The sequence below is a fragment of the Oncorhynchus mykiss genome, chromosome 13, assembly GCF_013265735.2.
Source record: "Oncorhynchus mykiss isolate Arlee chromosome 13, USDA_OmykA_1.1, whole genome shotgun sequence".
Taxonomy (NCBI): domain Eukaryota; kingdom Metazoa; phylum Chordata; class Actinopteri; order Salmoniformes; family Salmonidae; genus Oncorhynchus; species Oncorhynchus mykiss.
Genome location: NC_048577.1, coordinates 64,029,536 through 64,173,714, shown reverse-complemented (window position 1 = coordinate 64,173,714; position 144,179 = coordinate 64,029,536). Strand labels below are relative to the sequence as shown.

General features: G+C 43.5%; 5 protein-coding genes and 1 long non-coding RNA gene across 8 annotated transcripts in view; 2 read left to right on the top strand and 4 right to left on the bottom strand.

The window, feature by feature from the left end:
• Window positions 1-5,775: 5,775 nt before the first annotated feature.
• LOC118938349 (stonustoxin subunit beta-like) lies at window positions 5,776-22,468 on the bottom strand. Its single transcript, XM_036941906.1, has 4 exons — window positions 22,275-22,468; window positions 7,607-7,780; window positions 7,353-7,399; window positions 5,776-6,923 (listed from the first exon to the last, which is right to left on the bottom strand). Exons 1-4 carry the CDS (start codon window positions 22,325-22,327, stop codon window positions 6,376-6,378), a joined length of 822 nt encoding a protein of 273 aa, XP_036797801.1. The 5' UTR covers window positions 22,328-22,468; the 3' UTR covers window positions 5,776-6,375.
• Window positions 22,469-33,485: 11,017 nt separating this feature from the next.
• Window positions 33,486-35,769, bottom strand: LOC110516969 (NLR family CARD domain-containing protein 3-like). Its single transcript, XM_036939782.1, has 3 exons — window positions 34,225-35,769; window positions 33,927-33,969; window positions 33,486-33,491 (listed from the first exon to the last, which is right to left on the bottom strand). Exons 1-3 carry the CDS (start codon window positions 35,607-35,609, stop codon window positions 33,486-33,488), a joined length of 1,434 nt encoding a protein of 477 aa, XP_036795677.1. The 5' UTR covers window positions 35,610-35,769.
• A 28,236-nt stretch (window positions 35,770-64,005) lies between these two features.
• LOC110487476 (epidermal growth factor receptor kinase substrate 8-like protein 1) lies at window positions 64,006-90,357 on the bottom strand. Its single transcript, XM_036941901.1, has 15 exons — window positions 90,229-90,357; window positions 84,665-84,770; window positions 84,379-84,437; window positions 83,795-83,927; window positions 82,766-82,854; window positions 81,842-81,916; window positions 80,430-80,578; window positions 79,694-79,838; window positions 78,981-79,036; window positions 76,583-76,691; window positions 76,079-76,219; window positions 75,318-75,450; window positions 69,425-69,590; window positions 68,654-68,786; window positions 64,006-64,505 (listed from the first exon to the last, which is right to left on the bottom strand). Exons 2-15 carry the CDS (start codon window positions 84,768-84,770, stop codon window positions 64,419-64,421), a joined length of 1,581 nt encoding a protein of 526 aa, XP_036797796.1. The 5' UTR covers window positions 90,229-90,357; the 3' UTR covers window positions 64,006-64,418.
• A 4,421-nt stretch (window positions 90,358-94,778) lies between these two features.
• On the top strand, window positions 94,779-126,741 carry slc6a16a (solute carrier family 6 member 16a). Of its 3 annotated transcripts, XR_005035639.1 has the most exons (13): window positions 94,779-95,076; window positions 99,705-99,945; window positions 108,242-108,399; window positions 114,141-114,267; window positions 114,656-114,831; window positions 115,394-115,504; window positions 115,827-116,068; window positions 116,803-116,983; window positions 118,412-118,613; window positions 119,366-119,525; window positions 123,164-123,326; window positions 124,998-126,129; window positions 126,207-126,741. XR_005035639.1 is itself a non-coding variant. In XM_036941898.1 (12 exons), exons 1-12 carry the CDS (start codon window positions 95,074-95,076, stop codon window positions 125,331-125,333), a joined length of 2,100 nt encoding a protein of 699 aa, XP_036797793.1. In that variant the 5' UTR covers window positions 94,779-95,073; the 3' UTR covers window positions 125,334-126,741. The 3 variants fall into 3 exon arrangements, 2 of the variants coding, with proteins under 2 accessions (XP_036797793.1, XP_036797794.1); XM_036941898.1 differs by having other exon boundaries at window positions 124,998-126,741; XM_036941899.1 differs by lacking the exons at window positions 94,779-95,076; window positions 99,705-99,945; window positions 108,242-108,399 and adding an exon at window positions 108,526-108,751 and having other exon boundaries at window positions 124,998-126,741.
• Window positions 126,597-129,041, bottom strand: LOC118938351. Its single transcript, XR_005035642.1, has 2 exons — window positions 127,899-129,041; window positions 126,597-127,842 (listed from the first exon to the last, which is right to left on the bottom strand). It is a non-coding gene; the product is annotated as an uncharacterized LOC118938351 (long non-coding RNA).
• A 4,374-nt stretch (window positions 129,042-133,415) lies between these two features.
• Window positions 133,416-144,179, top strand: part of LOC110487029 (vesicular glutamate transporter 1) — a 67,020-nt gene continuing 56,256 nt past the window's right edge. The window contains exon 1 of the mRNA XM_036941900.1: window positions 133,416-133,534. Within this exon, the coding sequence (XP_036797795.1) occupies window positions 133,473-133,534 (62 nt within the window). The 5' untranslated portion in view covers window positions 133,416-133,472. The remainder of the gene's footprint in view (window positions 133,535-144,179) is intronic.

Sequence of the window (144,179 nt, the reverse complement as noted above, 5' to 3'; positions counted from 1 at the left end):
TAAGGAGGAATGGTCCAAAATTACTCCTGACCGCTGTGCAGGTCTGATTCGCAATTACAGAAAACGTTTGGTTGAGATTACTGCTGCCAAAGGAGGGTCAACCAGTTATTAAATTCAAGGGTTCACATACTATTTCCACCCTGCACTGTGAATGTTTACACAATGTGTTCAATCAAGACATGAAAACGTATAATTGTTTGTGTGTTATTAGTTTAAGCATGCTGTGTTTGTCTGTTGTTGTGACTTAGATGAAGATCAGATCAAACCGCAGAGTTATGTCTGAAGTGTAAAACTTATAATGACTCAATAATCCATGCTTTCTGGGAATGTTATAAAGTCCAAAGGTTATGGGCGGTGTTAGAAAGTGGTCAGTTTGAGGCCATGTGGCGGAGAGTGATGCTGGTGCTGTAGATGGGGGTGTGTACTAGAGGGTCTGGTCAGGGTGATGTAGTTAATGTTTGTATGATGTTGGCGTTTTTATGTGTATGTTTTATATTGTTTATAAAATATCAAATCCCCCTCCAAAAAAAGACATGTTCATCCCAAATGGCACCCTATTCCATTTATAGTACACTATTTTTGGTATTGAATTGTAATAAAAAGTAGTGCACTTTATAGGGAATAGGGTGCCATTGGGACCACCTCTAGTATGATTGTTAAAATAGCCACACATTCAGATTTAGTATTTCCCTATGCACCACAAGTCCCTTTAGTTAGAATGACTGACAGCTCATCAGTCAATCACCCCTAAATTTCTACCCAGTCAGAGACATTGTCTTCCACCTGCTGGTTGTCCCGCCTCCAGCCAGTGAGATGTGGTGAAGACATGACACCTACTGTAGGAGGTCTGGAGGACTGGACCCATCATGACACCTAGGAGAGCTGAAGGACTCGTTATGACACCTAGGAAGGCTGAAGACTGGCCCCATCATGACACCTAGGAGAGCTGAAGGACTCGTTATGACACCTAGGAAGGCTGAAGACCGGCCCCATCATGACACCTAGGAGGGCTGAAGGACCAGTTATGACACCTAGGAGGTCTGAAGGACTGGCCCCATCATGACACCTAGGAGGTCTGAAGGACTCGTTATGACACCTAGGAGGTCTGAAGGACTGGCCCCGTCCTGACACCTAGGAGGTCTGACTGAACCCATCATGACACCTAGGAGGTCTGAAGGACTGGCCCCGTCCTGACACCTAGGAGGTCTGACTGAACCCATCATGACACCTAGGAGGTCTGACTGAACCCATCATGACACCTAGGAGGTCTGAAGGACTCGTTATGACACCTAGGAGGTCTGAAGGACTGGCCCTGTCCTGACACCTAGGAGGTCTGACTGAACCCATCATGACACCTAGGAGGTCTGAAGGACTGGCCCCGTCCTGACACCTAGGAGGTCTGACTGAACCCATCATGACACCTAGGAGGTCTGAAGGACTGGCCCTGTCCTGACACCTAGGAGGTCTGACTGAACCCATCATGACACCTAGGAGGTCTGACTGAACCCATCATAACACCTAGGAGGTCTGAAGGACCCGTCATGACACCTAGGAGGTCTGACTGAACCCATCATGACACCTAGGAGGTCTGAAGGACTGGCCCTGTCCTGACACCTAGGAGGTCTGACTGAACCCATCATGACACCTAGGAGGTCTGAAGGACTGGCCCCGTCCTGACACCTAGGAGGTCTGACTGAACCCATCATGACACCTAGGAGGGATGAAGGACTGGCCCCGTCATGACACCTAGAAGGTCGGAAGGACCCGTCATGACACCTAGGAGGGCTGACTGAACCCATCTTGATGGGTATGTAAACAAAGTGGCATAGTTTAAAGTGGCTAGTGATACATGTATTACATAAAGATGCAGTAGATGATATAGGGTACAGTATATACATATACATATGAGATGAGTAATGTAGGGTATGTAAACATTATATTAAGTAGCATTGTTTAAAGGGGCTAGTGATATATTTTACATAATTTCCCATCAATTCCCAGTATTAAAGTGGCTGGAGTTGAGTCAGTGTGTTGGCAGCAGCCACTCAATGTTAGTGGTGGCTGTTTAACAGTCTGATGGCCTTGAGATAGAAGCTGTTTTTCAGTCTCTCGGTCCCTGCTTTGATGCACCTGTACTGACCTCGCCTTCTGGATGATAGCGGGGTGAACAGGCAATGGCTCGGGTGGTTGTTGGGCAAAAAAAAGCGGGCAAAAAAGTGATTTAGTCTGTCTGGGAGCAAGACATCCTGGTCCGTGACGGGGCTGGTTTTCTTTTCGTAATCCGTGATTGACTGTAGACCCTGCCACATACCTCTTGTGTCTGAGCCGTTGAATTGAGATTCTACTTTGTCTCTATACTGACGCTTAGTTTGTTTGATTACCTTGCGGAGGGAATAGCTACACTGTTTGTATTCGGTCATGTTTCCGGTCACCTTTCCCTGGTTAAAAGCAGTGGTTCCCGCTTTCAGTTTCACACGAATGCCGCCATCAATCCACGGTTTCTGGTTTGGGAATGTTTTAATCGTTGCTATGGGAACGACATCATCAATGCACTTTCTAATGAACTTGCTCACCGAATCAGCGTATTCGTCAATGTTGTTGTTGGACGAAATGCGGAACGTATCCAAGTCCGCGTGAGCGAAGCAGTCTTGAAGCGTGGAATCAGATTGGTCGGACCAGCGTTGAACAGACCTGAGCGCGGGAGCTTCTTGTTTTAGTTTCTGTCTGTAGGCAGGAAGCAACAAAATGGAGTCGTGGTCAGCTTTTCCGAAAGGAGGGAGGGGGAGGGCCTTATATGCGTCGCGGAAGTTAGAATAGCAATGATCCAAGGTTTTACCAGCCCTGGTTGTACAATCGATATGCTGATACAATTTAGGGAGTCTTGTTTTCATATTAGCCTTGTTAAAATCCCCAGCTACAATGAATGCAGCCTCAGGATATGTGGTGTCCAGTTTGCAAAGAGTCAAATAAAGTTTGTTCAGAGCCATCGATGTGTCTGCTTGGGGGGGAATATATACGGCTGTGATTATAATCGAAGAGAATTCCCTTGGTAGATAATGCGGAGGACATTTGATTGTGAGGAATTCTAAATCAGGTGAACAGAAGGACTTGAGGTAAGGGTTATGGTTAGGGTAGGGGTTAAGGATAGGGTTAGGTAAGGGTTATGTTTAGGGGTTAAGGTTAGGTGAGGGTTATGGTTAGGGTAGGGGTTAAGTTTAGGGTTAGGTAAGGATTATGGTTAGGGTAGGGGTTAAGGATAGGGTTAGGTAAGGGTTATGTTTAGGGGTTAAGGTTAGGGAAGGGAAGGGTTATGGTTAGGGTAGGGGTTAAGGTTAGGGTTAGGTAAGGGTTATGATTAGGGTAGAGGTTAAGGTTAGGGTTTAAGGTAGGGACATCACAATGATCCCAGATAGCACTAACCGAGAGCCACCCCTTAAAGTGTCAATCAGCATTATGAGTTGAATTAGGGATGAGCCCCAGCCCTAATTCAGTAAACAGCTGAGGGATGAGCCCCAGCCCTAATTCAGTAGACAGTTGAGGGATGAGCCCCAGCCCTAATTCAGTAAACAGCTGAGGGATGAGCCCCACCCTAACTCAGTAAACAGCTGAGGGATGAGCCCCAGCCCTAACTCAGTAGACAGTTGAGGGATGAGCCCCACCCTAACTCAGTAAACAGCTGAGGGATGAGCCCCACCCTAACTCAGTAAACAGCTGAGGGATGAGCCCCACCCTAACTCAGTAAACAACTGAGGGATGAGCCCCACCCTAACTCAGTAAACAGCTGAGGGATGATCCCCAGCCCTAACTCAGTAAACAACTGAGTGGATTGATAGATGAGTTTCCCCACTAGTAATTACCAGTAGGAGGGGCGTTCCAGTGGATTGATAGATGAGTTTCCCACTAGTAATTACCAGTAGGAGGGGAGTAACAGTGGATTAATAGATGAGTTTCCACACTAGTAATTACCAGTAGGAGTGGCGTTCCAGTGGATTGATAGATGAGTTTCCCCACTAGTAATTACCAGTAGGAGGGGCGTTACAGTGGATTGATAGATGAGTTTCCCACTAGTAATTACTAGTAGGAGGGGCGTTCCAGTGGATTGATAGATGAGTTTCCCACTAGTAATTACCAGTAGGAGGGGCGTTCCAGTGGATTGATAGATGAGTTTCCCACTAGTGATTACCAGTAGGAGGGGAGTAACAGTGGATTGATAGATGAGTTTCCCACTAGTAATTACCAGTAGGAGGGGTGTTACAGTGGATTGATAGATGAGTTTCCCACTAGTAATTACTAGTAGGAGGGGCGTTCCAGTGGATTGATAGATGAGTTTCCCACTAGTAATTACCAGTAGGAGGGTAGTAACAGTGGATTGATAGATGAGTTTCCCACTAGTAATTACCAGTAGGAGGGGAGTAACAGTGGATTGATAGATGAGTTTCCCACTAGTAATTACCAGTAGGAGGGGAGTAACAGTGGATTGATAGATGAGTTTCCCACTAGTAATTAGCAGTAGGAGGGGCGTTCCAGTGGATTGATAGATTAGTTCCCCACTAGTAATTACCAGTAGGAGGGGAGTAACAGTGGATTGATAGATGAGTTTCCCACTAGTAATTAGCAGTAGGAGGGGAGTAACAGTGGATTGATAGATGAGTTTCCCCACTAGTAATTACCAGTAGGAGGGGCGTTCCAGTGGATTGATAGATGAGTTTCCCACTAGTAATTACCAGGAGGGGCGTAACAGTGGATTGATAGATGAGTTTCCACACTAGTAATTACCAGTAGGAGGGGCGTTCCAGTGGATTGATAGATGAGTTTCCCACTAGTAATTACCAGTAGGAGGGGAGTAACAGTGGATTGATAGATGAGTTTCCCACTAGTAATTACCAGTAGGAGGGGCGTTCCAGTGGATTGATAGATGAGTTTCCCACTAGTAATTACCAGTAGGAGGGTAGTAACAGTGGATTGATAGATGAGTTTCCCACTAGTAATTACCAGTAGGAGGGGAGTAAAAGTGGATTGATAGATGAGTTTCCCACTAGTAATTACCAGTAGGAGGGGAGTAACAGTGGATTGATAGATGAGTTTCCCCACTAGTAATTACCAGTAGGAGGGGCGTTCCAGTGGATTGATAGATGAGTTTCCCACTAGTAATTACCAGTAGGAGGGTAGTAACAGTGGATTGATAGATGAGTTTCCCACTAGTAATTACCAGTAGGAGGGGCGTTCCAGTGGATTGATAGATGAGTTTCCCCACTAGTAATTACCAGTAGGAGGGGAGTAACAGTGGATTTTTGTTTCCTTTCCTTCATCTCAACAGACATGAGAGAACAGGACAGGTGAAAGCCATGTCCCGGTAGGCAGCCATCATATTACTTTGACCTATCTTGTGTTTTCAGATGAGTCAAGATAAAAGAGAGAAGATAAGGAGAGGAGATATGGAGAGGAGGCCACTTTGGATTATTGAGATGCACACATTGTCCTGTTCTCTCAACATCATACAGTAGTAACAACATAGAATGATTAGTGTGTTTGATCATAAAACATTTATTTTCACCTGAATAAGTATGTACTGAACACAACCCCTATTACTGTACTCCATTTACTGTACTGTCATATTGTGATCAGTATTAAAACATTTCCACCTCTCTTCTTCCATCTATTACTGTACTGTCATATTGTGATCAATATTAAAACATTTCCACCTCTCTTCTTTCATCTATTACTGTACTGTCATATTCTGATCAGTATTAAAACATTTCCACCTCTCTTCTTTCATCTGGTTGATTAACTTTATTAGTCACATGTACATTTCATTCAGAGGAATTTAGTTTATACAGAAACAAGATTGTTGTGTCAAGAATTTGAAAAATAAACAGTCTACAGACAACAATATTCACAAACACCAAGAAGCCCAATAACAAGAAGATCAATGATTTCTAAATGAAAACAGATTTTACAACACAGTGTGGTGTTTCATTATAGGAATGACTCTGTCTGTCAACTTCAGTGGTGTTTCATTAAGCAACAAGGAGGTCCGAGGGGGTGTGCCATGTCTAAATTCTTCTGAATTTGGGGAGTGCCTAGATGGGGAGTGCCTAGATACAGCCTTTAGCCATGGTATATTGGCCATATTTCACAAACCCCCTAGGTGCCAAATTGCTATTATAAACAGTTTGCCAACTAAATTAGAGCCTGTTTTGTCACACCCGTTATATACAGTCTGATACAACATGGCTGTCAGCCAATCAGCATCCAGGGCTCACACCACCCAGTTTACAATCATTAATATTTAGATTTAATAATCAACTGTTAACTCATGACTAGAGAGTTCATATCAATTGTTGCTCCAGTGTGTCTTACTGAACATGACTATGATTAGATTGAAACATCATGTTGTGTTTGACACAGGGACACTGAGGAGTCATCAAACCAAACATGAAACCCTGGATAGAGGGGCTCAGTGAATGTAGTGTGGAATGTGTATAGGTGGGTCAGTGTGTCAGAGGAGACTCTGTAGAAGGACAGAGTGCCAGCTGGCCAGTCCAGATACACTCCTACTCTGTGGGAGCTGGAGGGGGGGACGTCTATGGTAGTGTGATTATAATTGTGCCAGGCCGTGTAACTGTTCTCAGAGCAGTCCAGACTCCAGGACTTTAATCCAATAATACAGTCCTTACCCCCTACTCTTCTGCTGATTCCTTTATACGTCATTCCTATAACAGCCTCTCTCCCACTCCACTTTACCTCCCAGTAACAGCGCCCAGTCAGACCCTCTCTACACAACACCTGCTGCCAGTCCTCAAATCTCTCTGGGTGATCAGGATACGGCTGCTCCTCTGTCCTCCATGTCACCTTTCTGTTCTCCTTGGACAGAGAGAGGAGTTTGTTTACTGTGTTTGGGTCCAGCGTGAAGTCACAGGCATCTGATGGATGAAACCAGACACAATATTAGGAGTCATCATCATTCACATTAGAATGTTAACTCACTTTTCACTAATTCATTTAATGTAGATGTTTATAGGTATCAAAATGAGAAGTTATGGTAATTTGAGACTTTTTGAATGATCATATGTTATACTGTATGGTAATATAAAACACACTTATTCCGATTAATTACATACACACACACACACACACACATGTCTTATGTAACACAAATGCGCCACACACAAACACAGACACACACATTGTCAAAGCAACTCTTTCTAAACTTTGTCCCTGATTTCTGCTTCTGTAGAACTACAGCTGATATTTAATATGACCAAGTAAGTAATGATGGTGGTCTTTGACTTTGACTTAACTTGAATTAAGACTTATTCTTAGTCATATTCTTCACAGCAGTCAACACTCACATTTTCTAAGCCCAGGTTTCATTGTGTGCTCTCCACCATGTTCCACACTGCAGCGGTAAGCAGAAGAACAGACAGTCATTGAGTGATACATGTGACATCACATATTCACACAAATACACGCACACACACACACACACACACACACACACACACAGCATATAAGTTTGTTCAAGTGATGGTAAGAATGTTTGTTTTAAAGAGCCTAATAACTCAAACATGTCGGATATGAACATTGACATAAACCCTGTCCATACTTGAGTTTCTCCAGTCTGCAGTGTGGATCGTCCAGTCCAGCAGAGAGCAGTCTGACTCCTGAGTCTCCTGGGTGATTGTAGCTCAGGTCCAGTTCTCTCAGTTGTGACCCGTTTGACCTCAGAGCTGAGACCAGGGAAGAACAGCCTTCCTCTGTGACTAGACAGCCTGACAGCCTGCAAAGATTAAAATCATTTTAAAATCACTCTGCTTTTCTTTGGTGGTGAAAATATAATTTTTCAACATTTTCAGATACATCAGTGTCCTGAAACCTGCCAAATACACTACCGTTCAAAAGTTTGGGGTCACTTAGAAATGTCCTTGTTTTTGTTAATGTTGTAAATGACTATTGTAGCTGGAAACCGCAGTTAATGGAATATCTACATAGACGTACAGATGCCCATTGTCAGCAACTATCACTCATGTGTTAGTTAATCCAAGTTTATATTTTTAAAAGGCAAATTGATCATGAAAAAACCCTTTTGCAATTATGTTAGCACAGCTTAAAACTGTTGTTCTGATTAAAGAAGCAATAAAACTGGCCTTCTTTAGACTAGATGAGTATCTGGAGCATCAGCATTTGTGGGTTTGATTACAGGCTCAAAATGTCCAGAAACAAAGTACTTTCTTCTGTATCTCATCAGTCTATTTTGTTCTGAGAAAATGAAGGCTATTCCATGCGAGGAATTGCCAAGAAACCGAAGATCTCGTACAACACTGTGTTGTTGTAAAGAACAGCGCAAACTGGCTCTAACCAGAATAGATAGAGGAGTGGGAGGCCCCGGTGCACAACTGAGCAAGAGGACAAGTACATTAGAGAGTCTAGTTTGAGAAACAGACGCCTCACAAGTCCTCAACTGGCAGCTTCATTAAAAAGTCCCCTCCAAAACACTAGTCTCAATGTCAACAGTGAAGAGGCGACTCCAGGATGCTGGCCTTCTAGGCGGAAAGGGCCTCTGTACGCCTATGTAGATATTCTATTAAAAATCAGCCGTTTCCAGCTACAATAGTCATTTACAACATTAACAATGTGTCACGGCCGTCCTCCTCTTCATCCGAAGAGGAGAGACGAGATGGATCTGAGGACCAATACGCGGCGTGGTAAGTGTCCATGGCAAATCTTTAATCAAGAAAAACTGAACACTATACAAACGAGTAACAAAAACAATAAACCAAATACGACCGTGAAGCTACAAAATGAGACCTGTGCTGAAACAAGCCATCAACATAGACAATCACCCACAAACAAACAGTGCAACCCAGGCTACCTAAGTATGATTCTCAATCAGAGACAACTAATGACACCTGCCTCTGATTGAGAACCATACTAGGCCGAAAACATAGAACTGCCCCAAAACATAGAAAAACAAACATAGACTGCCCACCCAACTCACGCCCTGACCATACTAAATAAATACAAAACAACAGAAATAAAGGTCAGAACGTGACAGTACCCCCCCCCCCAAAGGTGCGGACTCCGGCCGCAAAACCTTGACCTATAGGGGAGGGTCTGGGTGGGCGTCTGTCCGCGGTGGCGGCTCTGGCGCGGGACGCGGACCCCACCTCATCATTGTCTTAGTCCGCCTTATTGTCCGCCTCCGTGGCTTTCTCAGCATGACCACCCCTCTCAATGACCCCACTGGACAGAGGGGCAGCTCGGGACAGAGGGACAGCTGCTCGGGACAGAGAGACAGCTGCTCGGGACAGAGAGACAGCTGCTCGGGACAGAGAGACAGCTGCTCGGGACAGAGAGACAGCTGCTCGGGACAGAGAGACAGCTGCTCGGGACAGAGAGACAGCAGCTCTGGGCAGAGGGGCTCCGGCAGAGGCGCCGGACAGGCGGGAGGCTCCGGCAGAGGCGCCGGACAGGCGGGAGGCTCCGGCAGAGGCGCCGGACAGGCGGGAGACTCCGGCAGAGGCGCCGGACAGGCGGGAGACTCCGGCAGAGGCGCCGGACAGGCGGGAGACTCCGGCAGAGGCGCCGGACAGGCGGGAGACTCCGGCAGAGGCGCCGGACAGGCGGGAGACTCCGGCAGAGGCGCCGGACAGGCGGGAGACTCCGGCAGAGGCGCCGGACAGGCGGGAGACTCCGGCAGAGGCGCCGGACAGGCGGGAGACTCCGGCAGAGGCGCCGGACAGGCGGGAGACTCCGGCAGAGGCGCCGGACAGGCGGGAGACTCCGGCAGAGGCGCCGGACAGGCGGGAGACTCCGGCAGAGGCGCCGGACAGGCGGGAGACTCCGGCAGAGGCGCCGGACAGGCGGGAGACTCCGGCAGCGGCGCCGGACAGACAGGACCACCTGCAGGGAGGAGACAGAGAGACAGCCTGGTGCGTGGGGCTGCCACAGGAACCACCAGGCTGGGAAAACCTTCAGGAGGCTTGGGGTTAAGAGGAGGCACCTGAAAGACCGGGCTGTGGGGGAGCACTGGAGCTCTGGTGCGCAACCTTGGCACCACTTCCCCAGGCTGGATAACCACTCTAGCCCGGACCGTCCAGAGTGCAGGCACAGGTTGAACCGGGCTGTGGGTAAGCACGGGAGATCTAGTGCTTACTACACGCACCTCTCCCTTCGGCTCCATTCCCACATTCGCCCGGCACGAGCGGAGCGCGGGCAGAGGACGCACTGCACCCTCCCAGCGCCCCGGAGACACAGCACGCAGAGCCGGCGCAGGATACCCTGGGCCAAAACTGCGTACCGGCGACCAGACCCGCTGAGCAGGCACCATACGCCCTGGCTCGATGCCCGCACTCGCATGACACTCTCGGGGGGCTGTCCCATAGCGCACCGGGCTATGGGCACGTACTGGCGACACCGTGCGCTTAACCGCATAACACGGTGCCTGCCCAGTATCTAGCTGCTTATAATAAGCACGAGGAGTGAGCGCAGGTCTGCTACCTGGCTTAGCTCCACCCCTCGTGTGCCCCCCCCCAAAAGAAATTTGGGGCTGTCTCTCGTACCTGTCGCACTGCCGTGCTGCCTCCTCATATCGCCGCCGCTCAGCTTTCGCTGCCTCCAGCTCTGCTTTGGGGCGGCGATATTCCCCAGCCTGTGCCCAGGGTCCCTCTCCGTTCAGTATCTCCTCCCATGTCCAGGAGTCCTGTGATACCGGCCGCTGTTGTTGCTGCTGCTGCCGTCGCTGTTTTCTACCACGCCGCTTGGTCCTTGGTTGGTGGGTGATTCTGTCACGGCCGTCCTCCTCTTCATCCGAAGAGGAGAGACGAGATGGATCTGAGGACCAATACGCGGCGTGGTAAGTGTCCATGGCAAATCTTTAATCAAGAAAAACTGAACACTATACAAACGAGTAACAAAAACAATAAACCAAATACGACCGTGAAGCTACAAAATGAGACCTGTGCTGAAACAAGCCATCAACATAGACAATCACCCACAAACAAACAGTGCAACCCAGGCTACCTAAGTATGATTCTCAATCAGAGACAACTAATGACACCTGCCTCTGATTGAGAACCATACTAGGCCGAAAACATAGAACTGCCCCAAAACATAGAAAAACAAACATAGACTGCCCACCCAACTCACGCCCTGACCATACTAAATAAATACAAAACAACAGAAATAAAGGTCAGAACGTGACACAATGTCTACACTGTATTTCTGATCAATTTGATGTTATTTTAATGGACAAAAAATGTGCTTTTCTTTCAAAAACAAGGACATTTCTAAGTGACCCCAAACTTTTGAACGATAGAGTATATTCATAAAGGGATGTATCATTATTAGAAATGGCAAATGATCGAAGTACTGCTTGTAGATAGAAACATGTATAGTACAAACATTTGAGTAGACTGACCAGACCAGTTTAAAAAGCAGTACCAGTCAAAAGACAGACAGTGAGGTATCAGATTTAGATTGTGAATTTTATTAGGACCCCCATTAGCTGTAAAGCCGTAAAGTTAGCTAATTTTCCTGGGGTCCAACACGAATTACTAAGACATTACAAACAATTACAAATTAAGACTTTACAAACATTTAACAAGTAGACAACACAGACAATTATAATACGTGACAGGTACACATTTAACAATCAGTTGATGCTTTCTATTTCCTGTCCAGTCATATGGTCTATCGCATTAGATGTTATTTTATTTCTTTCTTGATGGTGGATTGACTTTTTGCCTGAGAATTATGGATTGGTAAAGAGTTCCATTCAGCTATGGCTCTATATAAAACATGTAGATTTAAGGCGATTTGTCCTTGGCTTGGGTTGTCTTAGATGCTCTGAATTTACGTGTTTGGTTGGTGATAATGCGTGTTGCTAGTATGTACTAACTCGTCTTAAAAATACTGTGTTTTTTTTTTTTACATTCCTAAAGAAAATCTAAAGACGAGATAGTAATTTGTTTTCAACCATGAGAGATTCTGAAGCATTTGCATAATATTAATACGGAATGAGCAATGAAGAGCTAATCTGGCAGCCCTGTTTTGAGCCATTTGAAGCTTTTTTATATATTTCTTTGCTGCAGATGACCATATAACTGGACAGTACTCTAAGTGTGATAGGACCAAGGATTGACCATATAACCAGACAGCTCTCTAAGTGTGATAGGACCAGGGATTGACCATATAACTGGACAGTACTCTAAGTGTGATAGGACCAGGGATTGACCATATAACTGGACAGTACTCTAAGTGTATAGGACCAAGGATTGACCATATAACCAGACAGCTCTCTAAGTGTGATAGGACCAGGGATTGACCATATAACTGGACAGTACTCTAAGTGTGATAGGACCAGGGATTGACCATATAACTGGACAGTACTCTAAGTGTGATAGGACCAAGGATTGACCATATAACCAGACAGTACTCTAAGTGTGATAGGACCAAGGATTGACCATATAACTGGACAGTACTCTAAGTGTGATAGGACCAAGGATTGACCATATAACCAGACAGCACTCTAAGTGTGATAGGACCAGGGATTGACCATATAACTGGACAGTACTCTAAGTGTGATAGGACCAGGGATTGACCATATAACTGGACAGTACTCTAAGTGTGATAGGACCAGGGATTGACCATATAACTGGACAGTACTCTAAGTGTGATAGGACCAGGGATTGACCATATAACTGGACAGTACTCTAAGTGTGATAGGACCAGGGATTGACCATATAACCAGACAGTACTCTAAGTGTGATAGGACCAGGGATTGACCATATAACTGGACAGTACTCTAAGTGTGATAGGACCAAGGCTTGACCATATAACCAGACAGTACTCTAAGTGTGATGGGACCAGGGATTGACCATATAACCAGACAGTACTCTAAGTGTGATAGGACCAGGGATTGACCATATAACTGGACAGTACTCTAAGTGTGATAGGACCAAGGCTTGACCATATAACCACACAGTACTCTAAGTGTGATAGGACCAGGGATTGACCATATAACCAGACAGTACTCTAAGTGTGATAGGACCAAGGCTTGACCATATAACCAGACAGTACTCTAAGTGTGATAGGACCAGGGATTGACCATATAACCAGACAGTACTTTAAGTGTGATAGGACCAAGGATTGACCATATAACCAGACAGTACTCTAAGTGTAATAGGACCAGGGATTGACCATATAACTGGACAGTACTCTAAGTGTGATAGGACCAGGGATTGACCATATAACTGGACAGTACTCTAAGTGTGATAGGACCAGGGATTGACCATATAACTGGACAGTACTCTAAGTGTGATAGGACCAGGGATTGACCATATAACCAGACAGTACTCTAAGTGTGATAGGACCAGGGATTGACCATATAACTGGACAGTACTCTAAGTGTGATAGGACCAAGGCTTGACCATATAACCAGACAGTACTCTAAGTGTGATAGGACCAGGGATTGACCATATAACCAGACAGTACTCTAAGTGTGATAGGACCAGGGATTGACCATATAACTGGACAGTACTCTAAGTGTGATAGGACCAAGGCTTGACCATATAACCAGACAGTACTCTAAGTGTGATAGGACCAGGGATTGACCATATAACTGGACAGTACTCTAAGTGTATAGGACCAAGGATTGACCATATAACCAGACAGTACTCTAAGTGTGATAGGACCAAGGATTGACCACATAACCAGACAGTACTCTAAGTGTGATAGGACCAGGGATTGACCATATAACTGGACAGTACTCTAAGTGTGATAGGACCAAGGATTGACCATATAACCAGACAGTACTCTAAGTGTGATAGGACCAGGGATTGACCATATAACCAGACAGTACTCTAAGTGTGATAGGACCAGGGATTGACCATATAACTGGACAGTACTCTAAGTGTATAGGACCAAGGATTGACCATATAACCAGACAGTACTCTAAGTGTGATAGGACCAGGGATTTACCATATAACTGGACAGTACTCTAAGTGTGTAGGACCAAGGATTGACCATATAACTGGACGGTACTCTAAGTGTGATAGGACCAGGGATTGACCATATAACCATACAGTACTCTAAGTGAGATAGGACCAGGGATTGACCATATAACCAGACAGTACTCCAAGTGTGATAGGACCAGGGATTGACCATATAACCAGACAGTACTCTAAGTGTGATAGGACCAGGGATTGACCATATAACCAGACAGTACTCTAAGTGTGATAGGACCAGGGATTGACCATATAACTGGACAGTACTCTAAGTGTATAGGACCAAGGATTGACCATATAACCAGACAGTACTCTAAGTGTGATAGGACCAAGGATTGACCATATAACCAGACAGCACTCTAAGTGTGATAGGACCAGGGATTGACCATATAACCAGACAGTACTCTAAGTGTGATAGGACCAGGGATTGGCCATATAACTGGACGGTACTCTAAGTGTGATAGGACCAAGGATTGACCATATAACCAGACAGTACTCTAAGTGTGATAGGACCAGGGATTGACCATATAACTGGATGGTACTCTAAGTGTGATATGACCAGGGATTGACCATATAACTGGACAGTACTCTAAGTGTGATAGGACCAATGATTGACCATATAACCAGACAGTACTCTAAGTGTGATAGGACCAGGGATTGACCATATAACCAGACAGTACTCTAAGTGTGATAGGACCAGGGATTGACCATATAACCAGACAGTACTCTAAGTGTGATAGGACCAAGGATTGACCATATAACCAGACAGCACTCTAAGTGTGATAGGACCAGGGATTGACCATATAACCAGACAGTACTTTAAGTGTGATAGGACCAGGGATTGGCCATATATCTGGACGGTACTCTAAGTGTGATAGGACCAAGGATTGACCATATAACCAGACGGTACTCTAAGTGTGATAGGACCAGGGATTGACCATATAACCAGACAGCTCTCTAAGTGTGATGGGACCAGGGATTGACCATATAACTGGACGGTACTCTAAGTGTGATAGGACCAGGGATTGACCATATAACTGGACAGTACTCTAAGTGTGATAGGACCAAGGATTGACCATATAACCAGAAAGTACTCTAAGTGTGATAGGACCAGGGATTGACCATATAACCAGACAGTACTCTAAGTGTGATAGGACCAGGGATTGACCATATAACCAGACAGTACTCTAAGTGTGATAGGACCAGGGATTGACCATATAATTGGACAGTACTCTAAGTGTGATAGGACCAAGGATTGACCATATAACCAGACAGTACTCTAAGTGTGATAGGACCAGGGATTGACCATATAACCAGACAGTACTCTAAGTGTGATAGGACCAGGGATTGACCATATAACTGGACAGTACTCTAAGTGTATAGGACCAAGGATTGACCATATAACCAGACAGTACTCTAAGTGTGATAGGACCAGGGATTGACCATATAACTGGACAGTACTCTAAGTGTATAGGACCAAGGATTGACCATATAACCAGACAGTACTCTAAGTGTGATAGGACCAAGGCTTGACCATATAACCAGACAGTACTCTAAGTGTGATAGGACCAGGGATTGACCATATAACCAGACAGTACTCTAAGTGTGATAGGACCAGGGATTGACCATATAACCAGACAGTACTCTAAGTGTGATAGGACCAGGGATTGGCCATATAACTGGACGGTACTCTAAGTGTGATAGGACCAAGGATTGACCATATAACCAGACAGTACTCTAAGTGTGATAGGACCAGGGATTGACCATATAACCAGACAGTACTCTAAGTGTGATAGGACCAGGGATTGACCATATAACTGGACAGTACTCTAAGTGTATAGGACCAAGGATTGACCATATAACCAGACAGTACTCTAAGTGTGATAGGACCAGGGATTGACCATATAACCAGACAGTACTCTAAGTGTGATAGGACCAGGGATTGACCATATAACCAGACAGTACTCTAAGTGTGATAGGACCAAGGATTGACCATATAACCAGACAGCACTCTAAGTGTGATAGGACCAGGGATTGACCATATAACCAGACAGTACTCTAAGTGTGATAGGACCAAGGATTGACCATATAACCAGACAGTACTCTAAGTGTGATAGGACCAGGGATTGACCATATAACTGGACGGTACTCTAAGTGTGATAGGACCAGGGATTGACCATATAACCAGACGGTACTCTAAGTGTGATAGGACCAGGGATTGACCATATAACCAGACAGCACTCTAAGTGTGATAGGACCAGGGATTGGCCATATAACTGGACGGTACTCTAAGTGTGATAGGACCAAGGATTGACCATATAACTAGACAGTACTCTAAGTGTGATAGGACCAGGGATTGACCATATAACTGGACGGTACTCTAAGTGTGATAGGACCAAGGATTGACCATATAACTGGACGGTACTCTAAGTGTGATAGGACCAGGGATTGACCATATAACCAGACAGCTCTCTAAGTGTGATGGGACCAGGGATTGACCATATAACTGGACGGTACTCTAAGTGTGATAGGACCAGGGATTGACCATATAACTGGACAGTACTCTAAGTGTGATAGGACCAAGGATTGACCATATAACCAGAAAGTACTCTAAGTGTGATAGGACCAGGGATTGACCATATAACCAGACAGTACTCTAAGTGTGATAGGACCAGGGATTGACCATATAACCAGACAGTACTCTAAGTGTGATAGGACCAGGGATTGACCATATAATTGGACAGTACTCTAAGTGTGATAGGACCAAGGATTGACCATATAACCAGACAGTACTCTAAGTGTGATAGGACCAGGGATTGACCATATAACCAGACAGTACTCTAAGTGTGATAGGACCAGGGATTGACCATATAACTGGACAGTACTCTAAGTGTATAGGACCAAGGATTGACCATATAACCAGACAGTACTCTAAGTGTGATAGGACCAGGGATTGACCATATAACTGGACAGTACTCTAAGTGTATAGGACCAAGGATTGACCATATAACCAGACAGTACTCTAAGTGTGATAGGACCAAGGCTTGACCATATAACCAGACAGTACTCTAAGTGTGATAGGACCAGGGATTGACCATATAACCAGACAGTACTCTAAGTGTGATAGGACCAGGGATTGGCCATATAACTGGACGGTACTCTAAGTGTGATAGGACCAAGGATTGACCATATAACCAGACAGTACTCTAAGTGTGATAGGACCAGGGATTGACCATATAACCAGACAGTACTCTAAGTGTGATAGGACCAGGGATTGACCATATAACTGGACAGTACTCTAAGTGTATAGGACCAAGGATTGACCATATAACCAGACAGTACTCTAAGTGTGATAGGACCAGGGATTGACCATATAACCAGACAGTACTCTAAGTGTGATAGGACCAGGGATTGACCATATAACCAGACAGTACTCTAAGTGTGATAGGACCAAGGATTGACCATATAACCAGACAGCACTCTAAGTGTGATAGGACCAGGGATTGACCATATAACCAGACAGTACTCTAAGTGTGATAGGACCAAGGATTGACCATATAACCAGACAGTACTCTAAGTGTGATAGGACCAGGGATTGACCATATAACTGGACGGTACTCTAAGTGTGATAGGACCAGGGATTGACCATATAACCAGACGGTACTCTAAGTGTGATAGGACCAGGGATTGACCATATAACCAGACAGCACTCTAAGTGTGATAGGACCAGGGATTGGCCATATAACTGGACGGTACTCTAAGTGTGATAGGACCAAGGATTGACCATATAACTAGACAGTACTCTAAGTGTGATAGGACCAGGGATTGACCATATAACTGGACGGTACTCTAAGTGTGATAGGACCAAGGATTGACCATATAACTGGACGGTACTCTAAGTGTGATAGGACCAGGGATTGACCATATAACCAGACAGCTCTCTAAGTGTGATGGGACCAGGGATTGACCATATAACTGGACGGTACTCTAAGTGTGATAGGACCAGGGATTGACCATATAACTGGACAGTACTCTAAGTGTGATAGGACCAAGGATTGACCATATAACCAGAAAGTACTCTAAGTGTGATAGGACCAGGGATTGACCATATAACCAGACAGTACTCTAAGTGTGATAGGACCAGGGATTGACCATATAACCAGACAGTACTCTAAGTGTGATAGGACCAGGGATTGACCATATAATTGGACAGTACTCTAAGTGTGATAGGACCAAGGATTGACCATATAACCAGACAGTACTCTAAGTGTGATAGGACCAGGGATTGACCATATAACCAGACAGTACTCTAAGTGTGATAGGACCAGGGATTGACCATATAACTGGACAGTACTCTAAGTGTATAGGACCAAGGATTGACCATATAACCAGACAGTACTCTAAGTGTGATAGGACCAAGGCTTGACCATATAACCAGACAGTACTCTAAGTGTGATAGGACCAGGGATTGACCATATAACCAGACAGTACTCTAAGTGTGATAGGACCAGGGATTGACCATATAACCAGACAGTACTCTAAGTGTGATAGGACCAGGGATTGGCCATATAACTGGACGGTACTCTAAGTGTGATAGGACCAAGGATTGACCATATAACCAGACAGTACTCTAAGTGTGATAGGACCAGGGATTGACCATATAACCAGACAGTACTCTAAGTGTGATAGGACCAGGGATTGACCATATAACTGGACAGTACTCTAAGTGTATAGGACCAAGGATTGACCATATAACCAGACAGTACTCTAAGTGTGATAGGACCAGGGATTGACCATATAACCAGACAGTACTCTAAGTGTGATAGGACCAGGGATTGACCATATAACCAGACAGTACTCTAAGTGTGATAGGACCAAGGATTGACCATATAACCAGACAGCACTCTAAGTGTGATAGGACCAGGGATTGACCATATAACCAGACAGTACTCTAAGTGTGATAGGACCAAGGATTGACCATATAACCAGACAGTACTCTAAGTGTGATAGGACCAGGGATTGACCATATAACTGGACGGTACTCTAAGTGTGATAGGACCAGGGATTGACCATATAACCAGACGGTACTCTAAGTGTGATAGGACCAGGGATTGACCATATAACCAGACAGCACTCTAAGTGTGATAGGACCAGGGATTGGCCATATAACTGGACGGTACTCTAAGTGTGATAGGACCAAGGATTGACCATATAACTAGACAGTACTCTAAGTGTGATAGGACCAGGGATTGACCATATAACTGGACGGTACTCTAAGTGTGATAGGACCAAGGATTGACCATATAACCAGACAGTACTCTAAATGTAATAGGACCAGGGATTGACCATATAACTGGACGGTACTCTAAGTGTGATAGGACCAAGGTTTGATTCAGAGTGCTAGATGTTACATACTCTGAACATTTTCTTGTAAGAGCAAGAAATTGAGTATACTGTCCACATTATATTTATTTTGACAGTAAAGCTAACATCTTCAATTTGGGACTTCAGGGTATTTTCATATATATCTGTTTCTATGTTTTGAAAAATAAAAGCACGTTATGTATCTAGTCCCCTCATTTGAAGAAGTCATAAGAATTCTGATCAATTCACTTATAGTGTATTAAAGTAGTCAAAAGTTTAGTATTTGGTCCCACACCTGTTGGCTGCATTTGCAGTTTTTATTTATTTATTTTACCAGGTAAGTTGACTGAGAACACGTTCTCATTTACAGCAACGACCTGGGGAATAGTTACAGGGGAGAGGAGGGGGATGAATGAGCCAATTGTAAGCTGGGGATGATTAGGTGACCATGATGGTATGAGGGACAGCTTGGGAATTTAGCCAGGACACCGGGGTTAACACCCCTACTCTTAAGATAAGTGCCATGGGATGTCCCATCCGAAAGACGGCACCCTACACAGGGCAGTGTCCCCAATCACAGCCCTGGGGCATTGGGATATTTTTTAGACCAGAGGAAAGAGTGCCTCCTACTGGCCCTCCAACACCACTTCCAGAAGCATTTGGTTTGCCATCCATGGACTAACCAGGACCGGTTGGATTTGGTTATGTTTTGGGTTATGTTTTGCCCAATAGTAACTGAATGGTGGATGAAGATGTGATTAATCTTTTGTCTAAGTGAGTAGATAACATGTTTACAAACACTACTAAATTAATCCTGATAATGCCATGATTAAGAAAAATCATGATTCAATCATGAATTTTGATGAGTGATAAAGTTACAGAGGCTACAACAAAACAGCGAACCTCTCTAACAGAGGAGGCATGATCTTTGTGCCTCTGTAACTTTCTCATTAATCATCATTCACAATTCATTAATGATTATTTATGATATTCTATTCTTACTTACAACAGAAGGGAAGTGACCCCAAAATGACAGAGGACATTATTAACCTGTTTACGATATTGGTTCCCAATTGGGAATCAACCCTCCCACGTGCAGCTGAAACGGTGGCGCATGGAACGCAAAAATATTCTTAAAAATATTTAACCTCCACACATTAACAAGTCCAATAGCTCAAATGAAAGATAAACATCTTGTTCATCTAGCCAGCAAGTCAGATTTCTAAAATGTTTTACGGCGAAAACATAGCACATATATATGTAAAACCACCACCAGACACAGCTCATTTCAATAGCCAAAACATGCAATCAACAAACGCAGGATTAAAAAATAAATCGCTCACTAACCTTTTGAAAATCTTCATCAGATGACAGTAATATGACATATTACACAGTACATTTTTTTTTTCTTCAATAATATGCCATTTATATCCATAAATGTCCATTTACAGTGAGTTCACCTTCAGAAATTACTCAAAAATGCCCGCAGGAAATCTATGTAGCGCGGCAAGATAACGTAAATAGACATCATAAACTTTGACTAAATATACATGTTCTACATATAGTTAGAAAGATACACTGCTTCTTTATGCAACCGCTGTGTTAGATTTATTTTTAACGTTACAGAAATCGCACACTATTCCATATTGTGAGACAGCGCTCAGTTCCAAGCTACATTTCCACGTAATGTTGGAGTCAACAGAAACACAGATTTAAGCATAAATATTCCCTTACCTTCGATGGTCTTCGTTCAGAATGTTCTGGAAGGCTTCATACTTACCCAATACATCGTTTGGTTTCAAGTCTTGCGTCTTTGTATTAGCTACTGCTAATAACATCAGTTGAAATGCACCCAAAACGTCCTCTGGTCCGGATAAGTTGCGCATCAAAACTTCAAAATTACACATTATATGTCGACTAAACAGGTCAAACTAAGTGCAGAAGCAAGCTTTATGATGTTTTAGACGTGCAAAACAAACTTCAATTCAATCGGCCATCGTCTGCCCTTCTCTTGAGTGCTGGAAACAAAGGAATGGCTGTGACCAATTCGCGCCCATACGCACAGCCTATTCTCTCGTGGCACGCACTAATTTCACTCCCATAGGGTCAATTCTTGCGCGATTTGAACGGTTTGAAGCTCTAATGAAAGAGGACATCTAGCGGAAGAGAAAGAAAGTGTCCCCAGAATCATAGCTGGTTGGGAAGGGTGGGGGCCATGACGTCAAAGTTGCTCCAACTTTCATGGCCACAAAAACTAGTTTGGAAGAATGCCTGCCCTGTGAGTTCTGCTATACTTACAGACATAATTCCAACGGTTTTAGAATCTTTAGAGTGTTTTCTATCCAATAATAATTTTTATTTGCATATATTAACAATTTTTGACAGATTTTTTTTCCAGTTTACTAGGGGTACCCAATCTCTCCAAAGGGGGCGTATGTCTGCCATATAACCATTCAGTTTCTATTGAGAAAAACATCATCCAAAACACATCCAAAACAAACAGCAAATGCATTCAACAAGTTTGTAGTCATAAGCTTGATGTAATCACTGCAGGCAAGGAATGTGTGACCAAATACGACAGTTATGACTACATTAATACAACATAAGTGAATTTGTCCAAATAATTACGACTTCTTCAAAGAGAAGAACTAGATACATAAAGTGCTTTCATTTCTAAAGGGGAAAACAGATATGTATGAATAAACTCCTATAAAAGGTGACATTCTGTACTGTCACCTAATATGAAACATTCTATCTCAAATCCAAAATGCTGAGCATAGCACCAAATTAAAAACTGTAAGCTTCACTGTCCAAACACATATGGTGTGGACTATGTGTGCCTGGTAAACACATGTGGATCTGGTGAACAGTTATCAGTTGTTGACCAATTACAGGAATACTGACCTCAGAGTCTCCAGTTTACAGTGGGCATTCCCCAGTCCAGCAGAGAGGAGCATCACTCCTGAATCTTTCAGGTCATTGTTACTCAGATCCAGCTCACTCAGGTGTGAGGGGTTTGACTTCAGAGCAGAGACCAGAGAAGCACAGCTTTCCTCTGTGACTAGACAGCGTGACAGCCTGCAAAGAGTAAAATCATATTAAAACCAAACTGCTATTATTTGTTGTTGAAAATAGTGGCAGTGTATTTTTTCAACATAATCCCCCATTTCTCCTTTACCCAAATCCAGATAGCTGATGTTCTGAAAGAGCAAATTCTGGAACCCTACAAATCAGCTGGGCTAGACAATCTGGACCCTCTCTTTTTTAAATTATCCGCCGCAATTGTTGCAACCCCTATTACGAACCTGTTCAATCTCTCTTTCGTATCACCTGAGATCCCCAAAGATTGGAAAGCTGCCGCGGTCATCCCCCTCTTCTAGACCCAAAATGTTACAGACCTATATCTATCCTTCTCTGCCTTTCTTAAGTCTTCAAAAGCCAAGTTAACAAACAGATCACCGACCATTTCGAATCCCAACGTACCTTCTCCGCTATGCAATCTTGTTTCACGGTTTCATGGGTGCACCTCAGCCACGCTCAAGGTCCTAAACAATATTATAACCGCCATCAATAAAAGACAATACTGTGCAGCCGTCTTCATCGACCTGGCCAAGACTTTCGACTCTGTCAATCATCGCATTCTTATTGGCAGACTTAACAGCCTTGGTTTCTCAAATGACTGCCTCACCTGGTTCACCAACTACTTCTCAGACAGAGTACAGTGTGTCAAATGAGAGGGCCTGTTGTCTGGACCTCTGGCAGTCTCTATGGGGGTGCCACAGGGTTCAATTCTCGGGCCGACTCTTTTCTCTGTACACTTCAATGATGTCGCGCTTGCTGCTGGTGAGTCTCTGATCCACCTCTATGCAGACGACACCATTCTGTATACTTCTGGCCCTTCTTTGGACACTGTGTTAACAAACCTCCAGATGAGCTTCAATGCCATACACCACTCCTTCCATGGCCTCCAACTGCTCTTAAATGCAAGTAAAACTAAATGCATACTCTTCAACCGATCGCTGCCCGCACCCTCCCGCCCGTCTAACATCACTACTCTGGACGGTTCTGACTTAGAATATGTGGACAACTACAAATACCTAGGTGTCTGGTTAGACTGTAAACTCTCCTTCCAGACTCACATTAAGCATCTCCAATCCAAAATTACATCTAGAATCGGCTTCCTATTTTGCAACAAAGCATCCTTCACATATGCTGCCAAACATACCCTCGTAAAACTGACTATCCTACCAATCCTTGACTTCGGCGATGTCATTTACAAAATATCCTCCAACACTCTACTCAGAAAAATGGATACAGTCTATCACAGTGCCATCCGTTTTGTCACCAAAGCCCCATATACTACCCAACACTGCGACATGTATGCTCTGGCTCCAGGTCATCTACAAGTCTCTGCTAGGTAAAGCCCCACCATATCTTAGCTCACTGGTCACCATAGCAGCAAACACCCGTAGCATGCGCTCCAGCAGGTATATTTCACTGGTCATCCCCAAAGCTAACTCCTCCTTTGGCCGCCTTTCATTCCAGTTCTCTGCTGCCAATGACTGGAATGAATTGCAAAAATCACTGAAGCTGTAGTCTTATATTTCCCTCACTAACTTTAAGCATCAGCTGTCAGAGCAGCTTACCGATCATTGCACCTGTACACAGCCAAACTGTAAATAGCCCACCCAACTACCTCATCCCCATATTGTTATTTATTCTTTGCTCCTTTGCACCCCAGTATCTTTACTTGCGCATTCATCTTCCACACATCTATCACTCCAGTGTTTAATTGCTAAATTTGAATTATTTCGCCACCATGGCCTATTTATTGCCTTACCTCCCTAATCTTACTACATTTGCATGCACTGTATGTAGACCTTTCTATTGTGTTATTGACTGTATGTTTGTTTATCCCATGTGTAACTCAGTGTTGTTTGTGTCGCACTGCTTTGCTTTATCTTGGTCAGGTCGTAGTTATAAATGAGAACTTGTTCTCAACTGGCCTACCTGGTTAAATAAAGGTGAAAAAAAAATAATGTAAATTATTGAGTGCTGCAGAGATGGTTGTCCTTCCCATCTCCACATAGGAACTCCAGAGCTCTTTCAGCGTGACCACCAGGTTCTTGGTCACCTCCCTGACCAAGTCCCTTCTCCCCTGAATGCTCAGTTTTGCCGGGTGGCCAGCTCTAGGAAGAGTGTTGGTGGTTCCAAACTTCTTCCATTTAAGAATAATTGAGGCCACTGTCTTTTTGGGAGACCTTCAATGCTGCAGAAATGTTTTGGTAGCCTTCCCCAGATCTGTGCCTCCACACAATCCTGTCATGGAACTGAGCGGACAATTCCTTCGACCTCATTGCTTGGTTTTTGCTCTGACATGCACTGTCAACTGTGGGACCTTATTTAGACAGGTGTGTGCCTTTCCAAATCATGTCCAATAAATAGCAACATTTTCAAAAAAATCTGTTTTCACTTTGTCCTTATGGGGTGTTGTGTGTAGATCGATGAGGATTAAAAAACATTTTTTTTAGAATAAGGCTGTAACGTAACAAAATGTGGAAGAAGGGATCTAAATACTTTCCCAATGAACTGTAAATATCTCATGTGACTCGTAAAAAGACTAAGCAATTAGCCCATTAAAATGTTTATCTGACTCCATAAAAAGAATTAGCAATATGCAAGATGCTACGGTTGAGTTACACTAATAGACAATGAATAAATGTCTGAGAATGGATTCTAAAGAAAAGTGTATTTAATTACTTCGTAAAATGAATGGATTCAAATACAAGACATAAAATTAAGTTACAAGGCATTAACAAGCATTATACAAGTCATTATTCTAAGCATGGTCAGAGAGAGAGAGAAACCTCTAGCCTGAAATACCGCAAAAGTCTATGGGGTGGAGAGAGAGATAAAGAAACCTCTAGCCTGAAAGGCCATGCCTCAAAAGTGCATGGGGTAGAGAGAGAGAGATAGAGAAAGAGTATCTCACCACAGCACGTCATGAACGAATAAGAGAATGACTCTTAGACCCCTTTATGCGTGCCTGAGTAGTTTGGATTCAAAACCTGAGTTGTTGACCAATCGTATTACTGTAAAGTTAACCTCCAATAAGATATCAGACCTACATGATGTAACCTCTGCTTCTCAGAAGTGTCACAATAGGGGTTGGCAAGACCAACACAGAGAATGCTGAATTCTTAAGACAACATGACACATACAGTTGATAGGAAGACTCACTTCGCGGGCTGCCCTACAGAACTAAATACTACACTTTTGACAACTTTAATACACTGTAAGTGAATTTGTCCAAATAAAATCCCCCTTTAAATGGGAGAACTAGATACATAAAGTGATTTAATTTCTAAACGGTAAAAACAGATATGCATGAATACCATCCAATAAAAGGTGACATTCTTTAGTCTCACCTAATGTGAAACATTCTATCTGAAATTCAAAATGCTGGAGCATAGTGACACATTTCAAACTGTAAGCTTCACTGTCCAAACACATATAGTGTTCACTATGTGTGCCTGGTAAACACATGTGGATCTGGTGAACAGTTACCACTTGTTGACCAACTACAGGAATACTGACCTCAGAGTCTCCAGTTTACAGTGTGGATTCTCCAGTCCAGCAGAGAGGAGCATCACTCCGGAATCCTTCAGGTCATTGTTACTCAGATCCAGCTCTCTCAGGTGTGAGGGGTTTGACTTCAGAGCTGAAACCAGGGAAGCACAGCCTTCCTCTGTGACTGCACAGCCTGACAGCCTGCAAAAAGTAATTTTTAAATCACTCTGCTATTCTTTGGTGTTGAAGATAGAATCAAATTGTATTTGTCACATGTGCTGAATACAACAGGTGTAGAGCTTACCGTGAAATACTTACTTTCAAGCCCTTATCCAAAAATGCAGTTTTAAGAAAATTAAGAGTTAAGAAAATATTTACTAAATAGTCAATGTGCAGGGCTACAGGTTAGTTGAGGTATTTGAGGTAATATGTAAATGTAGGTAGGGGTTAAGTGACTATGCATAGATAATAAACAGCGAATAGCAGCAGCGTAATTTTAAAGAAATGCAAATAGTCCGGGCGGCAATTTTGATTAGCTGTTCAGGGGTCCTGTGGCTTGGGGGTAGAAGCTGTTCAGTGGTCCTATGGCTCGGGGGTAGAAGGTGTTAAGAAGCCTTAAGAAGACTTGGCGCTCCAGTACCGCTTGCCATGCAGTAGCAAAGAGAACAGTCTATGAATTTTAAGGGCCATCTTCTGACATCGCCTGGTATAGAGGCCCTGGGGAATAGGTGTTGTCGTGCCCTCTTCACAACTTTCTTGGTGTGTTTGGACCATATATAGTATATATATATAGTTTGACAGTGAGGTGTCAGATTTAGATTGTATTAAGTATACAGTCCACACCATATATATTTTGACAGTGAGGTATCAGATTTAGATTGTACTGAGTATACCGTCCACACCATATCTATTTTGACAGTGAGGTATCAGATTTAGATTGTATTGAGTATACAGTCCACACCATATCTATTTTGACAGTGAGGTATCAGATTTAGATTGTACTGAGTATACAGTCCACACCATATCTAGTTTGACAGTGAGGTATCAGATTTAGATTGTATTAAGTATACAGTCCACACCATATATATTTTGACAGTGAGGTATCAGATTTAGATTGTACTGAGTATACAGTCCACACCATATCTAGTTTGACAGTGAGGTGTCAGATTTAGATTGTACTGAGTATACAGTCCACACCATATCTATTTAGACAGTGAGGTATCAGATTTAGATTGTATTGAGTATACAGTCCACACCATATCTATTTTGACAGTGAAGATAACATTTTTAAATTGGGCTCTATACTCCAGCATTTGGGATTTGAGATCAATTGTTTAATATGAGGTGACAGTATATAATGTCACCTTTTATTAAAGGGTATGTTTCACAGCTTAGAAATTAAATCACTTTGTGTATCTAGTCCCCCCATTTGAAGAAGTCTTAAGTATTTAGACAAATTCACTCACAGTGTATTAAAAGTGGTTAAAAGCTTAGTATTTGGTCCCATATTTCTTGCATGCAAGGACTAAATCAAGCTTGTGACTCAAACTCGTTGGTTACATTTGCAGTTTGTTTTGGTTGTGATGATGACTGGAGTAATTTTAATTCCTAAGTGGGTAGATAACATGTTTCTAAAAACTACTAAACTAATCCTGATGGGGCCATGATTAAGGGAAAGCAGGAATGATTCATGAATAATCATTTTAATTGAGGAAGTTACAGAGGCTACAACAAAACATGCTAAGCTCTAAGTGCTACCAATAACAGGGGAGGATAGCATTTTTTCTGAGCTTTGCACCTCTATAACTGTGTCATTCATCATCATTCATGAGTCATCTATGATTATTCCTAATCACAGTTGTATCCACATGAATGTAGAAGTGTTCAGAAACATCTTCTGTTCTTACTGACAATACAAGTGAAATGACTCCAAAATGACAGGAGGGTATTTATTATTCCGTTTCTATTGGGAAAAACATCATCCAAAACACATCCAAATCAAACAGCAAATGCATTCAATAAGTGTGGAGTCACATGCTTGATGTAATCACAGCAGGCAAGGAATATGAGACCAAAAACTTCACTTATGACAACTTTAATATAATATAAGTGAATCTGTCATGTTGTGTCTTGTCTCTGTCCTTTCCCTTCACCCTGTCTCCCTCTGCTGGTCGTTGTTAGGTTACCTTTTCTCCCCCGCTTTCTCCCAGCTGTTCCTTGTCTCCTCTAACTACCCATTCACCCCGTTTCCCACCTGTTCCCTTTTTCCCTCTGATTAGGTCCCTATATCTCTCTCTGTTTCTGTTCCTGTCCTTGTCGGATTCTTGTTTGTGTTTCATGCCTGAGCCAGACTATCGTCATGTTTGCTGTAACCTTGTCCTGTCCTGTCGGAATCTGCCGGTCTATCTGAGCCTACCTATGTTTGGTTATTAAAGAAGCTCTGTTTAAGTTAGTTCGCTTTTGGGTCCTCATTCACTCACCATAACAGAAGAATCCGACCAAGAATGGACCCAGCGACTTCGGATCCTCTCCACTCAGCCGTCGGGATCCAGGGAGCGATGCTAGGCAGACACGAGCAGGAAGTGTCTGCTGCTCGACATGCCGTTGAGACCCTGGCCACCCAAGTCTCCAACCTCACAGAACAGGTTCACCATCTCCGCCTCGATCCACCGGCCACTTCCAGGGCTTTCGAATCTCCGGAGCCCAGAATCAATAACCCGCCGTGTTACTCTGGGGAGCCCACTGAATGCCGCTCGTTCCTCACCCAGTGTGATATTGTGTTTTCTCTCCAGCCCAACACTTACTCCAGGAGCACTGCTCGTGTCGCCTACGTCATATCTCTCCTTATTGGACGGGCTCGTGAGTGGGGCACGGCAATCTGGGAGGCAAGGGCTGAGTGTACTAACCAGTATCAGGACTTTAAGGAGGAGATGATACGGGTTTTTGATCGATCTGTTTTTGGGGAGGAGGCTTCCAGGGCCCTGTCTTCCCTATGTCAAGGCAATCGATCCATAACAGACTACTCTATTGAGTTTCGCACTCTTGCTGTCTCCAGTGGCTGGAACGAGCCGGCCTTGCTCGCTCGTCTTCTGGAGGGTCTCCGCGCAGAGGTAAAGGATGAGATTCTCTCCCGGGAGGTTCCTTCCAGCGTGGATTCCTTGATTGAACTCGCTATTCGCATTGAGCGACGGGTTGATCTTCGTCACCGAGCTCGTGGAAAGGAGCTCGCGCTCTCCGTCGCCCCCCTCTCCGCATCACTACCATCTTCCTCTGCCGGCTCGGGTGCTGAGCCCATGCAGCTGGGAGGTATCCGCATCTCGACTAAGGAGAGGGAACGGAGAATCACCAACCGCCTCTGTCTCTATTGCGGTTCCGCTGGTCATTTTGTCACTTCATGTCCAGTAAAAGGCCAGAGCTCGTCAGTAAGCGGAGGGCTACTGGTGAGCGCTACTACTCCTGTCTCTCCTTCAAGATCCTGCACTACCTTGTCGGTCCATCTACGCTGGACCGGTTCGTCAGCTTCCTGCAGTGCCTTAATAGACTCTGGGGCGGAGGGCTGTTTTATGGACGAGACCTGGGCTCGGGAACATGACATTCCTCTCAGACAGTTAAAGGAGCCCACGGCCTTGTTCGCCCTGGATGGTAGTCCTCTCCCCAGGATTCAGCGTGAGACGCTACCTTTAACCCTCACTGTGTCTGGTAATCATAGTGAAACCATTTCTTTTTTAATTTTTCGTTCACCTTTTACACCTGTTGTTTTGGGCCATCCCTGGCTAGTTTGTCATAATCCTTCCATTAATTGGTCTAGTAATTCTATCCTCTCCTGGAACGTCTCTTGTCATGTGAAATGTTTAATGTCTGCTATCCCTCCTGTTTCCTCTGTCTCTTCTTCACAGGAGGAGCCTGGTGATTTGACAGGGGTGCCGGAGGAATATCACGATCTGCGCACGGTGTTCAGTCGGTCCAGGGCCACCTCTCTTCCTCCACACCGGTCGTATGATTGTAGTATTGATCTCCTTCCGGGAACCACCCCCCCCCGGGGTAGACTATACTCTCTGTCGGCTCCCGAACGTAAGGCTCTCGAAGATTATTTGTCTGTAGCTCTTGACGCCGGTACCATAGTCCCCTCCTCCTCTCCCGCCGGAGCGGGGTTTTTTTTTGTCAAGAAGAAGGACGGGTCTCTGCGCCCCTGCATAGATTATCGAGGGCTGAATGACATAACAGTGAAGAATCGTTATCCGCTTCCTCTTATGTCTTCAGCCTTCGAGATCCTGCAGGGAGCCAGGTTTTTCACTAAGTTGGACCTTCGTAACGCTTACCATCTCGTGCGCATCAGGGAGGGGGACGAGTGGAAGACGGCGTTTAACACTCCGTTAGGGCACTTTGAATACCGGGTTCTTCCTTTCGGCCTCGCTAACGCTCCAGCTGTCTTTCAGGCATTAGTCAATGATGTCCTGAGAGACATGCTGAACATCTTTGTTTTCGTTTACCTTGACGATATCCTGATTTTTTCACCGTCACTCCAGATTCATGTTCAGCACGTTCGACGTGTCCTCCAGCGCCTTTTAGAGAATTGTCTTTTTGTGAAGGCTGAGAAGTGCACTTTTCATGCCTCCTCCGTCACATTTCTCGGTTCTGTTATTTCCGCTGAAGGCATTAAGATGGATCCCGCTAAGGTCCAAGCTGTCATTGATTGGCCCGTCCCTAAGTCACGCGTCGAGCTGCAGCGCTTTCTCGGCTTCGCGAACTTCTATCGTCGTTTCATCCGTAATTTCGGTCAGGTGGCAGCTCCTCTCACAGCCCTTACTTCTGTCAAGACGTGCTTTAAGTGGTCCGTTTCCGCCCAGGGAGCTTTTGATCTCCTCAAGAATCGTTTTACATCCGCTCCTATCCTTGTTACACCTGACGTCTCTAGACAGTTCGTTGTCGAGGTTGACGCGTCAGAGGTGGGCGTGGGAGCCATTCTTTCTCAGCGCTCCCTCTCTGACGACAAGGTCCACCCATGCGCGTATTTTTCTCATCGCCTGTCGCCGTCGGAACGTAACTATGATGTGGGTAACCGCGAACTGCTCGCCATCCGGTTAGCCCTAGGCGAATGGCGACAGTGGTTGGAGGGGGCGACCGTTCCTTTTGTCGTTTGGACTGACCATAGGAACCTTGAGTACATCCGTTCTGCCAAACGACTTAATGCGCGTCAGGCGCGTTGGGCGCTGTTTTTCGCTCGTTTCGAGTTCGTGATTTCTTATCGTCCGGGCTCTAAGAACACCAAGCCTGATGCTTTGTCTCGTCTCTTCAGTTCTTCAGTAGCCTCCACTGACCCCGAGGGGATTCTCCCTGAGGGGCGTGTTGTCGGGTTGACTGTCTGGGGAATTGAGAGGCAGGTAAAACAAGCGCTCACTCACACTCCGTCGCCGCGCGCTTGTCCTAGGAACCTTCTTTTCGTTCCCGTTCCTACTCGTCTGGCCGTTCTTCAGTGGGCTCACTCTGCCAAGTTAGCCGGCCACCCTGGCGTTCGGGGTACGCTTGCTTCCATTCGCCAGCGTTTTTGGTGGCCCACCCGGGAGCATGACACGCGTCGTTTCGTGGCTGCTTGTTCGGTCTGCGCGCAGACTAAGTCCGGTAACTCTCCTCCTGCCGGCCGTCTCAGGCCGCTTCCTATTCCCTCTCGACCGTGGTCTCACATCGCCTTAGATTTTGTCACCGGACTGCCTTCGTCAGCGGGGAAGACTGTTATTCTTACGGTTGTCGATAGGTTCTCTAAGGCGGCTCATTTCATTCCCCTTGCTAAGCTTCCTTCTGCTAAAGAGACGGCACAAATCATCATCGAGAATGTTTTCAGAATTCATGGCCTTCCGTCAGACGTCGTTTCGGACAGAGGTCCGCAATTCACGTCTCAATTTTGGAGGGAGTTTTGCCGTTTGATTGGGGCTTCCGTCAGTCTCTCTTCCGGCTTTCACCCCCAGTCTAACGGTCAAGCAGAACGGGCCAATCAGACTATTGGTCGCATCTTACGCAGTCTTTCTTTTCGCAACCCTGCGTCTTGGTCAGAACAGCTCCCCTGGGCAGAATACGCCCACAACTCGCTTCCTTCGTCTGCGACCGGGCTATCTCCTTTTCAGAGTAGCCTCGGGTACCAGCCTCCGCTGTTCTCATCTCAGTTCGCCGAGTCCAGCGTCCCCTCCGCTCAGGCTTTTGTCCAACGTTGCGAGCGCACCTGGAAGAGGGTCAGGTCTGCACTTTGCCGTTATAGGGCGCAGACTGTGAGGGCTGCTAATAAGCGTAGAACTAAGAGTCCTAGATATTGTCGCGGTCAGAGAGTTTGGCTCTCCACTCAGAACCTTCCCCTTAAGACGGCTTCTCGCAAGTTGACCCCGCGGTTCATTGGTCCGTTCCGTATTTCTCGGGTCATTAATCCTGTCGCAGTTCGACTTCTTCTTCCGCGATACCTTCGTCGCGTCCACCCGGTCTTCCATGTCTCCTGTATTAAGCCCGTTCTTCGCGCCCCCGCTCGTCTCCCCCCCCCCCCCCCATCCTTGTCGAGGGCGCACCCATCTACAGGGTCCGCAGGATTTTGGACATGCGTCCTCGGGGCCGTGGTCACCAGTACCTTGTCGATTGGGAGGGGTACGGTCCTGAGGAGAGGAGTTGGGTTCCCTCTCGGGACGTGCTGGACCGTGCGCTGATCGAGGATTTCCTCCGTTGCCGCCAGGTTTCCTCCTCGAGTGCGCCAGGAGGCGCTCGGTGAGTGGGGGGGTACTGTCATGTTGTGTCTTGTCTCTGTCCTTTCCCTTCACCCTGTCTCCCTCTGCTGGTCGTTGTTAGGTTACCTTTTCTCCCCCGCTTTCTCCCAGCTGTTCCTTGTCTCCTCTAACTACCCATTCACCCCGTTTCCCACCTGTTCCCTTTTTCCCTCTGATTAGGTCCCTATATCTCTCTCTGTTTCTGTTCCTGTCCTTGTCGGATTCTTGTTTGTGTTTCATGCCTGAGCCAGACTATCGTCATGTTTGCTGTAACCTTGTCCTGTCCTGTCGGAATCTGCCGGTCTATCTGAGCCTACCTATGTTTGGTTATTAAAGAAGCTCTGTTTAAGTTAGTTCGCTTTTGGGTCCTCATTCACTCACCATAACAGAATCATTAGGAATTATTCAAATGGTAGAACGATATATAAAGTGCTTACATTTCTAAACAGTATAACAGGTATGTATGAATACTGAAAAAAAGGTGACATTCTCCACTGTCGCAAGTTTAGTATTTGGTCCCAAACTCGTTTGTTGCATTTGCAGTTTGTTTTAGTTGTGTTTTGGGTTATGTTTTGCCCAATAGTAACTGAATAGCTAGAATTGTTAGCTAGATTACTTGTTGGTTATTACTGCATTGTCGGAACTAGAAGCACAAGCATTTCGCTACACTCGCATTAACATCTGCTAACCATGTGTATGTGACAAATAAAATGTGATTTGATTTGATTTGATTTGAATAGTGGATGATGACTGGATTAATCATCTGTCTAAGTGAGTAGATAACATGTTTCTGAACACTAATGAATTAATCCTGGTGATGCCATGATTAAGAAAATCATGTATGAATCATGAATAACAATGAGTGAGAGTTTTACAGAGACTACAACAAAACATGCTAACCTTTCACCTTTACCCTGAAATAAAAGGTAACACACTGTACTGTCGCCTAATATGAAACATTCTATATCAAATCCAAAATGCTGGACGATACCGCAACATTTAAACCTGTAAGCTTCACTGTCCAAACACATATGGTGTCGACTATGTGTGCCTGGTAAACACATGTGGATCTGGTGAACAGTTACCACTTGTTGACCAACTACAGGAATGCTGACCTCAGAGTCTCCAGTTTACAGTGTGGATTCCCCAGTCCAGCAGAGAGCAGCTTCACTCCTGAATCCTTCAGGTCATTGTTACTAAGATCCAGCTCTCTCAGGTGTGAGGGGTTTGACTTCAGAGCTGAGACCAGAGAAGCACAGCCTTTCTCTTTGACTCCACAGCCTGACAGCCTAACAAAGTGATTTCACAAACACAGTGTTAATTTAACACCAGTAGTGTAGAAGGACAACGGTGGATGCTTTTGGTTTATTCTTTAAAACAAGATATAGATTCATCTTCCATCTCCTACAATTGTATGTTCATATTGTTATACTAATGTGAACACCGATGTATTGATTCAATATGATGTTCAAAAATACATATTGTTCTCTAAACTGAATAATCTTCCTGATAATTAGAACTTAAATGTCATTCTATGGACTCACAGAGCAGCTATGGAGGATTTGACCACTGGCAGCAGCCTCAGAAGACCTTCCTCTGATCTGGAGTATTTCTTCAGGTCAAACACTTCCACCTCCTTCTCTGAAGTCAGCAACACAAAGACCAGAGCTGACCACTGTGCATGTGACAGGTTGGCTCTAGAGAGACTTCCTGAGCTCAGGTAGCTTTGAATCTCCTCCACTAGAGAATGGTCATTCAGTTCATTCAGACAGTGGAACAGATTGATGCACATCTCTGGAGAGGGGTTCTCCCTGATCTTCTCCTTGATATACTTGACTGTTTCTTCATGGCTCTGTGAGCTACTTCTTGTCTCTGTTGGTAGACCTCGTAAGTGCTTCTGATTGGACTCCAGTGAGAGGCCCAGAAGGAAGCGGAGGAAAAGGTCCAGGTTTCCCCTCTCACTTTGTAAGGCTTTATCCACAGCACTCTTGTAGAAAGCAACTTCAAGCTGGACTCTGAATAGCGAAGAAAAGTTAATACTCGTTGAATGCAGTTTGGCCATTAGATTCTCATTGTTGTTGATGAATGAGAGGAGCACATATACAGCAGCCAGAAACTCCTGAATGCTTAGATGCACGAAGCAGTACACCTTGTCCTGGTACAGCCCACATTCCTCTTTAAAGAGCTGTGTGCACAATCCTGAGTACACTGAGGCTTCATTGATATCGATTCCAGCCTCTTTCAGGTCTTCTTCATAGAAAATCAGATTGCCCTTGACAAGCTGTTGAAAAGCCAGTTTTCCCAGTGACAGAATGCCCTCTTTATTCAAATCTGGACCTGTCTCTTCTTTCCCAAGATACTTTTCATTCTTCTGTCTGGTATAAAACACCACAAGGTGTGTGTACATCTCAGTCAGAGTCTTGGGCATCTCTTCTCTCTTATGTTTCAGCATGTCTTCAAGGACTATTGCAGAAATCCAACAGAAGACTGGAATGTGGCACATGATGTGGAGGCTCCTTGATGTCTTTATGTGTGAGATGATTCTGCTGGCCAGGTCCTCATCATCACTGAATCTCTTCCTGAAGTACTCCTCCTTCTGTGGGTCATTGAACCCTCGTACCTCTGTCACCTGGTCAACACAACCTGAAGGGATCTTGTTGGCTGCTGCAGGTCGGGTAGTTATCCAGAGGAGAGCAGCGGGAAGCAGATTTCCCTTGATGAGGTTTGTCAGCAGAACATCCACTGAGGTTGACATTGTGACATCACAACATATCTTGTTCTTCTGGAAGTCTAGGGGCAGTTGGCACTCATCAAGACCATCAAAGATGAACAGAACTTTGTACTTGTTGTAGTTGGAGATTCTTGATTCTTTGGTTTCCATTGAGAAGTGATTGAGAAGTTCAATCAAAGTGTGGTTTTCCCCTTTCATTAAATTCAGCTCCCGAAAAGGGAATGAAAATACAAATTGAACATCCTGATTTGCTTTTCCTTCAGCCCAGTCCAGAATGAACTTCTGCACAGAGACTGTTTTTCCAATGCCAGCGACTCCCTTTGTCAGCACAGTTCTGATAAGTTTGTCTTGTCCAGTTAAGGGTTTGAAGATGTTGTTACATTTGATTGCAGTCTCTGATCTTGCTTGTTTCCTGGTTGTTGTCTCAATCTGTCTCAGCTCATGTTCATTATTGACCTCTCCTGTTCCACCCTCTGTGATGTAGAGCTCTGTGTAGACCTTATTGAGAAGTGTTGGGTTTCCTTGTTTAGCGATCCCCTCAAATACACATTGAAACTTCTTCTTTAGATGAGATTTGAGTTCACATTGGCAAATCATAGCAAGCTCATCTGAATGAAGAAAGAACACAGAGGATATTAATATTACGTCTGTTTTAATGCTTACAGTATGGTAGGAATGTGTTATAAAGTTGTACTTTATAATAATTTATTTTCTTAACTGCCTGTATAAATGTGTACATGTTTTTTTATAATGAATTACACACTGGTGTGACTTATTATTATTATTATTGATGGTATCATTCATATTTTGTCTCTCTCTCTCCTCTCTGTCTCTCCTCTCTCTGTCTAAATACATCAACACAACACATTCCGTTGCAACTTGATGAGGCCACTAGGTGTTGTGTTAAGGCTGCTACAATATCATTGAGTTACACAGCTACTTTAGCTGTACTTTATCTACAGTTTTTATATGTTTGTTATAAAACAACATTCAACATGAGGCAGACAGGTCTTACTTTTCTCCAGTGTGTCAGCAAGCTCCTTCTGGTTCATTTTCCTCAGGACGTGCAGTGCGATCTTCAGAGCCCCCTCTCTGGCACTGCTCTCCTGCTTCTCATCTTCAGCATCCACAACTTCCTCATCCTGCTTCTGACTCTCAAAGCCTTGTGGGAGTTCTGGATTAAGAATCCTCTTGAACATCTTCAGCTCGTTCTTCACAAATGTCATAATATTCTCTTCAAGCAACTGAAATAAATTAAGTTAATAAGTTAAGCAAGAGAAGAAATGCTTTCTCATTAACACATGAATGAATGATTGACAGATCAACTTTACTTGATGTAAACAAAAGTAAATGTACATAACAGGACCACATACACTGAATATGGAGGTCAGGTCTGTTTGATGACTTAGTGAAGACTGACCACTGAGAATCTCTGACTCTGATCTCTCCTGTTGGTTTCTGTGGACAAAACATGAGATTTTCCAGGGAGCGCACACACACACACAAACACACACACACACACACACACAGAGGGAATGTTGTGTTTGTTTAACATAGTTTTAGGACTAAGAAATGGAAAAAAGGATTAGCCTGAATGTTATGAAAACAACAAAAGTCATTTGAACATTTGAGAGGAGAAATTAAGAGAGACAGTGTTGTTTAACTCACTGACCATGACCCATGAGTTATTCTTACCTTTGTTCAGTAGAAATGTCTCCCTGTCTAAAATATATAGGAGGTTCCATAGACCGGTCACTCTTCATAGACACACAGCTGGGTACAGTGGAGGCTGGTCCCTCCTGCTTGATTGGGCTTCAACACAACAGAGACAAACATTACATCTCTCTGAGCTCAGATGGTGAAACATAAGAAAAGTTCAATTCCAAAATGCTATATATCCAATTTCAGAAATGTTGGTAAATTAGCTGTCATTGTTTAAAGAAATTATAAAAACAATTGTTTTTTTGCTAAATATCTGCCTCACTCTCAGAGAAATAAGTGGTACTGCTATGTTTAACACAGTCAAATGTAACAAATAACTGAATGTTTAATAAAGAACTGTACAAATTATGAATTAGTGACATCAATATATATATTTATATATTTAATATATATAATTAAATAAAGAAATATGAGATCTGTATGTAAATATTTACAATTTACATTTGAGTCATTTAGCAGATGCTCTTAACCAGGGCCCAGTTTCGCAAAGATTCTCAAAGTTAATTCCCCAAACCATCAATATTAACGTTGCACTTGAACACGTTTATAATCTAACGCTTGCCTCAGATCAATCAGAACAGCTAAGTGAGTCGTTGGATACTTGTTTTGCCCTCCTGTGCCAATGTATACGCAGAAGATTTCTGCTAAACATAAAATCACATTGTTTATCTGTCTATCTGTGACCACCGATAACTTTAGAACAAAGTTGACTACAAATACAAAGTTGCCAATGTCTTTGCAATTGATATAAACAAGTGACGTAGAAAAATGTTATTCAAATTAAAACAGAGATGACTGCATTAATGTATTAAAATATAGACAGTAGGCTAGGCCTATTTCAATCATATCGAAATACATTTCATGGTCTATCAATTGAGTTCTATTTTGCTACTTGTTGACTACGGTCTCTAATTTGTCTCAATATATTTCATGATGTGTAGCCTAACACGTGCACAATGACGTGCCAAATCCGTGATTTAATGCATTTTTATGAGGTCGCATTAGATAGAATAAGCCGCCTCAATGTTTGCAGCCGTAGGTGGTAATATCTCTCTAGGAGCTGATCCGTTGTCAGTTTTGTGAAATAATTATAATGTTAAGGAAAGATTGAGAATGTAGAAAGCTGAGAGCAGCGATCCCTTTCTTTCGATCCTATCAATATCGACACATACTCCAAGGACATACATAGCGACCGTTCTCTCTGCGTGGTGCATGTTACATATTACATTTAAATGATCAAAACAGCCATAGAAGGAATTATGGTTTTGCGCTTTGAACATAGGGTGTCAGATTATTGTTTTGTTGTGTTTTCATGCTTTTTGCCTCCTGAACAGTCCACATGGGGTAGAGATGCATCCCCCTTCTATAGTCATAGTCAAGTATACCTATATACAGAATCAGATGCTATTTACATATGTGGGATCTTAACAGTGGAATTGGGAGGTTAGGTTACTATATAAATGATAGACATTGATGATATTCCATCGCGTGTTGCTTTGTATGACTGTGTTAATCATCATGGGGAAACCCTGTTAGAATTTTTTCAGCGATTCTAAAATGTCTATTATTAATGGAAGGATATGCCCCTTAAGCGATAACTTTACATCCATATTTGGCAAAGGAAAAGCTGTAGTGGACTATATAGTTACCCTCCACGACTGTCTAGAAACTTTTTTGGAATGTAAGGTGCTACCCCCTAACCAGATGGTTGAAGAATGCCGATGTTTTGACTTAATTGGAGAAAAATGTAGACTTCCTGATCATTCTCTTTTATTTATGATATTTTCTGTTGATCACAAACTTTCTCAACTAGGTATTACTGTGCATCATTCGGGGCTAAAGATAAATACCACGTATAGGCAGGCCTACATGTAAGAACATAAATATGCCAAATTACTTTCTATGTTCTGAAATGGCATGTAAGAGCTCTGGTGGAACACATCGAAACTCTGCAAAGATACATTGGATTTTTTAAAACTTTTATTTACAGAGACATTTCCTTTAATTTAGCCTATAGTTTGTTAAATACAGGGGTTGATGGGAAATTGTATCACGCAATCCAGTCTCTTTACAAAGTACCAATTGCTTGTGTGGGTGTTAATGAATATCGTACAGATAGGTTTCCCACATCCTCGGGTGTAAAACAAGGAGACGCCTTATTACCGACTTTGTTTGCTATTTTTATACATTATTTGGCAAAAGAAGATTAATCATGAACCCAAAGTTAAAACTTGTTGTTTGATTAAGAGTGAATTTGTGTGTGAGAGAGACATTAAGTATAACCTACCTAAAAGCAGGAGATCTTTATGTGCACAGGTAACATCAGGGATATTGCCTCCATGTATTGAAACAGGTAGGTATTGTGGTGAAATTGGAATGAGGAAAGATTATGTAACTATTGTGACCTCGAAGAAATAGAGAATGATACTCATTTCATCCTCTATTGCCCTTTCTACCACAATATATGTATGCTCTTATTCCAGAAAGCACACCAGATATACACTGGAATTATGTGGCTGAGCCATGAGGAGAGACTGAAATGTTTTTCTCCCCGTTGTGTATTTCCGTTTGCGGAACATTTAGATAAATCCTGGAATAAAAGAAAACGGGATAGCTATAATTAAATGATAAAGATATTTCGTTTCTATGTGGTAAAAGGTACGTGTGTATATAGATTGTGTATAGGCTTGTCTCTCATATGAATCTTCTCTTGTGCCAGACTGGGTTCAAATTCCTTCTGTTTAATTTTTCTGGATTTATTTATCTGTATATGTTATGTATGTATGTTTGTATGTGTATATACAGTGTATATATATTTATGTTTGTGTGTATGTATGTATACTTTTTACTGCTCTAGCGATATAATTATTGTTTCGACAACCTTATTTATTATGTATTGATTTGTATCTGTAATGTTTTCCCTCTTTATGCTATGTGCAATGCAGAGAGCACTGGAAGTAGAATTATCACTGAATTACCACACTGAATTACAGTAATATTTGTTTATGTGTCAATTATTCCAATAAGGGATGGCTTGCCAACTGGCGATTTGACACGAAAAATTGCTTCCATTCATACAGTACAGTTGCCGTATCTTAGTTTGATAATCCTGTTGTTGCACAAATTGTCCTACACAGCAGGCAATGCGAACTTGTCGTGTTTTCCGAGGGTTAAAAAGGCTTCTAAAGTTCCTAATTTCCAATTTCACTTTCAGACTTGATTGAAAAAAGTGTATCAACCCCTGTCCATTCATTATAAAACCCATAATAATTTACATTTCCTGATGCTGTAGGATTATTTTCCTGCTGTGAGAAAATGGGTCAAATGTTTCGATTTGTGCATTCATTTTAAGATTGCTAAGTGAGACAACCACATATCACAGTCAAATATACAGAATATAAACATTCAATTACAGCTAAACAATGGAGATATAGCATTTTACAAAAAAACAAGCATTTTCATACACATCAAAAAATTTAAGGTAACAAATATAAATAATTTATGATTACCTTTTTTTTTGTGGAAATAGCGTTTTGGAAATAAACTGTTCATAAATTATTTAAAATGTGTGTCATCTCACCTCTTAGCTGTGGTGTCATGTTCCGCAGAGACACTCATTTTAGAGCACTGACCCCTAAACAGAGATCCAGCATGTTGGTTGTGGTTAACACAGTGACAACTAATTATTGAATGTCAAATGATCTCTACTATTCATTATATCTTGGAAATAAAACATTTACTATCAGACACATCCAAACAGTCTGATGATTTAATGCAATCACATGTAGTTGTGACATCACTTCTCCATGTTAACTGTCAATAATAATAATAATAATAAGTCACAGTTTGTTAAGGTAGTTATAGACAGTGCATCAACACAAGGTCATGTCTCACACTTATTTTTATTCATTAAAAGTAAGCTATTATCTATCAATCTGTTATTTTCTAAACGAATCTGAATAAAAAACGAGAGCATACAGGTCGCAGTGGTGGGTAGTATATGGGGCTTTGGTGACAAAACTGATGGCACTGTGATAGACTGCATCCAATTTGTTGAGTAGAGTGTTGGAGTCTATTTTGTAAATGACATCGCCGAAGTCAAGGATCGGTAGGATAGTCTGTTTTACGAGGGTATGTTTGGCAGCATGAGTGAAGGATTCTTTGTTTTGCGAAATAGTAAGCCGATTCTAGATTTTCATTTTGGATGCCTAATGTGAGTCTGGAAGGAGAGTTTACAGTCTAGCCAGACACCTAGGTATTTGTAGATGTCCACATATTCTAAGTCAGAACCGTCCAGAGTAGTGATGCTAATCGAGCGGGAGGGTGCTGGTAGCGATCGGTTGAAGAGCATGCATTTAGTTTTACATGCATTTAAGAGCAGTTGGAGGCCACGGAAGGAGAGTTGTATGGCATTGAAGCTCGTCTGGAGGTTAATTAACACAGTATCCAAAGATTGGCCAGAAGTATAAAGATTAGGATCGTCTGCGTAGAGGTGGATCAGAGAATCACTAGCAGCTAGAGCGACATATTTGATGAATACAGAGAAAAGAGTCGACCCGATAATTGAACCCTGTGGCACCCCCATAGAGACTGCCAGAGGTCCGGACAACAGGCCCTCCGATTTGACACACTGAACTCTATCTGAGAAGTAGTTGGTGAACCAGGCGAGGCAGTCATTTGAGAAAACAAGGCTGTTGAGTCTGCCGATAAGAAAGAGGTGATTGACAGAGTCCAAAGCCTTGGCCAGGTCGATGAATACAGCTGCACAGTATTGTCTCTTATCAATGGAGGTTATGATATCGTTTAGTACCTTGAGCGTGGCTGAGGTGCACCCATGACCAGCTCGGAAACCTGATTGCATAGCAGAGAAGGTACGGTGGGATTCGAAATGGTCAGTGATCTGTTTGTTAACTTGGCTTTCGAATACCTTAGATAGGCAGGGCAGGATAGATATAGGTCTGTAGCAGTTAGGGTCTAGTGTCTCCCCCTTTGAAGAGGGGGATGACCGCGGCAGCTTTCCAATCTTTGGGGATTTCAGACGATACAAAAGAGAGGTTGAACAGGCTAGTAATGGGGGTTATAACAATTTCGGCTGATAATTTTAGAAAGAGAGGATCCAGATTGTCTCATCCTGCTGAGTTGTAGGGGTCCAGATTTTGCAGCTCTTTCAGAACATCAGCTGACTGAATTTGGGAGAAGGAGAAATGGGGAAGGCTTGGGCAAGTTGCTGTGGGGTGTGCAAGGCTGTTGACCGGGGTAGGGGTGGCCAGGTGGAAAGCATCGCCAGCCGTAGAAAAATGCTTATTGAAATTCTCTATTGTCATGGATTTATCAGTGGTGACAATGTTTCCTATCCTCAGTGCAGTGGGCAGCTGGGAGGAGGTGTTCTTATTCTCCATGGACTTTACAGTGTCCCAGAGCTTTTTGGAGTTTGTGCTGCAGGATGTAAATTTCTGTTTGAAAAAGCTAGCCTTTGCTTTCCTAACTGCCTGCGTGTACTGGTCCCTAACTTCCCTGAAAAGTTGCATATTGCGGAGGCTATTCAATTCTAATTCAGTACGCCACAGGATGTTTTTGTGCTGGTCAAGGGCAGTCAGGCCTGGAGTGAACCACTGGCTATATCTGTTCCTGGTTCTACATTTTTTTGAATGGGGCATGCTTATTTATGATTGTGAGGAAATCACTTTAAAGAATAACCAGGCATCCTCTACTGACGGGATGAGGTCAATGTCCTTCCAGGATACCCGGGCCAGGTCGATTAGAAAGGCCTGCTCGCTGAAGTGTTTTAGGGAGCGTTTGACAGTGATGAGGGGTGGTCGTTTGACCCTTTGCTGTTAGACTCAAAATTGACATCCTGTTTCCATTGATCATCCTTGAGATGTTTCTACAACTTGATTGGAGTCCACCTGTGGTAAATTCAATTTACTGAACATGCTTTGGAAAGCCACACACCTGTCTATATAAGGTTCCACAGTTGACAGTGCAAGTCAGAGCAAAAACCAGGCCATGAGGTCCAGACAACTTCTGTGGAGATGCAGCACTCCCCCAATCAGGCCTTTATGGTAGAGTGGCCAGATGGAAGACACTCCTCAGTAAAAGGCACATGACAGCCCGCTTGGAGTTTGCCAAAAGGCACCTAAAGGACTCTCAGACCATGAGAAACAAGATGATCCGCTCTGATGAAACCAAGATTGAACTATTGGGCTGAATGCAAAGCGTTACAACTGGAGGAAACCTGGCACCATCCGTATGGTGAAGCAAAAATGTCTGGAAATCCGTTTTTACTGCGTCATTCTGCGGTATTGTGTGTATATTGACGAGGGGAAAAAACTATTTAATACATTTTAGAATAACTTAACAACATGTGGAAAAAGTTAAGAGGTCTGAATACTTTCCGAATGCACTGTATCAAACTAACTCGACTATTAAATATAACAGTTCTATGATAGTTCTGTAATACTTTCCGAACGCACTGTATCAAACTAACTTGACTATTAAATATAACAGTTCTATGATAGTTCTGTAATACTTTCCGAACGCACTGTATCAAACTAACTTGACTATTAAATATAACAGTTCTATGATAGTTCTGTAATACTTTCCGAACGCACTGTATCAAACTAACTTGACTATTAAATATAACAGTTCTATGATAGTTCTGTAATACTTTATGCACTGTATCAAACTAACTCGACTATTAAATATAACAGTTCTATGATAGTTCTGTAATAGTTCTATGCCCGTCTTTCCTTCAAGTATAATACATTTATCCAACTTCTAATATTGCAAATAAATGTCTTCCACAGTTTCAACAACCGTGTTGTAACTGCATAGGCTACAAACGTACTTTTAATTTCATATCATGAAATCACATAACTGCTGATGATCACTGGTGCTGCCACCTGTTTTCTTGCAGATGAAGTAGCCTGTTATATGGAACTCATTAAACCAGCCTGAACAACAGTGCATAAAATATGTCAAATGGTTAAACAAGAAGGGTCAAAAGAGAATCCTGTCCTCCTGATACAGCCATGTACATTAAAAAGTATTCCTTCCCAGTGCTGTGGCCCTCACCAACAGGCCATCTGGCCCTCACCAACAGGCCATCTGGCCCTCACCAACAGGCCATCTGGCCCTCACCAACAGGCCATCTGGCCCTCACCAACAGACCATCTGGCCCTCACCAACAGGCCATCTGGCCCTCACCAACAGGCCATCTGGCCCATAGAGACTAAAGGACTATACACTCTAAGCTACACCCCACATCAAGCCATCTCTGATCTGTACACTAGATAACTGTACTATATACTTCATTTGCACTCTGTTCATCTATCTTAGATATATTTATACTGATACTGTAAATGTGTACATCCACTGTATATCAACTGTATACCCACTGTACTGTATATTTGTATAGCCAATGTATATCAACTGTATACTCACTGTGCTGTATATGTGTATATCCACTGCTCATTCTCTTATAGCTCTATGCTCACTCTACCTAGTTATGTATAAGGTTGTACCTAAACTTTGTGTAAACTCCTCTGTCTTTATTCTGTCTCTAAATGTTGTCTATCACTAGCAGCACCAAATTACCAAGTAATATGCTTAGTACAGATGTAGGGTCTTAATTTGTCAAGTGATTGAGATATGTTCTGTTCTGCTGAGAGAGCACGTTCCTGATGACTAGCACTCTGTATATTCTTATGGATGTGGCCTGAGCTGGATTGTGAAGCTAACTGAAGCTGGCTAGCTTCAGAAAACCAGTACATCTAGCTTGCATGATAGTTTCCTTATCAGGCAGACATCAACAGCCGAGTCGTAGGCTACTACCTGGGTCATATTCATTAGTTTACACCACAGCCAAGAGTTTTAAAATGTTAAATAAACGGTTTATTCCAAATGCTGTACTACGTGACCTAAACAGTCTCCGTTGCCAAATGTTTTGCTATGGTGGACACTAATGAACACACACCACATGTTTTGAGGAAGTGTAAGTTGTTGTTAGTCAACTATATAAATAAACATTACAATATCATCACCTATATGAATACACATAACAATATCATCACCTATATGAATACACATAACAATATCATCAACTATATGAATACACATAATACCATCAACTATATGAATACACATAACAATATCATCAACTATATGAATATACATAACAATACCATCAACTATATGAATACACATAATACCATCAACTATATGAATACACATAACAATTGTCATCTTACCTTTAATCTCTCTCAACAGAAGCAGAGTCTGGAATGATCATTTGGTCGTCGAAAGTTCCTTTCATTTGCTCTACTCATTTACATATCAGGTTCTGCCTGTTCTCTCTCCCACTCCCTCTCTCTTTATAGTGCTCCTTGGCATACATTCTACAAGTGTCTAGAACTCTATTCGAAGGATGTGACATTCTTCCACGAGAAATTCCACCATTTGGTGTTTTGTTGATAGCGCTTCTCCAGAATCTTCCATAAGTGTTGAATTGGGTTGAGACCTGATGACTGAAACAGCCATCGCATATTGTGAAACATCAGCAAGTTGAGCAATCTTCATCACTGAAGCTCCTGCCAAACTTGTCCCAACAATCACCAATCATTAAGCTCTTCTCGAGCAGGGTTGCAGTTTCTCAAAGTAGCAGCTCCTCTCTCTCCAGTGGTTGCAGCTCCTCTCTCCCCAGGGGTTGCAGCTCCTTTCTCCCCATGGGGGTAACAACTCCTCTCTCCCCATGGGGGTAGCAACTCCTCTCTCACCATGGGGGTAGCAGCTCCTCTCTCACCATGGGGGTAGCAGCTCCTCTCTCCCCATGGGGGTAGCAACTCCTCTCTCCCCATGGGGGTAGCAGCTCCTCTCTCCCCAGAGGTAGCAGCTCCTCTCTATCCAGGGATAGCAGCTCCTCTCTCCCCAGAGATAGCAGCTCCTCTCTATCCAGGGATAGCAGCTCCTCTCTCCCCAGAGGTAGCAGCTCCTCTCTCCCCAGGGATAGCAGCTCCTCTCTCCCCATGGTGGTAGTAGCTCCTCTCTCCCCAGAGGTAGCAGCTCCTCTCTCCCCAGAGGTAGCAACTCCTCTCTCCCCAGAGGTAGCAGCTCCTCTCTCCCCATGGGGGTAGTAGCTCCTCTCTCCCCATGGGGGTTGCAGCTCCTCTCTCCCCATGGGGGTTGCAGCTCCTCTCTCCCCAGAGGTAGCAACTCTTCTCTCCCCAGGGATAGCAGCTCCTCTCTCCCCATGGGGGTAGTAGCTACTCTCTCCCCATGGGGGTTGCAGCTCCTCTCTCCCCAGAGGTAGCAATTCTTCTCTCCCCAGGGATAGCAGCTCCTCTCTCCCCATGGGGGTTGCAGCTCCTCTCTCCCCATGTGGGTAGTAGCTCCTCTCTCCCCATGGGGGTAGTAGCTCCTCTCTCCCCATGGGGGTTGCAGCTCCTCTCTCCCCATGGGGGTTGCAGCTCCTCTCTCCCTATGGGGGTAGTAGCTCTTCTCTCCCCAGAGGTAGCAGCTCCTCTCTCCCCAGAGGTAGCAACTCCTCTCTCCCCAGAGGTAGCAGCACCTCTCTATCCAGGGATAGCAGCTCCTCTCTCCTCAGGGGTAGCAGCTCCTCTCTCCCCAGAGGTAGCAGCTCCTCTCTTTCCAGGGATAGCAGCTCCTCTCTCCCCAGGGGTAGCAGCTCTTCTCTCCCCAGAGGTAGCAGCTCCTCTCTCCCCAGAGGTAGCAACTCCTCTCTCCCCAGAGGTAGCAGCTCCTCTCTCTCCAGGGATAGCAGCTCCTCTCTCCTCAGGGGTAGCCGCTCCTCTCTCCCCAGCGGTTGCAGTAGCAGTAGTGGTAGTCGGTGGCGATGGTTGTAGCGGTGGCTGGAGTGTGGCCTGTCCCCGGGCATTTCTAGGATTTGAAGACATTGTGGGCTTAGGCCGAAGCCAGTAGGGGCGTCTGGGGCATTCCCTCCCCCCCGAAAAAAAAACATTTTAACAGCTAGATGCATGAATTTGGTGGACTTTGAGAATAACATTTAGAGGTTAAGAATTTGATCTTAACTGACTTGCCTAGTTAAATAATGGTTAAATATTTAAAAACTTGAACATTGAGAGATTAGATATTTTTCATGTAACTTGCACCCTTCCCACCTGCCACAGCAGACCCTGTCAGTACTCAATTCTAGTTGCTACTGTGGGTCTCTCTACTCTGCAACTCTCTACTCTGCAACACTCTCTACTCTGCAACACTCTCTACTCTGGAACACTCTCTACTCTGCAACACTCTCTACTCTGGAACACTCTCTACTCTGCAACACTCTCTACTCTGGAACACTCTACTCTGGAACACTCTCTACTCTGCAACACTCTCTACTCTGGAACACTCTCTACTCTGGAACACTCTCTACACTCTCTATGACCAAAGTTATCCTATTTACACTTTTGAGTCAATTTTGATGGTAGCATAAATGTTTCTGACTCATACTGATGCCACATAGGCTGTTTTATAAATGAGAAGTTGGTTTTGAGTGGAAATGGTTGCTCTTTAAAGTTACTGTATACTGACACGACCAGTGTGACACAACTGGAAATAAAAATGTAAGTGTCCACATAACAGAGCAACACAACTCCAAACATGACAGATCAGAAGCGACATAGCCCCCAGGGTATATGAATATAAAGAAACATGACAGATCAGAAGCGACATAGCCCCCAGGGTATATGAATATAAGGAGACATGACAGATAGGAAGCTACATAGCCCCCAGGATATATGAATATAAAGAAACATGACAGATCAGAAGCGACATAGCCCCCAGGGTATATGAATATAAAGAAACATGACAGATCAGAAGCGACATAGCCCCCAGGGTATAAAGAGACATGACAGATCAGAAGCGACATAGCCCCCAGGGTATATGAATATATAGAAACATGACAGATCAGAAGCGACATTGCTCCCAGGGTATATGAATATAAAGAAACATGACAGATCAGAAGCGACATAGCCCCCAGGGTATATGAATATATAGAAACATGACAGATCAGAAGCGACATTGCTCCCAGGGTATATGAACATAAAGAAACATGACAGATCAGAAGCGACATAGCCCCCAGGGTATAGGAATATAAAGAAACATGACAGATCAGAAGCGACATAGCCCCCAGGGTATATGAATATATAGAAACATGACATATCAGAAGCGACATAGCCCCCAGGGTATATGAATATAAAGAAACATGACAGATCAGAAGCGACATTGCCCCCAGGGTATATGAATATATAGAAACATGACAGATCAGAAGCGACATAGCCCCCAGGGTATATGAATATGAAGAAACATGACAGATCAGAAGCGACATAGCCCCCAGGGTATATGAATATAAAGAAACATGACAGATCAGAAGCGACATAGCCCCCAGGGTATAAAGAAACATGACAGATCAGAAGCGACATAGCCCCCAGGGCATATGAATATAAAGAAACATGACAGATCAGAAGCGACATAGCCCCCAGGGTATAAAGAGACATGACAGATCAGAAGCGACATAGCCCCCAGGGTATATGAATATAAAGAGACATGACAGATCAGAAGCGACATAGCCCCCAGGGTATATGAATATAAAGAGACATGACAGATCAGAAGCGACATAGCCCCCAGGGTATAAAGAAACATGACAGATCAGAAGCGACATAGCCCCCAGGGTATATGAATATAAAGAAACATGACAGATCAGAAGTGACATAGCCCCCAGGGTATATGAATATATAGAAACATGACAGATCAGAAGCGACATAGCCCCCAGGGTATATGAATATAAAGAAACATGACAGATCAGAAGCGACATAGCCCCCAGGGTATATGAATATAAAGAGACATGACAGATAGGAAGCTACATAGCCCCCAGGATATATGAATATAAAGAAACATGACAGATCAGAAGCTACATAGCTCCCAGGGTATATGAATATAAAGAAACATGACAGATCAGAAGCGACATAGCCCCCAGGGTATATGAATATAAAGAAACATGACAGATCAGAAGCGACATAGCCCCCAGGGTATATGAATATATAGAAACATGACATATCAGAAGCGACATAGCCCCCAGGGTATATGAATATAAAGAAACATGACAGATCAGAAGCGACATTGCCCCCAGGGTTTATGAATATATAGAAACATGACAGATCAGAAGCGACATAGCCCCCAGGGTATATGAATATAAAGAAACATGACAGATCAGAAGCGACATAGCCCCCAGGGTTGATGAATATAAAGAAACATGACAGATCAGAAGCGACATAGCCCCCAGGGTATATGAATATAAAGAGACATGACAGATCAGAAGCGACATAGCCCCCAGGGTATAAAGAAACATGACAGATCAGAAGCGACATAGCCCCCATGTCATGTATTGTCATGTTGTGTCTTGTTTCTGTCCTTTCCCTTCACCCTGTCTCCCTCTGCTGGTCGTTATTAGGTTACCTTTTCTCCCCCTCTTTCCCCCAGCTGTTCCTTGTCTCCTCCTAACTACCTCGTCACCCCTTTTCCCACCTGTTCCCTTTTTCCCTCTGATTAGTCCTCTATATCTCTCTCTGTTTTTGTTTCTGTCTTTGTCGGATTCTTGTTTGTGTTATTCATGCCTGAACCAGACTATCGTCATGTTTGCTGCAACCTTGTCCTGTCCTGTCGGAATCTGCCGGTCCATCTGAGCCTACGTTTGTTTTGTTATTAAAGAAGCTCTGTTTACGTTAATTCGCTTTTGGGTCCTCATTCACGCACCGTAACAGAAGAATCCGACCAAGAATGGACCCAGCGACTTCGGATCCTCTCCACTCAGCCGTCGAGATCCAGGGAGCGATGCTAGGCAGACACGAGCAGGAATTGTCTGCTGCTCGACATGCCGTTGAGACCCTGGCCACCCAAGTCTCCAACCTCACAGAACAGGTTCACCATCTCCGCCTCGATCCACCGGCCACTTCCAGGGCTTTCGAATCTCCGGAGCCCAGAATCAATAACCCGCCGTGTTACTCTGGGGAGCCCACTGAATGCCGCTCGTTCCTCACCCAGTGTGATATTGTGTTTTCTCTCCAGCCCAACACTTACTCCAGGAGCACTGCTCGTGTCGCCTACGTCATATCTCTCCTTACTGGACGGGCTCGTGAGTGGGGCACGGCAATCTGGGAGGCAAGGGCTGAGTGTACTAACCAGTATCAGGACTTTAAGGAGGAGATGATACGGGTTTTTGATCGATCTGTTTTTGGGGAGGAGGCTTCCAGGGTCCTGGCTTCCCTATGTCAAGGTAATCGATCCATAACAGACTACTCTATTGAGTTTCGCACTCTTGCTGCCTCCAGTGGCTGGAACGAGCCGGCTTTGCTCGCTCGTTTTCTGGAGGGTCTCCGCGCAGAGGTAAAGGATGAGATTCTCTCCCGGGAGGTTCCTTCCAGCGTGGATTCCTTGATTGAACTCGCTATTCGCATTGAGCGACGGGTTGATCTTCGTCACCGAGCTCGTGGAAAGGAGCTCGCGTTCTCCGTTGCCCCCCTCTCCGCATCACTACCATCTTCCTCTGCCGGCTCGGGTGCTGAGCCTATGCAGCTGGGAGGTATCCGCATCTCGACTAAGGAGAGGGAACGGAGAATCACCAACCGCCTCTGTCTCTATTGCGGTTCTGCTGGTCATTTTGTCACTTCATGTCCAGTAAAAGCCAGAGCTAATCAGTAAGCGGAGGGCTACTGGTGAGCGCTACTACTCCTGTCTCTCCTTCAAGATCCTGCACTACCTTGTCGGTCCATCTACGCTGGACCGGTTCGTCAGCTTCCTGCAGTGCCTTAATAGACTCTGGGGCGGAGGGCTGTTTTATGGACGAGACCTGGGCTCGGGAACATGACATTCCTCTCAGACAGTTAAGGGAGCCCACGGCCTTGTTCGCCTTGGATGGTAGTCCTCTCCCCAGGATTCAGCGTGAGACGCTACCTTTAACCCTCACTGTCTCTGGTAATCATAGCGAAACCAATTCTTTTTTAATTTTTCGTTCACCTTTTACACCTGTTGTTTTGGGCCATCCCTGGCTAGTTTGTCATAATCCTTCTATTAATTGGTCTAGTAATTCTATCCTCTCCTGGAACGTCTCTTGTCATGTGAAATGTTTAATGTCTGCTATCCCTCCTGTTTCCTCTGTCTCTTCTTCACAGGAGGAGCCTGGTGATTTGACAGGGGTGCCGGAGGAATATCACGATCTGCGCACGGTGTTCAGTCGGTCCAGGGCCACCACTCTTCCTCCACACCGGTCGTATGATTGTAGTATTGATCTCCTTCCGGGAACCACTCCCCCCCGGGGTAGACTATACTCTCTGTCGGCTCCCGAACGTAAAGCTCTCGAAGATTATTTGTCTGTAGCTCTTGCCGCCGGTACCATAGTCCCCTCATCCTCTCCCGCCGGAGCGGGGTTTTTTTTTGTTAAGAAGAAGGACGGGTCCCTGCGCCCCTGCATAGATTATCGAGGGCTGAATGACATAACAGTGAAGAATCGTTATCCGCTTCCTCTTATGTCTTCAGCCTTCGAGATCCTGCAGGGAGCCAGGTTTTTCACTAAGTTGGACCTTCGTAACGCTTACCATCTCGTGCGCATCAGGGAGGGGGACGAGTGGAAGACGGCGTTTAACACTCCGTTAGGGCACTTTGAATACCGGGTTCTTCCTTTCGGCCTCGCTAACGCTCCAGCTGTCTTTCAGGCATTAGTCAATGATGTCCTGAGAGACATGCTGAACATCTTTGTTTTCGTTTACCTTGACGATATCCTGATTTTTTCACCGTCACTCCAGATTCATGTTCAGCACGTTCGACGTGTCCTCCAGCGCCTTTTAGAGAATTGTCTTTTTGTGAAGGCTGAGAAGTGCACTTTTCATGCCTCCTCCGTCACATTTCTCGGTTCTGTTATTTCCGCTGAAGGCATTAAGATGGATCCCGCTAAGGTCCAGGCTGTCATTGATTGGCCCGTCCCTAAGTCACGCGTCGAGCTGCAGCGCTTTCTCGGCTTCGCGAACTTCTATCGTCGTTTCATCCGTAATTTCGGTCAGGTGGCAGCTCCTCTCACAGCCCTTACTTCTGTCAAGACGTGCTTTAAGTGGTCCGTTTCCGCCCAGGGAGCTTTTGATCTCCTCAAGAATCGTTTTACATCCGCTCCTATCCTTGTTACACCTGACGTCTCTAGACAGTTCGTGGTCGAGGTTGACGCGTCAGAGGTGGGCGTGGGAGCCATTCTTTCTCAGCGCTCCCTCTCTGACGACAAGGTCCACCCTTGCGCGTATTTTTCTCATCGCCTGTCGCCGTCGGAACGTAACTATGATGTGGGAAACCGCGAACTGCTCGCCATCCGCTTAGCCCTAGGCGAATGGCGACAGTGGTTGGAGGGGGCGACCGTTCCTTTTGTCGTTTGGACTGACCATAGGAACCTTGAGTACATCCGTTCTGCCAAACGACTTAATGCGCGTCAGGCGCGCTGGGCGCTGTTTTTCGCTCGTTTCGAGTTCGTGATTTCTTATCGTCCGGGCTCTAAGAACACCAAGCCTGATGCTTTATCTCGTCTCTTCAGTTCTTCAGTAGCCTCCACTGACCCCGAGGGGATTCTCCCTGAGGGGCGTGTTGTCGGGTTGACTGTCTGGGGAATTGAGAGGCAGGTAAAGCAAGCACTCACTCAAACTCCGTCGCCGCGCGCTTGTCCCAGGAACCTTCTTTTCGTTCCCGTTCCTACTCGTCTGGCCGTCCTTCAGTGGGCTCACTCTGCCAAGTTAGCCGGCCACCCTGGCGTTCGGGGTACGCTTGCTTCCATTCGCCAGCGTTTTTGGTGGCCCACCCGGGAGCATGACACGCGTCGCTTCGTGGCTGCTTGTTCAGTCTGCGCGCAGACTAAGTCCGGTAACTCCCCTCCTGCCGGCCGTCTCAGGCCGCTTCCCATTCCCTCTCGACCGTGGTCTCACATCGCCTTAGATTTTGTCACCGGACTGCCTTCGTCAGCGGGGAAGACTGTTATTCTTACGGTTGTCGACAGGTTCTCTAAGGCGGCTCATTTTATTCCCCTTGCTAAGCTTCCTTCTGCTAAAGAGACGGCACAAATCATCATCGAGAATGTTTTCAGAATTCATGGCCTTCCGTCAGACGTCGTTTCGGACAGAGGTCCGCAATTCACGTCTCAATTTTGGAGGGAGTTTTGCCGTTTGATTGGGGCTTCCGTCAGTCTCTCTTCCGGCTTTCACCCCCAGTCTAACGGTCAAGCAGAACGGGCCAATCAGACTATTGGTCGCATCTTACGCAGTCTTTCTTTTCGCAACCCTGCGTCTTGGTCAGAACAGCTCCCCTGGGCAGAATACGCCCACAACTCGCTTCCTTCGTCTGCGACCGGGCTATCTCCTTTTCAGAGTAGCCTCGGGTACCAGCCTCCGCTGTTCTCATCTCAGTTCGCCGAGTCCAGCGTCCCCTCCGCTCAGGCTTTTGTCCAACATTGCGAGCGCACCTGGAAGAGGGTCAGGTCTGCACTTTGCCGTTATAGGGCGCAGACTGTGAGGGCTGCTAATAAGCGTAGAACTAAGAGTCCTAGATATTGTCGCGGTCAGAGAGTTTGGCTCTCCACTCAGAACCTTCCCCTTAAGACCGCTTCTCGCAAGTTGACCCCGCGGTTCATTGGTCCGTTCCGTATTTCTCAAATCATTAATCCTGTCGCAGTTCGACTTCTTCTTCCGCGATATCTTCGTCGCGTCCACCCGGTCTTCCATGTCTCCTGTATCAAGCCCGTTCTTCGCGCCCCCGCTCGTCTTCCCCCCCCCCCCCATCCTTGTCGAGGGCGCACCCATCTACAGGGTCCGTAGGATTTTGGACATGCGTCCTCGGGGCCGTGGTCATCAGTACCTAGTAGATTGGGAGGGGTACGGTCCTGAGGAGAGGAGTTGGGTTCCCTCTCGGGACGTGCTGGACCGTGCGCTGATCGAGGATTTCCTCCGTTGCCGCCAGGTTTCCTCCTCGACTGCGTTAGGAGGCGCTCGGTGAGTGGGGGGGTACTGTCATGTATTGTCATGTTGTGTCTTGTTTCTGTCCTTTCCCTTCACCCTGTCTCCCTCTGCTGGTCGTTATTAGGTTACCTTTTCTCCCCCTCTTTCCCCCAGCTGTTCCTTGTCTCCTCCTAACTACCTCGTCACCCCTTTTCCCACCTGTTCCCTTTTTCCCTCTGATTAGTCCTCTATATCTCTCTCTGTTTTTGTTTCTGTCTTTGTCGGATTCTTGTTTGTGTTATTCATGCCTGAACCAGACTATCGTCATGTTTGCTGCAACCTTGTCCTGTCCTGTCGGAATCTGCCGGTCCATCTGAGCCTACGTTTGTTTTGTTATTAAAGAAGCTCTGTTTACGTTAATTCGCTTTTGGGTCCTCATTCACGCACCGTAACACCCCAGGGCATATGAATATAAAGAAACATGACAGATCAGAAGCGACATAGCCCCCAGGGTATAAAGAGACATGACAGATCAGAAGCGACATAGCCCCCAGGGTATATGAATATAAAGAGACATGACAGATCAGAAGCGACATAGCCCCCAGGGTATATGAATATAAAGAGACATGACAGATCAGAAGCGACATAGCCCCCAGGGTATAAAGAAACATGACAGATCAGAAGCGACATAGCCCCCAGGGTATAAAGAAACATGACAGATCAGAAGCGACATAGCCCCCAGGGTATATGAATATAAAGAAACATGACAGATCAGAAGTGACATAGCCCCCAGGGTATATGAATATATAGAAACATGAGCCAAAACAATGGACTTGTAGAATGGAAAATGTGAGAAGATCTCTATGATTCATTTAATTTGGTCAGTTCTACCAGCTAATGTGAGATTTTTAGATTACATTGAGGACACATAATTTAAGGGTCTATGTATTTTCAATGTCTTGTTCACCTATAATCTACTATTTAACTGGACTAACTGAAATAGCATTCCTCGGACATGTTTTAAAATAGTCTCAGACTAGATTGAAAAAGTCTGATTTCCAGAAGGACGATTAGTCTAGATCTAAGTGAAGTCTTAAACTAAACCTGGTCAGAAGTAGCTTTAACTTCATAATAATAATAATGGATGTTAGCCCCAAGGTTGACCTTGGCAATGGAGGTAAATGGGTTACCTGGACTATTTCAATGATGATCAAAGAGCACCTCCAATGCCAGACAGAAGGGCGGTTATAGACAGAATCATCCACTGAATGAGTTTGATTCATTCTGTTTTCGAGACCGTTTCTGTATGTACAAAGAAAATGCAGCTGACATAATTTGTTTGCTTGAGCCAAGGCTTTCTCCTGACTCTCTTAGGGGACGTCCCATCCCTCCTTTCCTACAAGTATTGATCACCTTGAGGTTTTTTGGCATCTGGAACTTTCTATCGTGAAACAGGAGATTTGTGTAGTGTAAGTGAACCGACTGTATCAGAATAGGCCACAAGTCTGTAATGCTATATGTGAACTGAAACACAATTCCATCAAGTTCCCTGATGCTGCTGCTGCCCAAGACAACTACCAGGTAGAGTTCTATGAATATGGGATCTTCCCTGGAGTCATTGACTATATAGATGGGTGTCATATTCCCAGTAAGTGTCCCTCTACAGCAGAGCACAGGAATCATAAAAACTGGTTCTCAGTAAACGTACACTTCCAATTTGCAGTTCTCCAACATTGTTGCACGTTTGAAAGGTGCAACTCATGACTCAAGGATTTTCCAAAACTCCTCTTTGTATGCGCAGCTTGAAGGAGGACAACATAGTAGAATCATACTTGGTGACAGTGGCTATGCACAGACTAACTTCTTGTTCACCCCATATCTTCACGCAATAGGACCTGAGCAACAACGGTACAACCAAGTTCATATCTACACCAGAGGTGTAGTGGAGCGCATGTTTGGTGTATGAAAGAATCGTTTCCAGTGTCTCAGAAACACATTGTGCTTTCAACCAAAAAGATGCTGCATTGTCATAACTGTAATAGCAGTGCTCCACAATGACCCCAAACAGCATGGCTGTCCAGATCCATGACCCCAAACAACATGGCTGCCCAGATCTATAACCTCAAACAGCATGGCTGTCCAGATCTATAACCTCAAACAGCATGGCTGCCCAGATCTATAACCTCAAACAGCATGGCTGCCCAGATCTATAACCTCAACCAGCATGGCTGTCCAGATCCATGACCTCAAACAACATGGCTGCCCAGATCTATAACCTCAAACAGCATGGCTGCCCAGATCCATGACCTCAACCAGCATGGCTGTCCAGATCCATGACCTCAAACAACATGGCTGCCCAGATCTATAACCTCAAACAGCATGGCTGTCCAGATCTATAACCTCAAACAGCATGGCTGCCCAGATCTATAACCTCAAACAGCATGGCTGCCCAGATCTATAACCTCAACCAGCATGGCTGCCCAGATCTATGACCTTAAACAAAATGGCTGCCCAGATCCATGACCCCAACCAGCATGGCTGCCCAGATCTATAACCTCAACCAGCATGGCTGCCCAGATCTATGACCTCAAACAACATGGCTGCCCAGATCCATGACCCCAACCAGCATGGCTGTCCAGATCCATGACCTCAAATTGCATGGCTGTCCAGATCTATAACCTCAAACAGCATGGCTGTCCAGATCTATAACCTCAAACAGCATGGCTGCCCAGATCTATAACCTCAAACAGCATGGCTGCCCAGATCTATAACCTCAACCAGCATGGCTGCCCAGATCTATGACCTCAACCAGCATGGCTGCCCAGATCTATGACCTCAACCAGCATGGCTGTCCAGATCCATGACCTCAAACAGCATGGCTGTCCAGATCCATGACCTCAAACAGCATGGCTGCCCAGATCTATAACCTCAAACAGCATGGCTGTCCAGATCTATAACCTCAAACAGCATGGCTGTCCAGATCCATGACCTCAAACAGCATGGCTGCCCAGATCTATAACCTCAAACAGCATGGCTGCCCAGATCTATAACCTCAACCAGCATGGCTGTCCAGATCCATGACCCCAAACAGCATGGCTGCCCAGATCCATGACCTCAAACAGCATGGCTGCCCAGATCCATGACCTCAAACAGCATGGCTGCCCAGATCTATAACCTCAAACAGCATGGCTGCCCAGATCCATGACCTCAAACAGCATAGCTGCCCAGACCTATAACCTCAAACAGCATGGCTGCCCAGATCTATAACCTCAAACAGCATGGCTGCCCAGATCCATGACCTCAAACAGCATGGCTGCCCAGATCCATGACCTCAAACAGCATGGCTGCCCAGATCCATGACCTCAAACAGCATGGCTGCCCAGATCTATGACCTCAACCAGCATAGCTGCCCAGATCTATAACCTCAAACAGCATGGCTGCCCAGATCCTCACATTAGAGATGAGGATGACCCCCATGTTCTCATGGTTGAGGCAGACAATGACAGAAATGGACTAGCCTGCAGAGATGCTTTTGCTATGCAACACTTCTCACAACAAAGAGATCTCAAATGATTGAAGAAATAGCCATGGATTGGTAACAAAAAGCTTTTTAATTCACAAATGGAAATATTGGGACCCCGAAACTGGTGCTGGTTTGAGAAGAACATTGGTACTGCTACTGCTTCCTGTTTCTCTCCTCCTCCTTCATAGACAACTCAACATGAAGGATTCACATCTTCATATCATGCTATTCTTTTAAATACATTAGTTTGTGCTCATGAAATTCCATGGCCAGTTTGTCCTGCATGCTCAGCCTCTTTGTCTTTGTCCTCGGGCCCGGGTTAGTGACACAATCTTTCCTCCTGGCTGCTGCAGACCTTGATCCTGTCTTGTTCCCTCCAACCTACGATGATCATCTGCCTCTTGAAAAGGATTCCACTGCTGCATTAGAGAACGTTATTCATTATTATTTCTTCCAGAGTTATTGCCTGTTGATAGCCAGCGACCCCTGGAAGGTATCCCCGACGATCGCCATTTGGACAGTTCAGATGGGGGACTGTTCCAATCCTTCATTTGGTAGGACACATCCATTCAACATGTGCCATCCCCGGACTGCAGATAATGTATAATAATGATGTAATGAACTCAGCTGCTGAAGGAATAATGCAGAACTGTCCAAATGGTCACCTTCCAGGTGTAGCTAATCATGTCATGGGGTTGTTCAATGACAGACATGTATTTGTTTAAAATCTATTACTTGAAAGTTTAATTTCAGAGAGACATATAATCATACTGTTTGAGAAGCTCAGTTCTGGTGACAAAACGGCCCCAAAAAATGATGCTGACCACATCTAAAATACAATGATGCTGACCACATCTAAAATACAATGATGCTGACCACATCTAAAATATAATGATGCTGACCACATCTAAAATACAATGATGCTGACCACATCTAAAATATAATGATGCTGACCACATCTAAAATATAATGATGCTGACCACATCTAAAATATAATGATGCTGACCACATCTAAAATATAATGATGCTGACCACATCTAAAATATAATGATGCTGACCACATCTAAAATATAATGATGCTGACCACATCTAAAATATAATGATGCTGACCACATCTAAAATATAATGATGCTGACCACATCTAAAATATAATGATGCTGACCACATCTAAAATACAATGATGCTGACCACATCTAAAATATAATGATGCTGACCACATCTAAAATATAATGATGCTGACCACATCTAAAATATAATGATGCTGACCACATCTAAAATATAATGATGCTGACCACATCTAAAATACAATGATGCTGACCACATCTAAAATATAATGATGCTGACCACATCTAAAATACAATGATGCTGACCACATCTAAAATATAATGATGCTGACCACATCTAAAATATAATGATGCTGACCACATCTAAAATACAATTTCCACCTCCAGAAATGAGCCCAATAAGATATCGGTAAAATTACAATAAAATGATTTTAACATATTTTACCATATGACCACTGATCTGACCCATGACCCCTAAAATAACGATACTGTCTTTGTATGCCCTTAAACAACTATATGGGTAATGCAAAAGCAAAGTGCAGTATTTAAAAATCTCAATGTTTTGATCAATCGTTCTTGTTGTTTTTCTGTTTGATGGAAACAGTTTGAGTTCTAACTATATATAGTATGACTGTATATACTGATGTTATGTAGTTTATTTAAAATCGAAATGTTTTGATCAATCGTTCTTGTTGTTTTTCTGTTTGATGGAAACAGTTTGAGTTCTAACTATATATAGTATGACTGTATATACTGATGTTATGTAGTTTATTTAAAATCGAAATGTTTTGATCAATCGTTCTTGTTGTTTTTCTGTTTGATGGAAACAGTTTGAGTTCTAACTATATATAGTATAACTGTATATACTGATGTTATGTAGTTTAGTTTTCATGTTTTGAATGTTGTATTGTAGTTACCCTCAAGCTTTATTTATCCATAAGGTATGAACTAATTCAACACGGAGAATGTTTATACTTCAGATATATTTTGACGTTGTCTTCCTGTCAACTCTGTCATTTTCTTTATATTAGCTAAATTTGACATGTTTTATTTGCTATATTTCTTACCATTATCTGGGTATTTGCATTTCAATGCGATTAAAATCATACTCCTAGTACCTCTTCAGGGACATTTGGACATTGTTTTCTTTTAGGGTGTGAACTGGTCTGGTCAGATTACCTAGTGGTTAGAGCGTTGGACTGAAATGTCGCTGGTTTGAATACCTGAGCTGTCAAGGTGAAAATCTGTTGATGTGCCCTTAGCAAGACACTTAACTCTAATGTGCTCCACGGGTGCCAAACTACTATTGCTTACCCTGTAAAACAACACATTTCACTGCACCTATCCGGTGTCTGTGACAGTAAATGTAATTATTTTAATTATTTTTTATTACAACAGTTCATTTAGCAATGCTGGTTATAAATATTGTTGACATTCATCCAAGGACACCTTGACTTGCATTACTGCAAAAAAAATAATCTCATGAAATCAAAGAACTTCTAGTTAGAGAAAAGGATTCCTGTTACCACGGCCTGCTACAAGCAGGAAACAAGTCACGGACGAACCAGAAATGTGATATATCTGTTTGACACTAACCCTGAAGGATGAATGTGTGAACTATCCTGTCATTGTTTTGGCTAACCACATTGGAACATTCTAGTCTTTAAGGACATGAACTGGCAGAACAGGTTTAAGCAAAGTATGGAGTCTGTAACGCCCTGGCCATAGAGAGGCTTTTATTCTCTATTTTGGTTAGGCCAGGGTGTGACTAGGGTGGGCATTCTAGTTTCTTTATTTCTATGTTTTCTATTTCTTTGTTTTTGGACGAGTGTGGTTCCCAATCAGAGGCAGCTGTCTATCGTTGTCTCTGATTGGGAATCATACTTAGGCAGCCTTTTTCCCCACCTGTGTTTTGTGGGTAGTTGTTTTCTGTATAGTTTATTTGCCTTACAGAATTGTTCCTTTTTCTATTTGTTATTTTGTTCGAGTGTTTTGATTAATAAAGAATCATGAACACTGTCACGACTTCTGCCGAAGTCGTTGCCTCTCCTTGTTTGGGCAGTGCTCGGTTGTCGACGTCACTGGTCTTCTAGCCATCCTTGATCCATATTTCATGTTCCATTGGTTTTGTCTTGTCTTCCCACACCTGGTTTCAATCCCATTCATTACCTGTTGTGTATTTAACCCTCTGTTTCCCCTCATGTCTTTGTCAGAGATTGTTTTATGTCAGTGTTGTTTAGTTTGTATAGGTGCGCGACGGGTCTTCGTACCCATGTTTATTATGTATGTGCATTTAGTGTTTGGAGCATGTTCAGTGGACATTTTTTAAAAAGGACTCCATTACACTCGTTTTACTCTCCTGTGCCTGACCTCCCTGCCACCTATAGACACGACTCTGACAAACACTTACCACGCTGCGCTTTGGTCCATGCCGTCCGATGAGAGACGTGACAGAGTCATTGTTTTCAGGAAGGTGTACCCATGGCGGTAGGAGGGACAGGAGGCAGACTAAGGGTCATCCACCTGAAATATATATATATATATATATATATATATATATAAATATATATATTTTTTCACTTTTATTTAACCAACCAGGTAGGCCAGTTGAGAACAAGTTCTCATTTACAACTGCGACCTGGCCAAGATAAAGCAAAGCAGTGCGACAAAAACAACAACACAGAGTTACACATAAACAAACGTACAGTCAATAATACAGTAGAAAAATATATGTACAGTGTGTGCAAATGTAGAAGAGTAGAGAGGTAAGGCAATAAATAGGCCATAGAGGCGAAATTATTACAATTTAGCATTAACACTGGAGTGATAGATGTGCGGATGATGATGTGCAAGTAGAGATACTGGGGTGCAAAAAAGCAAGAGGATATTGCCCTACAAAGACAAAGAGCAGTCCACACAGTGAATCAGAGAAAAATGGTTTTGAAGTTGTTTGTTTTTCTTGCATATCAACCATGACCACTGACCTGACCTATGACCCCTAAAATGCTGATACTGCACTCTGCCTTTGTATGACCTTAAAAAGCTATATGGGTAATGCAAAAGCAAAGTGCCGTATCTTAAAACCTAAATGTATTTATCCAACTTTCGTGTTGTTTTTCTGTTTGATGGAAACAGTTGGAGAGTTCTAACTACATTCCAACTGTATTTAATGGTGTTATGCAGTGGTGTTTTCATGTTTTGAATGCTGTACCAGGTCTCTACCCAATTGAACACCACCATCAATAAAACACCAAATTATGGATTATCTTGTGGAAGAATGATGTCACATCCCTAGACTTTCAGACTCTTGTGGAAAGTATGCTAATGCACATTGTAAGAGCTATAAAGAGAGAGGGAGTGTGAAAAAGAACAGGCAGAACATGATATGTAAATGAGCAGAGCAAAGGAAAGTCATGATCATTCCAGACTCGGCTTCTGTTGAGACAAATATAAAAGGTAAGATGATGATTGTTATGTGTATTTACAGAGTTGATGATATTGTTTCTGAGTATTCATATAGTTGATGATATTGTTATGTGTATTCATATAGTTGATGATATTGTTATGTGTATTCATATAGTTGATGATATTGTTATGTGTATTCATATAGTTGATGATATTGTTATGTGTATTCATATAGTTGATGATATTGTTATGTGTAATCATATAGTTGATGATATTGTTGTGTGTATTCATATAGTTGATGATATTGTTGTGTGTATTCATATAGTTGATGATATTGTTATGTGTATTCATATAGTTGATGATATTGTTATGTGTATTCATATAGTTGATGATATTGTTATGTGTATTCATATAGTTGATGATATTGTTGTGTGTATTCATATAGTTGATGATATTGTTGTGTGTATTCATATAGTTGATGATATTGTTATGTGTATTCATATAGTTGATGATATTGTTATGTGTATTCATATAGTTGATGATATTGTTATGTGTATTCATATAGTTGATGATATTGTTATGTGTAATCATATAGTTGATGATATTGTTGTGTGTATTCATATAGTTGATGATATTGTTGTGTGTATTCATATAGTTGATGATATTGTTATGTGTATTCATATAGTTGATGATATTGTTATGTGTAATCATATAGTTGATGATATTGTTTCTGAGTATTCATATAGTTGATGATATCGGTGTGTGTATTCATATAGTGGATAATATTTTTGGTGGACCGTGTTATAATAGGCCTACTCCCCCTAAAAAAAAATCGATATAAGATAGATACGGAGGGTAAATTCGTTCTGTGCCCATCTGAGTGCCCCAGGGTGATCGTTCCTACACTATCTAGAATCTATATAACCTAGGACTCATCCTGTCTAACTCTAATGAACACCACCATGTTGTTATGACTCTGTGTGAGGAGGAAGGATATCCTGATGGAAGTTACTATATGAGGGAAAGGGGGCTACCTAGTCAGTTGTAAAACTGAACACGTTGAACCGAAGCATGCCTACCACATGTATCCCATCCACTGAATTGGAGAGGTGCGGGGGGCTGCCTTATTCGACATCCATGTCATCGGTACCCTGGAAGCAGTTGTTGGGGGGTTAACTGCCTTACTCAAGGGCAGAATGTCATATTTTTCCACCTTGCCAGCTCGGGATTTGAACCAGTGATATTTCGGTTACTGGCCCAATGCACTTAACAGCGAAGGCTACCTGCTGCCGAATAGGGTTGCAGAATTCTGGTAACTTTACCCAAATTCCCAGGTTTTCCAGAAATCCTACTTGGAAGATTCCCGGGTGTCCTACTTATTCCCTCCTAATTTGGAGAAATATGCAACATTAACATATAACCTAGAAGTCATCCTGTCTAACCGTAACCAGGTCAAACAGCAGCAGGGGAAATGTGCAACATTAAACATATAACCTTGAAGTCATCCTGTCTAACCCTAACAAGGTCAAACAGCAGCAGGGGAAATGTGCAACATTAACATATAACCTTGAAGTCATCCTGTCTAACCCTAACAAGGTCAAACAGAAGCAGGGGAAATGTGCAACATTAACATATAACCTATACGTGTCACACACTGATCTGATAGCAGAACTGAACAAAAAAATTGGCAACAGTACTGTTTGTCCCTTTTGAGACGCAGTAACCAGTATACACTTCCTCAAAATAGTCAGAATTATTCTGAGATACTGTAACTCAAGAAATCTGTCATTCATTCTGACATTTTTTCATAGATCTTAGTCGTGCAATTTTACATCTAACTAAGATTTTTGGTGCAGTATTTCTCAATGAAAACTCTTGTGTGAAAGTGAGTCATCACTCGTTGAATGACAACAAAGACTTTATTGAAAATCCCTACTGTTGACTATTCACCGAAAAACGTGTGTAGACTTCGACTCGAAACTTCGGCTTGCATCCAAGATTTTTTTTGTGCATGAAAAGCCCCAAAAAAACTCACCAAAGTCCAAAACAAACAACGATGCCACAAAATGTCATCATAATATATGCACAAACTCTTCCGAACTGTTTCGGCTGGGAAGCAGGACACCTTAAGAAGTCATTTTATAGTTTGGGTGAACTACCCTTTGAAAGTGAAATTTCTGTATCAGAGTATCCATATAGACAATGTTAGTGAGTGTGTGTGTCCTCTTAATGAGTGACAGTGATGTTATTGTGTTGGCGTCCATCAACCAGTGATATCTGTGTTTCAGTGATATAAATGTGTATAGCTTGTTCTTGGTCACAGCCTCCTGCTCTCCAGCTGGAAGTCCGCTTTCTGTTTCTGTTTCTCCATCATTGTCTCCAGCTCTGTGGATTTGCGGACATCCTAATAGAGAGGAGAGAGAGACCGAGAAAGAAAGGAAGAAATACAGTCGGTTAAGGGGCTAGTAGAGATACTTTGCAAACGTTAGGGAGCTAGTAGTTACTTTGCCAACGTTAGGGAGGTAGTAGTTACTTTGCTAACTTTAGGGAGCCAGTAGTTACTTTGCAAGTAGAGTTACTTTGCCTACATTAAGGAACTAGTAGTTACTTTGCAAGTAGAGTTACTTTTTCTACATTAAGGAACTAGTAGTTACTTTGCAAGTAGAGTTACTTTGCCTACATTAAGGAACTAGTAGTTACTTTGCTAACATTAAGGAACTAGTAGTTACTTTGCAAATGTTAGGGAGCTAGTAGTTACTTTGCCAACGTTAGGGAGCTAGTAGTTATTCAAACCCTGGTCCAGTGACTGTCAAGCTAACACCCTAACCATTACACCAAGAGGTCTGAACCTCTTTTTTTAATCTTCTTTTTATTTCACCTTTATTTAACCAGGTAGGCTAGTTGAGAACAAGTTCTCATTTACAAGTGCGACCTGTCCAAGATAAAGCAAAGCAGTGCGACAGAAATAACAACACAGGGTTACACATGGAATAAACAAGCGTACAGTCAATAACACAATATAAAAAAATAAAGCCTATATACAGTGTGTGCAAATGGCATGAGGAGGTAAGGCAATAAATAGGCCATAGTAGCAAAGTAATTACAATTAGCAGATTAACACTGGAGTGATAGATGAGCAGATGATGATGATCAGATGATGGTGTGTAAGTAGGGATACTGGTGTGCAAAAGAGCAGCAAAGTAAAAACAATATGGGGACGAGGTAGATTGGGTGGGCTATTTACAGATGGACTATGTACAGCTGCAGCGATCGGTTAGCTGCTCAGATAGCTGATGTTTAAAGTTAGTGAGGGAAATGTAAGTTTCCAGCTTCAGGGATCTTTGCAATTCATAAATTAATTTACACACTGAACTCTGTCTGCGAAATAGTTGGTGAACCAGGCGAGGCAGTCATTTGAGAAACCAAGGCTATTGAGTCTGCCGATAAGAATACAGTGATTGACAGAGACGAAAGCCTTGGCCAGGTTGATGAAGACGGCTGCACAGTACTGTCTTTTATCGATGGCGGTAATGATATCGTTTAGTACCTTGAGCGTAGCTGAGATGCACCCGTGACCAGCTCAGAAACCGGATTGCACAGCGGAGAAGGTACGGTGGGATTCGAAATGGTCAGTGATCTGTTTATTAACTTGGCTTTCAAAGACTTTAGAAAGGAAGGGCAGGATGGATATAGGTCTGTAACAGTTTGGGTCTAGAGTGTCACCCCCTTTGAAGGGGAGGATGACCGCGGCAGTTTTCCAATCTTTAGGGATCTCGGACGAAACGAAAGAGAGGTTGAACAGACTGGTAATAGGGGTTGCAACAATGGCGGCGGATAATTTTAGAAAGAGAGAGTCCAGATTGTCTAGACCAGCTGATTTGTACGGGTCCATCTTTAGCTGCTCTTTCAGAACATCTGTGATCTGGATTTGGGTGAAGGAGAAGCTGGGGAGAAATGCTTATTGAAATTTTCGATTATCATGGATTTATCGGTGGTGACCGTGTTACCTAGCCTCAGTACAGTGGGCAGCTGGGAGGAGGTGTTCTTGTTCTCCATGGACTTTACAGTGTCCCAAAACTTTTTGGAGTTAGATCTACAGGATGCAAATTTAGGTTTGAAAAAGCTGGCCTTTGCTTTGACTGACTGTATTGGTTCCTTACTTCCCTGAACAGTTGCATATCGCGGGGACTATTCAATACTATTGCAGTGCGCCACAGGATGTTTTTGTGCTGGTCAAGGGCAGTCAGGTCTGGAGTGAACCAAGGGCTACATCTGTTCTTAGTTGTACATTTTTTGAAAGGGACATGCTTATTTAAGATGGTGAGGAAATTACTTTTAAGAACGACCAGGCATCCTCGACTGACGGGATGAGGTCAATATCCTTCCAGGATACCTGGGCGAGGTCGATTAGAAAGGCCTGCTCGCAGAAGCGTTTTAGGGAGCGTTTGACAGTGATGAGGGGTGGTCGTTTGACCGCGGACCCATAGTGGATGCAGGCAATGAGGCAGTGATTGCTGAGATCCAGATTTCTGGGAGTGGTAGAATAGATTCAGTGCATAATGTGCAGACAGGGGTATGGTGGGGTGTGGGTACAGTGGAGGTAAGCCCAGGCACTGAGTGATGATAAGAGAGGTTGCATCTCTGGACACGCTGGTTATACTGGGTGAGGTCACCGCATGTGTGGGAGGTGGGACAAAGGAGGTATCTAAGGCATGTACAATGGGGCTAGGGGCTCCGCAGTAAACTAAAACGATGATAATTATGCTAAACAACAGTATACAAGGCATATTGACATTTGAGAGAGACATAAAGCGAGGTATAAAGCAATCACAGGTGTTGATTGGGAGAGCTAGCCAAGTCAACAACGGGTAAGACAACAACAGCTAATCAGCTAAGACAACAACAACAGGTAAAATGGCGATGAATGGGCAGAGAGGATCAGTTAACTACACACAGGGCCTGAGTTCGGAGCTAGGGCTGACAGATAAACAAAGGTAAACAAAGTGGAGTACCGTGACAAATGAACAGTCCAGCAGGCATCTGCTATGTAGCCACGTGATCATACGGTCCAGTGTACAGCAATAGATGGAACAGGGAAGCCGCGGGGTAGTCGTTGCTACGCTAGCACGCGGGAGACACAGCGTTTAAAGTTAGCAGTCCGGGGTAAGTAGAAGCGTCTGCTCTGTCGTCTGGAAATGCCGGTTGAAGGCACAGCTGATGGAATTACGTCTGCGGACCAGTTGTGGTGGTACAGCGGGGCGCCGTGTCGACGAAGGGACCGGGCCAGATGGCGAAAGAGGTATTGTAGTTGTGGTAATTTTGTTTGCTAGCCGGGAGATGCGCCTGGCTCAGGGCTAGCTTCGGGGCTAGGTCACTCAGTGGCAGCTAGCTAGCTGTGATGATCAATGGTCCAGTATTTACAGCAGGAATCTGGCTTTGTAGTGGAGAAAAACAGTCCGAGGCTGGCAGGTATTATCCAGGTTAAAAAAACGTCTGGTGCCTGAGCAGAGGGTAAAGGCCGCTAGCAGTGGCAAACAATGACTAAATAGCTAGTACCTTAGCTAATTAGTTGGCTACCTACTGATAAAAGTTTTGGCTATTGGGTCTAAAAAAATGTGGGGATCCGTGTCACATTGAGTGAGGCGAGTTACCGGAAAGTATATTTAATATATTTAATATATAATATATTTATATTTATATTTATATAATATATATATATATATACTATATATTTATATATAATATATATTTAAAAATGGAAAGAGATTGAAATAGAAATTGGAATATATACAAAAAAGACGAAAAATACAAAAAGTAAACGAGAGGACAACAAACCATATCTGCACTGCTACGCCATCTTGGATTTGTGTCACTTGAGGAAGTCTCTAGGTGCTGGATTAAGGTTCTACAATTTATTGGTTAGATTCCAAAATGGAAAATGACTCACTTCATTCCCTTCATTCAATAAAACAGGAAGTATAGTCCTTTTAACATAACTTGACATTTCAAACAACCTTGTCCATCCAACAATATATTGTATGAGATTCATGTGTTACACATCTAACATCAGTCCATCATTATAAGTATTAATTAATCTACACCCAGAAACTCCCAGAGACTCCCAGGCACGCTGAATAGGAAAGAGGCGAGAGAAGGAGGGAGGGAAGAGGAGAGAGAGCAGGAGAAAAGGAGGGAGGGAAGAGGAGAGAGAAAAAATCATGGGAACCAAGGATCCATCTATAATGTGAGAGTTGTGTCAACCAGAAGAGAAGGATGGGAACCAAGGATCCATCTATAATGTGAGAGTTGTGTCAACCAGAAGAGAAGGAAACAGAGGGAAAGGAGAAATAAGAGGATAACTGAGGAAGTGATGTGTTTTGATACAACACTATAATAGTTGTGATGAGAATGGGATTGCCAGTCAATGGAGTTGCCAGTCAATGGGATTCTCAGTCAATGGGGTTGCCAGTCAATGGGGTTGCCAGTCAATAGGGTTGTCAGTCAATGGGGTTGCCAGTCAATGGTGTTGCGAGTTAATAGGGTTGCTTGTACCTCCAGTAAAGCCTTCTGCACCATCATCTGGCTGTACACTCTGGCACCCTCCTCTGGTGAAAACATACGCAGGTCCTCTTTACTCAGGGCAAACAGCTCAGCACCAGTGAGTCTCCCCAGCAGTGTTACTGTCCTGAATGGAGAGAGATATAAGGAACAGTAAGGTGGTTAGACGTGTTACTGTCCTGAATGGAGAGAGATACGGGACAGTAAGGTGGTTAGAAGTGTTACTGTACTGAATGGAGAGAGAGATAAGGGACAGTAAGGTGGTCAGAAGCGTTACTGTCCTGAATGGAGAGAGAGACAGTAAGGTGGTCAGAAGCGTTACTGTCCTGAATGGAGAGAGAGACAGTAAGGTGGTCAAAAGTGTTACTGTCCTGAATGGCGAGAGATAAGGGACAGTAAGGTGGTCAGAAGTGTTACTGTCCTGAATGGAGAGAGATAAGGGACAGTAAGGTGGTCAGAAGTGTTACTGTCCTGAATGGAGAGAGATAAGGGACAGTAAGGTGGTCAGAAGTGTTACTGTCCTGAATGGAGAGAGATAAGGGACAGTAAGGTGGTCAGAAGTGTTACTGTCCTGAGTGGAGAGAGAGACATGGGACAGTAAGGGGGTCAGAAGTGTTACTGTCCTGCATGGAGAGAGAGATAGGGCAGAGTAAGGTAAGGTGGTCTTTATTATGGCCATGCTAGAAAGGATAGACGTGTGACAGAAGTATAGTGTATATCAAGTATACTGTAGTAGACTGAACTAGCTCCACTACACCCACTCACGGCTCAGTGAAGCCCTTCCCTCTCAGCCAGCCCTCTACCTCCGCAGGAGGGGAGTGGTAGTCCAGGGGGGCCGAGGTGTCTGTGGTGCGGGGGATCACTAGGGGACGGATGGAGCCCGCCCTGCCGTTGGCCAGCCGCTGGAGGAGCTCATCGTTCACCATAAAGCCTGTGTACAGGGGTCACACACACATTTAATGTCAGTTAAGAATGTGTACATACTGTATACGCACACTGTTACAAGCATGTTCTCACTTATAAACATGTATTCTATCACACACACACAACTACACACACACACGCACGCGCACATGCACACGCACGCACACACACACACACATTGACTACACATTGACTACATAGCTTTAGGGTTAGATATTACATTGACTACATTGACTTGGACTACACAGCTTTAGGGTTAGACATTACATTGACTACACAGCTTTAGGGTTAGATATTACATTGACTACATTGACTTGGACTACACAGCTTTAGGGTTAGACATTACATTGACTACATTGACTTGGACTACACAGCTTTAGGGTTAGATATTACATTGACTACATTGACTTGGACTACACAGCTTTAGGGTTAGACATTACATTGACTACATTGACTTGGACTACACAGCTTTAGGGTTAGACATTACATTGACTACATTGACTTGGACTACACAGCTTTAGGGTTAGACATTACATTGACTACATTGACTTGGACTACACAGCTTTAGGGCTAGACATTACATTGACTACACAGCTTTAGGGTTAGATATTACATTGACTACATTGACTTGGACTACACAGCTTTAGGGTTAGACATTACATTGACTACACAGCTTTAGGGTTAGATATTACATTGACTACATTGACTTGGACTACACAGCTTTAGGGCTAGACATTACATTGACTACACAGCTTTAGGGTTAGATATTACATTGACTACATTGACTTGGACTACACAGCTTTAGGGCTAGACATTACATTGACTACATTGACTTGGACTACACAGCTTTAGGGCTAGACATTACATTGACTACATTGACTTGGACTACACAGCTTTAGGGCTAGACATTACATTGACTACATTTTTTTTTTTTTTTTTTTTTACCTTTATTTAACTAGGCAAGTCAGTTAAGAACAAATTCTTATTTACAATGACGGCCTAGGAACAGTGGGTTAACTGCCTGTTCAGGGGCAGAACGACAGATTTGTACCTTGTCAGCTCGGGGGTTTGAACTTGCAACCTTCCGGTTACTAGTCCAACGCTCTAACCACTAGGCTACCCTGCCGCCCCATTGACTTGGACTACACAGCTTTAGGGTTAGACATTACATTGACTACATTGACTTGGACTACACAGCTTTAGGGTTAGACATTACATTGACTACACAGCTTTAGGGTTAGACATTACATTGACTACATTGACTTGGACTACACAGCTTTAGGGTTAGACATTACATTGACTACACAGCTTTAGGGCTAGACATTACATTGACTACATTGACTTGGACTACACAGCTTTAGGGCTAGACATTACATTGACTACATTGACTTGGACTACACAGCTTTAGGGCTAGACATTACATTGACTACATTGACTTGGACTACACAGCTTTAGGGCTAGACATTACATTGACTACACAGCTTTAGGGTTAGACATTACATTGACTACATTGACTTGGACTACACAGCTTTAGGGCTAGATATTACATTGACTACATTGACTTGGACTACACAGCTTTAGGGCTAGACATTACATTGACTACATTGACTTGGACTACACAGCTTTAGGGCTAGACATTACATTGACTACATTGACTTGGACTACACAGCTTTAGGGCTAGACATTACATTGACTACATTGACTTGGACTACACAGCTTTAGGGTTAGATATTACATTGACTACACAGCTTTAGGGCTAGACATTACATTGACTACATTGACTTGGACTACACAGCTTTAGGGCTAGACATTACATTGACTACATTGACTTGGACTACACAGCTTTAGGGCTAGACATTACATTGACTACACAGCTTTAGGGTTAGACATTACATTGACTACATTGACTTGGACTACACAGCTTTAGGGTTAGACATTACATTGACTACATTGACTTGGACTACACAGCTTTAGGGTTAGACATTACATTGACTACATTGACTTGGACTACACAGCTTTAGGGTTAGATATTACATTGACTACATTGTAGTCATTTAACCCATTTTACCAGAGGGATCTAGAGTGGGTGGATATTATCAGGAGGCTTAGCAACATGATACAGAACATGCAGGTATAACACAACCACTAAACCTTTAGAAGTAGCCAGCCGGTCTGCAGTGCTATGAACAGAAAACACAGTGTCTGATAAGAGTAGTGCTATTCTGAATCCCAAATGGCACCCTATTCCCTATATAGTGTACTATTTCTGGTATTGAATTGTATTAAAAAAAAGAGTAGTGCACTATATAGGGAATAGGATTGTTAAAACAGCCACACATTCAGATTTAGTTATTCTCTATACACCCCTAGTTTGTCCCTTTATTTAGAATGCCTGACAGCTCATCAGTCAATCACCCCTAACTTTCTACCCAATCAGAGGCATTCTCTTCCACCTGTTAGTTGTAAGTCCCGCCTCCAGCCAGTGAGTTGCAGTGATGGAAAGTTTGGCTCTTTTTACTGACTCGGATCTTTCAGACTCGTTCAGTCAAAAGAACAAATGTTTTGACTCATTAGGTTCATTTGAGTCAGTAATGCCCAGAGCGTGCAGGACCCCCTACCGGCGAACAATGAACTGAAAACTCAAAAAACGTATGATTCTATAAGCCTCTCATTCACATGTTGTTCACCAGCCACCATAAATTCATTAAAAATCCTACAATGTGATTTTCTGGATTTTTTTTACAGGCCTCTCTCATCTTTTTAAGTGGGAGAACTTGCACAATTGGTGGCTGACTAAATACTTTTTTGTCCCACTGTATCTTTATTATAGTGGTTACTTTATGTCTGTAAGACAGTCATATATTAGTTATAGTAGTTACTTTATGTCTATAAGACAGTCATATATTAGTTATAGTAGTTACTTTATGTCTATAAGACAGACATATCTTTATTATAGTGGTTACTTTATGTCTATAAGACAGTCATATCTTTATTATAGTGGTTACGTTATGTCTGTAAGACAGTCATGTCTTTGTTACAGCAGTTACATTCTATGCAGAGTCAGTGTTATACTGTACAGCCTCTTCACTACTGCAGCAGCTTATTAGTCATGTATAGCATGTTGAGTTGGGTTAGTGAGTTATGAAGAGTTAACACGGCTGTCATAGAATGTTGAGTTGGGTTAGTGAGTTATGAAGAGTTAACACGGCTGTCATAGAATGTTGTAGTGTCATGTAAATGAAGAGTTAACATGGCTGTCATAGAATGTTGTAGTGTTATGTAAATGCAGAGTTAACATGGCTGTCATAGAATGTTCTAGTGTCATGTAAATGAAGAGTTAACACGGCTGTCATAGAATGTTGTAGTGTTATGTAAATGCAGAGTTAACATGGCTGTCATAGAATGTTCTAGTGTCATGTAAATGAAGAGTTAACATGGCTGTCATAGAATGTTGTAGTGTCATGTAAATGAAGAGTTAACATGGCTGTCATAGAATGTTGTCGTGTCATGTAAATGAAGAGTTAACATGGCTGTCATAGAATGTTGTAGTGTCATGTAAATGAAGAGTTAACACGGCTGTCATAGAATGTTGTCGTGTCATGTAAATGAAGAGTTAACATGGCTGTCATATAATGTTGTCGTGTCATGTAAATGAAGAGTTAACATGGCTGTCATAGAATGTTGTAGTGTCATGTAAATGAAGAGTTAACACGGCTGTCATAGAATGTTGTAGTGTCATGTAAATGAAGAGTTAACATGGCTGTCATATAATGTTGTCGTGTCATGTAAATGAAGAGTTAACATGGCTGTCATAGAATGTTCTAGTGTCATGTAAATGAAGAGTTAACACGGCTGTCATAGAATGTTGTAGTGTCATGTAAATGAAGAGTTAACATGGCTGTCATAGAATGTTGTAGTGTCATGTAAATGAAGAGTTAACACGGCTGTCATAGAATGTTGTAGTGTCATGTAAATGAAGAGTTAACATGGCTGTCATAGAATGTTGTAGTGTCATGTAAATGAAGAGTTAACACGGCTGTCATAGAATGTTGTCGTGTCATGTAAATGAAGAGTTAACACGGCTGTCATAGAATGTTGTCGTGTCATGTAAATGAAGAGTTAACACGGCTGTCATAGAATGTTGTAGTGTCATGTAAATGAAGAGTTAACACGGCTGTCATAGAATGTTGTAGTGTCATGTAAATGAAGAGTTAACTATGGCTGTCATAGAATGTTCTAGTGTCATGTAAATGAAGAGTTAACATGGCTGTCATAGAATGTTGTAGTGTCATGTAAATGAAGAGTTAACATGGCTGTCATAGAATGTTGTAGTGTCATGTAAATGAAGAGCTAACATGGCTGTCATAGAATGTTGTAGTGTCATGTAAATGAAGAGTTAACATGGCTGTCATCGAATGTTGTAGTGTCATGTAAATGAAGAGTTAACATGGCTGTCATAGAATGTTCTAGTGTCATGTAAATGAAGAGCTAACATGGCTGTCATAGAATGTTGTAGTGTCATGTAAATGAAGAGTTAACATGGCTGTCATAGAATGTTGTAGTGTCATGTAGTGTCATGTAAATGAAGAGTTAACATGGCTGTCATAGAATGTTCTAGTGTCATGTAAATGAAGAGCTAACATGGCTGTCATAGAATGTTCTAGTGTCATGTAAATGAAGAGTTAAAATGGCTGTCATAGAATGTTGTAGTGTCATGTAAATGAAGAGTTAACATGGCTGTCATAGAATGTTGTAGTGTCACGTAAATGAAGAGTTAACATGGCTGTCATAGAATGTTGTAGTGTCATGTAAATGAAGAGTTAACATGGCTGTCATAGAATGTTGTAGTGTCATGTAAATGAAGAGTTAACATGGCTGTCATAGAATGTTGTAGTGTCATGTAAATGAAGAGTTACCATGGCTGTCATAAAATGTTCTAGTGTCATGTAAATGAAGAGTTACCATGGCTGTCATAGAATGTTGTAGTGTCATGTAAATGAAGAGTTAACATGGCTGTCATAGAATGTTGTAGTGTCATGTAAATGAAGAGTTAACATGGCTGTCATAGAATGTTGTAGTGTCATGTAAATGAAGAGTTAACATGGCTGTCATAGAATGTTGTAGTGTCATGTAAATGAAGAGTTAACATGGCTGTCATAGAATGTTGTAGTGTCATGTAAATGAAGAGTTAACATGGCTGTCATAGAATGTTGTAGTGTCATGTAAATGAAGAGTTAACATGGCTGTCATAGAATGTTGTAGTGTCATGTAAATGAAGAGTTAACATGGCTGTCATAGAATGTTGTAGTGTCATGTAAATGAAGAGTTAACATGGCTGTCATAGAATGTTGTAGTATCATGTAAATGAAGATTTAACATGGCTGTCATAGAATGTTGTAGTGTCACGTAAATGAAGAGTTAACATGGCTGTCATAGAATGTTGTAGTGTCATGTAAATGAAGAGTTAACATGGCTGTCATAGAATGTTGTAGTGTCATGTAAATGAAGAGTTAACATGGCTGTCATAGAATGTTGTAGTGTCATGTAAATGAAGAGTTAACATGGCTGTCATAGAATGTTGTAGTGTCATGTAAATGCATCATAATGCAGAAACCTCATTGGCTAATCTATTTAAATACATGGAGGAAAATGTGTCAACGGTCAGAGGGAGGAATGTGTACCTGGAGGTGGGTGGTGACACTGACCACTATAGACCACCAAACCACAGGCTTACCTTTGTCTCTGTCGCCCCCTGTCATGGTGGAGGGGGACATGCTGTGAGGACGGCGGGGCACGGCGGGGAGGTTGGCCCCTTCTCTGCTGGAGGGGGTGTAGGAGAAGTGCCTTGCAGGGGCGAAGGGCACCTTCTGTCAAACAGAAACACAAACACACAGGGTAACTCAGATGAGTCGGTGAGTATGTGTCTATTAAGCCCAGTTCAGATACAACAGCCGAGATGAGACGGTTTTATGCCATTTTAGAACGAAATTAGCTTGATCTGTTGTAGTTTTAGAACGTCTCATGTTGTCTGCGGTAGTTTCCAAGATTCAACACCTCAAATCTTAGCTAAAGATGAAATGGATCCGTTTAGCCAATCAGAAAACAGTGTGCTGACATTCTGTGTTTAGCCAAGCAGCTAGCTAGCTAACCAAGCAGACCACTAGCTAGTTAACCAAGCAGACCACTAGCTAGTTAACCAAGCAGACCACTAGCTAGTTAACCAAGCAGACCAATAGCTAGCTTGCTGATATTTATCTGACAAGTCACAAAGTGTGTATTTCATAATACTTGTTTGCTACAACAAGTGGGGACTTTGTATCAAAGTTGTATCACATCATTGTAAAGAGGCACCGTTAGTGTGGAAATGGTGTCAACCGTGTGCGTGTGTGTGTGTGTGTGTGTGTGTGTGTGTGTGTGTGTGTGTGTGTGTGTGTGTGTGTTTGTGTGTGCTTCCGTGCGTGCTTGCGCGCGTCCGTGCGTCCGTGCGTCCATTACCTTGGACTGTCTGAGTGCCACTGGGCTATCCCTATGGTTGTTGTTGAGGGCAGACAGAGGCTCCAGAATGTTGAAGGGAACAAACCCAATCTGGTCAAAGTTATTGCGGCACTTCCACCAACGATTTGACGACTCAATCACCTAAAAGAGAGAGGATTCGAATTAGGATTTTTATTCATAATATGGAATTGTGATTCACTTGTTGTTATAAATAATGTGTTCGCTCTATGTGTTCATGGCCATGTGAGATATACTGAATCAAGACAATAAAGCTCACAGAATGGAATTAATTTGTGAGAACTGTTTAAGTAAGGAGGATAATTCAATACATGTGAACTTCTGTAAATTATAGTTGAGTGACACAAGGAGACCTTATAGGCTCTGGTCAAAGGAAGCGCACTATATAGGGAGTAGGGTCTTGTTTGAGACTCAGACAGTATTTAACATGCAGTTCACACATTATTATAGTGTTGTCATGTAGTACAAACATTCTAGAATAAAAACCTCCAGAGTTTCTCCCTGCAGCACGGAGAGTTCACTGCTGTTCCTGGCAACAAAGCCGTAGCTGCAGCTGAACATTCTCTCGCCCTCAGGTGGGAGTTCACTGCCATCTCTGGAGGAGAAACAGACAGTCCTAGGGTCAATCTCAGTTGTCAGACAGTCCTAGGGTCAATCTCAGTTCTAACAGACAGTCCTAGGGTCAATCTCAGTTGTAACAGACAGTCCTAGGGTCAATCTCAGTTGTCAGACAGTCCTAGGGTCAATCTCAGTTCTAACAGACAGTCCTAGGGTCAATCTCAGTTGTATCAGACAGTCCTAGGGTCAATCTCAGTTGTATCAGACAGTCCTAGGGTCAATCTCAGTTGTAACAGACAGTCCTAGGGTCAATCTCAGTTGTAACAGACAGTCCTAGGGTCGATCTCAATTGTATTTCCTTGATTCCTCAAGTCCAATCTCCTTGCCAACTTCTCAGCCATATTGGATTAGAAGGTTGACAGTCCCTCCCCTTTAAACCTAATTGAGAATTGAGGAAAGATGAATTTGCCACCCTTCTGCCAAAGCATGCACTTGCCCACTCCCTATCATGGATTTAAGCATTGGCTTGGTCTAAGCATTGCCTGGAGTGAGTTTCCAACGTTGGTAAATCCATAATGGGGAATGTGCACATGAAGAGACGGGTGTAGATGAATGAAACTCCCATCTAACTGTGTGATCAGTTTGTGTTACCTGTCATCTAACTGTGTGATCAGTTTGTGTTACCTGTCATCTAACTGTGTGATCAGTTTGTGTTACCTGTCATTTAACTGTGTGATCCGTTTGTGTTACCTGTCATCTGTGTGATCCGTTTGTGTTACCTGTCATCTAACTGTGTGATCAGTTTGTGTTACCTGTCATCTAACTGTGTGATCAGTTTGTGTTACCTGTCATCTATCTGTGTGATCAGTTTGTGTTACCTGTCATCTATCTGTGTGATCAGTTTGTGTTACCTGTCATCTAACTGTGTGATCAGTTTGTGTTACCTGTCATCTAACTGTGTGATCAGTTTGTGTTACCTGTCATCTAACTGTGTGATCAGTTTGTGTTACCTGTCATCTAACTGTGTGATCAGTTTGTGTTACCTGTCATCTATCTGTGTGATCAGTTTGTGTTACCTGTCATCTATCTGTGTGATCAGTTTGTGTTACCTGTCATCTAACTGTGTGATCCGTTTGTGTTACCTGTCATCTAACTGTGTGATCCGTTTGTGTTACCTGTCATCTAACTGTGGGATCCGTTTGTGTTACCTGTCATCTGTGTGATCAGTTTGTGTTACCTGTCATCTCTCTGTGTGATCAGTTTGTTTTACCTGTCATCTAACTGTGTGATCCGTTTGTGTTACCTGTCATCTAACTGTGGGATCCGTTTGTGTTACCTGTCATCTGTGTGATCAGTTTGTGTTACCTGTCATCTCTCTGTGTGATCAGTTTGTTTTACCTGTCATCTAACTGTGTGATCAGTTTGTGTTACCTGTCATCTAACTGTGTGATCCGTTTGTGTTACCTGTCATCTAACTGTGTGATCCGTTTGTGTTACCTGTCATCTAACTGTGTGATCAGTTTGTGTTACCTGTCATCTCTCTGTGTGATCAGTTTGTTTTACCTGTCATCTAACTGTGTGATCAGTTTGTGTTACCTGCCATCTAACTGTGTGATCAGTTTGTGTTACCTGTCATCTAACTGTGGGATCAGTTTGTGTTACCTGTCATCTAACTGTGTGATCAGTTTGTGTTACCTGTCATCTAACTGTGTGATCAGTTTGTGTTTCCTGTCATCTAACTGTGTGATCAGTTTGTGTTACCTGTCATCTAACTGTGTGATCAGTTTGTGTTACCTGTCATCTAACTGTGTGATCAGTTTGTGTTACCTGTCATCTAACTGTGTGATCAGTTTGTGTTACCTGTCATCTAACTGTGTGATCAGTTTGTGTTACCTGTCATCTATCTGTGTGATCAGTTTGTGTTACCTGTCATCTCTCACACACAGATGTTGTTTCTTTGTAATATTGATGGTGTTTTGAAAAACAGTAGGACTGTTCATTACAGCGTGGAATAAAGAGTTAATAACATGGGAGTAAAGGAAACTAGTTTTAATGACTTACTGTTTTACTATATTAATGATGTATTATTAATAATGTTATATATTATATATGAAATATATAAATAGTAGGAAAGTAATAACTGTTTTTTTAAAACACCCCCTCTGTTTTATGGACACAGGAAGTTATTGGATCCAAGCACTCTATCATAAAACTTAGTGAAAGGTGAAAGGTGCCATAATCAGTGGTGAAACTGTGTTTCTCGTGAACTGTGTGAATCAGTAAACAAAAAGCTTTACAGCAGTTATTGGGGAAGTCAGAAACGTACGATTCATCAGTGTGCTGGACTGAGCTGGGTCCTTCCTCAGCCTGGTCAGGAGGGTCCTAAATTAGGGAAGGAATAAGAAGGAATGATGACATAATTACATCTAATCAATTACAATCTAAATACGATACCTCTACACTGTACAGTTCCACTAGACAATGCTACAGTAAGTATACCTCTACACTGTACAGTTCCACTAGACAATGCTACAGAAAGTATACCTCTACACTGTACAGTTCCACTAGACAATGCTACAGTAAGTACACCTCTACACTGTACAGTTCCACTAGACAATGCTACAGTAAGTATACCTCTACACTGTACAGTTCCACTAGACAATGCTACAGTAAGTACACCTCTACACTGTACAGTTCCAATAGACAATGCTACAGTAAGTATACCTCTACACTGTACAGTTCCACTAGCCAATGCTACAGTAAGTATACCTCTCCACTGTACAGTTCCACTAGACAATGCTACAGTAAGTATACCTCTACACTGTACAGTTCCACTAGACAATACTACAGTAAGTAGACCTCTACACTGTACAGTTCCACTAGACAATGCTACAGTAAGTACACCTCTACACTGTACAGTTCCACTAGACAATACTACAGTAAGTATACCTCTCCACTGTACAGTTCCACTAGCCAATTCTACAGTAAGTACACCTCTACACTGTACAGTTCCACTAGACAATGCTACAGTAAGTATACCTCTACACTGTATTGAAGAGCGTCCTGTTTGTGCTGTGACTTGATTGGGTCCTCCCAAAGTTGACCTTCTGGGTCAAAGGCCTCAGGCTGCCATCCATCCAGAAAGACAGGTGAGTATGGAGGAACAGACTCAACAAGCTGGGAGCTGGGAGAGAAAGAGGCCAAAGGTCAGGACGTGTCTTGGGCCTTGTCTATGGATGACAATGTGCATATGAACTACACACAATCATACAGATGCCGTATCTTAATTTGATAATCCTGTTGTTGCAGGAATTTTCGTGCTCAACAGGAAATGCAAACATGTACTGTATTCAAGGGTTAAAAAGGCTTCTAAAGTTTGTATTTTCCATTTTAAATGTCTTACTTGCACCCTGCAAAAAATGTCTAACTATAATCCACACAACAACAAACATTTCCTGTTGCTGCAGGAATATTTTCCTGCTTTGTGAATCAGGCTCAAATTAAGATACGGCATCTGTACATCAATAAGCACAGACATCATAGCAGTACACACACACACACACACACACACACACACACACACACACACACACACACACACACACACACACACACACACACCAGTTTCACCTATAGTTCAGTTGGTAGAGCATGGTGCTTGTAACACCAGTATAGTGGGTTTGATTCCCGGGACCACCTATATGTATGATGCATAAATGACAGTAAGTCGGTTTAGATAAATGCATCTGCTAAATAGCATATATGATTATATTACCAATGTAAGGTCCAGTTAGGCCCTAGGGAGATCCAAAGCTCCTTCTCTTCATCGGTCAGGTGTTTCTGCAGTAGAGACACAGCACCACTGGTCAAGGCTGGACTGACCACAGTCGCCCCCATCTCTGGCCCGTCAGTAGTCTTCACCATCTGAAACCAGAGAGCGAGAGAGAGACATGGATCGATATCAGACTTAACACTGATGTCCACCTGTGACACAGAGACAGATAGACAGACAGACAGATAATCATACAGTATCACCACAGATAGAACAATGAACCAGATATTTCAACAGGTGAATGTGAAGCATCCGATTGGCGTTTCCACTCACTACCAAATATGGTCATGAGAGGAAGCTCATTGATTTTGGCCGACATTCTGCTAATTTTCTCATTGCTGAAACATTTGATCTCTATAAAGTTTTCTGTTCCCAAAACTATAATTTGTTACGAACAGAGTGGACTAAGTTTTGTAGACATTACCGTTTGCCAAAGTTTCTAAAATGTGCGTTGTTTAGAAGGAGTGCAAGGGTGGATGGAGTTATTGCACATGCACACTTCACAGATAGCATTGCTGGTTAGGTATCCTGTGGCTGTGCTGATAAGGAGTGAACATCTAGCCTGGTCCCAGGTATGTTGGTACAGCATTGTCAGCAACCAATGGAGTTGGCCACTACAGAACACACAGATCTGGGATCAGGCCAGTAAATACCTACCAAGACCAGTGGACAGATCTGGGACCAGGCTAGTAAATACCTGCCAGGCCTTGTGGACAGGTCTGTGATCAGGCTAGTAAATACATACCAGGCCCAGTGGACAGGTCTGGGACCTGTGCACAGGTCTGGGATCAGTCTAGTAAATACCTACCAGGCCCAGTGGACAGGTCTGGGATCAGTCTAGTAAATACCTACCAGGCCCAGTGGACAGGTCTGGGATCAGTCTATTAAATACATACCAGGCCCAGTGGACAGATCTGGGATCAGGCTAGTAAATACATACCAGGCCCAGTGGACAGATCTGGGATCAGGCTAGTAAATACATACCAGGCCCAGTGGACAGATCTGGGATCAGGCTAGTAAATACATACCAGGCCCAGTGGACAGGTCTGGGACCTGTGGACAGGTCTGGGATCAGTCTAGTAAATACCTACCAGGCCTAGTGGACAGGTCTGGGATCAGTCTAGTAAATACCTACCAGGCCCAGTGGACAGGTCTGGGATCAGGCTAGTAAATACATACCAGGCCCAGTGGACAGATCTGGGACCAGTCTAGTAAATACCTACCAGGCCCAGTGGACAGGTCTGGGATCAGTCTAGTAAATACCTACCAGGCCCAGTGGACAGGTCTGGGACCAGTCTAGTAAATACATACCAGGCCCAGTGAACAGATCTGGGACCAGTCTAGTAAATACATACCAGGCCCAGGGGAATAAAGACGTGATGCACCAGCTCCCCAGAAGACGGCTCTGTGATGGACGACTTCAGGCGGTCCTGAAAGCAAAATAATGGAATCATAATAATCATAATATTTATCCTAAGCAACTTAACAGTCTCGCTGCATATATTTGATGTACGGCTGGTCCTGGGAATGGAAGCCTGCCGATGCTAATGCTCTACTAACTGAGCTACAGATAGTAAAACAGAGGACTGAGATTCTTTTTCTAAAGGGAAAACAGAGATCTGTATTTTTATTACATGATAGGACAGATGTAGGAACATATTGGGAGATAGACAGAGGGCAGACAGATGTAGGAACATATTGGGAGATAGGCAGAAGGTAGACAGATGTAGGAACATATTGGGAGATAGACAGAGGGCAGACAGATGTAGGAACATATTGGGAGATAGACAGAGGGCAGACAGATGTAGGAACATATTGGGAGATAGACAGAGGGTAGACAGATGTAGGAACATATTGGGAGATAGACAGAGGGCAGACAGATGTAGGAACATATTGGGAGATAGACAGAGGGCAGACAGATGTAGGAACATATTGGGAGATAGGCAGAAGGTAGACAGATGTAGGAACATATTGGGAGATAGACAGAGGGCAGACAGAGGAAGGAACATATTGGGAGATAGACAGAGGGCAGACAGATGTAGGAACATATTGGGAGATAGACAGAGGGCAGAAAATATGTAAGGATGCTGGAACCCCGTCTCCAAGGGGACATGTGTTGTCCAGAGTCGAGAAGGTTAGCACTACACCAGACCCCGGAGTATACTGAGGTGAGAAAATTAGAAAGAAATTAGCCTTTCATACGAAAGATTGATTTTGTGTGACAGAGAGGGACAATGGACAGAAACAAATGCCTCTGTTAGTCCACTACATGGGCTCACCAGCAGACAGAAGGAGTACTTGACTTTCTGAAAAATGTCAACAAACTCCTCCTCAGGTGGAGGGCAGGCTTTCAGGGTCAGCAAATCATCTGCACACAAAACACAAAACAATCAACTACTATGATGGGGATTCATCAATGAAATAACATGTAACAATAGTACCCAGAACGCATGTACAACTTTATTCATTTCACTAGACCCTTCCTCCTGCTAGACCCTTCCTCCTGCTAGACCCTTCCTCCTGCTAGACCCTTCCTCCTGCTAGACCCTTCCTCCTCCTAGACCCTTCCTCCTACAAGACCCTTCCTCCTGTTCATCGCTTCTTGAGGTGCCTCTGCACAGTTCCACTAGACAATGCTACATTAAGAATACCTCTACACTATACAGTTCCACTAGACAATGCTACAGTAAGTATACCTCTACACTGTGTTGAAGAGCATCCTGTTTGTGCTGTGACTTGATTGGGTCCTGAGATTGCTACATGAGTTTTCTTACTTTTAAATTAATGATATGTGCCCATTGATTATTGAAGAATATAACTTATAAATGAGCCATACCCCATCAGAACCCGAAATATATTTTTTACCTCCAATGTTTGTAAACAATGCAATTGTAAACAAACACTGTATAGCCAAAAAACATGGCTAAAACTATTATTTTGGTCTCATTTTTGGTATCATCTATTTTTGAGAGGTGAGAGTGGTTACATTCCTCCAGCCCCATCCGACAGCTGTTTACCACCTTTAATAACTCTCTCTCTCTTTCTCTCTCTCTCTCTCTCTCTCTCTCTCTCTCTCTCTCTCTCTCTCTCTCTCTCTCTCTCTCTCTCTCCCCTCTCTCTCTCTCTCTCTCTCTCTCTCTCTCTCTCTCTCTCTCTCTCTCTCTCTCTCTCTCCTCTCTCTCCCACTCCTGCCCTCTCTCTCCTCTCTCTCTCTCTCTCTCTCTCTCTCTCTCTCCCTCTCTCTCCTCTCTCTCTCTCTCTCTCTCTCTCTCTCTCTCTCTCTCTCCCTCTCTCTCTCTCTCTCTCACCATCCTGCTTCTCTTTCTTCTTGCTTTTTCTGCTCTTCCTCTTCGTCTGGTTGAGGATGCTCTGAGCCTCAGCAGCCTGCTGCAGGCGTCCCATGAAGCGCTCCACGTCATCAAAACAGTGGTTTAGGATCTCCTGAAGGAAGAACACATCCCAGCTTAACCAGACACATCAATGCATTGGTCTGGTGAGAGCAGCCATGCACACACACACAAAGAATCACAGACACACACACACACACCTGCACATGCACACACACACAAAGACACACACACACACACGCACAAACACAAAGACACACGCACACACACGCACGCACACAAGCGCGCGCACATACACACACGCACATGCACACGCACACAAAGACACACACACAAAGACACACAAGCACATGCACACACGCACACAGACACACACACACACATGCACACAAACACACACACACAAAGACACACAAGCACGCAAACACACACGCACACATGCACACACACACAAAGACACACAAACACACACACAAAGACACTCACACACATGCACACACACATTTGCATACATACTGTATGAACACACAAATACAGATACATACCACCTCTCTCTCTGCATGTCCTCGAGATGTGTATTTTGGCTCACTACTGGCCCCATTCACTGACGAGAGATATAACATAGATGTCAGTTTAAACAACACACACACACATGCACGCACACATACACATGCACGCACACATACACATACAGTGCACACACATACACACACACACACACACACACATGCACGCACACATACACATACAGTGCACACACATACACACACACACACACACACACACATGCACGCACACATACACATACAGTGCACACACATACACACACACCTTTGAACACCTTTGTGTAGCCATGGGAAGGAAGTTGACCATCATGGGGCATGACTCTAACACCTGATGGCTTTCTAGAACGTACTGGGGGTGGTGTCCCAGACATCTGAGAGAGAGAGAGAGAGAGAGAGAGAGGAGAGGAGAGGAGAGGAGAGGAGAGGAGAGGAGAGGAGAGGAGAGGAGAGGAGAGGAGAGGAGAGGAGAGGAGAGTGTGTGTGTGTTTAAAAATATATATTTCACCTTTATTTAACCAGGTAGGCCAGTTGAGAACAAGTTCTCATTTACAATTGCGACCTGGCCAAGACAAAGCAAAGCAGTTCGACACATACAACGACACAGAGTTACACATGGAGTAAAACAAACATACAGTAGAAAAATAAGTCTATATGCAATGTGAGCAAATGAGGTGAGATAAGGGAGGTAAAGGGGAAAAAAGGCCATGCTGGCAAAGTAAATACAATATAGCAAGTGGAATGTGCAAAGTAGAGATAGAAATAATGGGGTGCAAATGAGCAAAATAAATAAATACAGTAGGGGGAGAGGTAGTTGTTTGGGCTAAATTATAGATGGGTTATGTACAGGTGCAGTAATCTGTGAGCTGCTCTGACAGCTGGTGCTTAAAGCTAGTGAGGGAGATAAGTGTTTCCAGTTTCAGAGATTTTGTAGTTCGTTCCAGTCATTGGCAGCAGATAACTGGAAGAAGAGGCAGCCAAAGGAAGAATTGGCTTTGGGGGTGACCAGAGAGATATACCGAACCTGCTGGAGCGCGTGCTACAGGTGGGTGCTGCTATGGTGACCAGCGAGCTGAGATAAGGGGGGACTTTACCTAGCAGGGTCTTGTAGATGACCTGGAGCCAGGGGGTTTGGCGACGAGTATGAAGCGAAGGCCAGCCAACGAGAGCTTACAGGTCGCACTGGTGGGTAGTATATGGGGCTTTGGTGACAAAACGGATGGCACTGTGATAGATTGCATCCAATTTATTGAGTAGGGTCCTGGAGGCTATTTTGTAAATGACATCGCCGAAGTCGGGGATCGGTAGGATGGTCAGTTTTATGTTTGACAGCATGAGTGAAGGATGCTTTCTTGCGAAATAGGAAGCCAATTCTAGATTTAACTTTGGATTGGAGATGTTTGATGTGAGTCTGGAAGGAGAGTTTACAGTCTAACCAGACACCTAGGTATTTGTAGTTGTCCACGTATTCTAAGTCAGAGCCGTCCAGAGTAGTGATGTTGGACGGGCGGGCAGGTGCAGGCAGCGATCGGTTGAAGAGCATGCATTTAGTTTTACTTGTATTTAAGAGCAATTGGAGGCCACGGAAGGAGAGTTGTATGGCATTGAAGCTCGTCTGGAGGGTTGTTAACACAGTGTCCAGAGAAGGGCCAGAAGTATACAGAATGGGGTCGTCTGCGTAGAGGTGGATCAGAGACTCACCAGCAGCAAGAGCGACATCATTGATGTATACAGAGAAGAGAGTCGGTCCAAGAATTGAACCCTGTGGCACCCCCATGGAGACTGCCAGAGGCCCGGACAACAGGCCCTCCGATTTTACACACTGAACTCTATCAGAGAAGTAGTTGGTGAACCAGGCGAGGCAATCATTTGAGAAACCAAGGCTATCGAGTCTGCCGATGAGGATGTGGTGATTGACAGAGTCGAAAGCCTTGGGCAGGTCAATATACGTGTAATGGTGATGCCATAAATAAGTATTTTTGTTATATTCCTTAAGACGTCAGCACGCTTTAGTTCGTCTGGCGGCTAGTCCGAGTGTGCTTGCATACTTCCCCAAAATACTTTCGCTTGAAAAAACGAGAAAAAAAGCGTCAATAGTACTGTTTGTCCATTTTGAGACCCTGTAGCCAGAATTCACTTCCTCAAAATAGTAATCTGTTAATTTTGACGTTCTTGCCGAGGAGATCTTAGTCGCACAATTTTACATATCAATAAATTAGTCTAGCGACCAGCTATCTAATTTAAATTTGATCTACTCCCTATGGCAAAATATGCAGAATTGCAGGAATTTAACTAAAAACATATAATATATTGATGTTGGCAGACCTAAGAGCAACTGAGGTCCCTCATGATGAGTTCAGTTTTTTTGTGGCCCCACCCCCATCAGTTACCCATCCCTGATCTACACTGATCCACTTCCTTCAGATCTGTAATGGCTCAATAGGTAGGGACTAGCACTTAGATTAGGACAGAGATTCAATCAAGGCGTAGGGACTAGCACTTAGATAAGGACAGAGATTCAATCAGGAGGTAGGGACTAGGATTTAGATTAGGACAGAGATTCAATCAGGAGGTAGGGACTAGGATTTAGATTAGGACAGAGATTAAATCAGGAGGTAGGGACTAGGATTTAGATTAGGACAGAGATTAAATCAGGAGGTAGGGACTAGGATTTAGATTAGGACAGAGATTCAATCCGAGGCAGGTTGTAGCGCATTTGACATTAACCTTTGGTGACTAGAACTTGCAACCCCCCCAAAAATTCCTAACTTTATGCAAACGTCAGCACTTCAACCGTGCAATAACCAAATGGGGGAGGGAAGCTCTCATTAGCAAGCTTTGACATAGACTACCACCATGTGATTCAGAAGGCAGTACAACCATAGACTACCACCATGTGATTCAGAAGACAGTACAACCATAGACTATCACCATGTGAATCAGAAGGCAGGACAACCATAGACTACCACCATGTGATTCAGAAGGCAGGACAACCATAGACTACCACCATGTGATTCAGAAGGCAGTACAACAACCATAGACTACCACCATGTGATTCAGAAGGCAGGACAACCATAGACTATCCCCATGTGATTCAGAAGGCAGTACAACCATAGACTATCACCATGTGATTCAGAAGGCAGTACAACCATAGACTACCACAATGTGATTCAGAAGGCAGGACAACCATAGACTATCACCATGTGATTCAGAAGGCAGTACAACAACCATAGACTATCACCATGTGATTCATTAGGTACTGTACAACCACGGGGGGGGGGATTTCATTTTAACTGCCCAGTCAGATCTCACCAACAGGGGGCAGCAGTGTAACTGCCCAGTCAGATCTCACCAACAGGGGACAGCAGTGTAACTGACCCGTCATATCTCACCAACAGGGGGCAGCAGTATAACTGCCCAGTCAGATCTCACCAACAGGGGGCAGCAGTATAACTGCCCAGTCAGATCTCACCAACAGGGGGCAGCAGTGTAACTGCCCAGTCAGATCTCACCAACAGGGGGCAGCAGTGTAACTGACCAGTCAGATTTCACCAACAGGGGGCAGCAGTGTAACTGCCCAGTCAGATCTCACCAACAGGGGGCAGCAGTGTAACTGCCCAGTCAGATCTCACCAACAGGGGGCAGCAGTGTAACTGCCCAGTCAGATTTCACCAACAGGGGACAGCAGTATAACTGCCCAGTCAGATCTCACCAACAGGGGGCAGCAGTATAACTGCCCAGTCAGATCTCACCAACAGGGGGCAGCAGTGTAACTGCCCAGTCAGATCTCACCAACAGGGGGCAGCAGTGTAACTGACCAGTCAGATTTCACCAACAGGGGGCAGCAGTGTAACTGCCCAGTCAGATCTCACCAACAGGGGGCAGCAGTGTAACTGCCCAGTCAGATCTCACCAACAGGGGGCAGCAGTGTAACTGCCCAGTCAGATTTCACCAACAGGGGACAGCAGTATAACTGCCCAGTCAGATCTCACCAACAGGGGGCAGCAGTGTAACTGCCCAGTCAGATCTCACCAACAGGGGGCAGCAGTGTAACTGACCAGTCAGATTTCACCAACAGGGGACAGCAGTGTAACTGCCCAGTCAGATCTCACCAACAGGGGGCAGCAGTATAACTGCCCAGTCAGATCTCACCAGCAGGGGGCAGCAGTATAACTGCCCAGTCAGATCTCACCAACAGGGGGCAACAGTGTAACTGCCCAGTCAGATCTCACCAACAGGGGGCAGCAGTGTAACTGCCCAGTCAGATTTCACCAACTGCCCAGTCAGATCTCACCAGCAGGGGGCAGCAGTATAACTGCCCAGTCAGATCTCACCAACAGGGGGCAACAGTGTAACTGCCCAGTCAGATCTCACCAACAGGGGGCAGCAGTGTAACTGCCCAGTCAGTATAACTGCCCCGTCAGATCTCACCAACAGGGGGCAGCAGTATAACTGCCCAGTCAGATCTCACCAACAGGGGGCAGCAGTGTAACTGCCCCGTCAGAATACAAAAGGTAGAAAAGTTAAGAAGAGAAATACAGTCGGTTGTCTTATGACAACACAATGCTTAACAGAGACATACATAACGCATTGGACATTACAAATATATTGCAGAAAGTCAGGTCAAAAGTGCATCAGCACGAAAGTAAAACAAAAACTGCCTTTTGGATGAAGTACCTTGGTCAAGGGCACAACGGCAGTAGATGGCACATGAGATTGTAGCAGTTCTCATCTCACATATCTCCTGTAAACTCTTCCACATACAGTACATACACCCTTGACAACATAAATAACTGACTTTTGAAATACCGTGAGGTATTTTACTAGGCAAGTCAGTTAAGAACAAATTCTTATTTTACAATTACGGCCTACCCCGGCCAAACCCTCCCCTAACCCGGACAACGCTGGAACAATTGTGCGCCGCCCTATGGGACTTCCGATCACGGCCGGTTGTGATACACCCCGGGATCGAACCAGGGTCTGTAGTGACGCCTCTAGCAGTTTCATTAACTGAAAACAGTGGAAGATGGAGATCCCTCTACTACCTGTACTGTAAAAATAAAAATACAACAACAAAAAACAGGAAGAGGCCTGAGGTGTGCGTCACATTGTCACATTCCCTCAGCTGACAGTGAGAATGCTGTTTAGCATTCCAATGTGTGTGCATGTGTGTCTGTGTGTGGGTCACTGACAGATTCAGTGCAATGACATCATAGACCAAATCCATAATCACAGTTATTTTCCTGATATTGACTTCTTCTATTGAAATCCATAAGGCTGATTTAAAAAATGTATTTTAAAGAAAACCGTGTGTCAAAATATGTTTCTATAATTCTGATCAGACAGTCTGCCTCTAAAGGGTACTGTCAAGATACCCTGCCCCTTTTAACAATGTATTGACTTTAACTCACATGTCAAACTCATTCCACGGAGGGCAGAGTATTTTTTGCTCCTCCCTTGTAATTGGTTGATGAATTAAGGTTACTAATTAGTAAGGAACTCCCCTCACCTGGTTGTCTAGGTTTTAATTGAAAGGAAAAAAAACAAAAAACAGCAGACACTAGGCCCTCCATGGAATGAGTTTGACACCCCTGGTTTAACTGGTCCTTACTCTGCTCATCTCTCTCTCTGTCTCTCTTTCTCTCTCTCTCCCCTTGTCTATATTCACAACAACTACACACGACTGACAGTCCTGTCTAACCTCACACCAAACTGTTCATGATGGTCTTCACACCTTTCTCACACACACACACACACACACACACACACACACACACACACACACACACACACACACACACAGGGTATAATCCATATAGAAATTGTCAGTACCTTTTGGTGTGTGTCTGCGTGTATTCCTCCAGCCCAGTCCAACAGCCTTGTCTGTCTACTGTCACATCCTGCTCTGTTTACACCAGTCTGTCTGTCCCTCCTTCTGGAGATATGCAAGAACGAGAAAAACAAGTCTAGCCTTCCTCTCTCCACAAATCTCACTTGGTTTCTCTCTCTCTCTCTCTCTCTCTCTCTCTCTCTCTCTCTCTCTCTCTCTCTCTCTCACACACACACACACAGACACAGACACACTCACACACACTTTCTCTGTGACACAGTTCTCTTAGTTGTTGCCTGTGCTAAGGGCTGATCTGATCTGAATCTGAAATATAAATAAGCCCTGCCATGCAATCTCCAATGACAAACACGTCTGTTTAAATATGTTTTCCTGTTCTTAGTAGCGTTGTTATCAATGAATGTCTAAGTGTCACCAAACACCTACATTTTCAAAACATGATATTGCCTTGCAGTACAATTCTTCAAATGGTAGAAGTTGTGTGTACGTATGGACATGGCCCGAGGTGTCTGTGGAGATACTTTCCTGTCTAGTTCAAAAATTGAATAAGTATCCACCTTTGCAGGAAAAGGAAAACTGGAGCCCGAAGGTTTGGAGTCTTTTCTTGTGCGTATGCACCTTTAATACATGATAATAAGATGAGATGTATTTCATTGTTCGTTAACTTACATAGAATATAAACATTTCTATGCTCACAACTCAGACACACACATCCTGAAGGTCTGGAAGCTATGGGTCGATGGAGGTCCCAGGGCTGTGATCATTTGAGCCTGCTGCCAGCGGTGCAGGCCACCTTCATATCCTTGGACCTGCAGGTTGACTCTCCAATACCTCACCAGGTTTATCTGATTGATCCTCTACACCACCCTTTGAAGCTGGTCCTTTTTAAAACATTTCCAATCCCTCCTCTGTAAGATCACTGAGGTCAGATATGCCTCCTGTGTGTTTGTAGGTCTGACAGGACCTGGAGAATCCTCAAGTCAACCTCTGACTCCACATTACAAAACATGACCCACATAATGCTGCGTATAAACAACACTGTCTGTGTTTCATAGGTCTTGTGTCTGTGTGCTGACATGGTTTAGTGGCTTTGTGGCTTTCCTCCATTCATAACTGACTTGTACCTTCCAGTGAGATACTATAGGATCCATGTGGTGTGGCTGTGTGGCTGTGTGGCTGTGTGGCTGTGTTTGGTTCACAGTCTGCTTTTCTTCTCATCTCTCTCCACCCTCTCTTGCACTCTCTCTCTCTCTCTCTCTCTCTCTCTCTCTCTCTCTCTCTCTCTCTCTCTCTCCCTCTCCCTCCCAAACTCTCTTTCTCTCTCTCTCTCTCTCTCTCTCGCGCTCTCTCTCTCTCCCTCTCCCTCTCCCTCTCTCTCTCTCTCTCTCTCCCTCTCCCTCCCAAACTCTCTCTCTCTATCTCTCTCCCTCCCTCTCTATCATTCTGTCATGGTGTCTGTGTTCTGGTGGAGCTGGTTTGTCCAGGGTCATAAAGTCACATAGCTTCAGTCTCTCTCCATTGACCTGTCTGCCACAATGCCTCACACTCTCTCTCTAACCGGTTATGGATGACACACACACGTCACACCCACATCCCCACCCACACACACCCACACACACACACAGAGACGTCACACGATGCATAGTACCAGAAGAATGGTGTTACTTCAGTGGTGTAGGCATTCGTGTTACGTCTCCATGAATTAGTCACAACAAGTACAGTAATTATATACAGCAGTGATAATATATGATACAGCAGCCAAGGTCCTCAGGTTGTACTGCATAGAGCCATGACTACATGGAACTGATACAAGCAGCCAAGGTCCTCAGGTTGTACTGCATAGAGCCATGACTACATGGAACTGATACAAGCAGCCAAGGTCCTCAGGTTGTACTGCATAGAGTCATGACTACATGGAACTGATACAGCAGCCAAGGTCCTCAGGTTGTACTGCATAGAGCCATGACTACATGGAACTGATACAAGCAGCCAAGGTCCTCAGGTTGTACTGCATAGAGTCATGACTACATGGAACTGATACAGCAGCCAAGGTCCTCAGGTTGTACTGCATAGAGCCATGACTACATGGAACTGATATAGCAGCCAAGGTCCTCAGGTTGTACTGCATAGAGCCATGACTACATAGAACTGATACAGCAGCCAAGGTCCTCAGGTTGTACTGCATAGAGTCATGACTACATGGAACTGTACAGCAGCCAAGGTCCTCAGGTTGTACTGCATAGAGCCATGACTACATAGAACTGATACAGCAGCCAAGGTCCTCAGGTTGTACTGCATAGAGCCATGACTACATGGAACTGATACAAGCAGTAGAATCAGATTTAAAACACAGATACAAATACACCTAATGGAACAGCGGGGACTGTGAAGAGACACACACAAAGGTACAGACACACACTTACACAGACACATGACAAGACACACTCTACACACACGTACTGTACACATTCATTTTGTATTGTAGATATGTGATAGTAGAGAAATGGCCTGAGGGAACACGCTTAATGTGTTGTGAAAATTGTTATGAAATGTAATGCCATGTAATATTTTAAATTGGATAAAACTGCCTTAATGTTGCTGGACCCGAGTAGCTGCTGCTTTGACAGGAACTAATATGGAGATGGTTTTGGTAAGGGAGCCTAGTGGTAACCAGACCATATGGTTTTGGTAAGGGAGCCTAGTGGTAACTAGACCATATGGTTTTGGTAAGGGAGCCTAGTGGTAACTAGACCATATGGTTTTGGTAAGGGAGCCTAGTGGTAACTAGACCATATGGTTTTGGTAAGGGAGCCTAGTGGTAACTAGACCATATGGTTTTGGTAAGGGAGCCTAGTGGTAACTAGACCATATGGTTTTGGTAAGGGAGTCTAGTGGTAACCAGACCATATGGTTTTGATATTGGAGTCTAGTGGTAAATAGACCATATGGTTTTGGTAAGGGAGTCTAGTGGTACATAAGGATGACAACAGTGGAACTGGAGCTTAGCCAGTCATGGTGCTACCAACTCACAGCCTTACCTTGGCATGAACTAATTAACTTATTATGTGGGTAGAGAGGAGGATGGATGGTGATGTTATTATGTGGGTTGAGAGGAGGATGGATGGTGATGTTATTATGTGGGTAGAGAGGAGGATGGATGGGGATGTTATTATGTGGGTAGAGAGGAGGATGGATGGTGATGTTATTATGTGGGTAGAGAGGAGGATTGATGGTGATGTTATTATGTGGGTAGAGAGGAGGATGGATGGTGATGTTATTATGTGGGTAGAGAGGAGGATGGATGGTGATGTTATTATGTGGGTAGAGAGGAGGATGGATGGTGATGTTATTGTGTGGGTAGAGAGGAGGATGGATGGTGATGTTATTGTGTGCTGTAAGATTTAATTAAATCTATTTATGTATTCTATGTAGAAGTAACAGTCATTTTTAATTGTCCAAGACAAATTCTCCCATGGGACAATAAAATACACTGAGTGTACAAAACATTATGAACACCTGCTCTTTCCATGACATAAACTGACCAGGTGAATTCAGGCGAAAGCTGTGATCCCTTATTGACGTCACTTGTTAAATCCACTTCAATCAGTGTAGATGAAGAGGAGGAGACATGTTAAAGAAGGATGTTTAAGCCTTGAAACTATTGAGATGTGTATTGTGTACGTGTTCCATTCAGAGAGTGGACAAAATATTTAAGTGCCTTTGAACAGGGTACGGTAGTAGCTGCCAGGCGCATCGGTTTGTGTCAAGAACTGCAATGCTGCCGGGTTTTTCGCACAGGGGAGGGGAGGGGGGGTATATCATATCCTATCTCATCCTCCCCCTTTGGGCAGGTGTAAAGCTCTCTGTAGCTTAACTAGTAAAAAAAGGTTTAAAAAAATCAAAAAACACTCCGGACACCCATTTGTGTGTGTGCGTGTGTGTGTGCGCGCATGTGCGTGTGTGTGTTTTCAGGATGAGCTCATGAAATACCATGTGTTAACCTAGAGCTCCCCACTGTGGATAAAGTTATTACATATGAACTGACCAGTCGAATTCCACTATTGGAATGTCATTCAACATTCAATAGTGCTACTTGTGAAGAGTTAATTTAACACTGAGAGTAAGTCAAAAACTAAGGATATAAAGTAGGCAGGGTCTTAAATACCTAAAGACACAGTAACAATTTCAGATTAACGCTGTCACGTCGACGCTGCCTAATGAATAAGATATGTTCTAATGAATAAAAAATAGAGTGATTATCGTTTAAAGCTGAATTGATTGTTTATAGTCATGCACTAGGCTTACAACGGTTGTCTCTCCTACAGTTCCTAAAAAAGGACACTTGAAATGAAAATTACTTTACAACCAAATGCAATTTGTTGCGAATTTGTGGCATGTAATTCAAACACTTCGGGTCAACATGCAGCTAACTAAAGAAACCAATCTCAAGCGAACCACTGATATCGGCCCTGTGTGTATTTTGTAATATTATAGGGGGCTGTGAAGGGAGGGACTGTGAAGGGAGACCAGAGCCAATCAAAAGACGAAGGGAGTTGGTCTTCTTGATATCTTGGCAAGATCGACAGATCATGCTTCTTACAGTGCTACAACGTGGCGCCTGTGAAGTTTTGTATAGGATTCCGAATAGCAATGATCAAGTTGAGCGCTCCAGAGAACCCTTCGTTATTATTTGCGTCAACCCAGACGTAATTTAGAGACAAGACAAGGTTCTCGTTCTGCTGGGGTAACGGACCAAGACTGGCAGTGAGAAGTTGTCCGACGTCAGAGACTACTCCCCCAAGTGCACAGCGCGACGTAGAGGGCACACCATGGTATGTTCAATATTACCACTGAGAACGTTATTGAATCCCTTGTTAGGTTGATGCACTCATGCGCTGTTTGCAAGTGAGACTTGGTTTTAAAAGCGTCTTTTCTTTTACACAGAACCCCCCTCTTCCTTGCGATCTAACCTTAATGGCATCATGCCTACATAGCGACCTTTGTCTAACCTTTTACATCTTTTAAAATGTTCAGTAAATAGCCTAATTGTTTTTCGTTTACTGCCGATTGCGTGTGAGTTATTTTCTCACACAAAATGTGTACTATTACTTATGGAATAGCCCGATTGGCAGCAATTCAGTTAGTTTCTTTTCACTTCGGGGTAGTAATATTTGTGTAATATTCATGTAATTATAATTAATTTATTCTGTCCTATTTCTATGGTAATGCCCTGACCTCATTTCAAATGATATGGATGAAGGATTGTTTAAATGTACATTTTTACATTGTTGTCAGTTTGTCTCAACCTATAAACTGTTTTCTGTGTAGCGAAAGTGTAGGACTATCGGACCTCATCAGAGAAATAAGTAGGCTAGCAACCTTTTTATAACCTGACAAAGATCAGAGTTTACGCCAAACAATGCTGTTCCCAAGGTGACTTGAAGAGCCAGTACCCAAACTCATTTTGGAAAGTACTTTGTTAAGGCTGGAAAGAAACACTTCGTTTTTCGTTTGGGTTGGAAGTAAAAAGATACATTTCCATGTTCTGAAAAGAAAATGGACTGGGAAATATTCTTAGACAACAGAAAATCGTACACACATCTTGGTCTGTGTCCGTCTTTGTCTGTGTGTCTGTTCCAAGTGTCTTGCCAAATCTAAACATGTACAGGGTTTCTGTTGAGGTTGGAAATATGTTACTTACTGCAACATAATAAATAGTATTTCAACCAGTGTAGGGTTTTCACAGTGCCATTGTCTGTGGATCACTGACATTCACTCTGTGGATGGATCTTGCTGCGATGCACTTTGCATATTGAACTAGAAGGTAAACAACCACATGCTAGTAAAGTTCCGTTCTCATTATAACACATTATACAGTTACAATAGATCCACAGGATGATGATGCACTGGTGAGTTTAGTTAGCGTATCATCTCCATTACAATGTACCTGTAGTGTTAGTTTGTCCCATAGGGCTCTGGTCAAAGGTATTGTCAAACAAAACGGTATGTAATATTATTTCATTCAGATTTCTCTCACTTACAAATACATTAATGTAACTGCAACTGAGTTATTGACCGGAGGCGTGGGGTTTATTATGACCCAGTCTGAGAATCGCTGTTTACACACAGTTAGTTTTTTTACAAATCAAGTGTTGGGTGTGTATTTATTTAACATAACACTTTGGGTGTGTGTGGCTCTCTGGGACGCCATGTTCTCTCTTTACTGATAGTGTTTCACTGACCAGTAGCCTAGTTAAATAAAGGTTAAATATATATATATTTTTTTTTAAATAGCCCAAAATGACCATGGACTCCATGTTCTCTCTTCACAGACACAGTGTTTCACCGACCAGTAGCTCAAAACAACTCTGGACACTGAACCACTATGGGGGCAGAGGGTTAGGGGTGAAGAGGTAGAATTAGAGGTGAGCTATATTTAGAGAGAGGCAGAGAGAGAGGCAGAGAGAGAGAGAGAGAGAAGAAAGACAGAGAACTAGAGGAGTCAAAAGGGGTGATGTGTTGAAAGAGTGAATGACAAAGCTGTTTGGAGTTGAGTACTAAAGTCTAACCTGTTTAGGACTACTCCTGCAATACCTCCTTGGGAGGCTAAATTGAAATGAGCAACATCAACATGAGAGTCTCAACAACAAAATGGACCCTCAAAAAACAGCAGCAACAACGATGACAACAACAACTAAAAAGACTCTAAATCAGTATACAACCTATAGTCTTGTCTATACCTGTCCTCTCTTACTAAGCACTGACTGATGATAGCTGATGTAGATGAATGTACCCAGCTGAATGTACCTAGATGAATGTACCCAGCTGAATGTACCTATATTAATGTACCCAGCTGAAGGTACCCATCTGAATGTACCTAGATTAATGTAGCCAGCTGATGGAACCAAGCTGAATGTACCTAGATGAATGTACCTAGATGCATGTACCCAGCTGAATGTACCGAGATTAATGTACCCATCTGAATGTACCTAGATTAATGTAGCCAGCTGAACGTACCCAGCTGAATGTACATAGATTAGTGTACCTATATTCATGTACTCAGCTGAATGTACCTAGATGAATGCACCCAGATGAATGCACTAACTGTAAGAGTGTCTGTAAGAGTGTCTGCTAAATTACCAAAATGTAAATGTAGCCTAATAGTCAATCTACCAGTTTAACCAGAGTGTATTGGCTATTGTAAACGAATCAGCTCAGAGCAGATCTAGTAAGGTGCTCCAAATAGCTTCCCTATTCCCATAGTAGAATGACTCTGTGGTAACTCCTGCCAGTAGTAGTGTGGATCCATTACAATACCCCTCCTCCTGCTGTAAACCAATGTAACCCTCGAGTCACACTTGTCAGAATAGATTTACCCAATGGAAACCACATGTTTGACTCTGTCCCATTAATTCCATTCCAGCCATTACAATGAAGTGTGTGTGTGTGTGTGCGTGTGCGTGTGCGTGTGAGAGACACTACCTGTTCTATCTGGCTGCAGCTAGGTTCTTCTCCACTCTTACAGCTGATACTAGCCGTGCCCCTGTGCCAAGGAGGTCACTATAGTAAATAACCTTGCACAAGCCTTGGCCTCTGCGAGTCAGAACGCCTCATAGGAGCCTGTTTCTGTAGCATGAGGCAGCTTGATGTTCAAGTACATCCCCTGGACAGAAGACTAGTGGTGTAAATGTGGTTCCCCGGTGTGGAGAATCGAGGGTGGGTTCAGTTGGCAGTTGGTTTTATCACCAGAACACAGAGCAGTGGTAGAGAGATCATGGTTGATATATCTGCTGCTCATGGTAACAGAGGGAGACCACAGCTTCTATTTGATACTCTAACAGCTTCCATTTGATACTGTAACAGCTTCTATTTAATACTGTAACATAAAATGGATGGACTGAATCCCGTCGAGTCACCAGCTGTGAAAAACAAGTACCAGACAAATAACAGAGTCTGTGGGGAAACAACCTTTGTTTATAGTCTATTGACACCCACTCACTATCATAACCTGTACATTAAGCCCCATGTTTATAGACTATTGACACCCACTCACTATCAGAACCTGTACATTAAGCCCGATGTTTATAGACTATTGACACCCACTCACTATCAGAACCTGTACATTAAGCCCCATGTTTATAGTCTATTGACACCCACTCACTATCAGAACCTGTACATTAAGCCCCATGTTTATAGTCTATTGACACCCCCTCACTATCAGAACCTGTACATTAAGCCCCATGTTTATAGTCTATTGACACCCACTCACTATCAGAACCTGTACATTAAGCCCCATGTTTATAGTCTATTGACACCCACTCACTATCAGAACCTGTACATTAAGCCCCATGTTTATAGTCTATTGACACCCACTCACTATCATAACCTGTACATTAAGCCCCATGTTTATAGTCTATTGACACCCACTCACTATCAGAACCTGTACATTAAGCCCCATGTTTATAGTCTATTGACACCCACTCACTATCAGAACCTGTACATTAAGCCCCATGTTTATAGTCTATTGACACCCACTCACTATCATAACCTGTACATTAAGCCCCATGTTTATAGTCTATTGACACCCACTCACTATCAGAACCTGTACATTAAGCCCCATGTTTATAGTCTATTGACACCCACTCACTATCAGAACCTGTACATTAAGCCCCATGTTTATAGTCTATTGACACCCACTCACTATCAGAACCTGTACATTAAGCCCCATGTTTATAGTCTATTGACACCCACTCACTATCAGAACCTGTACATTAAGCCCCATGTTTATTGTCTATTGACACCCACTCACTATCATAACCTGTACATTAAGCCCCATGTTTATAGTCTATTGACACCCACTCACTATCAGAACCTGTACATTAAGCCCCATGTTTATAGTCTATTGACACCCACTCACTATCAGAACCTGTACATTAAGCCCCATGTTTATAGTCTATTGACACCCACTCACTATCAGAACCTGTACATTAAGCCCCATGTTTATAGTCTATTGACACCCACTCACTATCAGAACCTGTACATTAAGCCCCATGTTTATAGTCTATTGACACCCACTCACTATCAGAACCTGTACATTAAGCCCCACGTTTATTGTCTATTGACTGTTTATTGTATATAATATGAGACATATCTCGCAGGCCTGTGAAGAGGCCCCCTTGCCTTTCCTGCTCTAACACCTGCACTAGTCTGGTCTTACTACCACTGACTTTGCTCATATATTCTTTACAACTGTGATATGTGGTTGTCCCAAACAGCTAACATAATATATAATATTAGTCGCTCTGGATAAGTGTCTGCTCAATGTTTCAAATGTCAAATGTAAAAAGAAACCAATGTGGCACACACACAAACACACACACACACTCAGACACTCACACACACACTCACACACCTGTTTGGACACCTGTTGGGACACCTGTTCTTCGTTTCCTTTGTCTAGATGCAGAAGCCTCCATTGCCTAGCGATGAGGAGGGCACTAGGATGGGAGAGAGTCGGTCGGAGGCAGAGCTCCTGGACTTGGGAGTGCAGGGGACCTCCGGGGGCGTGGCGTCGTCTGGGGATGCAGACGACCGCCCGGCGTGGGACAGCAAGCTGCAGTATGTACTGGCTCAGGTGGGCTTCAGCGTGGGCTTGGGGAACGTATGGAGGTTCCCCTACCTCTGCCATCAGAACGGAGGAGGTGAGTTTCACCCTGTGGGCCCTATAGGACAGGGGCAGAGAGGGAGAGAGAGAGTGAGAGAGAGAGAGGGAGAGAATGGTATATTTCAAATTCCATAAGGCAACTTTACATGCACTCTTAGAAAAAAAGGGTTCCAAAAGGGTTCTTTGGCTGTCTCCATAGGAGAACCCTTTTAGGTTCCATGTAGAAGCCTCTGTGGAAAGGGTTCTTTGGCTGTCTCCATAGGAGAACCCTTTTAGGTTCCATGTAGAAGCCTCTGTGGAAAGGGTTCTTTGGCTGTCTCCATAGGAGAACGCTTTTAGGTTCCATGTAGAAGCCTCTGTGGAAAGGGTTCTACATGAAACCTAAAAGGTTCTACATGAAACCTAAAAGGTTCTACATGAAACCTAAAAGGTTCTACATGAAACCTAAAAGGTTCTACATGAAACCTAAAAGGTTCTACATGAAACCTAAAAGGTTCTACATGAAACCTAAAAGTTCTACCTCGAACCAAAAAGGGTTCTTTAAAGGGTTCTTCTATGTGGACAGCCGAAGAACCCTTTTAGCAGCTATTCCTGAATTATTTGACATATTTGACATAAATACACAAATAAAGGGGGAAAGGGGGGGATTCCTAGTCAGTTGTACAACTGAATGCATTCAACTGAAATGTGACATCCACGTCTTTGTTGCCCAGGTAACAGTTGGTTAACTTAGTTTGAATTTTGTAAAGTTAGTGTGGGAGAAGGGGAAAAATTATTGTTATCGATCAATAATGACAAATCTCCTGGCATTGACAACTTAGATGGAAAGCTACTGAGGATGGTAGCTGATTCTATAGCCACTCCTACTGAGGATGGTAGCTGACTCTATATCCACTCCTACTGAGGATGCTAGCTGACTCTATAGCCACTCCTACTGAGGATGGTAGCTGACTCTATAGCCACTCCTACTGAGGATGGTAGCTGACTCTATAGCCACTCCTACTGAGGATGGTAGCTGACTCTATAGCCACTCCTACTGAGGATGGTAGCTGACTCTATATCCACTCCTACTGAGGATGGTAGCTGACTCTATAGCCACTCCTACTGAGGATGGTAGCTGACTCTATAGCCACTCCTACTGAGGATGGTAGCTGACTCTATATCCACTCCTATCTGTCATATCTTTAATCTGAGTCTAGAGGAAAGTCTTTCCCTGGAGGGAAGCCAAAGTCATTCCGCTACCCAAGAGTGGTAAAGCAGCCTTTACTGGTTCTAACAGCAGACCTATAGGCTTGCTGCCAGATCTTAGCAAACTGTTGGAAAAAATTGTGTTTGATGAAATACAATGCTATTTCTCTGTAAACAAATTAACAACAGACTTTCAGCATGCTTATAGAGAAGGGCACTCAACGTGTACTGCACTGACACAAATTAATGTTGATTGGTTGAAAGAAATTGATAATAATAATATTGTGGGAGCTGTAGATTTCAGTGCAGCCTTTGATATTATTGACCATAACCTGTTGTTGAAAAAACGTATGTGTTATGGCTTTTCAACTTCTGCCATATCGTGGATTCAGAGCTATCTATCTAATAGAATTCAATGGGTTTTCTTTAATGGAATCTTCTCTAATGTCAAACATGTAAAGTGTGGTATACCGCAGGGCAGCTCTCTAGGCCCTCTACTCTTTTCTATTTTTACCAATGACCTGCCATTGACATTTAACAAAGCATGTGTGTCCATGTATGCTGATGATTCAACCATATATGCATCAGCAACCACAGCTAATGAATTCACTGAAATCCTTAATAAAGAGTTGCTGTCTGTTTGTTCTGGTCCTGGACATCTCTAAAACTAAGAGCATTGTATTTGGTACAAATCATTCCTTAAGTGCTAGACCTCAGCTGATTCTGGTAATGAATGGTGTGGCTGTTGAACAAGTTGAGGAGACTAAATTACTTGGCGTTACCTTAGATTGTAAACTGTCATGGTCAAGACATATAGATTCAATGGTTGTAAAGATGGGGAGAGGTCTAGTCGTAATAAAGAGATGCTCTGCTTTTTTGACACCACACTCCAAAAAGCAAGTTCTGCAGGTTCTAGTTTTGTCTAATCTTGATTATTGTCCAGTCATTTGGTCCAGTACTGCAAGGAAAAACCTAGTTAAGCTGCAGCTGGCCCAGAACAGAGCGGCACATTTTGCTCTTAATTGTAATTAGAGGGTTGATATAAATGCTATGCATGCCAGTCTCTCTTGGCTAAGAGTTGAGGAGAGACTGACTGCATCACTTCTTCTTTTTATAACAAACATTGTTTGCATAGTCAACACCCCAAATTGTTTGCATAGTCATCTTACACACAGCTTTGACACACACACTTATCCCACCAGACATGCCACAAAAGGGGTCTTTTCACAGTCCCCATATTCAAGAAAGCCTACAGTATTATATAGAGCCCTTACTGCATGGAACTTCCATCTTATATTGATCAAATAAACATCAAACCTGGTTTAAAAAAACAGATAAAGCAAAACCTCACGGCACAACGCCTCTCTCCTGTTTGACCTAGATAGTGTGTGTGTATGCATTGATATGTAGGCTACGTATCAATGTGTCTTTAAAAAAATGTATGTTGTTCTGTCCTTGAGCTGTTCTTATCTATTAATGTTCTGTATTATGTCATTCTGTATTATATTTCATGTTTTGTGTGGACCTCAGGAAGAGTAGCTGCTGCTTTTGCAACAGCTAATGGGGATCCTAATAAAATACAAAAAAAACTGACACGCTCAGGGGCAGAACAACAGATTTTTACCTTGTCAGCTCGGGGATTTGATCCAGCAACCTTTCGGTTACTAGCCCAATGCTCTAACCACTAGATACACAATACACAATAAATTAATCAACAAACGTTTTATCACTAATTATTATTACAACCAGCACTTTCAGTCCTTATTATGTGGGACTAGGACCATCACTATCAGACTTTATGCTGTGGGACTAGGACCATCACTATCAGACTTCATGCTGTGGGACTATAACCATCACTTTCAGACTTAATGCTGTGGGACTAGAACCATCACTTTCAGACTTTATGCTGGGGGACTAGAACCATCACTTTCAGACTTTATGCTGGGGGACTAGAACCATCACTTTCAGACTTCATGCTGCGGGACTAGAACCATCACTTTCAGACTTTCTGCTGCGGGACTAGAACCATCACTTTCAGACTTTATGCTGCGGGACTAGAACCATCATTTTCAGACTTTATGCTGAGGGACTAGAACCATCACTTTCAGACTTCATGCTGGGGGACTAGAACCATCACTTTCAGACTTCATGCTGTGGGACTAGAACCATCACTTTCAGACTTCATGCTGTGGGACTAGAACCATCACTTTCAGACTTCATGCTGTGGGACTAGAACCATCACTTTCAGACTTCATGCTGTGGGACTAGAACCATCACTTTCAGACTTCATGCTGTGGGACTAGAACCATCACTTTCAGACTTTATGCTGTGGGACTAGAACCATCACTTTCAGACTTCATGCTGTGGGACTAGAACCATCACTTTCAGACTTCATGCTGTGGGACTAGAACCATCACTTTCAGACTTTATGCTGGGGGACTAGAACCATCACTTTCAGACTTCATGCTGGGGGACTAGAACCATCACTTTCAGACTTCATGCTGTGGGACTAGAACCATCACTTTCAGACTTTATGCTGTGGGACTAGAACCATCACTTTCAGACTTTATGCTGGGGGACTAGAACCATCACTTTCAGACTTTATGCTGTGGGACTAGAACCATCACTTTCAGACTTCATGCTGTGGGACTAGAACCATCACTTTCAGACTTCATGCTGTGGGACTAGAACCATCACTTTCAGACTTCATGCTGTGGGACTAGAACCATCACTTTCAGACTTTATGCTGTGGGACTAGAACCATCACTTTCAGACTTCATGCTGTGGGACTAGAACCATCACTTTCAGACTTCATGCTGTGGGACTAGAACCATCACTTTCAGACTTCATGCTGTGGGACTAGAACCATCACTTTCAGACTTCATGCTGTGGGACTAGAACCATCACTTTCAGACTTTATGCTGTGGGACTAGAACCATCACTATCAGACTTCATGCTGCGGGACTAGAACCAATCACTTTCAGACTTCATGCTGTGGGACTAGAACCATCACTTTCAGACTTCATGCTGGGGGACTAGAACCATCACTTTCAGACTTCATGCTGTGGGACTAGAACCATCACTTTCAGACTTCATGCTGGGGGACTAGAACCATCACTTTCAGACTTTATGCTGTGGGACTATAACCATCACTTTCAGACTTCATGCTGTGGGACTAGAACCATCACTATCAGACTTGATGCTGTGGGACTAGAACCATCACTTTCAGACTTCATGCTGTGGGACTAGAACCATCACTATCAGACTTCATGCTGTGGGACTAGAACCATCACTTTCAGACTTCATGCTGTGGGACTAGAACCATCACTATCAGACTTCATGCTGTGGGACTAGAACCATCACTTTCAGACTTCATGCTGTGGGACTAGAACCATCACTTTCAGACTTCATGCTGTGGGACTAGAACCATCACTATCAGACTTCATGCTGTGGGACTAGAACCATCACTTTCAGACTTCAGGCTGTGGGACTAGAACCATCACTATCAGACTTCATGCTGTGGGACTAGAACCATCACTTTCAGACTTCATGCTGTGGGACTAGAACCATCACTTTCAGACTTCATGCTGTGGGACTAGAACCATCACTTTCAGACTTCATGCTGTGGGACTAGAACCATCACTTTCAGACTTCATGCTGTGGGACTAGAACCATCACTTTCAGACTTCATGCTGGGGGACTAGAACCATCACTTTCAGACTTTATGCTGTGGGACTATAACCATCACTTTCAGACTTCATGCTGTGGGACTAGAACCATCACTATCAGACTTGATGCTGTGGGACTAGAACCATCACTTTCAGACTTCATGCTGTGGGACTAGAACCATCACTATCAGACTTCATGCTGTGGGACTAGAACCATCACTTTCAGACTTCATGCTGTGGGACTAGAACCATCACTATCAGACTTCATGCTGTGGGACTAGAACCATCACTTTCAGACTTCATGCTGTGGGACTAGAACCATCACTATCAGACTTCATGCTGTGGGACTAGAACCATCATTTTCAGACTTCATGCTGTGGGACTAGAACCATCACTTTCAGACTTCATGCTGTGGGACTAGAACCATCACTATCAGACTTCATGCTGTGGGACTAGAACCATCACTTTCAGACTTCAGGCTGTGGGACTAGAACCATCACTATCAGACTTCATGCTGTGGGACTAGAACCATCACTTTCAGACTTCATGCTGTGGGACTAGAACCATCACTTTCAGACTTCATGCTGTGGGACTAGAACCATCACTTTCAGACTTCATGCTGTGGGACTAGAACCATCACTTTCAGACTTCATGCTGTGGGACTAGAACCATCACTTTCAGACTTCATGCTGTGGGACTAGAACCATCACTTTCAGACTTCATGCTGTGGGACTAGAACCATCACTTTCAGACTTCATGCTGTGGAACTAGAACCATCACTTTCAGACTTCATGCTGTGGGACTTGAACCATCACTTTCAGACTTCATGCTGTGGGACTAGAACCATCACTTTCAGACTTCATGCTGTGGGACTAGAACCATCACTTTCAGACTTCATGCTGTGGGACTAGAACCATCACTTTCAGACTTCATGCTGTGGGACTAGAACCATCACTTTCAGACTTCATGCTGTGGGACTAGAACCATCAGTTTCAGACTTCATGCTTTGGGACTAGAACTATAACTTTCAGTCTTTATGCTGTGGGACTAGAACCATCACTTTCAGACTTCATGCTGTGGGACTAGAACCATCACTTTCAGACTTCATGCTGTGGGACTAGAACCATCACTTTCAGACTTCATGCTGTGGGACTAGAACCATCACTTTCAGACTTGATGCTGTGGGACTAGAACCATCACTTTCAGACGTCATGCTGTGGGACTAGAACCATCACTATCAGACTTCATGCTGTGGGACTAGAACCATCACTTTCAGACTTGATGCTGTGGGACTAGAACCATCACTTTCAGACTTCATTTTGTGGGACTAGAACCATCACTATCAGACTTCATGCTGTGGGACTAGAACCATCACTTTCAGACTTCATGCTGTGGGACTAGAACCATCACTTTCAGACTTCATGCTGTGGGACTAGAACCATCACTTTCAGACTTCATGCTGTGGGACTAGAACCATCACTTTCAGACTTCATGCTGTGGGACTAGAACCATCACTATCAGACTTCATGCTGTGGGACTAGAACCATCACTTTCAGACTTCATGCTGTGGGACTACAACCAATCACTTTCAGACTTCATGCTGTGGGACTAGAACCATCACTATCAGACTTCATGCTGTGGGACTAGAACCAATCACTTTCAGACTTCATGCTGTGGGACTAGAACCATCACTTTCAGACTTCATGCTGTGGGACTATAACCATCACTATCAGACTTCATGCTGTGGGACTAGAACCATCACTTTCAGACTTCATGCTGTGGGACTAGAACCAATCACTTTCAGACTTCATGCTGTGGGACTAGAACCATCACTTTCAGACTTCATGCTGGGGGACTAGAACCATCACTTTCAGACTTCATGCTGTGGGACTAGAACCATCACTTTCAGACTTCATGCTGTGGGACTAGAACCATCACTATCAGATACTTTTTGAAGAAGTAGGTTTCTTTCTCTCTAACTCGCCCCCCCCCCTCCCTCCCTCTCTCCCTCTCTCTCTTACTCTCTACTTTATTCCAATGTTTTATCTCTCCCTCCCCTGTCTCCTTCACTCGTGTTTTTCCATCTGTTCTCTGTCTAACCCCATTCACTCTCTCTCTCTCTCTCTCTCTCTCTTTTTTCCTCTCTACTTTATTCCATTGTTGCATCTCTCCCTCCCCTGACTCCTTCACTCTTGTTTTTCCATCTGTTATCTCTCTAACCCCATTCAGTCTCTTTCTCTTGAGTGGCGCAACGGGCTAGAGGCGTCACTACAGACCATGGTTCGATCCTGGGCTGTATCACAAACTGCAGTGATTGGGAGTCCCGTAGGGCAAGGCACAATGGTACCAGCGTTGTTGGGGTTAGGGGAGGGTCTAGTTAAATAAAGGTTAAATAAAAAAAAATCTATATATTTTCAATATCTCTCTCTCGTTAACCCCATTCATTCTCTATCTAGCTCCATCTCCATTCAACTCTTACAGAATCTCTCCATCTGAGGCATAACTTTGTATCTTAAAGGGTCAATCTGCGATTGCTACATACATTTTGGGACTTATCTTTTCATGATACAGTGGGGAGAACAAGTATTTTATACACTGCCGATTTTGCAGGTTTTCCTACTTACAAAGCATGTAGAGGTCTGTAATATTTATCATAGGTACACTGAGAGACGGAATCTAAAACAAAAATCCAGAAAATCACATTGTATGATTTTTAAGTAATGAATTTGCACGAGAATTTTCAATCCCAATGATAATAACTAACAATTATTAAAGCTTTGACTAATTCCCGAGGTTTGTAAGACCTTGGGTTTAATAATAATTTAATAATAATTAGGCCAAGACTCAGCTTATGCAAAAGGTTCATTGTAGTTTATTCATGAGAGCTCTAAAAATCATATAATGCGCATAGCCTTTTATATAACTCCTACAAGCACCTACAAGTCTACAAGCGCATCTGTTCCTCCCTGGGTGGAGGAACTTTATCTCCTGTCTTTGGTCTCACAGTACCAAAACATGTCTGTTGTCAAGTTCCTCTTTATCACACACAAACACAATGTTCCCACTGACTCACAATATTCTAGAATTATGTCTAAACACATTGTCTAAGCTTCTGTAACTATTAGGGTGAAATACTTTAGTCATTACTCTTAATGTCATTCAGATTCTCTTATTATTACTCTAAACATATACATTCCCTTATCAATAACTTAAAAATGCCTCATGACCTTAGTTCAACTGTCTAATTCCAAAACTCAAGAAATAAGCTTGTTTTGTTCATTTGTTTGTAAACAATGCAATTGTAAACTATATATGTTTTAATCTTATGGATTGTCAGTCCTTGGATCATAGCTATGTCTTTGAATCTGAGAGTGGTTACATTTCTCCAACCCCATCCCTCAGCTGTTTACCGAAACAGTGAACTGCAGATTTCCCCTTTAACTCTCTGCCTCCTCTCCCTCTCTCTTCTCCTGGCAGGCGCATTCATGGTTCTCTATGTCATGCTGTTGTTGGTGGTGGGGGTTCCCCTGTTCTTCATGGAGCTGGCTGCGGGCCAGTGTATCCGTCAGGGCAGCATCGGTGTGTGGAAGCACATCTCCCCTAAGCTGGCCGGTATCGGCTACTCCAGCTGCATGGTGAGAACAACAGGTTGGCCGGTATCGGCTACTCCAGCTGCATGGTGAGAACAACAGGTTGGCCGGTATCGGCTACTCCAGCTGCATGGTGAGCACAACAGGTTGGATGGTATCGGCTACTCCAGCTAGATGGTGAGAACAACAGGTTGGCCGGTATCGGCTACTCCAGCTGCATGGTGAGCACAACAGGTTGGCCGGTATCGGCTACTCCAGCTGCATGGTGAGAACAACAGGTTGGCCGGTATCGGCTACTCCAGCTGCATGGTGAGCACAACAGGATGGCCGGTATCGGCTACTCCAGCTGCATGGTGAGCACAACAGGTTGGCTGGTATCGGCTACTCCAGCTGCATGGTGATCACAACAGGGGTTGGTCCCAAATGGCACCCTATTTCATACTGTATGTACAGATGCCGTACCTTAATTTGAACCTGCTTCTCACAGCAGGAAAATAATCCTGCTGCAACAGGAAATGTCAATTATTATGTGGATTATAATTAATGGACATTTATGTAGGGAAAATCAGGTCTGAAATGTTAAAGTGGAAATTACAAACGTTAGAAGCCTTTTTAAAATTTGAATTCACAAAAATGAGCATTTCCTGCAAAAATGAGCGTTTCCTTTTCCTGTGCAGGAAAATGATCTGCAACAACAGAGTGATTAAATTAAGATGATAGATCTGTAGTGCACTACTTTTGACCAGAGAGGCAGAGCCCCAATAGGTCCTGGTCAAAAGTAGTGCTGCACTTTATAGGTAAATAGAGTGCCATTTGGGATGCACATTTTGTCAACTAACTAACAATACACATTCCCACCACACACAGGGACTAGTTTCTCAACTAACTAACAATACACATTCCCACCACACACAGGGACTAGTTTCTCAGCTAACTAACAATACACATTCCCACCACACACAGGGACTAGTTTCTCAACTAACTAACAATACACATTCCCACCACACACAGGGACTAGTTTCTCAACTAACTAACAATACACATTCCCACCACACACAGGGACTAGTTTCTCAACTAACTAACAATACACATTCCCACCACACACAGGGACTAGTTTCTCAACTAACTAACAATACACATTCCCACCACACACAGGGACTAGTTTCTCAACTAACTAACAATACACATTCCCACCACACACAGGGACTAGTTTCTCAACTAACTAACAATACACATTCCCACCACACACAGGGACTAGTTTCTCAACTAACTAACAATACACATTCCCACCACACACAGAGACTGCTTTCATCTGATTACCATTCTGGTGTTTGGTTGGCACTGCTTTCATCTGATTACCATTCTGGTGTTTGGTTGGCACTGCTTTCATCTGATTACCATTCTGGTGTTTGGTTGGGACTGCTTTCATCTGGTTACCATTCTGGTGTTTGGTTGGTTACCATTCTGGTGTTTGGTTGGGACTGCTTTCATCTGGTTACCATTCTGGTGTTTAGTTGGTTACCATTCTGGTGTTTGGTTGGGACTGCTTTCATCTGGTTACCATTCTGGTGTTTGGTTGGTTACCATTCTGGTGTTTGGTTGGTTACCATTTTGGTGTTTGGTTGGTTACCATTTTGGTGTTTGGTTGGTTACCATTTTGGTGTTTGGTTGGTTACCATTTTGGTGTTTGGTTGGTTACCATTTTGGTGTTTGGTTGGTTACCATTTTGGTGTTTGGTTGGTTACCATTCTGGTGTTTGGTTGGTTACCATTCTGGTGTTTGGTTGGTTACCATTTTGGTGTTTGGTTGGTTACCATTCTGGTGTTTGGTTGGTTACCATTCTGGTGTTTGGTTGGTTACCATTCTGGTGTTTGGTTGGTTACCATTCTGGTGTTTGGTTGGTTACCATTCTGGTGTTTGGTTGGTTACCATTTTGGTGTTTGGTTGCGGTACAAGAAAATGTTATTTATTTCTTCTGCTTGTCATGAGAAACATTTGGACGATGGCTGAAGGAACATTTTGACTTCGTCATTATTCAACATACAAGGAACCTCGTAGAAAGAGGAGGAAGGGAAGCGCTACTAAGGTACACAATAGTACATTTTGGGAGATAGAAGGTGCTCTTTGGTAAAAGGGGTGAATTGGTCATCAAAAAGAAAGGAGGACCAAGGCACTCTTCATATAATTGATGAAAAAGGCCTTTATTGGTATGGCATGTTCAATAGAAACAAGGTTTTAAAAATCTGACGCGTTTCGGGCTGCATGGCCTTCGTCAGGGAGTACAAAGAAATAATACAATGTCCTCTTTGAACAGATTTTCCAATTAGCCCTAATTGGAAGAGGGAGTGGTTACACAATTGATTGGACACACCTAGTAAGCAATACTATACACATTCAAAAGTGAAATACTGTAGCTATGTTATCATAAAAATACAACTCCAAGCTAGAAGCATCAGAACACTTAGAAAGGTAGTTCTAACCTTAAATATGACTGGGAGAAGTGTCAAGAATAAGAAAGCCATATATTATGGTACACTAGAACGCAGCAAAACATGAACTACAACCGTCTAAACATAGCTGAGGGCAATTGAGCAAAATACAAGGAACCTCCTTCCATGCCCCTTGATTTGTCACAATGTTGCTAGACTGTTCCTACAATGTTTTCAAAAGGAACGTTCTCAGGAATTAGAAACACTGGAACATAGGCTGTTCCCTGGCCTGACAGAAATGTTTTGGGAGCCAAGCATTATCACCAGGGTGACGGTTAAGGCCTAATGTTGAGGCTATAGATCTGTGGTGAAGGCAAAAAAATAGACCAGGACCCGACACAATAAACCTGTTGACTAGATTTCCAGGTAAGTTAAAAACAGCTCCATGCAAGCAGAATGCATATTTGAATATGCATAAATATCCATAATATCAGTCAACAGTGTGATTATGGCTCCTAGTGTTGTTAACAGGTCCTGCACCAATGACTGTGGACGTGTTTGGAACCTGACCTTAAGCCCTGAGGCAAAGAAGAACAGCAGAACAGCTTGCAGAAGTAGACTGGTGTAGTCTAGCAGTCAGAATCAGTCAACTTAGTTTAACCATGCAGGAGGTCATAGAAACAGCATAGTTATAGTGAGAGATCACTCCATAATTAACTTTTTAGTCACCTCATGTCTGGTAAACAGAGATACAAAACAAACTGACTTGTACACCTGTGTGGCTCGAGAAGCCTAGAGGTTTGTGTCTGTGTGTGTGTGTGTTTGTCTGTCTGTCTGTCTGTCTGTCTGGGGTTAGGGGAACGATCTCTTTCTAATGTGTGAGAAGTAGTTGCACACTCCTCTCTCCCCTGTGTTGGTATGACTTATGCACTGACACCCTATTGGTTAACACTGACAGCCTAGGGCCTCCTGAGTGGGGCAGTGCTCTCTCCCGCTGTGCCACTAGAGATTCTTGGGTTCGAGTCCAGGCTCTGTCACAGCCGGCCGTGACCGGGATACCCATGGGGTGGCGCACAATTGGCCCAGCGTCACCCTATTGCTTAACACTGACACCCTATTCATACTCATTCTGTCAGTGCTGATGTCAGGGAGCTGCTATATCAATATTTAAAGGGATAGTGTGATACGTTAGGAATTACTTACCCAGAGTCAGAGAACTTTGTGATTTGATGTCCCTGCATACAGTTTGAAGGAAGTTTAATTTAGTTTTGCGAGCCATTGTTAACTAGCGTTAGCGCTGCTAACTGCTACTACTTGCAGTTTTATTATATGCATAGTCACTTCACCCTTCACACTTCACCTACATATACAAATTACCTCGACTAACCTGTACCCCTGCACACTGACTCGGTACCGGTACCCCCTGTATATAGCCCCCACACTGACTCGGTACTGGTACCCCCTGTATATAGCCCCCACACTGACTCGGTACCGGTACCCCCTGTATATAGCCCCCACACTGACTCGGTACCGGTACCCCCTGTATATAGCCCCCACACTGACTCGGTACCGGTACCCCCTGTATATAACCTGCACACTGACTCGGTACCGGTACCCCCTGTATATAGCCCCCACACTGACTCGGTACCGGTACCCCCTGTATATAGCCCCCACACTGACTCGGTACCGGTACCCCCTGTATATAGCCTCCACACTGACTCGGTACTGGTACCCCCTGTATATAGCCCCCACACTGACTCTGTACCGGTACCCCCTGTATATAACCTGCACACTGACTCGGTACCGGTACCCCCTGTATATAGCCCCCACACTGACTCGGTACCGGTACCCCCTGTATATAGCCCCCACACTGACTCGGTACTGGTACCCCCTGTATATAGCCCCCACACTGACTCTGTACCGGTACCCCCTGTATATAGCCCCTACACTGACTCGGTACCGGTACCCCCTGTATATAGCCCCCACACTGACTCGGTACCGGTACCCCCTGTATATAGCCCCCACACTGACTCTGTACCGGTACCCCCTGTATATAGCCCCCACACTGACTCTGTACCGGTACCCCCTGTATATAGCCCCCACACTGACTCGGTACCGGTACCCCCTGTATATAGCCTCATTATTGTTATTTTATTGTGTTACTTTTATTATTTTTTACATTAGTTTATTTGGTAAATATTTTCTTAACTCGTCTTGAACTGCGCTGTTGGTTAAGGGCTTGTAAGTAAGCATTTCACTGTACTTGTTGTATTTGACGCATGTGACAAATAAAGTTTGATTTGCAATGACTGGAAGTCTACAGGTGCAGCTAGCATGTTAAATACTACATTAACCCTGTCTTCCTTCCTCAGGTGCAGCTAGCATGTTAAATACTGCATTAACCCTGTCTTCCTTCCTCAGGTGCAGCTAGCATGTTAAATACTGCATTACCCTGTCTTCCTTCCTCAGGTGCAGCTAGCATGTTAAATACTGCATTAACCCTGTCTTCCTTCCTCAGGTGCAGCTAGCATGTTAAATACTGCATTAACCCTGTCTTCCTTCCTCAGGTGCAGCTAGCATGTTAAATACTGCATGACCCTCTGTCTTCCTTCCTCAGGTGCAGCTAGCATGTTAAATACTGCATTAACCCTGTCTTCCTTCCTCAGGTGCAGCTAGCATGTTAAATACTGCATGACCCTCTGTCTTCCTTCCTCAGGTGCAGCTAGCATGTTAAATACTGCATTAACCCTGTCTTCCTTCCTCAGGTGCAGCTAGCATGTTAAATACTGCATTAACCCTGTCTTCCTTCCTCAGGTGCAGCTAGCATGTTAAATACTGCATTACCCCCTGTCTTCCTTCCTCAGGTGCAGCTAGCATGTTAAATACTGCATGACCCTCTGTCTTCCTTCCTCAGGTGCAGCTAGCATGTTAAATACTGTATTAACCCTGTCTTCCTTCCTCAGGTGCAGCTAGCATGTTAAATACTGCATGACCCTCTGTCTTCCTTCCTCAGGTGCAGCTAGCATGTTAAATACTGCATTAACCCTGTCTTCCTTCCTCAGGTGCAGCTAGCATGTTAAATACTGCATGACCCTCTGTCTTCCTTCCTCAGGTGCAGCTAGCATGTTAAATACTGCATTAACCCTGTCTTCCTTCCTCAGGTGCAGCTAGATTGTTAAATACTGCATTAACCCTGTCTTCCTTCCTCAGGTGCAGCTAGCATGTTAAATACTGTATTAACCCTGTCTTCCTTCCTCAGGTGCAGCTAGCATGTTAAATACTGCATTAACCCTGTCTTCCTTCCTCAGGTGCAGCTAGCATGTTAAATACTGTATTAACCCTGTCTTCCTTCCTCAGGTGTGTTTCTTTGTGGCTCTCTACTACAATGTCATCATCGCATGGAGTCTCTTCTACATGGGCAACTCCTTCCAGTATCCTCTACCCTGGGAGCAGTGTCCCATCAACATGACCATCAATAAAACTGGTATTCACTAGCTGTGTCTGTGCGTGTAGTATAGTATTTTGTCCCCACAAGGTTAGTTGTACGTGTGTGTGTGTGTGTGTGTGTGTGTGTGTGTGTGTGTGTGTGTGTGTGTGTGTGTGTGTGTGTGTGTGTGTGTGTGTGTGTGTGTGTGTGTGTGTGTGTGTGTGTGTGTGTGTGTGTGTGTGTGTGTGTGTGGTTCATATCATGCTTCTCCTTATTTGTGTTTAGATGTGTAATGGACACGTTGTATTCTACAAGAGCAGGGTTTGTGTATGTAAATTATAAATCTCTCTCCCTCTCTCTCACTCACTCTCTCTCACTCCCCCTCTCTATCTCTCACTTCCTCTCCCTCCTTCTCTCTCTGTCTCTCGCTCTCTCTGTCTGTCAGTAAAGGAATGCTTAGGTAGCTCCCCAACCTCATACTTCTGGTTCCGGAAGGCTCTAGACATCACAGACTCCATCGATGAGTCTGGTGAGTTTAACCCCATCATGACGGGCTGTCTGCTGGCTGCCTGGGCCATCGTCTGTCTAGCCATGATCAAAGGCATCAAGTCCTCTGCCAAGGTAAGGATGCTCTCAGTTCATCTTTTTCACAACATATAGCATGTTACAAACAGTATAACGGGTCACCCACCACCTGCCTTGACCCTCAGTAGTGTCGCCCCCGGCAACCACTAACCATGATAATGGTAGGCTAGTAGTTAACACGCTAGCTGTGAAGGAAAGTGACTGAATTCTGTTTTTGGCATATGTTACTTTTAAATGGTTTAATGTTAATGTTAATGTCCTCCTTCGTTGACCTTGTCTTGTTAAATGTTGTTTTTTCATGTATAGTTTTTAAAAGCGAATGTAAAATGTCTTTTGATAAATATTGATTTAATCCAATATCTTATGGTACTTAGTCTGTGTCCATGAACCCAGCCCTATATCTACCTATAGGTAAAGTTAAAGGTACATTCTGAAATTGGAAAAACAACAAAGCGGCAACCCCACCACCTGTCCTGGTATACAGCTGAGGAGTGGGGCTGGAGAAATACAACCTCTCCTAAATCCATAGACATATTTTACATATTTTATCTCCATTAAAATAAGTGATGGTTCCTAATTGTAATTCTCTTCTCCTTAGGTGATGTATTTCTCCTCAGTCTTCCCCTATGCTGTGCTGTTCATCTTCCTCGTCAGAGGCTTGATGCTGGATGGAGCCAAGGAGGGAATCGCCTACATGTTCTACCCTAAAGTAAGTACAATAATAACAATAATAATAATATATTTCATTGATTTTGCGCTTTTAATTACAAGTAGAATCTCAAAGATGTACAAAGATGCTTAAAAACAAGAATAATAATAAAAAAAAAGAATTTCTATTCACTTCCTGAATTGACAGAATATAAATAGAATAGAATTTAGTCTTATGCTGTCACTCTCTCTCTCTCTTTCTCTCTCTCTCTCTCTCTTTTGTCTCTTTCTCTCTCTCTCTCTCTTTTGTCTCTTTCTCTCTCTCTCGCGCTCTCTCTCTCTCTCTCTCTCTCTGTCTCTCTCTCTCTGTCTCTCTGTCTCAGATAGAAATTTGGGCTGAGGTGCAGGTGTGGCGGCAGGCAGCCACACAGGTGTTCTTTGCCCTGGGCCTGGGCTACGGCTCTGTGATTGCCTACTCTTCCTACAACCCCATCCACAACAACTGTCACCGTGACGCGCTCATGGTCTCTTGCATCAACTTCATGACCTCAGTGCTCGCATCACTGGTGGTGTTCGTAGTGCTGGGCTTCAGGGCCAAGAACATTGTCCTGAACTGCATCACCCAGTAAGTATGGAGTCAAGGGGGGGATTGAGTGAGTGAGTGAGTGAGTGAGTGAGTGAGTGAGTGAGTGAGTGAGTGAGTGAGTGAGTGAGTGAGTGAGTGAGTGAGTGAGAAATGTAATTTTGTTACTTCGGATGAACTATCCCTTTATAAAGCATGTCAATATTATGGAAACATATCCAAGACATGTCTATATGTACACTCTTAGAAAGAAAGGTGCTATCTAGAACCTTAAAGGGTTCTTCAACTGTCCACATAGGAGAACCATTTGAATAACTATTTTTGGTTGCAGTTTCTACATGGAACCAAAAGGGTTCTACCTGGGACCAAAAAAAGGGTTCTACCTGGAACCAAAATGGTTCTCCTATGGGTCCATCTGACTAACCTTTTCGGAACCTTTTTTTCTAAGAGTGTAAGCATACCTTCAAATAAAGTATTAGCAATGTACCTGAAGGGAATTGCGATATTGAGAGCTTGGAATTATCATGTTCTATCTGCAATTTTGCCAAAATTGAGTTCTGGACATTTTCTTGTTCTGTTCAATGTTCTCTACCTATATAGTACTCTAAATACCCCAATTCATGTTGTTAAGTGAATAAGGATATGAGATAGAAATTGCTCACACCATTCAAAACAATAAGGTTTGGTAACTTTAAAGCCAATTATCTCAGAATCAACTTTTTACAGAAGGAACCTTATAATTCTAAGCTCCGACTACGTCACCTCCCACCCTTCAGAAATCTGGGCCTGTTAAACGACATGGCCACACATGGAAGCAACCATCACTGGTGGCCGTGGTTCAACATGTCTGATCCTGCCTCCGTCACCATACCTGACTACAGAGAGTGGTACCATCACTACGGCTCCCAGGTGGGGACAAACATCACCGACTGTGACCTGGATGAGGAGATGAGCAAGGTGAGGGTTAGATTAGGTTTTAGGGGGCTTGTGGTTCAAATCCTATTTTCAGAAATAATGGAGAAAGGAGTCCTTTGTAATGTAGGCACAAAGTTATTAATAAGGAGCTGTCTTTACCTGGCTCTAACTGTCTTTACCTGGCTCTAACTGTCTTTACCTGGCTCGAACTGTCTTTACCTGGCTCTAACTGTCTTTACCTGGCTCTAACTGTCTTTACCTGGCTCTAACTGTCTTTACCTGGCTCTAACTGTCTTTACCTGGCTCTAACTGTTTCCCCTACCTTGTATTCCCTCTCTTTCTTCACCCCTTACAACCTCCTGTTAACACCTTGCCCCCCCTCACTCATTCTCTCCCTCCCTCCCGTGTTCTCTCCCTCCTTCGTTCTCTCCTTCGTTCCCTCCCTCGTTCCCCCCGTTCCCTCCCTCCCTCGTTCTCTCCTTCGTTCCCTCCCTCGTTCCCCCCGTTCCCTCCCTCTCTCCCTCGTTCTCTCCTTCGTTCCCTCCCTCGTTCCCACCGTTCTCTCCCTCCCTCATTCTCTCCCCCCTCCCTCCCTCGTTCTCTCCCTTTCTCTATTATGTTTTTAACCCCCCCTCTCTAACCCATATCTAACCTCTCTCTAACCCATATCCTACCCCTCTCTAACCCATCGCTAACTCATATCTAACCCCTCTCTAACCCATGTCTAACAAATTCTCTAACCCATATCTAACCCCTCTCTAACCCATATCTAACCAGTTTCTCTACCCCATATGTCGCTCAAACCCTCTTAATTTCAATACGTTGTTGAGAAAGGCAGGTTGCAAATATCAACATATTCCACATAGAATACAAGTTACAAATATCAACATACTCCACATAGAATACAAGTTGCAAATATCAACATACTCCACATAGAATACAGGTTACAAATATCATCATACTCCACATAGAATACAAGTTACAAATATCAACATACTCCACATAGAATACAAGTTACAAATATCAACATACTCCACATAGAATACAGGTTACAAATATCATCATACTCCACATAGAATACAGGTTACAAATATCATCATATTCCACATAGAATACAAGTTACAAATATCATCATACTCCACATAGAATACAAGTTACAAATATCATCATATTCCACATAGAATACAAGTTACAAATATCATCATATTCCACATAGAATACAAGTTACAAATATCATCATATTCCACATAGAATACAAGTTACAAATATCATCATACTCCACATAGAATACAAGTTACAAATATCAACATACTCCACATAGAATACAAGTTACAAATATCATCATACTCCACATAGAATACAAGTTACAAATATCATCATATTCCACATAGAATACAAGTTACAAATATCAACATACTCCAGATAAATGAAAGTGTTTGTCCCTCTTGTCCCTCTCTCTCTAACCCCCAGGGTGTGGAAGGGACGGGCCTGGCGTTCATTGCCTTCACAGAGGCCATGGCCCAGTTCCCTGCCAGCCCCTTCTGGTCCACGCTCTTCTTCCTCATGCTGCTCAACCTGGGCATGAGCACCATGTTCGGCACCATGCAGGGGATCCTCACCCCCCTCATGGACAACTTCAGCCTGCTGGGACGCCACCGGACCATGCTCACAGGTAATACAGACACATTCACACACACCAATGACCCAATACACAAATGCACCCACGTACACACACGTGCGCACACACACTCAACTAAATGTTTCAAAGACCGACAAAGAGCACAACTACAAACTCAAACACCCAAAAATATAACAAGTTTTAGTTTGTAGTTGTGCTCTTTGTCTGTCTGTCTGTCACTAAATATCTGTGTTCTTTGTCATTATGGTTCAGTGAGTCACTAAATAGCTGTGTTCTTTGTCATTATGATTCAGTGAGTCACTAAATAGCTGTGTTCTTTGTCATTATGATTCAGTGTGTCACTAAATAGCTGTGTTCTTTGTCATTATGGTTCAGTGAGTCACTAAATAGCTGTGTTCTTTGTCATTATGATTCAGTGTGTCACTAAATAGCTGTGTTCTTTGTCATTATGGTTCAGTGTGTCACTAAATAGCTGTGTTCTTTGTCATTGTGGTTCAGTGTGTCACTAAATAGCTGTGTTCTTTGTCATTATGGTTCAGTGAGTCACTAAATAGCTGTGTTCTTTGTCATTATGGTTCAGTGAGTCACTAAATAGCTGTGTTCTTTGTCATTATGATTCAGTGTGTCACTAAATAGCTGTGTTCTTTGTCATTATGGTTCAGTGTGTCACTAAATAGCTGTGTTCTTTGTCATTATGATTCAGTGTGTCACTAAATAGCTGTGTTCTTTGTCAATATGATTCAGTGTGTCACTAAATAGCTGTGTTCTTTGTCATTATGGTTCAGTGTGCAGCTGTGCCCTGGGCTTTGTGATCGGACTTTTGTTTACCCAGCGCTCAGGGAACTACTTTGTGACAATGTTCGATGACTACTCTGCCACCCTACCCCTGATCATCGTGGTGGTCTTTGAGACATTCGCTGTGGCCTGGGTGTACGGAGCTGACCGGTAAGATGTCCAAACAGGTTTACCAATACCAATGTAATAGTATAATACCAATGTAATAGTATAATACCAGTGTAATAGTATAATACCAGTGTAATAGCATAATACCAGTGATGTACAGTATAATACCAGTGTAATAGTATAATACCAGTGATGTACAGTATAATACCAGTGTAATAGCATAATACCAGTGATGTACAGTATAATACCAGTGTAATAGTATAATACCAATATAATAGTATAATACCAATGTAATAGTATAATACCAGTGTAATAGTATAATACCAGTGTAATAGTATAATACCAGTGATGTACAGTATAATACCAGTGTAATAGCATAATACCAGTGATGTACAGTATAATACCAGTGTAATAGTATAATACCAGTGATGTACAGTATAATACCAGTGTAATAGCATAATACCAGTGATGTACAGTATAATACCAGTGTAATAGCATAATACCAGTGATGTACAGTATAATACCAGTGTAATAGCATAATACCAGTGATGTACAGTATAATACCAGTGTAATAGCATAATACCAGTGATGTACAGTATAATACCAGTGTAATAGTATAATACCAGTGATGTACAGTATAATACCAGTGTAATAGTATAATACCAGTGTAATAGTATAATACCAATGTAATAGTATAATACCAGTGATGTACAGTATAATACCAGTGTAATAGCATAATACCAGTGATGTACAGTATAATACCAGTGTAATAGTATAATACCAATATAATAGTATAATACCAGTGTAATAGTATAATACCAGTGTAATAGTATAATACCAATGTAATAGTATAGTACCAATGTAATAGTATAATACCAATGTAATAGTATAATACCAGTGTAATAGTATAATACCAGTGTAATAGTATAATACCAATGTAATAGTATAATACCAGTGACGTACAGTATAATACCAGTGTAATAGTATAATACCAGTGTAATAGTATAATACCAGTGTAATAGTATAATACCAGTGATGTACAGTATAATACCAGTGTAATAGTATAATACCAGTGTAATAGTATAATACCAGTGTAATAGCATAATACCAGTGATGTACAGTATAATACCAGTGTAATAGTATAATACCAATATAATAGTATAATACCAATGTAATAGTATAGTACCAATGTAATAGTATAATACCAATGTAATAGTATAATACCAGTGTAATAGTATAATACCAATGTAATAGTATAATACCAATGTAATAGTATAATACCAGTGACGTACAGTATAATACCAGTGTAATAGTATAATACCAGTGTAATAGTATAATACCAGTGTAATAGTATAATACCAGTGATGTACAGTATAATACCAGTGTAATAGTATAATACCAGTGTAATAGTATAATACCAGTGTAATAGCATAATACCAGTGATGTACAGTATAATACCAGTGTAATAGTATAATACCAATATAATAGTATAATACCAATGTAATAGTATAATACCAGTGTAATAGTATAATACCAGTGTAATAGTATAATACCAGTGTAATAGCATAATACCAGTGATGTACAGTATAATACCAGTGTAATAGTATAATACCAATATAATAGTATAATACCAATGTAATAGTATAATACCAGTGTAATAGTATAATACCAGTGTAATAGTATAATACCAGTGTAATAGTATAATACCAGTGTAATAGTATAATACCAGTGTAATAGTATAATACCAATGTAATAGTATAATACCAATGTAATAGTATAATACCAGTGATGTACAGTATAATACCAGTGTAATAGTATAATACCAGTGTAATAGTATAATACCAGTGTAATAGTATAATACCAATGTAATAGTATAATACCAATGTAATAGTATAATACCAGTGATGTACAGTATAATACCAGTGTAATAGTATAATACCAGTGATGTACAGTATAATACCAGTGTAATAGTATAATACCAATGTAATAGTATAATACCAATGTAATAGTATAATACCAATGTAATAGTATAATACCAGTGATGTACAGTATAATACCAGTGTAATAGTATAATACCAGTGTAATAGTATAATACCAGTGATGTACAGTATAATACCAGTGTAATAGTATAATACCAGTGATGTACAGTATAATACCAGTGTAATAGTATAATACCAGTGATGTACAGTACTCCATTCTTACGGTACGATCCTGCCTACTTTCTGGATCATGTCCAATACGTCACATTGTGATGTCCCTCCGTAATACGGTACGATCCTGTGTCCCTCCGTAATACGGTACGATCCTGTGTCCCTCCGTTATACGGTACGATCCTGTGTCCCTCCGTAATACGGTACGATCCTGTGTCCCTCCGTAATACGGTACGATCCTGTGTCCCTCCGTAATACGGTACGATCCTGTGTCCCTCCGTAATACGGTACGATCCTGTGTCCCTCCGTAATACGGTACGATCCTGTGTCCCTCCGTAATACGGTACGATCCTGTGTCCCTCCGTAATACGGTACGATCCTGTGTCCCTCCGTAATACGGTACGATCCTTTGTCCCTCCGTTATACGGTACGATCCTGTGTCCCTCCGTAATACGGTACGATCCTGTGTCCCTCCGTAATACGGTACGATCCTGTGTCCCTCCGTAATACGGTACGATCCTGTGTCCCTCCGTAATACGGTACGATCCTGTGTCCCTCCGTAATACGGTACGATCCTGTGTCCCTCCGTAATACGGTACGATCCTGTGTCCCTCCGTTATACGGTACGATCCTGTGTCCCTCCGTAATACGGTACGATCCTGTGTCCCTCCGTAATACGGTACGATCCTGTGTCCCTCCGTAATACGGTACGATCCTGTGTCCCTCCGTAATACGGTACGATCCTGTCTACTTTCTGGATCATGTCCAATACGGTTTTTGAATTGGGCTTCAAGAATATAAAATCAAATTCATCAGGTTGAGAACACCTTTATTTAACTAGGCAAGTCAGTTAAGAACAAATTCCTATCATCCGCATATAGATGAAGTTTACTTTTTTTTTACAGATTGACCAATGGTGTTTATATAAATAGTGAAGAGAATATGTCCCAAAATAACCCCTGTGGTACACCTTTATGTACTTCAAGACATTCAGACTTAACCCCATCAATTTTGATGGCCTGAGTTCTGTCACTAAGATAATCATGAAACCATGAACAGGCATCAGAGTTCAGCCCTAATCAAGGACAACTTACATAGTGATCCGATTTAGCCTTTCTTATTTGTCTTAGACAATGATTCCTCAGTTGCTTAAAAACTTACCAGTCCAGGCCTAATTATGTGTCCCTGGCCTTGACCCAAACATCAACTGTTTTATGAATGACTTCTGCATCCTCCGGAGTGTACCAGGCATTCGATTGACTTTTAACCCTTCATTTTCTGAAGGGAACATGATTATCCACAATAGTATTGAAGACATCTGCAAAATGTCTCAAAGCTAAATCAGGTTCAGAGATATCTGAAGTACAACCAAGCCTCTGATAGGCTGAGTGGAATTGTTGCCATATTGTGGACAGCTATCTAATCCTCTAACATCTCCACAAGAGTCTAGCGGGCTAGAGGCTATATGGGGTTGGTTTGAGATTCAGCATCTGTGATGACGACACATCTAGCATCTCCTCTCCTCCCTAGCTTCTTGGATGACATTGAGATCATGCTGAAATGGCGCCCCCCGGTGCTGTATAAGTACCTGTGGAAGTACGTGTGTCTGTTTGCTATGGTGGGCCTGCTGGCGGCAAGTCTACTGCGAATGGTCTTCAAACGACCGACCTACACAGCCTGGAACCACACCACGGTGAGATACCCCTACATTGGCCCTGGTCCCTGTTCCTGGCTGGCTAGATGGAGGGCTTCCTTTCCTTCCTTCCTTTTGACCTTCCTAACTTCCTCCCTAACTTCCTTCCTAACTTCCTTGAAGTACATTTTTCCTCTCAATTGCTTGATTACACTCATGTTCTTTTTTCACTCTCTTCTGATCCCTCCCTCCCTCTTTATTTATTTTCTCTCTTTCTTTTCTCTCTCTTTCGCTCTCATCCCCCTATACAAGGTGCTATCTAGAACCTAAAAGGGTTATTTGACTGTCCCATTTTGAGAACCCTTTGAAAAACCCTTTTTGGTTCCAGGTAGAACCCTTTTGGTTCCAGGTAGAACCATTTTGGTTCCAGGTAGAACCCTTTTGGTTCCAGGTAGAACCCTTTTGAGTGCCGCACACTTTAGGAACTCAGATGCAATAATGTAATAACCTAAAAACCAACGTTTGGACAGACAAGCTGTGTTCATCAGGGTGTGATAACAAACACTGCAGGGTGACTAGTTTATATAGTGTCAAAGGACACACACAGGTGTCTGTAATCATAGCTGGGTGTGGCCTGATATCATTGGTTAATTCTCAGATATAAAAATAACATACCAAAAACATGAATGGATAGCTTACGATCATAGATGCAATCTGGCTACATAAGCCTACAAACATTTACAACAGCAAAATCACAATAATCACAAGAATGGCTTCAGATCACAGTCTACATTGAGACCGAAGGGAGCAAGGGTCTTTTTAACAATAAATTGTCGAGACCACCCCCTCTCCTAGGGTTCGATGCCGATATAACGTAAGGACGGAATCGAGTGGTTTGCTTCCAAAAAGTGGGCTGTAAACTGGGTAAGTCAAGTTTTTGTACCTAATGGTGCTACGATGCTCTGAGATACACACTTTTAATTTGCGTTTTGTTTTACCCACTTAATTTTTACCACAAGGACAAGTTATAAGACAAATAACTGCCTTAGTGGAGCACGTGATAACACCTTTTATTGGGATCTGTTTCCCTGTTTGTGGGTGTTTGAAGGATCGACATTTATAAGTGCCATTACATTGAGCACAGCCGTTACACTTGTAGTTTCCATCCAGTAGGGGCGCAAATAGATGTTCTGCAGGGATATCTTGGTGTGGTAAATCAGAGTTTACCAATTCATCTCTGAGATTTCTGCCCCGCGAGAATACGATCAAGGGAAGGTCCGAAAACACATTACCGAGACGATCATCGGATCTTAGAATGTGCCAATGTTTGTGAACGATTCCGTTAATTTGTTCAGAGCACTTTGAATAGCGGGTAGTTAGAACGCAAGAATGTTTCTTTTTGCGAGACTGTCCTTGAAAAAGATCATGTCACCCTGTCACAACCTTATTATACCCTGATGAAGACAGCTTGTCTGTCGAAACCTTAGTTATTTGGTTATTCATTATTTTAAATTGTTCAAGTGTTCTACTCCGCTGGCCAGCACCTCGCCAAAATAGGTGTGCGTTTCTTTTGCCTCTAGAAGAACCCTTTTGAGTTCCATGTAGAACCCTTAACACAGAGGGTTCTACATGGAACCAAAAAGGGTTCTATCTTGAACCAGAAAGGGTTCTCCTATGGGGACACCCGAAGGACCCTTTTGAAACCCTTAGAATGTATGTCTTCCTCTCCAGGCATCGGAGACAACTCTGGAGTACCCAGGCTGGGCCCTGGCCATGTTGGCCATGCTGATCCTGGCTGCCACCCTGCCTGTCCCTGTTGGCTACTTCCACTCCTGGCTGAAGAACCGTGGCATGGGCCCCGAGGGGGAGCTCGCGGGCCAGGAGATAGACAGAGAGAGGTACACCAAGTGCAACTCCAGCGACGCCCTGGACTCCAACTCCCAGCATACCCCTTCGGTGGAGGATAATGGCCGACCCAGGGCTAGCTTCCTACCACTGGGCCTTGACCACTACAGACTCCTCCCACAACAGGAAGACGTGGAGGAGGAGGAAGAGGATACGATGTGAGAGAGGGGTTTGAGAATCAAGGGACGAAGAGAGGAGAGTGGCAGTCGGAAAGAGAGCCCCACTTTAGAGAGAGAGAGAGAGAGCGTCTCTTGACTGAAATAGTGGAAAGGACTCCACTTATATCCCCAGACTTTTAATTGATAGTGAATCTTAATAATGTATTACAATGTATATGACCGTTCATCCATATTACCAAAGAAACCTAACATTAGCACAATGTAATAACCTGTATCCTTAGTGCCAACGCACACCTATCAGTCAGATATCATAAGTCACCTATCATAAGTCACGTATCATAATTGACCTATCATAAGTCACCTATCATAAGTATCATCATAATTGAACTATCATAAGGGACCTATTATAAGTGACCTGGGGTGGCAGGTAGCCAAGTGGTTAGAGTGTTGGGCCGGGAACTGAAAGGTTGCTGGATCGAATCTCTGAGCTGACAAGGTAAAAATCTGTTGTTCTGCCCCTGAACAAGGCAGTTAACCCACCTTTCCCTGGTAGGCTGTCATTGTAAATAAGAATTTGTTCTTAACTGACTTGCCTAGTTAAATTGACTATTTACAAAAACCTATCATAAGTGACTTATTATAGGTGACCTATCATTATACTGATAAGTACTGTAAGAAGTGCCTTATTATAGGTGACCTATCATTATACTGATAAGTACTGTAAGAAGTGCCTTATTATAGGTGACCTATCATTATACCGATAAGTACTGTAAGAAGTGCCTTATTATAGGTGACCTATCATTATACTGATAAGTACTGTAAGAAGTGCCTTATTATAGGTGACTTATTATAGGTGACCTATCATTATACTGATAAGTACTGTAGGAAGTGCCTTATTATAGGTGACTTATTATAGGTGACCTATCATTATACTGATAAGTACTGTAAGAAGTGCCTTATTATAGGTGACCTATCATTATTCTGATAAGTACTGTAGGAAGTGCCTTATGGTTCAAGTGCTGTATTAACACACCCAGTATCCTGTTCCTTGAACTGTGATGACAGTTTCAACTAGCTGCTCACAGGTCAATTATAAGTATGACTTGTATTCTTGGGTTTCTTGTAGTTTGACTTGATTCTGCTCCAAAGACACTTCTGAAGGTGAGGAGTATTGAGGGAAGCGAAGGACTTTAAAGTCCAGCTTGTATATTGCGTAGTAATACTCTTGTAAGACAAGTAGAGGCTCTGATCCAGAGAGCCACAAAATATATATTTGATATATTCTGATATGCAATTTTTTTTATTAGGGTGCTAAACTTAGTTCAAGAAAGTAAGGAGCTGAATTTGGGGCAAAGATTGGGAAAGTTGTGCAGTGGTACTTGGTATGACCAGTAACCGCCCATAAACAAAGATCCTGCAAAAGTAACTTCTAAAGGATGTTTAGAAAATAACATGCCTTGTGTCTGGGGTTTTACTGGCCTGTAGTATGTGATGGTAGTGAGGAACAGCACAATCCACATAGCTGTGTGTTAGTAGTGTTAATAGTAGTGAACGGACTGAAAGGGAACTTAACATTCACATCATCTCCTGATGCCTATTGTTGCCACCAGGGGGCAGGTCACCAGGCAGAACCAGTGAGCTAGAGAGACCCCATCAGGGGGCAGGTCACCAGGCAGAACCAGTGAGCTAGGGAGGCCCCACCAGGGGGCTGGTCACCAGGCAGAACCAGTGAGCTAGGGAGGACCCACCAGGGGGCTGGTCACCGGGCAGAACCAGTGAGCTAGAGAGGCACCATCAGGGGGCTGGTCACCAGGCAGAACCAGTAAGCTAGAGAGGCCCCATCAGGGGGCAGGTCACCAGGCAGAACCAGTGAGCTAGGGAGGCCCCACCAGGGGGCTGGTCACCAGGCAGAACCAGTGAGCTAGGGAGGCCCCACCAGGGGGCTGGTCACCAGGCAGAACCAGTGAGCTAGGGAGGCATCAGGGGGCAGGTCACCGGGCAGAACCAGTGAGCTAGAGAGGCCCCATCAGGGGCAGGTCACCAGGCAGAACCAGTGAGCTAGAGAGGCCCCATCAGGGGCAGGTCACCAGGCAGAACCAGTGAGCTAGATAGACCCCATCAGGGGGCAGGTCATCAGGCAGAACCAGTGAGCTAAGTATCTGATAATATATTTTGGACATAGTGTATATCCAGTTCATAAGAAACACTTTCTTGAAACAGGAATTGTATTTTTGACTCTTACTTTCAATGAGCTGCAGCTTGACCTCCCTTATGATCTAGAGACCATGGTGCAAAGTCTCAGTCCTCAAAGCAGACTACTCCTTTAACCTAATCACACTGCCATTCTGATCATAACCATACTGTTCTGGTTCTACTCCTTTAACCTAGTCGCACTGTCGTTCTGATCCTAACCATACTGTTCTGGTTCTACTCCTTTAACCTAGTCACACTGCCATTCTGATCATAACCATGCTGTTCTGGTTCTACTCCTTTAACCTTGTCACACTGCCGTTCTGATCCTAACCATACTGTTCTGGTTCTACTCCTTTAACCTTGTCACACTGCCGTTCTGATCCTAACCATACTGTTCTGGTTCTACTCCTTTAACCTAGTCACACTGTCGTTCTGATCCTAACCATCTAACCATTCTTATCACCTTGTCCTTTGCAGGCCAGTTCAGCTTGGCTCAGATCGACTCCGTAGTGTGAAAATAACTTTTTTTCATCCTTGCCTTGTTACCAGTGATTGATTTGTCACTGGGAAACGAGGTGTGTGCACAGGTCAGCCAATCATTAGTTGATCATAAGTACCAGGGAGAAACACTAACTTAGCAGGACTGTGGATGTCAAGGGCCTGAGTTTATGCACACTTGATCAAGACAATCAACTGTTACTGTATTTCTCAGTGTTGAGTTTATCCAGGTCAACTGTTACTGTATTTCTCAGTGTTGAGTTTATCCAGGTCAACTGTTACTGTATTTCTCAGTGTTGAGTTTACCCAGGTAAACTAATACTGTATTTCTCAGTGTTGAGTTTATCCAGGTCAACTGTTACTGTATTTCTCAGTGTTGAGTTTATCCAGGTCAACTGTTACTGTATTTCTCAGTGTTGAGTTTATCCAGGTCAACTGTTACTGTATTTCTCAGTGTTGAGTTTATCCAGGTCAACTGTTACTGTATTTCTCAGTGTTGAGTTTACCCAGGTCAACTGTTACCGTATTTCTCAGTGTTGAGTTTACCCTGGTCAACTGGCTAACTCATTGATCCTGCCTGGTGAGTTTACCACCCAGCTCTGCCCATTCGTGTCATTAGATATAAACTGGGATTTCTGAGTGCTCTGCACAGCTATAACCATCAAAGCAAAGCTAGTAGCTGCAACGGAGACTGCAGAGAGAACAGAATCCTCCACAGTTAGAACTGGGATGTAGACTTCACAATGATTGTACAAACATCATCATGGCAACACAGCGTAACTTAGGCCTTATTAGTAACTGTAATGAAATAACAAATGGAATGATTTAATACCAGACATGAACCCAGTTACAGTCCACTTCCACTGCTTTTCCATTTAAATCGTGTTTGAAATTACTATTTGAAAAAAATACCAATTCTAATTCATATGAAAAAGGGAATCTAAAAGTAGTGACATTTCCAAAACTTGTTTACGACCCTGTTATTACATGGTAATTACACAGCTTATTTCATTGGTTGTTAATATGGTTTAACAAGGCAACGCCTATGGTGTCAAGTGTGGCCAGAGACCTTACTGTACTAGAAGGATTGGTGCACTTGTAGTCCCGCAGTCAAACACACTCCAGGTCAGGGGTGGGCAACTCCAGTCCTCCAGCGCCTGATTGGTGTCACACTTTTTCCCCATCCCCAGCTAAAACACCTGACTCCAATATCATGATCTTCAGTTCAGAATGTAATTAGTTTAATCAGCCGTGTTTGCTAGGTGTGGGTGAAAAGTGTGACACCATTCCGGCTCCAGGGGACTGGAGTTGCCCATCCCTACTCCAGGGGACTGGAGTTGCCCATCTCTGCTCCAGGGGACTGGAGTTGCCCATCCCTGCTCCAGGGGACTGGAGTTGCCCATCTCTGCTCCAGGGGACTGGAGTTGCCCATCTCTGCTCCAGGGGACTGGAGTTGCCCATCCCTGCTCCAGGGGACTGGAGTTGCCCATCCCTGCCCCAGGGGACTGGAGTTGCCCATCCCTGCTCCAGGGGAATGGAGTTGCCCATCCCTGCTCCAGGGGACTGGAGTTGCCCATCCCTGCTCCAGGGGACTATGAGTTGCCCATCCCTGCTCCAGGGGAATAGAGTTGCCCATTCCTGCTCCAGGGGACTGGAGTTGCCCATCCCTGCTCCAGGGGACTATGAGTTGCCCATCCCTGCTCCAGGGGAATAGAGTTGCCCATCCCTGCTCCAGGGGACTATGAGTTGCCCATCCCTACTCCAGGGGAATGGAGTTGCCCATCCCTGCTCCATGGGAATGGAGTTGCCCATCCCTGCTCCATGGGAATGGAGTTGCCCATCCCTGCTCCATGGGAATGGAGTTGCCCATCCCTGCTCCATGGGAATGGAGTTGCCCATCCCTGCTTCAGGGGAATGGAGTTGCCCATCCCTGCTCCAGGGGACTGGAGTTGCCCATCCCTGCTCCAGGGGAATGGAGTTGCCCATCCCTGCTCCAGGGGAATGGAGTTGCCCATCCCTGCTCCAGGGGAATGGAGTTGCCCATCCCTGCTCCAGGGGAATAGAGTTGCCCATTCATGCTCCAGGGGACTATGAGTTGCCCATCCCTGCTCCAGGGGAATGGAGTTGCCCATCCCTGCTCCAGGGGAATGGAGTTGCCCATCCCTGCTCCAGGGGACTATGAGTTGCCCATCCCTGCTCCAGGGGAATAGAGTTGCCCATCCCTGCTCCATGGGAATGGAGTTGCCCATCCCTGCTCCATGGGAATGGAGTTGCCCATCCCTGCTCCAGGGGAATGGAGTTGCCCATCCCTGCTCCAGGGGAATGGATTTGCCCATCCCTGCTCCAGGGGAATGGAGTTGCCCATTCATGCTCCAGGGGAATGGAGTTGCCCATCCCTGCTCCAGGGGAATGGAGTTGCCCATTCATGCTCCAGGGGAATGGAGTTGCCCATCCCTGCTCCAGGGGAATGGAGTTGCCCATCACTGCTCCAGGGGACTGGAGTTGCCCATTCATGCTTCAGGGGAATGGAGTTGCCCATCCCTGACCCAGGGGACTGGAGTTGCCCATTCATGCTCCAGGGGAATGGAGTTGCCCATTCATGCTCCAGGGGAATGGATGACAAAAAGTGAGGGAGACTGAAAGACAGATACACAGTCCTGGGTTCACTAAGGCCTGAGAGTCAAGGACACGCCCTGAGATAGATGAACTGCAGGAACGCTGGGTTGTAGTGATTATGGCACAGCGTAGCAAAATGTTTTGCAACGAAAAACAATTGTTTCTTATTGTTCAGGTATCTGTCCCTGTTTCAGTCAGTTTTCTTCTGTTTGGTGCATAGTAAACACTACCCTGTTGAGACAGTGAGAGGCCACATTGTCATAGAGACTCCGCACTCCAGACAATCAAGGCAGCTTTGTGTTTGTTTTTGTGTGTGAGTTCATTACAGCACAATCTTACCAACGCCAAAGAGGTTTGCATGCAGTGTTTTACTGTATATTATGAAAAAGCTTGAGCTATTATGCTGCAATTTCAGCTTAGCTTGATCCATGTTGAGGATGGGTTTGCATGGACACCACCTTGGCCTTGTTAGCTCCCTAGGAACTATGATTATGTATGTGTGAATGTATGCCTCTGACTGAATCTATGTCAGTGTAAAACTGAGCGTGTGTGTGTGTGTGTCTGTCTGAATATATATATGTATATATGAGTTGTTTTGAAAGATGTCTTACCTCAAGTATGTATGTGTTGTTGTCTAATAAGAGGATTGTACTGTTATATACCAAATAAAGTATCCTTTTGAACATGTGATTTCCTGTTCCGTGTTTGTCTTTGGCTTCTATTCCTCCTAGGTCAGGGCTCTCCAAGTCCGGTGATGGGGAACTACTGGGTGAGCAGGCTTTTGTTCTATCCCAGCGCTAACACATTTCCAATAAGGATCTGCATAACTGATCATGGCCTTGAGATATGTTAAGAAAGGGGATTGAGATAGGTAAATAAAGGGGGTTGAGATATGTTAAGAAAGGGGATTGAGATAGGTAGATAAAGGGGGTTGAGATATGTTAAGAAAGGGGATTGAGATAGGTAGATAAAGGGGGTTGAGATATGTTAAGAAAGGGGATTGAGATAGGTAGATCAAGGGGGTTGACATAGGTAGATAAAGGGGGTTGACATAGGTAGATAAAGGGGGTGGAGATAGGTAGATAAAGGGGGTTGACAAAGGTAGAATAAATATCTATTATATTTTACTGTGTTCTATTCTGAAGCAGTGGTCCAGTGGGTGAGCAGCCTCCGAGGTTATGATGGAGTTTTACAGTGTATTGGATTTTAAAGAGGCAATCGGCTTTAGAATAGAACAAGAGATTAGAATATAATATAGATACTTAATTTTCCGTTTTGTGAGAAACGGAAATATCATATATTTAAAAGTCCAAACAAAGATAGGCTACATGAGGTGTGGATAGGCTGAAGCTAAGAAAAGGTCCAACCGAAAACCTGTGGAACTTCCTTTAAACTGCTGCTATCTGTGGTCCTATTGGGCAGCCTACCCCTGGCCCCTCCTACCTCCTAGTTCCCTTCACCATAACTCCTCCTTTCTCCTGAAGTGTAGGTCTACTCTCCTTCACTAGGCTACTTCCCACACATCTAAAAGCATTGGATTGGTGGAGGCATTTAGGCTAGAGGGGGTTTATACCAAATTTATTTTACCAGTGATTTCCTTCAAATCAGTGAAGGGGGAAGTTAACAAGTGCAAACTTTGGGAGGAAGGAGAGATAATTGCGTCTTACATCTCTACAGATCAGTGTCCCACCCTCAGGGCGGTTGAGCTAATGTGCGGTAATGTGATTAGCATGATGTTGTAAGGAACAAGAACATTTCCCAGGACATAGACATATCTGATATTGGCAGAAAGCTTAGCTGTACTGTTCTATTACAGTAGCTATTACAGGGAAAGAATACCATTCTGTTGTTTGAGGAGAGTGCACAGTTATGAACTTGAAAAGTTATTAATAAACATATTAGGCACATTTGGGCAGTCTTGATAAAACATTTTGAACTGACTTGCTATGGTTCATTGGATCAGTCTAAAACTTTGCACATACACTGCTGCCATCTAATGGCAACAATCTAAATTGTGCCTGAGCTGGAACAATACATTATGGCCTTTCTCTTCCATTTCAAAGATGGTACAAAAAAAAGGTTGTTTTTTTCTTTGTATTATCTTTTACCAGATCTAATGTGTTATATTCTCCTACATTCATTCTACATTTCCACAAACGTCAAAGTGTTTCCTTTAAAATGGTATCAAGAATATGCATATCCTTGGTTCAGGTCCTAAGAGACAGGCAGTTAGATTTGGGTATGTCATTTTAGGCGAAAATTGAGGGGGAAAGGGGGCGGAAACTTTTAACCACTGTCGCCATCTAATGTGAAAGTAAGTGGCCGCTAGATGGCAGCATGAGTGGGGAGACTGGTCACGAGGCAGTGCGTGTCAAAAATAAGTGGATGACAGAAAAGTTTTAGTATCGTGTTTTTTAATCACATGACGACAAAACTATGTTTATTACTTTTATCATGTCAATTGATTAAAATAATTTAAAATGGCAGCCGTGGCTTTAATATATGCAGAGACTAGGTCTAGGCTACTCCAAATTATACATAGGCCTGGTGGATGAGAGCTCTATCAATGTTGTTTCGAGAGGAAAGTGTAGGCTATACTATCCTGTGAAAGAAAAGTCACTTCCGAATGGGCGCAATAATAAAGATATGCCTGCCTATAGGCTAGACTAGGCTACATCTAAATGTTGGCTATTGTATTTAGAAATATACATTTTATGACAAGCAATTTCTGTTGTGTATAGGAGCGCAAGAAGTGGTAGGGATGGACTGGTGGAGTGTGTAAGAGAGAGAGAGAGAGAGAGAGAAAGAGAGGGACTGCGCTTAGAGCTGGAGTGCGCGCGGGATAGCACACCGGCTGGATCGGGGAGTCGCGAAGATGGAGATCCGACCAGACAGGTTTAAGGCGGTTGCAGCCAAGAATCTGGGAAAGATACACAGGTACCTCCTTAACTTCTTAACAATTGCTTATGGCGTGCCTTATTTTTAAACAGTTTGTTGAAAATAGCTTTTTTCTATATGCTGCGGTAATATAACTTTTATTTGTGATATTCAAAGCCCAAAAGGGCAACTGTTTGTGAAAGTGACTAAAAAGAAGTGGCACTTTCAGACAATGTAGCGCCACGGTCGATACCTGGATCTCAGTGGCGCGCACTGTATGCTAGGCGCACCTGGACTCGTTTGGACAGTGTGCGCTCAGGGGCACAGCAAAATGGCAACATCTGGTGTGCATCCAGAGATGGGGTGGACATTATCACTAGAAAACTAGAAAAACTCAAACAAATTGAGAGCGTGTATTTTATGAAATTCGATTCGGATAGGCTGTATAACATTGTGCAATACTCCAGTCGAAATGTATTGATGTAAATTGATTGTAGCAGGGTTGGGGTCAGTTCCAACTGAATGCAGTCAATTCAGGAATTAAACTGAAATTCCAATTCAATTATTTGAAAAGGGCATACATTTTCAGTGACTTCTCAATAAACTGGAAAGTACCTATTTATTTCAGAAGTGCCATTTTTTAAAATTCACTTCCTAAATGAACTGATTTAAATTAAATTCGAATTGCCCCCAACCCTTCGATTGTAGGCTACCTAGATTGTTTCGGTTTTGGCGTTCAGGTGAGATGTGCCACTCTTGGTTTCAGCAGAGAGTGCGTGCGGTATCTGGGACCTGTGTTGCTCGGAGAGGTGTGATTACATAATGTTTTCGTGCGTAATTGACGCGCACTGGCCGATTGAGAAGGTTGTCCAGGTGGAAAGGAATAGAGAGAATCAGATTAGCCTCATGTAACATGTATGGTCCCCGGTGCCGATGACAGACCGAAACATCGACAGACAGACAGGACACTCAGAAAGACATACATACAATACCCATCGCCATCCTAATTGTCGCGTGTTCAATCAAGTGGTTTACATTCAACCTGACGGTTCGTTGCAATGGCTCTGAACATGTACATAGTTGGAAAAGGATGTGAAACTTCCCCTGCAACTACAGGTGCGGATTATAGGCCTATCTTTCGCTATGCAAGTGCAGTGGTCACGTGCATCCACTGGTTTAATAAATAATGTTTCCAATCTATTTTTATTTAGTAACTTTGAAATGTATTCATAAAAAAGCCATATGGCGTTCAAATAGGCCTACAATAAAATAAAAAGCCCCAGTCATTGTTATGATGACCAGATGTATAGATGTGTTTGCACAAAATCATCTTTCAACATGAACATTTCATCACATTAGACTAAATGTCCATCATTTTAGCTTGGAATTAACTCATTGGGATATTTAGGCTGTGATTAAAATTGGAAATATTGTCAAATCAATAGAGGTCTTTCCAATAACTTTTGCCAGGTGTATTAATTGATTGATTGCATTTATTGGATAATTAAATGTATCGCGGTGCTCCAGCCAGACGAACTTCCGTGGGTCGACTAGGCCTACAGGTTATTTTGTCAGACGGATTCTCCGTAGGTCGACTGGACACTCAGGCAGGAGTCACTGCTAAACTAAAGGCTATAAAATAGGTGTCGAAAAAAATCGCATTTTAAAGCTCCTGCAGCCTCCTGTCGAAACCCTGAATCGAAGCATAACTCCAAACGTTTTGAAGATTTCAGAAATCTCACGTTTTCTTTATTTTATTATTATTAGCCCATTATTAATATCGTTTGCATGTTTTATATATGTTTACAACAGCATGGCCTAAACAAATGCAGCGTTACGGAAGGAAAAACCTGTGAGAAAACACAATTTCATGTTCATTTAAACCGGTCGATAATCTACATAATAAATTACCATATACAGTTTAAAATAGAATATTAAAAAGTGATCAATTGATCGTCTGTGTAGGTGACAAAAAATGAGAGATTATAGTCATTGATAGGGCAGCACACTCGAGCTCTCCCGGGGTTTGAGGTAGCAACGAAACATATAAATCCCCATCCTGAAATAGCCCGTTTCTCCGCCCAGCTGTCGGTCCACGCAAATCCCCTAACTCTACCCCTCCCACATTCCCACTCCAAGCCCAGCCCACTGTCACTTCCTCTCGCCCCCCTCCTCTCACCCCATCCTCATTCACAGACCAGCCTACTCCATCATCTCATCCGGGGCCCCGGATTAAGAGTGTAAGGGCACGCGAGTCAAATCGCTTTTTTTCCCCTGGCTCTCGTGAGGCACGTGCATGCTGGTGTCCAATGCTATTTGCTTTGAAATACTGTATGTGATTGGATTTGATTTATTTATATAGGGCCTTTCTACCAATTCTTTCTACCAACTGAGGTAGTAGGCTAAAGGAGGTACTGAAAGCGCTTTACATAGTAGGCTAAAAGGGGGAAATCACCTTCACACTACACTTCTTGCATGACTGTGAGGGCTCACCCTCAGAGGAACTAGCTATATGACTGTAGTGTATCAGACTGAGGGCCCAGAGAAACTAGCTATATGACTGTAGTGTATCAGACTGAGGGCCCAGAGGAACTAGCTATATGACTGTAGTGTATCAGACTGAGGGCTCAGAGGAACTAGCTATATGACTGTAGTGTATCAGACTGAGGGCTCACCCTCAGAGGAACTAGCTATATGACTGTAGTGTATCAGACTGAGGGCCCAGAGGAACTAGCTATATGACTGTAGTGTATCAGACTGAGGGCCTAGAGGAACTAGCTATATGACTGTAGTGTATCAGACTGAGGGCCCAGAGGAACTAGCTATATGACTGTAGTGTATCAGACTGAGGGCCCAGAGGAACTAGCTATATGACTGTAGTGTATCAGACTGAGGGCCCAGAGGAACTAGCTATATGACTGTAGTGTATCAGACTGAGGGCTCAGAGGAACTAGCTATATGACTGTAGTGTATCAGACTGAGGGCTCAGAGGAACTAGCTATATGACTGTAGTGTATCAGACTGAGGGCCCAGAGGAACTAGCTATATGACTGTAGTGTATCAGACTGAGGGCCCAGAGGAACTAGCTATATGACTGTAGTGTATCAGACTGAGGGCTCAGAGGAACTAGCTATATGACTGTAGTGTATCAGACTGAGGGCCCAGAGGAACTAGCTATATGACTGTAGTGTATCAGACTGAGGGCTCAGAGGAACTAGCTATATGACTGTAGTGTATCAGACTGAGGGCCCAGAGGAACTAGCTATATGACTGTAGTGTATCAGACTGAGGGCTCAGAGGAACTAGCTATATGACTGTAGTGTATCAGACTGAGGGCTCAGAGGAACTAGCTATATGACTGTAGTGTATCAGACTGAGGGCCCAGAGGAACTAGCTATATGACTGTAGTGTATCAGACTGAGGGCTCAGAGGAACTAGCTATATGACTGTAGTGTATCAGACTGAGGGCCCAGAGGAACTAGCTATATGACTGTAGTGTATCAGACTGAGGGCTCAGAGGAACTAGCTATATGACTGTAGTGTATCAGACTGAGGGCCTAGAGGAACTAGCTATATGACTGTAGTGTATCAGACTGAGGGCTCAGAGGAACTAGCTATATGACTGTAGTGTATCAGACTGAGGGCTCAGAGGAACTAGCTATATGACTGTAGTGTATCAGACTGAGGGCCCAGAGGAACTAGCTATATGACTGTAGTGTATCAGACTGAGGGCTCAGAGGAACTAGCTATATGACTGTAGTGTATCAGACTGAGGGCTCAGAGGAACTAGCTATATGACTGTAGTGTATCAGACTGAGGGCCTAGAGGAACTAGCTATATGACTGTAGTGTATCAGACTGAGGGCCCAGAGGAACTAGCTATATGACTGTAGTGTATCAGACTGAGGGCTCAGAGGAACTAGCTATATGACTGTAGTGTATCAGACTGAGGGCTCACCCTCAGAGGAACTAGCTATATGACTGTAGTGTATCAGACTGAGGGCCCAGAGGAACTAGCTATATGACTGTAGTGTATCAGACTGAGGGCTCAGAGGAACTAGCTATATGACTGTAGTGTATCAGACTGAGGGCCCAGAGGAACTAGCTATATGACTGTAGTGTATCAGACTGAGGGCCCAGAGGAACTAGCTATATGACTGTAGTGTATCAGACTGAGGGCTCAGAGGAACTAGCTATATGACTGTAGTGTATCAGACTGAGGGCCCAGAGGAACTAGCTATATGACTGTAGTGTATCAGACTGAGGGCCCAGAGGAACTAGCTATATGACTGTAGTGTATCAGACTGAGGGCTCAGAGGAACTAGCTATATGACTGTAGTGTATCAGACTGAGGGCCCAGATGAACTAGCTATATGACTGTAGTGTATCAGACTGAGGGCCCAGAGGAACTAGCTATATGACTGTAGTGTATCAGACTGAGGGCCCAGAGGAACTAGCTATATGACTGTAGTGTATCAGACTGAGGGCCTAGAGGAACTAGCTATATGACTGTAGTGTATCAGACTGAGGGCCCAGAGGAACTAGCTATATGACTGTAGTGTATCAGACTGAGGGCTCAGAGGAACTAGCTATATGACTGTAGTGTATCAGACTGAGGGCTCACCCTCAGAGGAACTAGCTATATGACTGTAGTGTATCAGACTGAGGGCCCAGAGGAACTAGCTATATGACTGTAGTGTATCAGACTGAGGGCTCAGAGGAACTAGCTATATGACTGTAGTGTATCCTAATCAAAGGGTTGAACTAATCCATATTTTGTAAATTATTGGTGTATTCACGTATATGGTAGGCCTACAGTACCAGTCAAAAGTTTGGACACAGCTACTTATACTTGGGTGTTTCTTGTAGAATAATAGTGAAGACATTAAAACTATGAAATAACACACATGGAATCATGTAGTAACCAAAAAAGTGCTAAACAAATAAAAATATATTTTAGATGAGATTCTTCAAAGTAGCCAGCCGTTGCCTATATGACATCATTGCACACTCTTGGCATTCTCTCAACCAGCTTCATGAGGTAGTCACCTGGAATGCATTTCAATTAACAGGTGTGCCTTGTTAAAAGTGAATTTGTGGAATTCTGTTCCTTCTTAATGTGTTTGAGCCAATCAGTTGTGTTGTGAAAATGTAGGGGTGTTATACAGAATATGTCCCTATTTGATAAAAGACCAAGTCCATGTTATGGCAAGAACAGCTTGAATAAGCAAAGAGAAACTACAGTCCATCATTACTTTAAGACATGAAGGTCAGTCAATACGGAACATTTCAAGAACTTTGAAAGTTTCTTCAAGTGCAGTCGCAAAAATCTTAAAGCGCAATGATGAAACTGGCTCTCATGAGGACCGCCACAGGAAAGGAAGACCCATAGTCACCTCTACTGCAGAGGATAAGTTAATTAGACTTAACTGCACATCCGATTGAATTGCTGCAAAGAAACCACAACTAAAGGACACCAATAATAAGAAGAGACTTGCTTGGGTCAAGAAACATGAGTAATGGATATTAGTCCGGTGGGAATCTGTCCTTTGGTCTGATGAGTCTAAATGTAAGATTTTTGGTTCCAACCGCTGTGTCTTTGTGAGACGCAGAGTAGGTGAACGGATGATCTCCACATGTGTGGTTCCCACCATGAAGGATGGAGGAGGATGTGTGATGGTGTGGATGTGCTTTGCTGGTGACACTGTTGGTGATTTATTTAGAATTCAAAGCACACTTAACCAGCATGGCTACCACCGTATTCTACAGCAATACGCCATCCCATATGGTTTGAGCTTAGTGGGACTATAATTTGTTTCTCAACAGGACAATGACCCAACACACCTCCTGTGCCTTGAATTCTAAATAAATCACCAACATTGTCACCAGCAAAGCACATCCACACCATCACACATCCTCCACCAGTTAAGTAAGGCCAATTTGACCAAAAAGGAGAGTGATGGAGTGCTGCATCAGATGATCTGACCTCCACAATCACTTGATCTCAACCCAATTAAGATGGTTTGGGATGAGTTGAACTGCAGAATTTTTTATTTTTTATTTTACCTTGGCAAGTCAGATAAGAACAAATTCTTATTTAAAATGACAGTCTAGGAACAGTGGGTTAACTGCCTTGTTCAGGGGCAGAATGACAGATTTTTACCTTGTCAGCTCAGGGATTCAATCTAGCAACCTTTCGGTTACTGGCCCAACACTCTAACCACTAGGCTACCTGTCCTCCAGTGAAGGAAAAGCAGCGAACAAGTGCTCAGCGTATATGGGAACTACTTCAAGCCTGTTGGAAAAGCATTCCAGGTGAAGCTGGTTGAGAGAATGCCAAGAGTGTGCAAAGCTGTCGTCAAGGCAACGGGTGGTTACTTTGAAGAATCTCAAATATAAAATGTATTTTGATATGTTTAACACTTTTCTGGTTACTACATGATTCCATATGTGTATGTCTCCAAACTTTTGATTGGTACTCTATATTCAAACAATAGGAAGTATGTGTGTGTGTGTGTGTGTGTTTGTGTGTGCGTATGTGAGCGTGTATACTGTGTGAGTGGTCTACCTCACCGACAGAACCGTGATCCCTCCCTGTGAATGCTGCCAGTAGTTCATCTATTATTTAGAGTTTTTCTCCATCGGAATGCGTCTCTTGTTTCTATATTAAACTAGGTAGGCAAATACTATGGTAGTGTAAGGTACAGAGCAGCCCCAACACCTTCTCCTCTCCTCTCTAAGGTACAGAGCAGCCCCAACACCTTCTCTTCTCCTCTCTAAGGTACAGAGCAGCCCCAACACCTTCTCATCTCCTCTCTAAGGTACAGAACAGCCCCAACACCTTCTCATCTCCTCTCTAAGGCACAGAGCAGCCCCAACACCTTCTCTTCTCCTCTCTAAGGTACAGAACAGCCCCAACACCTTCTCCTCTCCTCTCTAAGGTACAGAGCAGCCCCAACACCTTCTCATCTCCTCTCTAAGGTACAGAGCAGCCCCAACACCTTCTCTTCTCCTCTCTAAGGTACAGAGCAGCCCCAACACCTTCTCCTCTCCTCTCTAAGGTACAGAGCAGCCCCAACACCTTCTCTTCTCCTCTCTAAGGTACAGAGCAGCCCCAACACCTTCTCCTCTCCTCTCTAAGGTACAGAGCAGCCCCAACACCTTCTCTTCTCCTCTCTAAGGAACAGAGCAGCCCCAACACCTTCTCCTCTCCTCTCTAAGGTACAGAGCAGCCCCAACACCTTCTCATCTCCTCTCTAAGGTACAGAGCAGCCCCAACACCTTCTCTTCTCCTCTCTAAGGTACAGAGCAGCCCCAACACCTTCTCCTCTCCTCTCTAAGGTACAGAGCAGCCCCAACACCTTCTCTTCTCCTCTCTAAGGTACAGAGCAGCCCCAACACCTTCTCCTCTCCTCTCTAAGGTACAGAGCAGCCCCAACACCTTCTCTTCTCCTCTCTAAGGTACAGAGCAGCCCCAACACCTTCTCCTCTCCTCTCTAAGGTACAGAGCAGCCCCAACACCTTCTCCTCTCCTCTCTAAGGTACAGAGCCCCAACACCTTCTCCTCTCCTCTCTAAGGTACAGAGCAGCCCCAACACCCTCTCCTCTCCTCTCTAAGGTACAGAGCAGCCCCAACACCCTCTCCTCTCCTCTCTAAGGTACAGAGCCCCAACACCTTCTCCTCTCCTCTCTAAGGTACAGAGCAGCCCCAACACCTTCTCCTCTCCTCTCTAAGGTACAGAGCCCCAACACCTTCTCCTCTCCTCTCTAAGGTACAGAGCAGCCCCAACACCTTCTCCTCTCCTCTCTTCTCTTCTCTACCTTCACCTCTTCCCTGCAGTCATTCCCTTGTCATCCGTCAATAAGTAATCATATTTAGCAGAGGCTTTTATCCAAAGCGAGTTACAGTCATGTGTGCATATACAGTGCCTTGCGAAAGTATTCGGCCCCCTTGAACTTTGCGACCTTTTGCCACATTTCAGGCTTCAAACATAGAGATATAAAACTGTATTTTTTGTGAAGAATCAACAACAAGTGGGACACAATCATGAAGTGGAACGACATTTATTGGATATTTCAAACTTTTTTAACAAATCAAAAACTGAAAAATTGGGTGTGCAAAATTATTCAGCCCCCTTAAGTTAATACTTTGTAGCGCCACCTTTTGCTGCGATTACAGCTGTAAGTCGCTTGGGGTATGTCTCTATCAGTTTTGCACATCGAGAGACTGACATTTTTTCCCATTCCTCCTTGCAAAACAGCTCGAGCTCAGTGAGGTTGGATGGAGAGCATTTGTGAACAGCAGTTTTCAGTTCTTTCCACAGATTCTCGATTGGATTCAGGTCTGGACTTTGACTTGGCCATTCTAACACCTGGATATGTTTATTTTTGAACCATTCCATTGTAGATTTTGCTTTATGTTTTGGATCATTGTCTTGTTGGAAGACAAATCTCCGTCCCAGTCTCAGGTCTTTTGCAGACTCCATCAGGTTTTCTTCCTTAATGGTCCTGTATTTGGCTCCATCCATCTTCCCATCAATTTTAACCATCTTCCCTGTCCCTGCTGAAGAAAAGCAGGCCCAAACCATGATGCTGCCACCACCATGTTTGACAGTGGGGATGGTGTGAGCTGTGTTGCTTTTACGCCAAACATAACGTTTTGCATTGTTGCCAAAAAGTTCAATTTTGGTTTCATCTGACCAGAGCACCTTCTTCCACATGTTTGGTGTGTCTCCCAGGTGGCTTGTGGCAAACTTTAAACGACACTTTTTATGGATATCTTTAAGAAATGGCTTTCTTCTTGCCACTCTTCCATAAAGGCCAGATTTGTGCAATATACGACTGATTGTTGTCCTATGGACAGAGTCTCCCACCTCAGCTGTAGATCTCTGCAGTTCATCCAGAGTGATCATGGGCCTCTTGGCTGCATCTCTGATCAGTCTTCTCCTTGTTTGAGCTGAAAGTTTAGAGGGACGGCCAGGTCTTGGTAGATTTGCAGTGGTCTGATACTCCTTCCATTTCAATATTATCGCTTGCACAGTGCTCCTTGGGATGTTTAAAGCTTGGGAAATCTTTTTGTATCCAAATCCGGCTTTAAACTTCTTCACAACAGTATCTCGGACATGCCTGGTGTGTTCCTTGTTCTTCATGATGCTCTCTGCGCTTTTAACGGACCTCTGAGACTATCACAGTGCAGGTGCATTTATACGGAGACTTGATTACACACAGGTGGATTGTATTTATCATCATTAGTCATTTAGGTCAACATTGGATCATTCAGAGATCCTCACTGAACTTCTGGAGAGAGTTTGCTGCACTGAAAGTAAAGGGGCTGAATAATTTTGCACGCCCAATTTTTCAGTTTTTGATTGTTAAAAAAGTTTGAAATATCTAATAAATGTCGTTCCACTTCATGATTGTGTCCCACTTGTTGTTGATTCTTCACAAAAAAATACAGTTTTATATCTTTATGTTTGAAGCCTGAAATGTGGCAAAAGGTCGCAAAGTTCAAGGGGGCCGAATACTTTCGCAAGGCACTGTATTTAATGTCTGGGTGATCCTGGGAATCAAACCCACAATCCTGGTGTTGCAACCACCATGCCAACTGATCTAATGAGGACCATGCTCTACTAACTGGTCTACAGAGGACCATGCTCTACTAACTGAACTACAGAGGACCATGCTCTACCAACTGGTCTACAGAGGACCATGCTCTACTAACTGAACTACAGAGGACCATGATCTACTAACTGAACTACAGAGGACCATGCTCTACCAACTGGTCTACAGAGGACCATGCTCTACTAACTGAACTACAGAGGACCATGCTCTACCAACTGGTCTACAGAGGACCATGCTCTACCAACTGGTCTACAGAGGACCATGCTCTACTAACTGAACTACAGAGGACCATGCTCTACTAACTGAACTACAGAGGATCATGCTCTACTAACTGAACTACAGAGGACCATGCTCTACTAACTGAACTACAGAGGACCATGCTCTACCAACTGGTCTACAGAGGACCATGCTCTACAGAGGACCATGCTCTACTAACTGGTCTACAGAGGACCATGCTCTACTAACTGATCTACAGAGGACCATGCTCTACTAACTGGTCTACAGAGGACCATGCTCTACTAACTGAACTACAGAGGACCATGCTCTACCAACTGGTCTACAGAGGACCATGCTCTACTAACTGGTCTACAGAGGACCATGCTCTACTAACTGAACTACAGAGGACCATGCTCTACTAACTGAACTTCAGAGGACCATGCTCTACTAACTGAACTACAGAGGACCATGCTCTACTAACTGAACTACAGAGGACCATGCTCTACTAACTGAACTACAGAGGACCATGCTCTACTAACTGAACTACAGAGGACCATGCTCTACTAACTGAACTACAGAGGACCATGCTCTACTAACTGAACTACAGAGGACCATGCTCTACCAACTGGTCTACAGAGGACCATGCTCTACTAACTGGTCTACAGAGGACCATGCTCTACCAACTTAACTACAGAGGACCATGCTCTACTAACTGAACTACAGAGGACCATGCTCTACTAACTGAACTACAGAGGACCATGCTCTACCAACTGGTCTACAGAGGACCATGCTCTACAGAGGACCATGCTCTACTAACTGGTCTACAGAGGACCATGCTCTACTAACTGAACTACAGAGGACCATGCTCT

Coding starts and splice junctions, on each gene's coding strand:
- LOC118938349 (XM_036941906.1), bottom strand. CDS start 22,327: ATGCTCCTCTCTGCTGGACTGGGGAATGCCCACTGTAAACTGGAGACT. Junction 7,781..22,274: donor TGTAAACTGGAGACTCTGAG/GTCAGTATTCCT, acceptor TAATCTTTGCAG/GCTGTCAGGCTGTCTAGTCA. Junction 6,924..7,352: donor GAAACCTGGGCTTAGAAAAT/GTGAGTGTTGAC, acceptor TTCATCCATCAG/ATGCCTGTGACTTCACGCTG.
- slc6a16a (XM_036941898.1), top strand. Junction 99,946..108,241: donor CTGCCATCAGAACGGAGGAG/GTGAGTTTCACC, acceptor TTCTCCTGGCAG/GCGCATTCATGGTTCTCTAT. Junction 119,526..123,163: donor TGGGTGTACGGAGCTGACCG/GTAAGATGTCCA, acceptor TCTCCTCCCTAG/CTTCTTGGATGACATTGAGA.
- LOC110516969 (XM_036939782.1), bottom strand. CDS start 35,609: ATGAAAGGGGAAAACCACACTTTGATTGAACTTCTCAATCACTTCTCA. Junction 33,970..34,224: donor AAATCCTCCATAGCTGCTCT/GTGAGTCCATAG, acceptor TCACTTTGTTAG/GCTGTCAGGCTGTGGAGTCA.
- LOC110487476 (XM_036941901.1), bottom strand. CDS start 84,770: ATGTCTGGGACACCACCCCCAGTACGTTCTAGAAAGCCATCAGGTGTT. Junction 81,917..82,765: donor AGTACTCCTTCTGTCTGCTG/GTGAGCCCATGT, acceptor TTTTGCTTTCAG/GACCGCCTGAAGTCGTCCAT. Junction 76,220..76,582: donor TGCAGGGAGAAACTCTGGAG/GTTTTTATTCTA, acceptor TCTCTCTTTTAG/GTGATTGAGTCGTCAAATCG.